Source organism: Oncorhynchus masou, chromosome 18 (genome assembly GCF_036934945.1).
Source record: "Oncorhynchus masou masou isolate Uvic2021 chromosome 18, UVic_Omas_1.1, whole genome shotgun sequence".
NCBI classification, from domain to species: Eukaryota; Metazoa; Chordata; class Actinopteri; order Salmoniformes; family Salmonidae; genus Oncorhynchus; species Oncorhynchus masou.
Genome location: NC_088229.1, coordinates 32,668,245 through 32,806,578, shown reverse-complemented (window position 1 = coordinate 32,806,578; position 138,334 = coordinate 32,668,245). Strand labels below are relative to the sequence as shown.

Genomic DNA, 138,334 nt, shown 5'->3' with positions numbered 1-138,334 from the left:
ATCTCTCTTATCCTCCCCTTTCTTGATCTCAGGAATAAACAACTTGTCATGTAACCTGTGACACAGATCCTGCTGATCGGCTGGAAGGAGAAAAGGAAAGGAGACCCCCAGGTCTGGGAGGTGGAAGGAGAGGTCAAACAGTAGCCCTCTTCTCCTGCAGCCTGTGAGGCCCACTGTGCAACTGGTCCAACATCAGTCTTGAGTATATACAGTGCCTTGCGAAAGTATTCGGCCCCCTTGAACTTTGCGACCTTTTGCCACATTTCAGGCTTCAAACATAAAGATATAAAACTGTAATTTTTTGTGAAGAATCAACAACAAGTGGGACACAATCATGAAGTGGAACGACATTTATTGGATATTTCAAACTTTTTTAACAAATCAAAAACTGAAAAATTGGGCGTGCAAAATTATTCAGCCCCTTTACTTTCAGTGCAGCAAACTCTCTCCAGAAGTTCAGTGAGGATCTCTGAATGATCCAATGTTGACCTAAATGACTAATGATAATAAATACAATCCACCTGTGTGTAATCAAGTCTCCGTATAAATGCACCTGCACTGTGATAGTCTCAGAGGTCCGTTAAAAACGCAGAGAGCATCATGAAGAACAAGGAACACACCAGGCAGGTCCGAGATACTGTTGTGAAGACGTTTAAAGCTGGATTTGGATACAAAAAGATTTCCCAAGCTTTAAACATCCCAAGGAGCACTGTGCAAGCGATAATATTGAAATGGAAGGAGTATCAGACCACTGCAAATCTACCAAGACCTGGCCGTCCCTCTAAACTTTCAGCTCATACAAGGAGAAGACTGATCAGAGATGCAGCCAAGAGGCCCATGATCACTCTGGATGAACTGCAGAGATCAACAGCTGAGGTGGGAGACTCTGTCCATAGGACAACAATCAGTCGTATATTGCATAAATCTGGCCTTTATGGAAGAGTGGCAAGAAGAAAGCCATTTCTTAAAGATATCCATAAAAAGTGTTGTTTAAAGTTTGCCACAAGCCACCTGGGAGACACACCAAACATGTGGAAGAAGGTGCTCTGGTCAGATGAAACCAAAATTGAACTTTTTGGCAACAATGCAAAACGTTATGTTTGGTGTAAAAGCAACACAGCTCATCACCCTGACCACACCATCCCCACTGTCAAACATGGTGGTGGCAGCATCATGGTTTGGGCCTGCTTTTCTTCAGCAGGGACAGGGAAGAAGGTTAAAATTGATGGGAAGATGGATGGAGCCAAATACAGGACCATTCTGGAAGAAAACCTGATGGAGTCTGCAAAAGACCTGAGACTGGGATGGAGATTTGTCTTCCAACAAGACAATGATCCAAAACATAAAGCAAAATCTACAATGGAATGGTTCAAAAATAAACATATCCAGGTGTTAGAATGGCCAAGTCAAAGTCCAGACCTGAATCCAATCGAGAATCTGTGGAAAACTGCTGTTCACAAATGCTCTCCATACAACCTCACTGAGCTCGAGCTGTTTTGCAAGGAGGAATGGGAAAAAATGTCAGTCTCTCGATGTGCAAAACTGATAGAGACATACCCCAAGTGACTTACAGCTGTAATCGCAGCAAAAGGTGGCGCTACAAAGTATTAACTTAAGGGGGCTGAATAATTTTGCACGCCCAATTTATCAGTTTTTGATTTGTTAAAAAAGTTTGAAATATCCAATAAATGTCGTTCCACTTCATGATTGTGTCCCACTTGTTGTTGATTCTTCACAAAAAAATACAGTTTTATATCTTTATGTTTGAAGCCTGAAATGTGGCAAAAGGTCGCAAAGTTCAAGGGGGCCGAATACTTTCGCAAGGCACTGTATTGCCATGGAGCTGTCGCTTAATGATAGAAGGTCGCAGGGCTAAAGTCTGCTGCAACGTCAGTGAGAGCGATGGGCCAATGGCTCTCATTGATTCAACCATGCCATACCCCCCAGTCAGGAGACACTGATCTGAACACCTTGGACTATCTGCTGCTCTTCTCCACTATGGAGATTTACCACAACACAGTGCCTTTAAGAGCTGAGGGGAGTTGGATGGATGGGTTTACTGCATTTGTGCGTGTGTGCGTGTATTGTACGTGTGTGGTTGTGTGTAGAGGGAATGAATGCATGAGGAGGCTGCGTATGCAACAGTGTTTTAATGTGCCTCTAATCTATTATCATCTACTGTGGGCTGTTGTGTCAAATCTTGAATGAGGAAGAAACATCTAAGATAACAGAGTGATGTTGTGTTGCATTGCCATGTATGGAGGTTGCACTGCAAGATTACCATGTACATTTCTGTGAATATTTATTTTGTACCATCACCTTTGTGATTTACTGTACCAATGCATTTACCATATCCAATTATGTAGGAAGTTAATTTAATGTCCTTACTGTATGGGTCCTCATGTATTATGAAATGTGTTATGAATTACTTTCCGACTAATTTGTGTATGAAGTATGTTGAATATCCAATGTGAATGAAAACTATTCAAGTTCAGGCTCAGTGGTTTTGAGTTGTTTCCCATAGTGACATTAAGTGCTGAGTGGGAATGTACTGTATCATTCATCTGTACCTACTGTAAGTAGCCAGATACACAGGTGTACTGTGTAGCTAAACCTTCCTTATTCGGTCAAAAGTTGACCCCAAAGCAAAGGCAACAGTCCCCCAATGACAGATACCACTAATTGTGGCACTATTGTGTGACCAGTCACTGATCGAGACAGGAATACATGGGGGTTCCACAGACAGCATTTATCTTCCCTTTCCCATTGCACCCTTCATTTTGAGGGCATACTGTAGTCTTCTAGTTTATCAACACCATTGAATGCTGTGTTTACTGTGTTATACCCATGAGTTATTCAGCATTACTATGCCATTTAAAACAGTACAGTATGTTGAACATCTTGTGCCCCCTGTTTACCAGGGTTGGGGTCAATTCTCTTTCACTTCTAGTCAATTCAGAAAGTAAACCAAATTCTACTACTTCCTGAATTGAATGGAATTTAATTGGAACTGACCCCAACCCCTCTTTTTACCACAAGCAAGGTCAGAACAGTGAGTAACTCAACTACTCAGCCATTTAAGAAAAACACAAACATGCAGAGCATACAACTCCATGTAAACTGTAAGCTTCAATGGGAATTGAGACGGTCACCTTATCATGGATCAAATGTGACCAGTTACTGTGTGGTATTCTCTTTTTCTAGTAGTTAGTGATGTTTTTTTGTGTATGTGAATCAGTTGTCATAAGGCCTTGCCTTTGTCCCCCGACAGGGGCTCTGAATGGGGACAAAAAGCCCATTGGAGACATGTCTTAGAAATGCAAGACTGAAAATGGAATTGGGCACGGCATTTGATTTGAGCTGTTTTTTAACAAATAAAAGTTGTAAAATTCCATGTGATTGAGTCTACTACTATTCATATGATCATTCAGTGGAGATAATGTTCTCCCCCAAATGGATCTGACTATATTAACCACTAGGTGGAAACAGGTACCCATGATGACCCCAGCCTCCTGTTGCACCCAGTTCCCATCATCCTGCCATTGAAACCCTAAAACCCTGAAAACCGACAGTAATCTGAATAGGTGTCAAATGATTTCCTGTCAAAAGGCAACAGCGGTAAATCAAATACTGCTGGTAAATGTAATAACTTTTACATTTTGTTTGTGTAATAAACCCAGTTCATGTAATAACTTGCTGGTAAACATAATAAAATGTAAAAATGTATTACATTAACCATTAATATATAAAACTGAACACTAAAGAATACAAAATAACAACGTGAATGACACAAACGAAAACCGAAACAGTCCTGAAATGTGAAACAAACATTACAACAGGAAACAATCACACACAACTCAAAAGTGAAACCAGGCTACTTAAGTATGGTTCTCAATCAGGGACAAGGATTGACAGCTGCCTCTGATTGAGAACCATACCAGGCCAAACATAGAAATCCCAAAACATAGAAAAAGGAACATAGACAACCTACCCAACTCACGCCCTGACCATACTAAAACAAAGACATAACTACCGAACTAAGGTCAGAACGGGAAAATAACAAAATAACTTCCTTCATTATCAAGCTGACATAGGGTGTTTCACATTTTCAGGGAGCTGTCTAATACAGGTGGTTTAAGTAAAATAATTGTACTTTAGTCATTTCAAATATACTTTACAATGACAAAAATTTAATCGAAACTGTAGAAAGAATAATGGACCTACAGTGCCTTCAGAAAGTATTCACACCCATTGACTTTTTCAAAATGTTGTTGTGTTACGGCGTGAATTTAAAATGGATTAAACTGAGATTGTGACACTGGCCCCATAATGTCAAAGTGGATTTGGGGGTGGGATGTTTTACAAATTTAGAAAAAATGAAAAGATGAAATGTCTTAAGTCTAAGTATTCAACCCCTTTGATATGTCAAGCCTAAATAAATACAAGAGTATAAGTTTGGTTAGCAAGTCAGATACTAAGTTGCATGGACTCAGTGTGCATTTAAAGTGGTTAACATCATTTTTGAATGACTACCCCATCTCTGTACCACACACATACAATTATCTTTCAGTCGAGAACATTTCAAGCACTGGTTCAACTACAAAGACCAGGGATGTTTTTTAATGCCTCGCAAAGAATGGCACCTATTGGTTTAAAAAAAGCAGACACTGAATATCACTTTGAGCATGGTGAAGTTATCAACTACGCTTTGGATGGTGTATCAGTCACTACAAAGATACAAGCGCTCTTCCGTATTTAGTTGCCAGTGAGGAAGGAAACCGCTCAGGGATTTGACCATGGTGATTTTTTAAAAAAGTTATAGAGTTTAATCAAATCAAATCAAATGTATAATAAAATGTATACATTTATTTATATAGCCCTTCGTACATCAGCTGATATCTCAAAGTGCTCTACAGAAACCCAGCCTAAAACCCCAAAAAGCAAGCAATGCAGGTGTAGAAGCACGGTGGTTAGAAAAAACTCCCTAGAAAGGCCAAAACCTAGAGAGGAACCAGGCTATGAGGGGTGGCTAGTCCTCTTCTGGCTGTGTCGGGTGGAGATTATAACAGAACATGGCCAAGATGTTCAAATGTTCATAAATGACCAGCATGATCAAATAATAATAATCACAGTAGTTGTCGAGGGTGCAGCAAGTCAGCACCTCAGGAGTAAATGTCAGTTGGCTTTTCATAGCCGATCATTAAGAGTATCTCTACCACTCCTGCTGTATCTAGAGAGTTGAAAACATCAGATCTGGGACAGGTAGCACATCCGGTGAACAGGTCAGGATTCCATAGCAGCAGGCAGAACAGTTGATAGTGGAGCAGCAGCATGGCCAGGTGGACTGGGGACAGCAAGGAGTCATCATGCCAGGTAGTCCTGAGGCATGGTCCGAGGGCTCAGGTCCTCCGAGAGAGAGAAAGAAAGAGAGAAAGAGAGAATCAGAGAGCATACTTAAATTCACACAGGACACCAGATAAGACAGGAGAAGTACTCCGGATATAACAAACTGACCCTAGCCCCCGACACAAACTACTGCAGCATAAATACTGGACGCTGAGACAGGAGGGGTCAGGGGACACTGTGGCCCCATCCAATGATACCCCCAGACAGGGCCAAACAGGAAGGATATAACCCCACCCGCTTTTCCAAAGCACAGGCCCCACACCACCAGAGGGATATCTTCAACCACCAACTTACCATCCTGAGACAAGGCCGAGTATAGCCCACAAAGATCTCCGCCACGGCACAACCCAAGGGGGGGGACGCCAACCCAGACAGGAAGATCACGTCAGTGACTCAACCCACTCAAGTGACGCACCCCTCCTAGGGACGGCATGGAAGAGCACCAGTAAGCCAGTGACTCAGCCCCTGTAATAGGGTTAAAGGCAGAGAATCCCAGTGGAGAGAGGGGACCCGACCAGGCAGAGTCAGCAAGGGCGGTTCGTTGCTCCAGAGCCTTTCCGTTCAACATCACATTCCTGGGCCAGACTACACTCAATCATATGACCCACTGAAGAGATGAGTCTTCAGTAAAGACTTAAAGCTTGAGACCGAATCTGCGTCTCTCAGATGGGTAGGCAGACCATTCCATAAAAATTGAGCTCTATAGGAGAAAGCCCTGCCTCCAGCTGTTTGCTTAGAAATTCTAGGGACAATTAGGAGGCTTGCGTCTTGTGACCGTAACGTACGTGTAGGTATGTACGGCAGGACCAAATCCTTAACATGAAACCAGTGTAGGGAAGCACTGGTGTAATATGATCAAATTTTTGGGTTCTAGTCAGGATTCTAGCAGCCGTATTTAACACTAACTGAAGTTTATTTAATGCTTTATCCGGGTAGCCGGAAAGTAGAGCATTGCAGTCGTCTAATCTGGAACTAACAAAAGCATGGATACATTTTTCTGCATCATTTTTGGACAGAAAGTTTCTGATTTTTGTAATGTTACGTAGATGGAAAAAAGCTGTCCTTGAAACAGTCTTGATATGTCCGTCAAAAGAGAGATCAGGGTCCAGAGTAACGCCGAGGTCCTTCACAGTTTTATTTGAGACGACTGTACAACCATTAAGATTAATTGTCAGATTCAACAGAAGATCTCTTTGTTTCTTGGGACCTAGAACAAGCATCTTTGTTTTGTCAGAGTTTAAAAGTAGAAAGTTTGCAGCCATCCACTTCCTTATGTCTGAACCACAGGCATCTAGTGAGGGCAATTTTGGGGCTTCACCATGTTTCATTGAAATGTACAGCTGTGTGTCATCCGCATAGCAGTGAAAGTTAACATTATGTTTTCGAATGACATCCCCAAGAGGTAAAATATATAGTGAAAACAATAGTGGTCCTAAAACGGAACCTTGAGGAACACTGAAATGTACAATTGATTTGTCAGAGGACAAACCATTCACAGAGACAAACTGATATCTTTCCGACAGATAAGATCTAAACCAGGCCAGAACTTGTACGTGTAGACTGGCAAAGAAATTAACTATTTGTCCTGAATAGAAAACGTTATGTTTGGGGCAAATCCAACACCACACATCACTGAATACCAATCTTTTTGGGATACAAATAAATGGAATTAAGCTAAGCACAGGCATAATCCTAGCGGAAAACCTGGTTGTCTGCTTTCCAACAGACACTGGGAGACAAATTTGTAAATCACAAGGCCAAATATACACTGTAGTTGCTTATCAAGATGACATTGAATGTTCCTGAGCCGCTTAGTTACAGTTTTGACTTAAATAGGCTTGAAAATCTATGGCAAGACTGTATAGCAATGATCAACAACCGACTTGAGAGCTTTTTGTTTTTTTAAACGGAAAAATATTGTATACAGTATACAATGAGCTGAAATTGAAATGCAACATGTAAAATGTTTCATGAGATGAAATTAAAGATCCCAGAAATGTTCCATATGCACAAAAAGATTACATCTCTCAAATGCTGTGCACAAATTTGTTTACATCCCTGTTAGTGAGCATTTCTCCTTTGCCAAGATAATCCATCCACCTGACAGGTGTGGCATATCACGACGCTGATTAAAGAGCATGATCATTACACGAGTGCACCATGTGCTGGGGACAATAAAGGCCACTCAAAATGTGTAGTTTTGTCACACAACACATTGCCACAGATGTCTCAAGTTTTGAGGGAGCATGTAATTGGCATGCTGACTGCAGGAATGTCCAGAGCTGTTGCCATAGAAGTTAATGTTAATTTCTCTACCATAAGCCGCAGTATGTCCAACCGGCCTCAGAACTGCAGACCACGTGTAACCACACCAGCCCAGGACCTCCACATACCGGCTTCTTTACCTGTGGGATCGTCTGAGACCAGCCACCTAGATAGCTGATAAAATTGAGAGGGATTTTTCTGTCTGTAATAAAAAACCTTTGGTGGGGAAAAACTCATTCTGATTGGGTGGGCCTGTTTCCCCAGTGGGTGAGCCTATGGCCTCCCAGGCCCACCCATGGTTGCACCCCTGGCTAGTCATGTGAAATCCATAGATTAGGGCCTAATGAATTCATCTCAATTGACTGATTTCCTTATATGAACTGTAACTCAGTAAAATTGTTGAAATTGTTGCATGTTGCATTTATATTTTTGTTCAGTATATATAAGTTTTATTGTCACATACTTTATTGTCAGCATGCCAACCAGTTTTATTGTCAGCATGCCAATTGTATGCTCCCTCTGGCAGTAGTGGTGCGTGGGTAAAATCACTGGGGAAGAAAAAAAGGCCATATTGTGTTGTGATAATTGTGTTGTTTGCTCTATAACCTGTTCGTTCATGTGCCTTGCGACCTTGATATTTAGGCCTAAGAATTTGTTCTTAACTGACTTGCCTGGTTAAATAAAGGTTAAAAAAAAGAAAAAAAAGAAAAAAAAGAAGAAAACGCAGTGGAAGAATAAATTCAACCAAATCAAATCCAATTTTACAACCTGACTGGCACAGAGACTCATTCGGGACTTCTCCTTAGATGGGGGGCTGGTTTTGTGGCTGTTGGACTTCCTGAGCCAACGTTCACAGCGGGTCAAAATAGGTCCCCACGTGTTGGATATACGCAAGACCAACACAGGCTCTCCTCGGGGATATGTTTAGTCCCCACTCTTGTGCATCGTGAACACTAATAGTTGTACTAGTTCCCATACTGACAGACACCTCGTTAAGTTCGCTGATGACACTGCCTTGATCAGCCTGTCGCATGATGACGAGGAACATCATGGCCCGGTCCTAGATGACTTTGTAGAGTGGTGTGAGGAATCACACCTGGTCCTCAATACCAACAAGACCAAAGAGCTGTGCATAGACTTCAGGATGGTCAGGGCCCTCCGTAAGGCTCACAAAATCATTTTAGACCAAAGCCACTCCCTGTACCTGGACTTTGAACTACTCCCCTCTGATCGCAGGTATAGGGAAACCCTCAGCAGGAAAAACAGACCTAGACAATCATTTGTGCCAGGTGTGATATCCCTCCTAAATAGCTCAGGCTAATGTTCCTATCGACTCCGTAAGGCCAGCAGGCTAGACTTTTTTAAATGTTTATTATTTCTTTATTTATTACAATTATTATATTTTTTTATTGGTATGTAACTGTTATGAAAGTTGTATTGTCAATTTTGTTTTGTATATAAACGCCACTTTAAATGTGTTCATGACACTGCAACACAATTGTCCCATGGGGAGGGGCACCGGTTAGGGGGCACCGGTTAGTCGAGGTGATTGAGGTAATATATACATGTAGGTAGAGTTAAAGTGACTATGCATAAATAATAAACAGAGAGAAGCAGCAGTGTAAAGGGGGGGACTAGGCAATGCAAATAGTCTGGAAAACAATTTGATTAGCTGTTCAGAAGTCTTATGGCTGGGGGGTAGAAGCTTTTAAGAAGCCTTTTGGACCTAGACTTAGTGCTCCGGTACCACTTGATGTGCAGTAGCAGAGAGACAGTCTATGACTAAGGGTGGCTGGAGACTTTGACAATTTGTAGGGCCTTCCTCTGACACCGCCTGGTATAGAGGTCCTGGATGGCAGGAAGCTTGGTCCCAGTGATGTACTGGGCCATACGCATTACCCTCTGTAGTGCCTTGCAGTCGGAGATCAAGCAGTTGCCAAACCAGGTAGTGATGCAACCACGATGGTGCAGATGTATAACTTATTGAGGATCTCAGGACCCATGCCAAATCTTTTCAGTCTGCAGAGGGGGAATAGGCTTTGTCGTGTCCTCTTCACGACTGACTTGGTGTGTTTGGACCATGATAGTTTGTTGGTGATGTGGTCACCAAGGACCTTGTAACTCTCAACCTGCTCCACCACAGCCCCGTCGATGAGAATGGGGGCGAGCTCAGTTCTCCTTTTCCTGTAGTCCACAATCATCTCCTTTGTCTTGATCACGTTGAGGGAGAGGATGATAAACTGGCACCACACGGCCAGGTCTCTGACCTCCTCCCTATCGGCTGTCAAATCAAATCATCAAATCAAATTGTATTTGTCACATACACGTGGTTAGCAGATGTTAATGCGAGTGTAGCGAAATGCTTGTGCTTCTAGTTCCGACAATGCAGTCATATCCAATGAGTAATCTAACCTTACAATTTCACAACAATTACCTTATACACACAAGTGCAAAGGAATGAATAAGAATATGTACATAAAAAAATATATGAATGAGTGAATGTATAGAACGGCATAGGCAAGATGCAGTGGATGGTATAGAGTACAGTATATACATATGAGATGAGTAATGTAGGGTATGTAAACATCATATGAAGTGGCATTGTTTAAAGTGGCTAGTGATACATTACATCAAGATGGCAAGATGCAGTAGATGGTATAGAGTACAGTATATATGTACATATGAGATGAGTAATGTAGGGTATGTAAACATCATATGAAGTGGCATTGTTTAAAGTGGCTAGTGATACATTTATTACATCAAATTTTCCATTATTAAAGTGGCTGGAGTTGAGTCAGTATGTTGGCAGCAGCCATTCAATGTTAGAAATGGCTGTTTGACAGTCTGATGACCTTGAGATTGAAAAACAGCTTCTGTCTCTCGGTCCCTGCTTTCATACACCTGCCTTCTGGATGATAGCGGGATGAACAGGCAGTGACTCGGGTGGTTGTTGTCCTTGATGATCTTTTTGGCCTTCCTGTGACATCAGGTGGTGTAGGTGTCCTGGAGGGCAGGTAGTTTGCCCCCGGTGATGCGTTGTGCAGACCTCACTATCCTCTGGAGAGCCTTACGGTTATGGGCGGAGGAGTTGCCGTACCAGGCGGTGATGCACCCCGACTGGACGCTCTTGATTGTGCAACTGTAAAAGTTTGTGAGTGTTTTTGTTGACAAGCTGAATTTCTTCAGCCTCCTGAGGTTGAAGAGGCGCTGCTGCGCCTTCTTCACCACGCTGTCTGTGTGTTTGGACCATTTCAGTTTGTCCGTGATGTGTACGCCGAGGAACTTAAAACTTTCTCCCCTCTCCACTACTGTCCCGTCGATGTGGATAGGGGGGTGCTCCCTCTGCTGTTTCCTGAAGTCCACGATCATCTCCTTTGTTTTGTTGAGGTTGATGTTGAGTGTGAGGTTATTTTCCTGACACCACACTCCGAGGGCCCTCACCGCCTCCCTGTAGGCTGTCTCGTTGTTGTTCGTAATCAAACCTACCACTGTAGTGTCATCTGCCTACCACTGTAGTGTCATCCACTGTAGTGTCATCTGGTGATTGAGTTGGAGGCGTGCATGGCCACGCAGTCGTGGGTGAACAGGGAGTACAGGAGAGGACTAAGAACGCACCCTTGTGGGGCCCAAGTGTTGAGGATCAGTGGGGTGGAGAGTTTGTTACTTACCCTCACCACCTGGGGGCGACCTGTCAGGAAGTCCAGGACCCAGTTGCACAGGGCGGGGTCGAGACCTGGGGTCTCGAGCTTGATGACGAGTTTGGAGGGTACTATGGTGTTAAATGCTAGGCTGTAGTCGATGAACAGCATTCTCACATAGGTATTCCTCTTGTCCAGATGGGTTAGGGCAGTGAGCAGTGTGATTGTGATTGCGTCGTCTGTGGACCTATTGGGGCGGTAAGCAAATTGGAGTGAGTCTAGGGTGTCAGGTAGGGTGGAGGTGATATGGTCCTTGACTAGTCTCTCAAAACACTTCATGATGACGGAAGTGAGTGCTATGGGGCGGTGGTAATTTAGCTCAGTTACCTTAGCTTTCTTGGGAACAGGAACAATGGTGGCCCTCTTGAAGCATGTGGGGACAGCAGACTGGGATAAGGATTGATTGAATATGTCACCAGCCAGCTGGTCTGCGCATGCTCTGAGGACGCGACTGGGGATGCCGTCTGGGCCTGCAGCCTTGCAAGGTTTGACACATTTAAATGTTTTGCTCACGTCGGCTGCAGTGAAGGAGAGCCCGCAGGTTTTGGTAGTGGGCCATGTCAGTGGCACTGTATTGTCCTCAAAGCGAGCAAAGAAGTTGTTTAGTCTGTCTGGGAGCAAGACATCCTGGTTCGCGATGGGGCTGGTTTTCCTTTTATAGTCCGTGATTGACTGTAGACCCTGCCACATACCTCTCGTGTCTGTGCTGTTGAATTGCGACTCTACTTTGTCTCTATACTGACGCTTAGCTTGTTTGATTGCCTTTTGGAGGGAATTGCTACACTGTTTATATTCGGTCATGTTTCCAGTCACCTTGCCCTGTTTTAAAGCAATGGTTCGCTCTTTCAGTTTTGCGCGAATGCTGCCATCAATCCACGGTTTCTGCTTTGGGAATGTTTTAATAGACGCTGTTGGTACGACATTGCTGATGCACTTGCTAATAAACCCGCTCACCGACTCAGCGTATTCGTCAATGTTGTTGTTCACCACAATGCATATCCCAGTCCACGTGATCGAAGCAATCTTGAAGCGTGGAATTTGATTGGTTGGACCAGCGTTGAACAGACATGAGCGCGGGAGCTTCCTGTTTTAGTTTCTGTCTATAGGCTGGAAGCAACAAAATGGAGCCGTGGTCAGCTTTTCCGAAAGGAGGTACGGGGGAGGGCCTTATATGCATCGCGGATGTTAGAATTTAGGGAGACTTGTTTTCAGATTAGCCTTGTTAAAATCCCCAGCTAGAATAAATGCAGCCTCAGGACATGTGGTTTCCAGTTTACATAGAGTCAAATGAAGTTCGTTCAGGGTCATCGATGTGTCTGCTTAGGGGGGATATATGTGGCTGTGATTATAATTGAAGAGAATTCTCTAGGTAGATAATGCATCAGCATTTGACTGTGAGTAATTCTAAGTCAGGTGAACAGAAGGACTTGAGTTCCTGTATGTTGTTATGATCACACCACGTTCAGTTAATCATAAGGCTTACACCCCGGCCCTTCTTACCAGAAAGATGCTTGTTTCTGTCGGCGCAATGCGTGAAGAAACCAGATGGCTGTACCGACTCTGATAGCGTGTCTCGAGTGAGCCATGTTTCCATGAAACAAAGAACGTTACATTCTCTGATGTCTCTCTGGAAGGCTACCCTTGCACAGATTTCGTCTACCTTGTTGTCAAGAGACTGGACATTGGCGAGCAGTATTCTCGGGAGCGGTGCGCGATGTGCCCGTCTACGGAGCCTGACCAGAAGACCGCTCCGTCTGCCCCTTCTACGGCGTCGTTGCTTTGGGTCGCCATCTGGGATCCGATCCATTGTCCAGGGTGGTGGGCAAAACAGAGGATCTGCTTCGGGGAATTCGTATTCCTGGTCGTAATGTTGGTGAGTTGACGTTGCTCTTATATCCAATAGTTCCTCCCGACTGTATGTCATAAAACCTAAGATTACCTGGGGTAACAATGTAAGAAATAACACATAAAAAAACAAAATACTGCATAGTTTCCTAGGAACGCGAAGCGGCCATCTTTGTCGGCTCCGGAAGTTCATTCATTGTTGATGATCAGGCCTACCACTGTTGTGTCATCGGCAAACTTAATGATGGTGTTGGAGTTGTGCCTGGCTATGCAGTCATGAGTGAACAGGGAGTACAGGAGGGGACTGAGCATGGACCCCTGAGGGCTCCCCAGGTTGAGCATCAGCATGGCGGATGTGTTGTTACCGACCCTTACCACCTGGGGGTGGCCCGTCAGGAAGTCCAGGATCCAGTTGCAGAGGGAGGTGTTTAGTCCCAGGGTCCTTAGCTTAGTGATGAGCTTGAGGGCACTATAGTGTTGAATGCTGAGCTGTAGTCAATGAATAGAATTCTCACATAGGTTTGAGTGAGTTTCTGGGATAATGGTGTTGATGTGAGCCATTACCAGCCTTTCAAAGCACTTCATGGCTTCAGACGTGAGTTCTACGTGGTCAGTAGTCATTTAGGCAGGTTACCTCAGTGTTCTTGGGCACAGGGACTATGGTGGTCTACTTGAAACATGTTGGTATTACAGACTCAGTCAGGGAGAGATTGAAAATGTCAGTGAAAACACCTGCCAGTTGGTCAGCGCATGCTCTGGGTACACGTCCTGGTAATCCGTCTGGCCCTGCGGCCTTGTGAATGTTGACCTGTTTATTAAAGGTCTTACTCACATCGGCTACGGAGAGAGTGATCACACAGTCATCCGGAACAGCTGACACTCTCATGCCTGTTGCAGTGTTGCTTGCCTCGAAGCGAGCATAGAAGTAGTTTAGCTCGTCTGGTAGGCTGGTGTCACTGGGCAGCTCGCGGCTGTGCTTCCCTTTGTAGTCTGTAATAGTTTGCAAGCCCTGCCACATCGGACGAGCGTCAGAGCCGGTGTAGCGGGATTTTTTTATAAGCTTCCAGGTTAGATTCCCGCTCCTTGAAAGCGTCAGCTCTACCCTTTAGCTCAGTGCGGATGTTGCCTGTAATCCATGGCTTCTGGTTGGGGTGTGTACTTACAGTCACTGTGGAGACAATGTTATCGTGGCACGTATTGATGAAGCCAGTGACTGACGTGGTGTACTCCTCAATGCCTTCAGAAGAATCCCGGAACATATTCCATTCTGTGCTTGGCATCTGCCTCATCTGACCACTTGTTTTATTGACAGAGTCACTAGTGCTTCCTGCTTTAGTTTTTGTTTGAAAGCAGGAATCAGAAGGATAGAATTATGGTCAAATTTGCCAAATGGAGGGAGAGGGAGAGCTTTGTATGCGTTTCTGTGTGTGGAGTAGAAGTGGTCTAGAGTTTTTTTGCCCTCTGGTTTCACATTTAACATGCTGGTAGAAGTTAGGTAGAATGGATTTAAGTTTCCCTGCATTAAAGTCCCCGGTTTGTGGTGGTAAATAGACAGCTACGAAGAATATAGATGAAAACTCTCTTGGTAAATAGTGTGGTCTACAGCTTATCATGAGATACTCTACCTCATGCGAGCAAAACCTTGAGACTTCCTTACTCAGGTGGCTGTTCTATCCTGCCGATACAGTGTAAAACCCACCAGCTGTATGTTATTCATGTCGTCGTTCAGCCATGACTCGGTGAAACATAAGATATTACAGTTTTTCATGTCCCGTTGGTAGGATATACGTGATCGTAGTTTGTCTATTTTATTATCCATTGATTGTACGTTGGCTAATTGGACCGATGGTGAAGGCAGATTACCCACTAGCCATCGGATCCTTACAAGGCAACCCAACCTACGTCTCCGATATCTCTGTCTCTTTCTCCTGCGAATGACGGAGATAAGGGCCCTATCGGGTATCTGAAGTAAACCGGAGAGCAACCTCTGTCCAGTGAAATCCATAAAGCATATTGCATGTGAAAACCAGTTACATGACCTACAGCATGGTTAAGCATTTAGAACCACAGAGAGTTACTGCAAGTGGCAAAGATAACAGGTGCTGCCTCCACTATTCAAGGACCATTTCAACTTCAACAATTCAATATCATAAAATCTCCTATAATTTTGTCCAATCAACATAAGCTAAATACGATGTGGCTGTCCATGTTTTTGATTTGTGTGTGTGTGTGTGTGTGTGTGTGTGTGTGTGTGTGTGTGTGTGTGTGTGTGTGTGTGTGTGTGTGTGTGTGTGTGTGTGTGTGTGTGTGCGTGTGCGTGTGTGTGTGTGTGTGCGTATGCAAGTTGAAAACACATGATGACTCAACCTACTTGTAAAGAAATGCCAATGCCATCCTCTTCTCTTTCTTGTTCACGAAACGGTCTATTACTCTGTCATACAGTACACACTTTTATTTTTTGTTGTTCTAGGCTACCTGGCTAAAATGCTTCCTCACTAGCCTAACTTCATTTCATGAGCAACGTTAGCTAGTTAACATTAGCCTCATACAGCTAGCTATATATTGAACTTATGAACTTTTGAATTTATGGTTGGATCAGAATCGGTGTCATTGTCATTGGCCAGGACTCCATCCATGGCTAATTTAGGTAAAGGACCATTTTAGCTAGCTAGCTAGCAACCGGAGGACAACAACACAACGAGATTGTTGTTTCTGTCAATGACGTAGTGCTCTGAATGTGATGTGATTGGAGTGAAGCCAAAACAAAATCAAGCAAGGCCAACGGCTCGCTGGCTTCTTTTGCATCCAATGCTATGGGCGGCAACAAGGGGCGCTATAGCCGCCCATGCTTTTTCCGGTCAGATACATTCAGCCTCCTGCAATTTTAAGGAAAATTATGAGAGAGACTAATAAAAAAAATACATTTTTTTTTCTTGGTTCATTTTTTGGGGAAGCCTGGCTTCCTTTGGTACCCATGAAATGCACGCACTGAAATACAAGCCAAGTGCAGTGTTGTTTTACAGTACCGCACACCTGGAGCAAATAAGGGATGCACAATCCAGGTGTTGAAAGCTCTTAGAGACTTACCCAAAAACTCTCTCAGCTGTAATCGCTGCCAAAGGTGATTCTAACATGTATTGACTCAGTGGGTTAAATACTTATCTAATCAAAATATTGTGTTTTATTTTTCATTAATAAAACATTTTCTTTACTTTGACATTAGAGTATTGTGTGTGGATCATTGACAAAAAAGGACCTTGAATGGCCCAGACAAAGCCCAGACTTCTGTGAAAATCTGCAGGTAAATATGCGAGGAAGAATGTGAAAAGGTAATACAGACATACGCAAGATGACTCAAATCTGTAATCACTGCCTAAGGTGCTTCCACAAAGTGCTGACCAATGAGTGTGTACACTTATGTAAATTAGGTATTTCGGTATATCATTATCAATAAATGTGCTACTATTTCTAAACATGTTTTTCACTTTGTTATTATGTAGTATTGTGTGTAGGTGGGTGAGAACAAATATATGTTGAATTCAGGCTGTAACAACAACATGTGCAACAATTAAATGGGTACAGTATGAATACTTTCTGAAAGCACTTTGGCAGGAAGTCTGGAGTCAGGCACTCAATATGACTCCTCTATCTCTGTAAGGAAGCTCTACAAGTCTGCTGGACGTTGCAGTGTTCCGGCTAGTAGGATCAAGGAACTGTTTGGAAAAGACCATCACTGGATGAGAGCCTGGATCATTTTTAGATGTAAGGTCAGGGACATCTTTTGGAGGTAGTTAATTAACTTCAAATGGACCAACAATTTAACATGGTATTCTTATTTACTTGAATATATTTTAATTTACACTAAGCTTTACTTTTCAATATGATAGTCCTTTGTTTCCTTTGAAGAGTTGCACATTATTTTAATTATCAGATATTTTCACTTTGACAACCAAACCAAAACAGAAGGGGTTTCAAACTGGTTATGATTGCTCCAAAGGTCGCAGTCAATATTGGCTGATCCCCTGGCTGTAACCCCACTCTCCGAGGGTGTCTCAGGGGGAGTGGGATATGCAAAAAACACATTCCATTTCACACCTCACACTTGTGCAGGTTACCCATTTGTACATACAGTGAAACAGGACTATATAAGCAACACATAATTATAATAATAATTATCCTCACAAACAAAATAACTCTCTTGGCCAGCACAGGTGAAACCCATCCTGACTAATGAGGTGACTTCTATCAGTGCGCACCTCAGCTAACGTTCTAACCAACCTTGAAAAGGAGAGAAACCCCAAAACCTGTAACAATGGGTATATTTAAATTGAGTTAAGGTGTTTTACTTAGAATGTGCACTGCACTGTACTTTAGCTGCTGAAGTGACCTCATGTTCATCACAACATTCCCAGTCAGTCAGACGCTAGTGACATGCCTGTTTACTTATTTGCTCCTATTTATCTATCTCCCACACACTCTACAAGTATGGTGAGTCAGTATGTTTTTTCTACATTCACAAACGCACGCACACACACACACACACACACACACACACACACACACACACACACACACACACACACACACACACACACACACACACACACACACACACACACACACACACACACACACACACACAGCATTGTTTATCACCAATTTGAAACAGTATTTGCATGTTTGTGTTTCCTACCCCACACTGGTCAGACAGATCTAATCAACTAAACCAATTGGCTTAGCAAAGAACAACAGTATGTGAGCTGCATGCAAAAATAGGCACATTCGTATTGGGTTCTAATCTTTTATTAACCACTCCTTTCAATGGAAACAACTTGAACTGCATGGCAATAAATCATGAGAAAAAAATCAGTGCATTAATTTTATATTCAAACCTGCACTCACAGCACTATGTGAAATGTGGTGGCAAGGTCACACAATACCAGGGCTCGGGTTCATTCCACAAATTCAATTCTAATTCAATTCCTACTCCCTGTAAATTCCATTTAATTCAATTCAAAATCCAGGTCAGTCTTTTATTCCAGAGATAATACAATTCCAATGTTATGTAAATTCCAAGAATTCAATTCACAATTCAATATTATTCCCGACAATTCCACAAATTCCAATTCTAATTCAATTCCTTCAGCTTTTCAGGCTGATCAAGTCACTGTTCAGATAGCCTTGCTGTACTGGAAATATGGAAGTAAAAGTTCAAATGATTTAAAACAAGTACTGCAGTCCATTTGGAAACTAAGTGCATTCAGACCATTAACTGGGAAATGTACAAATATTGAATTCCAATTAGATTCAAAATATAATTTGTGCAATTCCAATTAAAACAGTCTAATTCAATTCCAATTACATAACTTGAAGATTGTTGAAATTTGAAATTCTCCACTTCATGAGTGAATTCAAGAATTGAATTGGAATTTCAAATTAAATTGGAATTGACGCCAACCCTGCACAATACTATAGCCTACTGATTGCAGGGGTTAATATAAGTGCATCCTGGATTCTCCACCAGTCCAAACACACCTATAGCTAGGGTTCCATCCAATTGGTGATAGATCTGCATTAAAACAATATGCACATTTTTCCTCCAGAGATGTTTCCATCAAATTGTTACAGGTTAAAGGCTGTGCGTGATTACGTAGTCCACATAAAATACCTTTCAAGGTTAAATTCCCATGTATCAAATCAAAAACTCCAGTGATGGTTTTCCCTCTAAAAAAATAGGGTACATAGCGAGTGTGCCCACTCTGTTATTGTAACGCTTGTCGTCTGGGGAAGGAGAGGAGGACCAAGGTGCAGCGTGGTAAGTGTCCATATTTTAAATATTTTAATGAACACTGAAAAGAGAACATTAAACAACCAACGAACAGTCCTGTAAGGTGCAACACAACACTAAACAGAAAATAAACACCCACAACTCAAAAGTGAAACCCAGGCTACCTAAGTATGATTCTCAATCAGGGACAACGATTGACAGCTGCCTCTGATTGAGAACCATACTCGGCCGAGCACAGAAATCCCAAATTATAGAAAAACAAACATAGAGACAACACACCCAACTCACACGCTGACCATACTTAAACAAAGTTATAATAACAGAACTAAGGTCAGAACGTGACAGTTATTGGAGCACATGTATAGCCTACATTAGATTATGTCAAATGGCAGCCAAGCATCAATTATCATGTCACTAGAATAAGACCCTCGATATTCATTGGAAAGGCACATCAAGCTCATCACCATGGACTTTCACCACACTGTGAAGTTCATCATCATTTATTTAATCTGTAGCCTAACAAACTGCATCCTTTCCCGATGAGTCGTAGTGGGAGGACCACACAACATGTCATTGCGTGACTCCAAATTTAATTTAATATGATGGTTATTTGATCAATATTTGAGCATAAAAGCATGTCTACCGACATTTATCACATAATTAATTTTACTGACACAAAAATATTCCACCTGGTTTAGCATATTTTGTTTGGTCGACATTTGGAAAGTTTACTGACATTTATTCTTTCCATCAGGCCTGTCATTAAATGTTTTGTCCAACATGTACTTTACTCACATAAAAAGATTGGATGGTTAGTGTGAACTTTTTTCTTATTATTTTTTCTCCTTCTCTCTGAAGTGTCCACTCCACATCATACACTTGGCTAGAGTTTACTGATAAGATTGACAGACAAGAAGAGTGGAGAATAGCTTTATGCCTGTCTGTCTCTCTTTCTTTCGCTCTGTCTCTCTCACTGCTCACTGACTCACTCAGTTTCAATTCAACTTCAATTTGCTTTATTGGCATGATGTATTGATACATGTTGCCAAAGCACAATGTTACTCACTCGCTCTGTCCATCCCTGCTCTTTCTCTCTTTCTTTTTATCTCCCTCTTGCTCATACTCTTATCGCTCTGAGTAAATTGCGCAGGGCTTCTCATTTTTCAAATGAAGGCAATTATCCATTTCAATTCTGTCCTATGACAGCCCAGAACACGGGAAGGGAAGCGCACTCCTGAGATGACAGTGACATATGCAATGGGCTTAATTACAATCAAACAGAGCAGGAGGCTTAGAGAAGGGATTTGGCCTTGGACCAAAGTTACACTCACTCCGTACAAAACCATGTCACGTCACTGCCACTCAAAAATATCAATCAATCAATCAAATGTTGATGTCAGTTAATGTCAAAGTGCTGTACAGGAACCCAGCCTGAAACCCCAAACAGCAAGCAATGCAGATGTAGAAGCACGGTGGCTAGGAAAAACTCCCGAGAAAGGCCGGAACATAGGAAGAAACCTAGAGAGGAACCAGGCTATGAGGGGTGGCTAGTCCTCTTCTGGCTGTGCCGGGTGGAGATTATGACAGAACATGGCCAAGATGTTCAAATGTTCATACTCACCTTTCCCTCTAACACACGATACAAAACAACACAACACAATAACCAAAAAACTTCACCACTTCTACAAACGGATTTCCAAAACATCTTCTCCAGCGATACCATATGTCCTGAAACATCTCCACACTTTTTATGATTTTATAGAACTCAAGGCGCACAGAGACCATCCCGTTAAATAATATTAAAAGGTCTGTTATCCCCCCACTTTCGACCCTGTTACTCCTTGTTATCCAAATAGCCAACTTTTCCTGAGCAAACACAAAATTCAACAAAACACATTTGGCATTTTCCTTATTTGAATACCTGTACCTCATTATAAACATCCCAACAGTAAAACACACCTCCCAACCTCTCACACAGGCATTAATGGCATTAACCTGGCGCACACAGAAAACACATGAATTCCAGTTTCTCTACATAACACAGAAAGGACACTCCTGCCCGACTCCCGGTTCAACCCGTGCCAACCGACTCCCGGTTCAACCCATACCAATCAGAAACATGAACACTTGCCTCCGGAACGAAACAACGTGCTTAATGACATCTGCCTGAAAACTTGCAGAGAATACATGAACAACGCTAGCAAACTTACCAAAACGACTCAGCTCTTCCCTGATTTGATCATCTGTAATAAAAAGGAAATTTGCAACTACCACCTTTGCCGGAGGGGTAGAAAGAGGTGAAATTGGCACCAACACACCCCTTACAAATATTCCACTAGCAATTAGCCTACCAACCAAATGTTCTCTTTTCATGAATACAACGACAGCTTTGTTCATTCTGGATGCAGAATGTATAAATTCAGCTCCTACCTGTTCACCGACTGCGAGCAGAACCTCCTCCACCTTAACTCCGTTCTCAGGAACACACCTGAATCCATGCCGTATCGACAGCATCTCCTCCGCGCTAGGCTGAGAAGCCATCGCGCACACCACACCTTCCAAACCCCAGGAAACTAACTCTGTCCTCTTCCACCGTAACTTAACCTGTGGAGACCACTAAAACGAATAGTGCATTAACCCACCAACATAGAAAATAAAAATTGAAAGAAAAGACCAAGACAGAATCCAGAAAAATGTCGGACAGAACCCTCCACACCAAACACGCAAACTCCAAAAAACTCCCAGCCTGCAGAGAGAGAGAGAGAGAGAGAAGACTTAAATTCACACAGGACACCGGATAAGACAAGATAAATACTCCAGATATAACAGACTGACCCTAGCCCCCCAACACACAAACTATTGCAGCATAAATACTGGAGGCTGAGACAGGAGGGGTCGGGAGACACTGTGGCCAGGGGTCGGGACCACCAACTTACCATCCTGATACAAGGCCGAGTACAGCCCACAAAGATCTCCCCCACGGCACGAACCCAAAGGGGGGGGCGCCAACCCGGACTGGAAGATCACATCAGTGAATAAACTCACCGGCACACTCCTCCTAGGGACGGCATGGAAGAGCACCAGTAAGCCAGTGACTCAGCCCCTGTAATAGGTTTTGAGGCAGAGAATCCCAGTGGAGAGAGGGGAACCGGCCAGGCAGAGACAGCAAGGGTGGTTCATTGCTTCAGTGCCTTTCCATTCACCTTCACGCTCCTGGGCCAGACTACACTCAATCATTGGACCTACTGAAGAGATGAATCTTCAATAAAGACTTAAAGGTTGAGACCGAGTCTGCATCTCTCACATGGATAGGCAGACCATTCCATAAAAATGGAGCTCTATAGGAGAAAGCCCTGCCTACAGCTGTTTGCTTAAAATTCTAGAGACCGTCAGGAGGCCTGCGTCTTGTGACCGTAGCGTACGTGTAGGTATCGTCGTGGAAATATTCAGTCAATAATATTTCACAAATGCCCGAGCTTGTGCGTTCAAATAGACTTTTATTACAATATAATTAAAGCCGAGCTGGTTCATGAAAACTAACTTTTTCCAGTCTTGGCACATACTTCTTATACATTTTTCCTCCTTACGTCACAAACCTTAACTCCTCTTAATGACTCATCTCCTCTGGCATTTAGCCACCGTTATCTTAATTCCTTGCACTAATTTTAGTTTGGTTTCATATTAGGGCATGGAAACTGTAGAGCCACACCAATAGTTAAAAAATACATGTTCCAGACTAAGACGGGTGCATGTCTAATGGTGTCTAATGACCTAGAGCACATAGAGAGTGCACTAGTCTTGTGAACTGTCCTGCAATGTATAATGGCCACACTGGAAAATTCTCAATTGTGTATACTGCAGGACCAAATCGGAAAGATAGGTAGGAACAAGCCCATGGAATGCTTTGTAGGTTAGCAGTAATACCTTGAAATCAGCCCTAGCCTTCACAGGAAGCCAGTGTAGGGAGGCTAGCACTGGAGTAATATGATCATAATTTTGGTTCTAGTCAGGATTCTAGCAGCTGTGTTTAGCACTAACTGAAGTTTATTTAGTGTTTTATCCGGGTAGCCGGAAAGTAGAGCATTGCAGTAGTCTAGAAGTAGAAGTAACAAAAGCATGGATACATTTTTCTGCATTATTTTTGGACAGAAAGTTTCTGATTTTTGCAATGTTACGTAGATGGAAAAAAGCTGTCCTTGAAACAGTCTTGATATGTTCGTCAAAAGAGAGATCAGGTCCCAGAGTAATGCCGAGGTCCTTCACAGTTTTATTTGAGACGACTGTACAACGAAGATTAATTGTCAGTTTCAACAGAAGATCTCTTTGTTTCTTTGGACCTGAACTAGCATCTGTGTTTTGTCCCAGTTTAAAAGTAAAGAATTAGCTGCCATCCACTTCCTTATGTCTGAAACACACTTGTCCGTGTCGACCAATTTGGGTTTCCAATCTCTCCAAAAGAATGTGGTGATCGATGGTATCAAAAGCAGCACTAAGGATTAGGAGTACGAGGACAGATGTAGAGTCTCGGTCTGACGCCATTAAAAGGTAATTTACCACCTTCACAAGTGCAGTCTGTCCTGTCATGGGATCTAAAACCAGACTGAAGCGTTTCGTATACATTGTTTGTCTTCAGGAAGTTTGTGAGTTGCTGCGCAATAGCTTTCTTTAAAAACAATGTGGCATCCACTTCATTGATTTTAGACCCAGCAGGAGTGTTCTATATCTCCTACATAAAGACTGTAAACTGGGCTTCCAAACACGCTGGAGTGTTTGTCTAATCGACTGAGGAGGCACTGTGGAGCTGTGATGGCCAGCTTTACTAAGAGTCACATCATTTAGCATGCATATCACAGCTACAGCTCAGTGAAGGCATACGACTCCACACACACAATGACTTTCCCATTTATTTTGAATGATGGACCTGTGTGTTTTACACATGTGCCAAATAATCTTCACTGAGAATGCATCTGTTCTGTGTGACTGAGTGTGTGCGTATGTTGGTACACGTGTGTGCGGGGGTACACATCTGAAGTCACTCAGCTCTGAGTCATCTCGGAATCACACTGCCATGCCAAGACTAACATTATGCAGCTGCATGAGTCTTAGCATTTAAAACCATAACCCTTACTGTGTTTTATGATAACACATCATTAAAATATACTATCATGCCACAACAAAATGCAATATTCATCGCACTCATTTCCCAAATACTCAATATGCAATATAAGATTACGCTAAAGAGCAGCAGGCTATTACTCTGGCCAGATATGTAACTGAATCAGTATGTCAACTGAATACCTGTGCACATATACACATACCCCCCCCCCCCCCAGCGCCACCCGCTATCTATCTAACTATCTTGCCACATAGCAAAAGCCCTCTATTTTCCCTCAATCTGATTGATATACAGGGCCTTCAGAAAGTATTCACACCTTGACTTTTTCCACATTTTCTTGTGCTACAGTTACAACATCAAATGTATTTAATTTTAAAAAAATGATGCTGAAATGTCTTGAGTTAATAAGTATTCAACCCCTTTGTTATGGCAAAGCCTAAATAAGTCCAGGAGTACAAATGTGCTGAACAAGTCACATAATAAGTTGCAAGGTCTCACTGTATGCAATAATAGTGTTTACAATTATTTCTTATGTCTGCCTCATCTCTGTACACCACACATACAATTTTCAGTAAGGTCCCTCAGTCAAGCAGGGAATATCATACACAGATTCAACAACAAAGATCAGAGAGGTTTTCCAAAGCCTGCTCAGGGATTTCTCCATGAGGCCAATAGTGACATTAAATGGCGGTGATAGGAGAAAACTGAGGGTGAATCAATAACATTGTAGTTACTTCACAATACTAACCTAATTGACAGAAAATATTCCAAAATATGCATCCTGTTTGCAACAAGATACTAAAGTAATACTGCAAATAAATGTGTCAAAGCAATTAACTTTTTGTCCTGAATACAAAGTGTTATGTTTAGGAGAAATCCAATAAAACCCAATACTGAGTACCACTGTCCATATTTTCAAGCATAGTGATGGCTGCATCATGTTATGGGTATGCTTGTAATTGTTAAGGACTAGGGAGTTTTTCAGGATAATAAAGAAACGGAATGTAACTAAGCACAGGCAAAATCCTAAATGAAAACCTGGTTCAGTCTGCTTTCTACCAGACACTGGGAGATGAATTCATCTTTCAGCAGGACAATAACCTAAAACACAAGGCAAAATCTACAATACAGTTGCTTACCAAGAAGACAGTGAATGTTCCTTAGGGGCTGAGATAGATTATTGACTTAATTCTGCTTGAAAATAAATCATAAAGCAAGATCTGAAAATGGTTGACAAGCAATGACCGACAACCCATTTGACAGAGCTTGAAGTTAGAAAATAATAATAGCCAAATGTTGCAAAGTTCTTAGACTTGCCCAGAAAGACTCAGCTGTAACTGGCGAATACTTATCTAATGAAGATATATTAGTTTTATTTTTCATAATTGTTTTTACATAATAATTAGGACAATTCAATTAATTTTAATCCCACTTTGTCACGCAACTAAATGTGGAAAAAGTAAAGGGGTGTGAATACTTCCTGAAGGCACTGTGGAAAGTCATATGGTGCATTCATGCAATTACACACACAGCCATCCTGGCACCTACGATAGTGGGTGGCTGAGTTGGGGAGAGAGAGGAGGAGGAGAAGTAGGAGGAGGAGTGGTGTATTAGTAAGATATGTAATAAAAAACAGGAACAACTACAGTTGGTACACTGGAGCAGAGAGGTAAAGAGAGGGGAGGAAATGGAGGATAAAAGGCAGAACAAAGAGTGAAAAGAAATCAACTTCACAAGTGTTTTGTTTTGGATTAAGCCCTTAACTTTGAGGAAAAATAAGAGTTTAGCCTCTAGAAAACAAGCAAACAAATAAACATGCAACATGACCTTTTGCTAGGGGTCCCTGGGGGTGTGAGTGTGCATGTGCGTGCATGTGTTAGTTGGGGAGGATTGTTTGTTTACCGATACCCTTTTAACGAGGACATGTGTCAGAGCCCCTCCATCACCATGGTCATGGGCGGAGGAGTGTGGTGGTACCACAGTGAGAGGCTGGGTGATTATCCCCAACAGGGAGCCAGGAACGGGGCTGAAGCTGGGATTTAAAGCCTGGCTGCCTGCACACACAGTCTTCTCCTCTTCGCTCCTGTCCTCTACACACCCAGAGTTAAATTAGAGATGTTGTCAACCCTGCCTACGCTAACCCAGTTCCTAGCTATACATTTCTCTCAGTTTTATTAACTCAGATTTTCTTTCTCTCTCTCTCTCTCTCTCTCTCTCTCTCTCTCTCTCTCTCTCTCTCTCTCTCTCTCTCTGAGCCACCCCTTTTCTGGATTAGTTGACTTCAAAGGTATCTGAGGAATTTTGAGTCTCATCGATTGCATATAGGAAACAATTGACAAATCTCTATTGACTTAATGACGAAAAACAGTCACAAGTTCATTACAACATGCAACCATGTGAAGAATGACACTTCACTTTTATCCTTCATCATCCTTCTGTGGTTTTCACTTCTCTCTTTGGCTCTTTGTGCAGCTGGGAAATAACAATGACAGCTCTAGGCATCTCTGGCACAGTTGACATTTCTCATTTTCTCCTCCCTTCACTTTACACCCAAATGAAGTCATTTTTTGGGGAATTATTTATTGTCCTGTCCATTTCACACTGTAAACAGCTCCAAATGCTGCAGGGAAGAGAGAGGAGATGAAGGCACACAGTGAGCCATTGTATATTGAATGAATATCCTGCAGATGATGCCTCTCACTTGTTGCACAGTCAGGGGCTACCCATGTTTGCATCACTAACTCTGCAGGCATTTATCTAATTAGGAGAGAAATATTGGGGTAGTGTCCTTCAGCCTATTACCTCCTCATTATGGGCAGTTTATTGCATAAATCGTGCATGCACTGGATCGCAATCGTGGTGTAGTAATATAATCCAGTCAGTTTAATGAATTACAGTGTAAACTAATCCAAGTATAGGCTATGAAACAATGTAAATGGAGAAAAAGGCTAAAATGTGGTCAGCGGCAGATCAAAATAGTGGAACGAAATCTCTGGGTGAATGGAGGAGTTGTCAATGGTGCTGTTATTCAATGACCTTTATTTACCTTGTTTGTAATGAGCACAGGAGTTTTGGCGCATGACAATTTCAGCTTTAGCTAACCATCCTAAAATCTCATTAGAAAATAGGTGTTTTTGTTGTAACAGTAATGTTATAGGCTTATATGCTATTCAGCTACGTTATAAAAAACAACAACTAATCGTTAGTGTAGTCTAACGGACCCTGCGTCCCAACCAAGAGTCACTATAGGCTAAAGATCCCAAGAATCGCTACAGTAACTTCCAGAGAGAGTCAGGCTTTATGGTGGCCACTCTGGTTTGGGTATCCTCAATAGAATGGTGTTGCTGTAAACAAAGTGGTCACGCATCATTCTGGATTCCACTGCCGCACGAGCAGGTAGGTGGAGTTTTATGAACATCAAGGTAGACAGGTGAAATTTGTTTTTCAACGTTCTGAAGTTGTCAAGTCTCCGATGTGCCTCTGCAGTGCCTACAGTTCTTCATCATTCGCCAGAGAGAAGACAGGGAAGAAACCTACTATTTACGCCCTCCTCCCCCCACAAGAAAATCGCAGCAGACCCACCCCCAAACAACTTCCCACAGCTATGTGTGTATGTGTATGTGTATGTGTATGTGTGCGTGTATATGGGAGTGTGTATGGGCGTGCTTGAGTGTGTGTGTCTGAGTATGGAGGTTGTTGCCATTAACAACACTCCTGTACATGTGTCAACCTTGTTGAAAGATTCACAGCTGAAAGATTTTCTTTATAATAACTCAGTTTTATCTCAATTATCTTCCAATTTATCTTCCAATTTGTAAGTCGCTCTGGATAAGAGCGTCTGCTAAATGACTTAAATGTAAAAAAATTCCAGTTGAATTTTAGAGCCAAGCATAGTACAATTACTGCTGCAAGTAAGGTTGTAGGTGATATTCTAGATGCTCAGGACTTATGGAAGGCCTTCGACACTGTTGAACATGCCCTGCTGTTGTATAGACTAAAAAAGGTTTTGATCCATTGGACTGGTTCCAAAACTACCTTTCTGACAGAACACAGTGTGTAGCTCACTATGGTATGAAATCTGGGTTTTGAAGGCTTACAAAAGGAGTTCCCCAGGGCTCAATTTTAGGTCTGATCCTTTTTAAACTGTATATAAATTATATAGGGAAGACTGTTGACTGTGTGTCATCAGCATACAGCTGGAGATTTGCAATCATTTATTCTAGCTCATTTAATATCGAGAAGGCTTTTTCGGTCGACTTACAGTCGACTTACAGTAATTCAAAGGTAGCTTTTCCAATTGAAACTTGTGCTTAATGCAAGGAAAACAACATTCATGGTTTTCTCTTCCCTGAAAGTAAACAGATGGAGTCACTTGCAGATTTGAACTATAACAGGCATCTTGGGATTTGGTTAGATGAAAAGCTGAATTTTAAACAGCACATTGATAACTTTACCAAGAAACTGAGGTAGAAATTGGGTTTCTATTTCAGGAACAACTCTTGCTTTTCAATGTTAGTCAGAAAGGATCTTGTTCAAACTTTTTTTTGATCAACGCTGGATTATGGTGATATTGTCTATATGCAGGCCTCAGCAAGAACCTTAAATTCTGGACACACTGTATGATGGTGCTTTAAGATTACCCATGCTAGATCACTGACCTATCACTGTGATCTGTATGCTATGGTGCAATGGACCTGTCTTTCCACCAGGAGGCTAAAGCACTGGTACACTATTGTGTACAACGCATTGATGGGACAACTCCCTTTGTATCTCTGTTCCTTACTGACCAGATCTTTAACTCGTGACACTCGTGATATCTTCAATTGTATCTTTAACTCGTTTTTTTGTGTGTATTTTGTATTTTCCTGTAATATTTTATGGACACGCTTCTATTTCCCTGTTTTGCCTTTTTGCCAGGTTGCCCTTACAAAATAGGTTTTTAACATCAATGTGTTTTACCTGGTTAAATTGGTTAAAAGGTTAAATAAAAAATAAAAAAATGTTAAAAGTCCTCATTAACCAAAGACACAGCGTGAACAGTTGAATGGCTCCAGGAGCTAAGTACATGACATGGACTAACAAAAAACAAATACCTCTTTCCCTACTGTATTTATTTATTTATTTTGCTCCTTTGCACCCCATTATTTTTATTTCTACTTTGGACATTCTTCCATTGCAAATCTACCATTCAAGTGTTTTACTTGCTATATTGTATTTACTTTGCCACCATGGCCTTTTGTTTTGCCTTCACCTCCCTTATCTCACCTCATTTGCTCACATCGTATATAGACCTGTTTATACTGTATTATTGACTGTATGTTTGTTTTACTCCATGTGTAACTCTGCGTCATTGTATGTGTCGAACTGCTTTGCTTTATCTTGGCCAGGTCGCAATTGTAAATGAGGACTTGTTCTCAACTTGCCTACCTGGTTAAATAAAGGTGAAATAAAATAAATAAATAAACACAGTGTGTGTAACTGTTTATTCAGCACCACTTGGGGCCAAAATTACAATTCAGCACCATGGACAGCACAACCCTCAACACAGCCTGCTAGAAACAGGGAATCCTTCACCGCATAGGTAAAGAGTGGCATTGGGGAAGGGGCTGGGGAGACTACTGTAGCTACTAACATTCCCAGTTCCCTCCCTCCTTCCCTCACCCTTTCCCTCCTCCTTTCCTCTTCCCTTCCCTCACCACCTTCTTCTCTTGTCCATTCCCTCCCCCATCCGCTCCACCCTTTCTCTCCACCCTTACCTGAGCCACTTCAGAAATGTTTACCTTTTCAATACCTAACCTTTTTAAACTGAAATTAGTACTTCCAGATGTAGTCTGCCACATGATAGCTGTATTGTTCACCTTGCTGGTTGAATCCTCAAAACACATCTGCCCCATGGGAACGGCTTGAAGTGTGATCGTGTCTGACAGGCTTGCTTTATTTCCTTCCTAGATGCCTTCATCCAATTTCCAGGTTGCCGTGTTCTAAGATCAGCAGATTTGACCGCCTTGAGATCAGGATAATCTTTTCAAGAGCAACACTGAAGGCAAAAAGCTAAAATGTCCACATGCACAGTATATCTGGGTGCAGACCTTGCTGGGATTGTAGATAAGAGTTGGCAACACACATATGATATTGCATCCCAACACATTGACATCGTCTCCACATCCCTCTACAGCAAACAAGTAAGTGACAGAGCAGACTTAGAGCGTGCTGATTGGATGGCAACCAGAAGCACAATGATTCCCTTGTGAGTTTCTCAGACAGTGTGGCTGTCTTCAAAGATGCGTGTTTCTCTCCTGCCATGACAATATCCATCCGCAGCCTCGCCCGTCATCACATCTGCATTCCGCCCCACCAGGCCTCCATGCACCGGCATCGCCGCTCATCAGGCAGCCCAGCGGAATATGACCTTTATCCAATCAACAGGGTCAGAACCAGTGAGACAGTTTTGGAGATGGAGCAGGCCGAGTGCTTGTCTGCCTGTCAGCCAATAACCAATCCTGACAGGTTTGTGTCTGAGTGGAGCGTGGGCGGCCCGAGACGGTAAACACACGCAGGCTGCTGCCTGTTCATTTTGAGAGGGGTCATTAACGTCCTTAGCACCACAATATTAATAAATCATATCACTACGCCACAGATACCACAGAATCTGATAGACAATGGAGATGAGTGACACAAAACAGCTTCCACAATACTGATGTGCAGACAGAGACTAGAGCGAAAGAAATAGAGGGAGAGAGTCATGATAGGAGGAAAGAGAGAGAGAAAGAAATGATGGGAGGGGAGAGATGGGTTGTAGATAAATGTGCATCCACAATACTGATGTGCAGACAGAGACTAGAGCGAAAGAAATAGAGGGAGAGAGTCATGATAGGAGGAAAGAGAGAGAGAAAGAAATGATGGGAGGGGAGAGATGGGTTGTAGATAAATGTGCAATGTTCTGGAGCAGTATAGAAAAGAGGGGAGGATTTGAGCAAAGAGAAGAAGATCAATAGTGAGTGGGTTTTTAGAGACACACTGAGAATCACTCCAAACTGGGAGATATTAAAACAAGCCTAGACAGACAAATACCCCTAAGGTTATTGATGCCTAGAGAAGAGATCTCATTTCAACCACAGAGTCCTGAGGAGAATTTACTTATGCCTTTAAGATCAATTCAGTGAAAGCACTAATGCCATCTTAATATTATGCTATAATTACAGTTCCTTGCTGACGTCTTCACCTTTGATTGTGATACAAATTGGGATTAAATTGTACTTGTCCTTTTTTTTGTCAATAATCTACACAAAATACTCTGTAATGTCAAAGTGGAAGAATTTGGTTATACATTTTTGAAAAGATTAATAAAACAATAACAACTAAAATATAGTCATTGCGTAAGAATTCAGCTCCCAGAGTCAATACATGTTAGAAACACCTTTGTCATGAATTACAGCTGTGAGTCTTCTTGGGTAAGTCTCGAAGAGCTTTCCACTCCTGGAATGTGCAATATATGCCCATTTATTATTTTCACAATACTTCAAGCTCTGTCAAGATGTTGGGGATCATGGATAGACAGCAATTTTCAAGTCTTGCCAAAGATTTCAAGCATATTTAATCAAAAACTATAACTTGGCCACTCAGGAATATTCATTGACTCCAGCATAGATGTGGCCTTGTGTTGTAGGTTATTTTCCTGCTGGAAGGTGAATTCCTCTCCCAGTCTCTGGTGTAAACCAGACTGGAGCAGGTTGTCCTCTAGGATTTTGCCTGGCTCCATTTCCCATTTCTTTTTATCCTGAAAAATGACCCAGTATTTACAGAGGTCAAGCATACCCATACAATGATGCAGCCACCACCATGCTTCAAAATAAGAAGGCAGTTGCTCCGTGATGTGTTGTGTTGAATTTGCCCCAAACATAAGGCTTTGCATTTAGGCCAAAACATGCATTTATTTGCTGCTTTCTTGGCAGTATTATTGTATTATTCTGTATATTTGTATTCTTCTTTTATTTAGGTCATTATTGTGGAGTTGCTCCAGCCTCAGTTTTCACCCATCACAGCCACTGAACTCTTTAGCTGTTTTAAAATCCCCAATGGCCTCATGGTAACATCCCTGAGCAGTTTCATTCCTGTTCTGTAGCTCAGTTCAGAAGGACGAATGTACCTTTGATGTGGTGGTTTAATACATACTCCACGGCATCATTATTAACTTGACCCAAAAGAGATGTTGAATGACTGATTTGTTATTGTTAGCCATCTACCAATCGCTGCCCTTCTTTATGACTCTTTCAAAAAGCTCCCTGGACATTGTAGTTGAATCTGTCCTTGAAATTCAATACTTGACTGAGGTACCTTAGAGATGTTGTATGTATGGGCGATTCAAAAATCATGTCAACCCCTATTATTTTACACACAGTGAGTCCATGCAACTTGTTATGGGATTTGTTAAGCCAAAGTTTACTCCTGAATATTCAGGCTTGCCTAAAAAAGGTTGGTGAACACTTATACAGTGATGTACGCTGAGAGTCGGAAAGCAAGTTCAGGGAGGGAATACATTAAATCAATAAATGAACAAAACAAGACACAAACAGTGCACCGACATGAAACAGGAACAATGACGACTGGGGAAGAAACCAAAGGGAGTGACATATAAAGGGCAGGTAATCAACGAGGTGATGGAGTCCAGGTGAGTGTCACTGTTGCGTAGAACGATGGTGACAGGTGTGCACCATAACGAGCAGCCTGGTGATCTAGAGGCTGGAAAGGGAGCACATGTGACAGTACCCCCTCCCCGACGTGAGGCTCCAGCCACAGTATTCCAACTACAGGGACGATCCCGGGGATCAGCTGCGGACAGCTCGCCTCTGCTGAGGCGCGGGAATCTGACGAACCGGCTGAGGTGTGAGAGCCTGATGAGCCGGCTGAGACCTCCCCAGTTGCCTGGGTCGAGGCATGGGAACCTGTTCACCCCAAGTTCTCATTTACAACTGTGACCTGGCCAAGATAAAGCAAAGCAGTGCGACACAAACAACAACACAGAGTTACATATGGGATAAACAAACGTACAGTCAATAACACAATAGGAAAAATACATGTCTATATAGTGTGTGCAAATGAGGTAAGATTGGGGACGTAAGGCAATAAATAGGCCGTAGTGGTGAAGTAATTACATTTTAGCAATTAAACACTGGAGTGATAGATGTGCAGAAGATGAATGTGCAAGTAGAAATACTGGGTTGCAAAGGAGCAAAAATAAATAAATAAATAACAATATGGTGATGAGGTAGTTGGATGGGCTATTTACAGATGGGCTATGTACAGATGCAGTGATCTGTGAGCTGCTCTGACAGCTGATGCTTAAAGTTAGTGAGGGAGACATGAGTCTCCAGCTTCAGTGATTTTTGCAATTTGTTACAGTCATTGGCAGCAGAGAACTGGAAGGAAAGACGGCCAATGAGGAATTGGCTTTGGGCTACGGGTGGGTGTTGCTATGGTGACCAATGAGCTGAGATATGGCGGAGCTTTACCTAGCAAAGACTTATAGATGGCCTGGAGCCAGTGGTTTTGGCAATGAATATGAAGTGAGGGCCAGCCGACAAGAGCATACAGGTCACAGTGGTGGGTAGAATGTGGGGCTTTGGTGACAAAACGGATGGCACTGTGATAGACTGCATCCAATTTCCTGAGTGGAGTGTTGGAGGCTATTTTATAAATTACATCGCCGAAGTCGAGGATCGGTAGGATAGTCAGTTTTACAGGGTATGTTGGGCAGCGTGAGTGAAGGAGGCTTTGTTTTGCGAAATGGGAAGCCGATTCCAGATATGTTTTTGGATTGGAGATGCTTTTGATGTGAGTCTGGAAGGAGAGTTTACAGTCTAACCAGACACCTAGGTATTTGTAATTGTCCACATATTCTAGGTCAGAACATCCAGAGTAATGATGCTGGATGGGCGGGCAGGTGCGGGCAGCCATCGGTTGAAGAGCATGCATTCAGTTTTGCTTGCATTTAAGAGCAGTTGGAGACCACGGAAGGAGAGTTGCATGGCATTGAAGCTCGTCTGGAGGTTAGTTAACACAGTGTCCAAAGAAGGGCCAGAAGTATACAGAATGGTGGCGTCTGCGTAGAGGTGGATCAGAGACTCACCAGCAGCAAGAGCGACATCATTGATGTATACAGAGAAAAGAGTCGGCCCGAGGATTGAACCCTGTGGCACCCCCATCCGGACAACAGGCCCTCTGATTTGACACACTGAACTCTATCAGAGAAGTAGTTGGTGAACCAGGCAAGGCAGTCATTTGAGAAACCAAGGCTGTTGAGGATTGACAGAGTCGAAAGCCTCGGCAGTATTGTCTTTTATTGATTGCGGATATTGATATCGTTTCGGATCTTGAGTGTGGCTGAGGTGCACCCATGACCAACTCGGAAACCAGATTGCATGACGGAGATGGTACGGTGGGAATGGAAATGGTCGGTGATCTGTTTGTTAAACATGTCTAGGACTGGGGTTCCCCTCGCCAACAGCCAATGAAATTGCAGGGCGCCAAATACAAATCAACAGAAATCTCATAAATCAAATTTCTCAAACATACAAGTATTAGGCACCGTTTTAAAGATACAATTCTCGTTAATCCAGCCACAGTGTTTGATTTAAAAATGCATTACAGCGAAAGCTCCACAAACGATTATGTTAGGTCACCACCAACTCACCACCAACAGAAAAACCCAGTCATTTTTCCAGCCAAAAAGGAGTCACAAAAAGCACAAATAGAGAAAATGAATCACTGACCTTTGATGATCTTCATCAGATGGCACTCATAGGACTTCATGTTACACAATATATGTATGTTTTCTTCGGTAAAGTTCATATTTATATCCAAAAATCGTATTTTACATTGGTGTGTTATGTTCAGTAGTTCCAAACATGCAGTTATATTGCGGAGAGCCACATGAATTCACAGAAATACTCATTATACATGTTGATGAAAATACAATTTTTAGACATGGAAATTTAGATTCACTTCTCCTGGAACCGCTGTGTCAGATTAATAAAAAAAAACTTTACGGAAAAAGCTTAATCTGAGAACGGCGCTCAGAGCCCAAACCAGCCAGAGAAATATCCGCCATGTTGGGTAGTCAACATTATTCATAAATAGCATTATAAATATTCACATACCTTAGATGATCTTCAAGGTAAGTCAGAATGCACTCCCAAGAATCGCAGTTCCACAATAAATGCTTGTTTTGTTCGATAATGTCCATCATTTATGTCCATTTATGTCCAATAGCTTCTTTTGTTAGGGCGTTTGGTAAACAAATCCAAATGCGCGATCTGGTCCATTCGGAAAGTTATATTACAGGTCGAAGAAACTTGTCAAACTAAGCATAAAATCAATCTTTAGGATGTTTTTATCATAAAAGTTCAATAATGTTCCAACCGGAGAATTCCATTGTCTGTAGAAAAGCAATGGAATGACAGCTACCTCTCAAGTGAAAGCGGGTGACTGAGAACGAGGCTGTAGGCAGACGACCACTGACTCAAAGAGCTCCCATCTGGTCTCACATCACAGTAGAAGCCTGAAACAATGTTCTAAAGATGGGTGACACCTAGTGGAAGCCTTAGGAAGTGCAACATAACCAATATCTCACTGTGTATTCAATAGGGATGAGTTCAAAAACTACAAACCTCAGATTTCTCACATCATGTTTGGATTTTTTCTCATGTTTTTGCCTGCTATATGAGTTCTGTTATACTCACAGACATCATTCAAACAGTTTTAGAAACTTCAGAGTGTTTTCTATACAACAACAATAATAATAATAATAATAATAATAATATGCATATATTAGCATCTGGGACTGAGTAGGAGGCAGTTCACTCTGGGCACGCAATTCATCCAAAAGTGAAAATGCTGCCCCCTATCCCAAAGAAGTTAACTTGGCTTTCGAAGACCTTAGAAAGGCAGGGTAGAGGAGATATAGGTCTGTAACAGTTTGGGTCTAGAGTGTCTCCCCCTCTGAAGAGGGGGATGACCGCGGCAGCTTTCCAATCTTTGGATCTCAGACGATACGAAAGAGAGGTTTATAACTAGTAATAGGGGTGGCAACATTTACGGCGGATAATTTTAGCAAGAGAAGGTCCAGGTTGTCTTGCCCAGCTGATTTGTAGGGGTCCAGAATTTGCAACTCTTTCAGAACATCCTCTATCTGGATTTGGGTGAAAGAGAAATAGGGGAGGTTTGGGCAAGTTGCTGTGGGGGGTGCAGGGCTGTTGACCGGGGTAGGGGTAGCCAGGTGGAAAGCATGGCCAGCCATAGAAAAATGCTTATTGAAATTCTCAAATATCATGGATTTATCGGTGGTGAGTGTTTCCTAGCCTCAGTGCAGTGGGCAGCTGGGAGGAGGTGCTCTTATTCTCCATGGACTTTACAGTGTCACATAACTTTTTGGAGTTAGCGCTACAGTATGCAAATTTCTGTTTGATAAAACTAGCCTTTGCTTTCCTAACTGCCTGTGTATATTGGTTCCTAACTTCCCTGAAAAGTTGCATATCGCGGGGGCTACTCGATGCTAAAGCAGTTTGCCACCGGGTGTTTTTGTGCTGGTCAAGGGCAGTCAGGTCTGGAGTGAACCATGGGTTATATCTGTTCCTGGTTCTACATTTTTTGAACGGGGCATGCTTAATTAAGATGGTGAGGGAAGCACTTTTAAAGAATAACCAGGCATGTTCTACTGACGGAATGAGATCAATATCATTCCAGGTTGATTAGAAAGGCCTGATCGCTGAAGTGTTTTACGGAGCGTTTGACAGTGATGAGGGGTGTTCGTTTGACCGCAGACCCATTACAGACGCAGGCAATGAGGCAGTGATCGCTAAGATCCTGGGTGAAGACAGCAGAGGTGTATTTAAAGGGCAGGTTGGTCAGGATGATATCTATGAGGGTGCCCGTGTTTACAGATTTGGGGTTGTACCTGGTGGGTTCATTGATATTTTGTGTGAGATTGAGGGCATCTAGCTTAGAATGTAGGACGGACGGGGTGTTATTAAGCATGTCCCAGTTTAGGTCACCTAACAATACGAGCTCTGAAAATAGATGGTGGGCAATCAATTCACATATGGTGTCCAGGGCACAGCTGGTGGCAGAAGGTGGTCTATAAGAAGCGGCAACGGTGAGAGACTTGTTCCTGGAAAGGTGGATTTTTAGGAGTAGAAGCTCGAATTGTTTGGACACAGACCTGGATAGTAATCCAGAACTCTGCAGGCTGTCTCTGCATTAGATTGAAACTCTGCCCCCTTTGGCAGATCTATCTTGTTGGAAAGTGTTATGGCTAGGGATGGAAATTTCAGGATTGTTGGTGGCCTTCCTATGCCAGGATGCAGACACGGCTAGGACATACAGGTTGGCAGAGTGTGTTAAAGCAATGAGTTAAACAAACGTAGGGGTGAGGCTTCTAACGTTATGCATGAAATGCATGCATGAAACCAAGGATTTTACGGTTACAGAATTCAACAAATGAGAGCACCTTGGGAATGGGAGTGGAGCTAGGCACTGCGGGGCCTGGATTAACCTCTACATCACCAGAGGAACAGAGGAGGAGTAGGATAAGGGTACGGCTAAAGGCTATAAGGACTGGTCGTCTAGTGCATTCGGATCAGAGAGTAAAAGGAACAGGTTTCTGGGCGTGGAAGAATAGATTCAAGACATAATGTACAGACAAGGGTATGGTAGGATGTGAATACAGTGGAAGTAAACTTAGGAATTGCGTGACGATGAGAAAGGTTTTGTCTCGTTAGACATCATTTAGATCAGGTGAGGTCACCTGGTGAGGTCAGCTAAGGCATATTGAGCAGGGCTGGAGTCTCTACAGTGAAAAAATACAATAATCCCTAACCAAAACAGCAATGGACCAGACATATTTACATTAGGGAGAGGCATACGTAGCCGAGTGATCTTAGGGACCAGTGGGAGGCTAGGCGAGCTGGAGACATTCAGACAGCTAGCGGGCCGGCGCTAGCAGAATCGCCTTAGGGGGGATATCGCGATGGAAGAAAGTCTGTTGTAGCTTCCTCGGACGGTTAAATCGGCAGACCAGTCGTATTGGATTGGCAGGGCTCCGTGTAGGCAGTAAAAGGGTCCAGGCCAATTGGCAAAATAGGTATTGTAGCCCTAGAAATTGGCTGATGGTTCTCTTCAGCTAACAGTCCGATATGCTCTAGACAGCTAGTAGGTCGTGGCTAGCAGGGTAGCGGATGGGCCTTCAGGGGACGTCGTGACGGAGGAGCCTGTCGACACCCCTCGGGCGGATTACCTCGGGAGACCACACGTGGTGGAATCGGCGAGGCTCCATGTCGGCAGTAAAAGGGGTCCAGGCCAATTGGCAAAATATGTATTGTAGCCCAAGGAGTGGCTGATGGAGCTCTTAAGCTAGCCGGGGGCCTAGCACGAGACTAGTTCCAGGCTCACTAGCACTTGCTTCGGGACAGAGACGTTAGCCAGGGGAGTAGCTACTTGGATAGCAGCTAGCTAGCTGCGATGATCCAGGTCATAAGATTCAGAGCTTGTGGTAGGAAATCGGAGATGGAGAAAGAGCAGTCCGGTAAGCTCTGGGTTGAAACGTGCTGTGCAGACTGGCAAGGCTAAGGTTAGCTGATGACCGCTAGCTGTGGCTAACTGACTAGCTTCTGTTGGGGCTTTCCAGTTCTAAAGTATAGAAAATAGCAGATCCATACAACATTGGGTGAGTTGGGTTGCAGGAGAGTATGTTGAAACTGATGTTAAAATATAAAAAAATATATACGAAGGAAAAAAAAAGATATATACACGGAACACGACAAGATGAAGACAAAGACGTCTGAACTGCTTCGCCATCTTGGTTCAACTAAATAATTGTTTCTACTGCAGTTTTTTTGAAGATATCATGAAGAACTGAAAAAGTGTTGCTAGTGCTCTCAACTTTGCTGCCCTGAAGTTAACAAGTGCTATCGACAAAGATCAGTGGGAACAAAATTGTAATGGACTACTTTCTGGATGACGATGTACACACACACTCATGAATTTATATAGAAACTTTCCCTCACACGTTACAATATTACATTCTGACAACAACGCCCATGTCGCGTGTGCGAGCATGGCAAAATAAATGTACACATACATGTTATTCAATCATTGCTCCCACACTGTAATACACCTTAAAATTGGATTCCAACCGCCGTATAAAGTCCAAAGAAGAAGAAGAAGAAGCCTGAAGGAGGAGCGATTACTTGAAACAAACTCTGTTTACCCTTTTATCTGTGGATTAATTGACAGAGTAGAGGACCTTGTGCATTTCCGGTAAAATAACAACCCAATGTTTATATCCCAGGACAAATTAGATAACAACAGCTAGCTAGTTAAATTGCCATAAATGTTTAATGCTTTTCGACCTGTCCCCAAATTAATATAGTTGGTTCAGAGTTTGTTTTGATATTTCAATCTGCGTGTCCTGATAGCGTCTTGTGTGGGTGTACAAAATCAACATGCGTGTGATGGCACACGCACGGTGTGGTCAGCATGTTATGCCCCTCATGCGTCTTTATTGTCACCTCACCATTGACCTTCCTCCTCTCCAACCATACCAGTTCCTGGACTCTGGATGTAAGTCTGACTGGATCAGTAGACTTTGATCCAATTATCTGATCAAGCAGATAATCAATCTCATCTGTTCCCAGCTGGGTAAATCAAAGCCAGCGTGAAAGTGATCTTTCCTGAGCCACAGTGTACACACACATATGCACACACACACACGCACACACACAAATACACACCAATAAGTGTTCATTGTTCTGTATCAAAATATGTCTGACAATGTCTACAACCCTGATCTGAATATACATTTTAAGATTACATTTCTGTGAATCAGCACTCACTATGTATCTGATCTGAGATAGCGAAGGGGGAGCAGTGCTGGCTGCTCATGTAATCACAGGCAAATAAAGGCAGCCTTCACTCAACTGAACAATGAATGGCTCTAGTAAACAGTACAAATGATGTATGATTGTGAAGAGCTTTAGTTAGACCTGGACTGCAGTGCTGTTGATTACAATCAGTGAATTTCAAATTAATTTCTAAGAAGGTCTGTCAGAATGTATGCTATACATCATTATTTATAGCACACTTCCTGATAGACCTTTCTGTGAATACATGTGAAACTCGAGCGTTAAAGGGGCAATCTGCAGTTGCTACATCCATTTTCTTCCCTTATAAATGAATGATGTACCCATTGATTCTTGAAGAACAGAAGTTATAAATTCCTCATGAGTTCAGTTCAACTGTTGTACCTGCCACGCCCTGACCTTAGAGATCCTTTTTATGTCTCTATTTTGGTTTGGCCAGGATGTGAGTTGGGGTGGGCATTCTATGTTTTGTGTTCTATGTTTTCTATTTCTGTGTGTTTGGCCGGGTGTGGTTCTCAATCAGAGGCAGCTGTCTATCGTGGTCTCTGATTGAGAACCATACTTAGGTAGCCTTTTCCCACCTGTGTTTTGTGGATAGTTTTCTGTTTGTGTCTGTACCAGACAGAACTGTTTCGGGTGTTGTCATTCAGTGTTCAGTTCTATTAATAAATCATGAACACTTATCATGCTGCGCTTCGGTCCACTTCTTCATGCAACGATGACTGTTACAGTACCCTGTCAGAACCCAAAATATAAGGTTGTTTTACACCAATGTTTGTAAACGAAGTAAATGTAAACAAACACTATACTATACAAAAACTATACTTTTTACATCATGGATGGTCAGCTCTTTCTTTGAATTTGAGAGTGGTTGCATTTCTCCAGCCCCATCCCTCAGCTTTTTACCAAAACAAGCTTTGTTATTGTTTCAACTGCTGATTGCTGGTTTAATGATCATAAGAATGTACAGGCTATTTTACATCATGTATTTCACTTGCTATGCATGTACAGCGTGTTTATTACTTACTTGATTCGATTTATGTTGCACTTATCCAGATGCTTAAAAAACATTCCATTGTAAGTGCATCTGTATGTCTACTTAGCCTGTGTGTGACCATGTGTGTAGACAGCAGGAAGAGTCAACCCATGTGCCAAATCAGCTCAGTCATGACTCACGCCCCTGCGGCTACTAAAGGAGGGCCTTCGGACCAATGTAATGGATCCAGTGCCAAGCGGTGTGTGTTTGTGTGTTGTGGCTATCCCCCTGCCTGATTGGTCTTGTCACACACTGCACACAGAGAGATAATGGAAGACATGCAGTGAGTACCTTATTCAGCCGGACATCAGCACATGGTTCACTGTCTTGTTAGAACAGTATTGATCAAGCCTGAAACGCTTAACACTGGCCTGGCCGTCGGCCATGGAAGTATGCAGATCACTGAATGATCTGTAATATATCATTACATTCAGGGCTTCGATCAATCAGACATGCACTGCAGTGTTCCAATGGTAGGAACCAAACCTTTTGTCCTGTAGTCAAATCAATGCTTCAGGGTACTATAAATGGCAGCTTGACTCATACCATCTATGGGTTGACGTCTCTCACTGGTGCAGGTTCTAGTTTTGATATTAAGATACTCTATGTGTATAGACACCGGGCAGTCTGTGTAACAGTCTGTACACCAGCTCACCTGTACATGACCTGGTTTCCTGGACATGAGTGGCATGGCCCCATACTGCCATGGACAATGGATCGTATCAGAATCGATAAACCACTAAACCATGCCAGTCAACACATGGTCCATATTGTCCATAACTTTTCCTGCTCCTGACCTGAATCCTTTTCCATCATGCATTCATCAGTAAAGAAAGATGAACTGCATGTTCTTTACATATTTGAGAGAATACTATTCAGTATGTATGGTGTAAGTGCTCATGTCCCAGTATATTGTCTTTGTACCTCTGGTTCATTGCCAAGGGCTGGGAAAACCTTTAAAGACAATGTATGAGCTATTCAGAGCATTCATCAAAATAATATACACTGAGTACAAAACATTAGGAACAATGTCATAATATTGAGTTGCACTCGCTTTTTCCCTGAGAACAGCCTCAATTTGTCAGAGCATGGACTCTACAAGGTGTCGAAAGTGTTCCGCAGGGATGCTGGCCCATGTTGACTCCAATGCTTCCCACTGTTGTGTCAAGTTGTCAGTTGGATGTCCTTTGGGTGGAGGTACATTATTGATACACACAGTAAACTGTTGAGCGTGAAAAACTCAGCAGCATTTCAGTTCTTGAAACACACAAACTGGTGCGCCTGGCACCTACTACCATACCACTTTCAAAGGCACTTAAATATTTTGTCTTGCCCAGTCAACCACTGAATGGCACACATACACAATTCATGTCTCAAGGCTTAAAAATCCTTCTTTAACCCCCTCCCCTTCATCGACACTGATTGAAGTGGATTTAACAAGTGATATCAATAAGGGATCATTGCTTTCACCTGGATTCACCTGGTCAGTCATGAAAGAGCAGGTGTTCCTAATGTTTTGTGCAATGACATTCGGTCAGGGTAGGCAGGGAAGGCAGTGCCTACCCTGTGAAAATGAATGAAAAAAGAACTGCAATGAAAAATATTGCATGATCAAATCGATTTCTGAACTAGTACTTCCCAAATATGCAGGGATCTGGTAGAAAATGCGCAAGGAGGTGTCACGCCCTGAGGTGTCTCGCCCTGATCGTAGAGATCCTTTTATTCTCTATGTTTGTTTAGTCAGGGTGTGACTTGGGTGGGAAAGTCTATGCATTCTGGTTCTTTGTTTTTGGCCGGGTATGATTCTCAATCAGGGACAGCTGTCTATCGTTGTCTCTGATTGGGAATCATACTTAGGCAGCCTTTTTTCCTTTTCTCATTTGTGGGTTGTTGTCTTTGTTAGTGGCATGTATAGCCTAATAGAGCTTCACGTCGTTTGGTTGTTTATTGTTTTGTTGGCGACATTTAAAAATAAAATAATGTACGCTAACCACGCTGCACCTTGGTCTCCTTCTTCATCCAACGACAGCCGTGACAGGAGGCCAGAGGCTATTCAAACTCCAAACTCAACATGACTAGCACATGTGTGTTTCTACCTTATGCTGCCAGCTAACAAAGGCAGAGCGCTTCACTACCTTTCATGTGTCAATATGTCCCATTAATTTCCATTGCATTCAAATAATAAACGTTTGTGCTTATTGGCATGAAACAAATTATGGGATAGGCAGGAGCATAGACAGAGCTCAGCCATGCCTCTGGACGTTACACATTTGTTTTACTGCTAGCTAAAGTAAGCTGATCAGCATGACTAACATATTGCATCTGAAATAGTTTTAGAAGTTGGATTTTCTAGCAAAACAGAAGGTGATAAGGGATGGAAGACCCGCAACTGAGCTTAAGGACCTACAGTACATCAAATGAAGGGACAGAAAATAACAATAATTTCACTCTGAGTGGAATCATCGGAAAGACTGGCTCTGTGGCTGCGCTGCTAGCAGGGGACTCTACTGCTTCCCCTGCCTGCTGTTTTGCACCAGTGACAGTGTGTGGACAAGAGCCAGTTACTGCAACTTGAAATCTGTGTCTCACATCCAAAGCTTACGGATAGATCTGGCATTGAATGAACAACAGAGGTTGCACATCAGCATGCACAATGCAAAGGTAAAAGAGAACCGTGAGATTTTGAAAGATCTAGCTCCATCATGCATTTTGTTGGCATTTCATGGTAACAATGAGATTGCCAGCTCATCAAACAGGCCAAAGGGCAGCTATATGAAACTATGACATGCCTTTGCTGAAAAAGGAACAGTTAGCGACCTATTTAGAGACTCCACCGGGTTTGCTTTTTGCACATGGCCTATGATGGAATTTTCAATGAAACTGACGCTCTCCTCCATGTTCTGCAGAACAAAGTGATGGATATTGCTTTCTGAGGTTCCCGTATCAGTGACACAATGAAAGCACCGGAACAGACACAACAAGACTAGTTTCTATGAGCGATTTGAGCAGAAATGCAAGGAACTGGGTCTGGCAGAAAGAGAAACTCGTAGTAAACAGCCGATCAGAGTATAGGGGGGTGAATCTACTACAACATACTGGACAATATCATTGTTCAAAGGAGAGCCAGGTTTGACCACTTTGGTGAATTTGACAAATGACCTGGACAGCTCTTCAGCATTTTGTTCCAGCATGACCTTATACAGACTGTCCCCGAGGCGACAAAGTTACTGCAGCTAGTCCTCACTATACCAGCCACAACAGTATCTGAAACAGATAAAGACATACTGTCGAATCGGGACTGATCAAGGACGACTCTCATCCCTTGCCAACATCTCCATCACATCGAAACCGAGAAACTTTTAAAAGTGAGAGCCAACAGGGAAAGTGCTTACCTGGCCTCAGACCTCACCACACTTCACTGAGCCCTACCATGTTCTGATCTATAGGGATGTCTTCCGGGATCATATCAGGAAGTAACTCCTTGTTAGTAACTCTGGTAATAACTCTGACATATGTCTGGGTTGATTAATTAACACTTGGCTCTATGTAAACACATTAGACTTGACTCCATCGGTTCAGCTGTGGTACTCACCAGACATTCTCATTCCAGGAAAGAAAAACAGGTTCAATGTATCTTTCTTGTCTCTCGTGTCTCCTCCTCCCCTCCCACCTTCAGCATCATTGAGGACACGCTCTTCCCATATGCACCTGATGACAGATCATCTGTGCTAATGGTACGCAGCAGACGGGTGATAACTTGCAGAGCGCTACACTTGAACACCATCCACCACCTGCACATGGGCCACAAGTCATGCGGATTAATGCCGGAACTGATGAAGGCACGGTGGAATCAATCCCAATGCAGAACACGACATATGAAGCGTAAATCTAATTAGCACACTGCCAGCAAACAAGATAGAGAGACACAGGTAAACCACATGTGGAGCGACACAGTGACATGTCCACAGGTGGGTAGAGGACTGGGATATAATTCACCAGTAATGTTTGTGGAAGGAGTAGGAGGGAGGGGTTGTTTTCCTACATTGATGAACATTAACTCAGCCTTATGAGGCTGCTGGGGTGGATGTTATGCTTATATACAATAATAATGGACAAAAAAAAGCAAAGGTAAAATAAAACTAAAATAAAAAAGCAAGGATTCAGTACCAGATCAATTATGATGTAAGATTGCAGATGCTGATGATCTACTTTTTATTTTATATTACCTTTTATTTAACCAGGAAGGGCTCATTGAGATTTAAAATCTATTTTTCAAAAGCGTCCTGGCCAAGATAGGCAGCACCAAGTCATTACAAAAATTACAGACAAACAACATGGAAAAACTACAACTACTAAATTCACACGAGTAGAACAAAATCAAAAATATCAAATTAAAACATTGACAGGTCAGGGAATCAGTTTCAAGATCATTCATCAGTGATTTAAAAATACCAATCGGGACAAGTTCTTCCAGTTTAAAAGTATTTTGTAAGGCGTTCCAAGATGATGGCGCAGAGTACATAAAAGCCCTTTTACCAAATTCAGTTCGGACATTTGGAAAAGTTAGCAGGATAAAGTCCAGAGAATGAAGAGAGTACCCACCACATTTCTGAACAATAAAAATGCCCAAATAAAAAGGTAGTAAACCCAAAATGGCTTTGTTGTCACGCCCTGGTCGAAATATATTATGTTTATTGTCATTTATTTGGTCAGTCCAGGGTGTGACATGGGTTATTGTGGTGTGTTTTTGTCTTGGGGTTTTGTGGGGTGTCTAGCGTAGTCAATGGCTGCCTGAGGCGGTTCTCAATCAGAGTCAGGTGATTATCGTTGTCTCTGATTGGGAACCATATTTAGGCAGCCATATTCTTTGAGTGTTTTGTGGGTGATTGTTCCTGTCTCTGTGTTTTGCACCAGAGAGGGCTGTTTTCGTACGTTTGTTATTTTGTTAGTTTATCGTGTATAGTTTCCGTATTAAATAAAATTAATCACAACTACGCTGCATTTTGGTCCGCTCCTCCTTCAACAGACGAACGCCGTTACATTTGTAAATAAAAGTACACCAGTGCCTGAGCCTACGAGTGACTAGAGAAGGCCAGCCAACCCTGGTATACAAAGTGCAGTGGTGCGTAAGGGTTTTGCAGTTTAAAATAAATCTCAAAGTGCCATGGTAAAGAGTGTCAATTGATCTCAAACACTGAGCGGAAGCATTCATATATAAAATATCCCCATAGTCTAGTAAGGGCATAAATGTAGCTGATACGAGCCTCCTTCTGGCTTCAAAAGAAAAACAGGCCTTATTCCTAAAATAAAATCCCAATTTCTGTCACGCCCTGGTCGAAATATATTATGTTTATTCTTCATTTATTCGGTCAGGCCAGGGTGTGACATGGGTTATTGTGGTGTGTTTTTGTCTTGGGGTTTTGTGGGATGTCTAGCGTAGTTTATGGCTGCCTGAGGCGGTTCTCAATCAGAGTCAGGTGATTATCGTTGTCTCTGATTGGGAACCATATTTAGGCAGCCATATTCTTTGAGTGTTTTCGTGGGTGAGTGTTCCTGTCTCTGTGTTTAGTTTCACCAGACAGGCTGTATAGTTTTGTTCACGTTTCCGTCTGTTGTTTTTGTTCATGTTCAGTTATTTCACGTCTAGTCTTTCATTCAATAAACATGAGTAACCATCACGCTGCATTTTGGTCCGCTCCTCCTTCAACAGAAGAAAGTCGTTACAATTTCAGCTTCAATTATGCAATTTGAAAGAGAGGCCGTCATCAATTAAAATTCCAAGATATTTATATGAGGTTACAACCTCAATCTCCTTGTCCTGACAGGTAGTAATAGGTGAAAGGTTCAGAGGTCTATTTCTTGCTTTACAAAACACCATTATTTTAGTTCTCAGTATTGAGGATACGCTTCAATTGACACAAGATATGTTGAACAGTATAAAAAGCAGTTTGCAAGTTCTGGAAAGCTTTTGTAAGAGACGAGGCACAACAGTAAATAACAGTATCATCAGCATAAAAATGAAGTTGCGCATTTTGGACATTTTTGTCTAAATCATTTATATAAATAGTGAATAAGAGAGGACCATGTACAGAGCCTTGGGGCACACCATTAAAGACAGACAATTTAACAGACGTAAGCTATCAAATTGAGTGCACTGAGTTCTATAAGACAGATAGTTAGCAAACCATGTAACTGCATGCTCTGAAAGACCTACACTCGACAATCTCTGCCTTAGTATAGGATGACCAACTGTATCAGTAAAAAGTAAGACACAGTGCTGTTTTTTGTCAAGGGCTTCAGTGATATCATTTAAAACCTTCATGGCTGCTGTAATTGTGCTATGCTTCTTCCTGAAGCCCAATTGGTACATTGATAAAATAGAGTTAGTAAATAAAAACTCTCTTAGCTGTTCACTCACAAGGGTTTCAAGTATTTTCACCAGGGGTGACAGCTTTGAGATTGGCCTATAATTAATTAAAAAGAGTTGGATCTCCTCCTTTTAAAAGTGGTAGGACAAATGCTGATTTCCTGATCTTTGGAATTTCATTACATTCCAGGGTTAGATTGAACAGATATGTAAGTGGTTCCGCTATGAAATCAGCTGCCAGATTTAAAAAGCAGGGATCCAAAAGATAAGAACCTGCAGGCTTTCTCTGATCTAAGGATTTCAGGGCTTTATGTACCACCTGCACTGAGAATGGCTAAAAGCTAAAAGTTTGAAGAGCTCTCACTGGTTCATCCACACAGGGTTGTGCAGAGACAGAGGATACTGAATCAAACAGCCTACCAGATGATACAAAGTGCTCATTGAAACAATTCAGCATTTCAGTTTTGTCATATACAGCAACAGAGCCCTTCAAAACACATGACGGTAATTCCTTAACATTACTGTTACCAGACATAGACTTACTGACGATCTACACATATTATACTCTAATTACTATCCAAGACCAAGTGACATCAATTTTCCAAATATAGAAGATGAACGTACCGAACTACAAATTACCTGTATTATTGAAAGCCTAAAGTGTTAAACCAGAAAATCCTGGATGGAGGATGGAAGAGTATCTTGATAAAAACAGGAAACCAGACAAAACAGAATCTACTTAACTTTAGAGAAAACCCAGCATACACAAATACAGTCATTGAAAAACTCCAAAACCTAATTTATCTTGATGCTGAAGACAGAGGTCCTGTCAAGAGACTTCTCTAGCATGTGTAATGACCCCTGAACCTTCCATATGAGCTCTATGTGTCCTTAGACCAGTTCCTCACACAAATCAAAATAAACAAAAATGTATTGGTTGCATACACAAATAAGCAGATGTTATTTCGGATGCAGCGAAATGCTCCTCAAGCAATGCAGTAGAAATGTTAGAACAAATTCAAATTACAGTCCAAATCAATCAAATGTATTTATAAAGCCCTTCTTACATCAGCCGATGTCAAAGTGCTGTACAGAAACCCAGCCTAAAACCCCAAAACAACAAGCAATTCAGGTGTAGAAGCATAGTGGCTAGGAAAACTCCCTAGAAAGGCCAGAACCTAGGAAGAAACGTAGAGAGGAACCAGGCTATGAGGGGTGGCCAGTCCTCTTCTGGCTGTGTCGGGTGGAGATTATAACAGAACATGGCCAAGATGTTCAAATGTTCATAGATGACCAGCAGGGTCAAATAATAATAATCACAGTGGTTGTCGAGGGTGCAACAAATAACACTATACAATCTGTGCAAGGGATGAACGAACATAAGATATACCAAGTATGATATGTGCAACAATAGACATATTAGGGCGAGCTCTGTCGAGTGCAGTGGCATGTATTCATGGATGCAAAGGCTTCTCAGAAAAATAGAAAAATATATATACAGTACCAGTCAAAATCTTGAACACACATACTCATTCAAGGGTTTTTCTTTATTTTTCTACATTTTAGAATAATAGCGAAGATCAAAACTATGAAATAACACATATGGAATCATGTAGTAACCAAAAAAGGGTTTTATTTTATATTTCTCAAAGTAGCCACCCTTTGCCTTGATGACGACAGGGACACTCTTGGCATTCTCTCAACCAGCTTCATGAGGTAATCACCTGGAACACATTGTTAAATATTAATTTGTGGAATTTCTTTCCTTCTTAATGCGTTTGTGTCAGGATTTGGCCAGGGTTGTTCCGGGTTTTGGTCACTAGATGCCCCCATTGTGCTTTTTGACCTTATGTTTTTTCCCTTGTTCCCCATTATTATTTGCACCTGTACCTCGTTTCCCCTGATTGTATTTAAACCCTTAGTTTCCCTCAGTTCTGTGCTCTGTGTTTGTATGTTAGCACCCAGCCCTAGTGTTCTGTGTTTTCCTGTCGATTCCGGTGGATGCTCTTGTGGAATTCTGTTTTTGTTTTTGAGTGTCTCTTGAGGCTTTTTTGTGCTATTCCTACCACTTTTTGGATTTGCCATTTTTGTATTTAAGGACTTCTCCTTTTTACTTTATTAAATACACCGTCTTAAGTACTGCTGTGTCTGCCTCATCTTCTGGGTTCTGCTGACTATTCGTGGCTCAGTTGGTTAAGTGACTGTTTCTCACTCCGGAGACCCAGGTTCGTAACCGGGTCCTGACAGAAACACAGAGCCAAAAATGAACCCAGAGGCAGCCAGTTCCCAGGACCTTTTTGCCATGCTGTCCCACCACCAGGAGACTGTCCAACGCCACGAAGCCGCCCTGGTTCAGCAAGAGGCCTTAATGGCTAGACATTCTCATCTTCTGTCGGAGATGCTGACTTCCATTAAGCAAATATCTGATCGTCTTACCCCGGCAACAGTTCCCATCCCAGTACCTCAGATTCACGTACCCATGGCAGTTAACCCCCTGGCTGAACCTCGTCTTCCACCTCCCCAACGGTTCTCAGGTGATCCAAGTGCTTGTAAAGGGTTTCTCACCCAATGTTCTCTCTCCTTTGAGCTACAACCCTCGTCGTTTCCCACCGACCGGTCTAAGATCGCTTATATCATCACCCTGCTGTCGGAAAAAGCCCTGGCCTGGGCTACTGCTGTGTGGGATGCCCATAGTTCCTGCTGTGCCAGCTACTCTGCCTTTGCTGAGGAATTCAAACGAGTGTTTCAAGGCCCAAGCAGTGGTTCTGACTCAGCCAAACAGCTCCTGACTCTCCACCAAGGTTGGCGCAGCGTGACGGACTATGCCATCCAGTTCCGCACGGTGGCAGCAGCAAGTGGCTGGAACAACGAGGCGCTCACGGTGTGCTTTCTGAAAGGCCTTTCCGACACTATCCAAGATGAACTGGCCACTCGGGAACCACCGGACAATCTCGAGTCCCTGATCAAGTTGGCCTCACGCATTGACCAGCGTCTGAGAGAGAGAGAACTCAACCGTAGACCTCTAGCCCCTATCAGTCCCAGCTCCGAGTCCCCACCTTTATCCTCGCTGGCTCCATCGGAACCCATGCAGATTGGACGCATCTCCCAGGCTGAGAGAGACCGCCGGATGAGGGAGCGACGCTGTCTATATTGCGGCAAACCGGGCCATTTCCGTTCCACGTGTCCCGGGCTCCAGGGAAACGCTCTGTCCCGTACAGACCGGGGGAACTGTAACGGGAAACATAACCTCCTCCCATCCGTCCAACTCCCGTCTGCTCATTCCAGTCACCCTCTCCTGGGACAACCACAAGCTTCACCTTCAAGCCTTGGTAGACTCTGGAGCCGCAGGTAACTTCATGGATGGTGTCTGGGCGAAGGAGAATGGCGTTCCCTCTGAACCTCTAAGTGAACACATGAGGGTCACTACATTGGATGGAAGCCCTTTGGGATCTGGACTTGTCACTCATGTCACTACCTCCTTGCGACTTTCAGTTTCACAACACCAGGAATTGATGAACTTTCATTTGATCTCCTGTTCCGAGTTCCCTCTCGTCCTTGGATACCCCTGGCTTCACAGCCATAACCCTCACATCGACTGGTCTGTGGGCACTATCAAGCAGTGGGGTCCTACGTGCCAAGCTACTTGTATTTTCCAGAATTCCCCGAGTTCTACTCCCGAGTCTTTAGAATCCATCGACCTGACCCGAGTTCCCGAGTGTTACCATGACCTCAAACTGGTGTTTAGCAAACAGAGGGCCACCATGCTACCACCCCATAGACCTTACGATTGCCCCATCGACCTGTTTCCGGGCACTTGCCCCCCAGGGGTCGGATCTTTTCCCTATCTCCACCCGAACGAGCTGCTATGGATACCTACATCAAGGACGCTCTGGAAGCAGGCCTCATGCGTCCATCCACCTCCCCGGCGGGAGCAGGGTTTTTCTTTGTGGCCAAGAAAGACGGTGGATTACGTCCTTGCATCGACTACCGGGGACTCAATGCCATAACCGTCCGTAACCGTTACCCGCTACCCCTTATGGCCACAGCCTTCGAGCTGCTCCAGGAAGCAGTTGTTTTCACTAAGCTTGACCTGCGGAACGCATACCATCTTGTGCGGATCAGACCTGGTGACGAGTGGAAGACCGCTTTCAACACGCCTACTGGTCACTATGAATACTTGGTGATGCCCTTCGGCCTGACCAACGCCCCAGCGGTGTTCCAAGCGCTCATAATCGATGTGCTTAGGGATATGCTTAACATTTTTGTGTTCGTTTACTTGGATGACATCCTCATCTTTTCGAGCTCCCTTCAAGAACACACTAAGCATGTCAGACAAGTACTCAAACGCCTCCTGGACAGCCATCTGTACGTTAAGCCGGAAAAATGTGAATTCCATTCATCCCGAGTACAATTCCTGGGATTTGTAGTGGAACCCGGTCGAGTCCAAATGGACCCCAGGAAGGTAGGGGCGGTAGCGGATTGGCCCACCCCAAATCCGTTAAGGAAGTTCAGCGTTTCCTGGGCTTCACAAACTTTTACCGCAAGTTCATCAAGAACTTCAGCTTGGTGGCAGCCCCTCTCTCAGCTTTAACCAAGGGTGGCAATGCAAGGTTTTTGTGGGGAAGAGAAGCTGAGACGGCCTTCCAAGGACTCAAGCAGCGCGTTCTCTCTGCTCCCATCCTGATACTACCGACTACGGATGAACCATTTGTGGTGGAGGTAGACGCATCAGAGGTTGGTGTTGGAGCTGTCCTGTCTCAGAGGGGTGAAGACAAGAAGCTTCATCCGTGCGCTTTCTTCTCACACCGGCTTACCCCGACTGAGAGGAACTACGATGTGGGGGATCGTGAACTCCTAGCGGTTAAGATGGCATTGAAGGAATGGAGACACTGGCTCGAGGGGCTTCTCACCCGTTTCAAGTGCTTACGGACCACAAAAATCTGGAGTATATCCAGCAGGCGAAGCGGTTGAACTCTAGACAAGCTAGATGGTCTCTTTTCTTCAATCGATTCCAGTTTATCCTCACCTATCGGCCCGGGTCGAAGAATCTCAAACCGGATGCCCTGTCCCGAGTCTACGCTCCTGCCATTCGAGATGACACGGACATGCCTGTCCTTCCTGCTGCTAAGATTGTGGCTCCGATCTCGTGGCAAGTTGAGGATACCGTGAGACGTGCTCAAGCTAGCGAACCGGACCCGAAAGGAGGTCCTGCCAATCGGTTGTTTGTCCCCAAGGCAGTGAGGACTCAGGTCCTTCTGTGGGGGCACTCCTCTCGCCTCACCTGTCATCCGGGCGTAGGTCGCACCTTGGAGTTCATCCAGCGTAAGTTCTGGTGGCCTACCATAAGAGAAGACGTTGCCACTTTCGTCAATGCCTGTCCCGTGTGCTGCCAGGGCAAATCTTCTGACCTCCGCCCTCAAGGACTCCTTCACCCTTTACCTGTTCCCCACACACCCTGGTCCCATATCTCATTGGACTTTATTACTGGACTTCCTCCATACCATGGCAATACTACTATCCTAGTCATAATCGACGGGTTTTCAAAGGCGGCCAGGTTCGTCCCTCTGACTAAGTTACCTTCTGCCAAGGAAACGGCTGAGTTGGTAATTAATCATGTGTTCCGAGTCTTCGGCATTCCTCAAGATATGGTTTCTGACAGAGGTCCCCAGTTCGCCTCAAGGTTTTGGAAGGCCTTCTGCCAACTCATGGGGGCTTCTGCCAGTCTATCTTCAGGGTACCATCCGGAGTCCAACGGCCAAACAGAGAGGATGAATCAAGAGCTGGAAACCACCCTCCGATGTATGACTCGTGACAACCCGTCCACATGGTCATCCTTTATTGTTTGGGCCGAATACGCGCACAACACCTTGCGCTCCTCCTCCACTGGTATGTCCCCGCACGAGTGTCAGTTTGGCTATGCTCCTCCATTGTTCCCGGACCAGGAGGCAGAAGTCAGAGTGCCTTCAGCCTTGAAGTTCGTCAGTCGCTGTCGGCTTATGTGGAGGAAGACCCGTCTTAATCTTATGCGTTCCTCACAGAGGTACCAACAACAAGCCAACAGACGTCGCCGTCCCGGGCCTACCCTGCGCCCCGGCCAGAGAGTCTGGCTCTCCACAAGAAACTTACCTCTACGGGTGGAGTCTCGCAAGCTGTCCCAAAAATACATCGGTCCCTTCAAGGTTGCCAGGAGAGTTAACCCAGTTTCTTATCGCCTACACTTACCCAGATCCCTTAAGATTAATCCCACATTTCACATTTCATTGTTAAAACCTGTTGTTTTTTCTCCCCTTGTCCCGGCAGACAGACCTCCCCTCCGCCTCGTGTCATTGGAGGCCAGCCGGCTTATACCGTCCATCGGATACTGGATTCCCGCCGGGTGCAGCGGTCCTGGCAGTATCTGGTGGACTGGGAAGGCTACGGTCCCGAGGAGCGCTCCTGGGTTCCTGCCAAAGACATCCTGGATCCTGACCTCATTCGTCAGTTCAGGGCCCTCCACCCTGAGAGAGCTGGTAGGAACGTCAGGAGCCGTTCCTAGGGGGGATTCTGTCAGGATTTGGCCAGGGTTGTTCCGGGTTTTGGTCACTAGATGCCCCCATTGTGCTTTTTGACCTTATGTTTTTTCCCTTGTTCCCCATTATTATTTGCACCTGTACCTCGTTTCCCCTGATTGTATTTAAACCCTTAGTTTCCCTCAGTTCTGTGCTCTGTGTTTGTATGTTAGCACCCAGCCCTAGTGTTCTGTGTTTTCCTGTCGATTCCGGTGGATGCTCTTGTGGAATTCTGTTTTTGTTTTTGAGTGTCTCTTGAGGCTTTTTTGTGCTATTCCTACCACTTTTTGGATTTGCCATTTTTGTATTTAAGGACTTCTCCTTTTTACTTTATTAAATACACCGTCTTAAGTACTGCTGTGTCTGCCTCATCTTCTGGGTTCTGCTGACTATTCGTGGCTCAGTTGGTTAAGTGACTGTTTCTCACTCCGGAGACCCAGGTTCGTAAATGGGTCCTGACATTTTGACCCAATCAGTTGTGTTGTGACAAGGTAAGGGTGGTAGACAGAAGATAGCCCTATTTGGTTAAAGACCAAGTCCCTATTATGGCAAGAACAGCTCAAATAAGCAAAGAGAAACAACAGACCATCATTACTTTAAGACATGAAGGTCAGTCAATTCGGAATATTTCAACAACTTTGAAAGTTTCTTCAAAAGTGTGCAAAGCTGTCTGAATCCTGGCTTAGGAAGACCACCAAAACCCCTGAAATTTCCGTCCCTAACTATAATATTTTCCGACAAAAATAGAACTGCCAAAGGGGGCGGAGTTGCAATTTACAGCAGGAATAGCCTGCAGTGTTCTGTATTACTATCCAGGTCTGTGCCCAAACAAGTTAAGCTTCTGCTTTAAAATATCCACCTCTCCAGAAACAAGTCTCTTACCATTGCTGCTTGCTATAGACCACCTTCGGCCCCCAGCTGTGAATTGATTGCCCACTCCGTGATTGGGAGTCCCATAGAGTGGCGCACAATTGGCCCAGTATTGTCCGGGTTAGGGCTTGGCCGGGGTAGGCAATCATTGTAAATAAGAATTTGTTCTTAACTGTCTTGCCTAGTGAAATAAAGGCTCAATTAAAATTTAAATTATTGAAATTAAAATGACTTTCTGACAAAATTAGAAACGTGTAATATCTGAAAATGTAACTAGCTAGACTCTCTTACCCATATACATGGATGGACGCATCCACTAAGGGTAACCACGGATGCCAAGGTTACCCTTAGTTTGAAGATGTAATCTGGGGCCTTCTATGTGTTCTCTTTTCGACTGTCTGCATATTGGCAAGAATTATAGCGTTTGATTGCAATCTCCCTAGCTATCATACTCTAATTCCACTGATTTCAAAACTCAGTCCTCCAGAAAGTGGAGAGCAACACTTGCGCAGTTCTACTATGTGATGTCTTTCAAAAAAACTACACATACTGACCAGCATATTATAGACAGAAAAGCATGTTCAGCCCATCCATTATCTCAGCCAATCATGGCTGGCAGGACGGTTGCTAACTTTTTCAAATTCGCTAAACCAACTAGGCTCGTAATTTAACAATTGCATTCGTATTTACAGTTGGCATACCAGTTGGTTATTAAGGAAGATGAAAGTTCACAGGCATTTCTGGCAATAAACTCATTTTAATAAAAAAAAAAGTTTACGTTCAAATGGCGCTCCTGTGAAGTACTGACGTGTGACCTACGCCTACGCCTAGAATTATGTGAGGTTTTATGTGTTGTTATTGGAGGTGCGTCTTGGCCAGTTTAGCTCAGAAAATGACACCCTCGTCAATCTGGTGCCATAGGCGGCCGCCTAATCCTGCTTAATGAGCGGGCTGCCAGTGGATGGGACAATGTCAGGTTCTTGTGAGGTCCTTGTCAGGTCCAAGAAACTTGAAGCTTTTTACCCTCCCTACTGCAGTCCTGTCGATAACAATGGGTGTGTGCTCTCCCTTCTGTCTCCTGTAGTCCATAATGCGCTCCTTGGTTTTGTTGACATTGAGGGAGAGGTTATTATCCTGGCCCCACTCTGCCAGGGCTCTAACCTCCTCCCTGTAGGCTGTCTCGTCATTGTTGGTGATCAGGCCTACCAGTAACACGTCGTCAGCAAACGTGATGATTGAGTTGGAGTCGTGCGTGGCCCCGTAGGTGGCCTTACGGGATAAATAAAACCCACCTACCGTACAATAATACCTATCTGAATTATGAAAATTCGTCAGAAAAGGAAAGGGCGCTTTGTGAAGACATATTCCCTTGAAGTGGGAACTGTGAAGGCTTTCTCTAAAGAATCTGATGTTTCTCTGCTAGTTACTTATTTAGACTCCTGGACGGTCAGCGTGGCTGTGGTTAATCATTGATGCTGCCTTGATGCCTTTGAGTGGGTGAAATGCCATGTAGCCATTGTTGGCTCCTTTACAAAGAGTGTCAGACCACGGGCTCCAGTTGATGTCCCACTGAGACTAGCAGACATACAGGTCTTCAGACGAGACAACAGGCCTCCCTCTTTTTCAGACTCCTGATACAGACAATGAAGAAGAATTTACTTATTAATAGTCCTGTTTCCTGGCATTTAGGAGAGAATGACAGTGAAAGACCAATGCTGAAAGAACCAGCTCAATATTGAAGCTCATGCAAACAAACACACTCAGTGCTGTAAATCCACAAACAAATAAATAGGGCCGGGGCGGTACCAGTATCACAATGCTCATTAGTATCGTGGCAAGGAAACAAAACACAAAGCAGATTAAACTTCTTTCGGAAAACAGCCCTAATGTTGGAAACAAACATCATTGTGTTGCCTAGTTAAATAAAGGTGAAATAAAATTTTAAAAAAATAAATGTTGTCATCCAGAGTCACATATATTTATTTTCCAATCTCTAAGCACACATTATTTTACAAACATCAGGTTTTTAAAGGATCAAAGACTTTGGTCTGCTTCGTGGTTTCATTTTTTCCATGGAACATATAGTGTAATATTGGTATCGTCCCGGCCCTACAAATAAGTGCAACTGTTGAACGAAAGCTATTTAAATTACATGCAAAACAAAGTGAATGAGCCTGAGGGTCAGAGTCCAATTTTGGTGGAGATCTCCTCACTGACATGATAAGAGATAAACTGTGGCAATGAGTCAATGAAGAATGAGTCAGGAAAATAAACAATTGTGTGGTTTACCCATAGAATATATCTACCATGACAAAAACCTATAGAACTGTTCGTAGGGGAGAGTGAAAACATTCCCCGGTTTGTCTCTAGCTGCCATGGTAGATATATTGTTTTATTTATTTTGTACCTTTATTTTGATAGGGAATCATATTGAGACAGAGGTCTATTTTTTCTCTTTTTCAATATAAAAAATACACACATAAAATATACAAATATGAAATGCCAAACAGAAATAGGAGGCACCAATACATCAAATTGTAGAGCATTTTCAGATTAGTGCACAAGTGAGGTGTACAAAAATGAAAAGCTTTTTTGGCTAACTGCAGTGACCAAAGGAATTCCTTGTGACCAGGTAATATGGACGTTTTTGTAAAAGAGCTTTATAAATTAAAAGAATTACAATGCTTCGACCTATGTGACATCAGAGAGGGCCAACCAACTTTCTGGTAGAGAATGCAGTGATATGAGTACTAAACCTGTCGCCCATAATAAAAGTAAGTGTGCTTTAAACTGCATCTAACAGCTTTAATAAAGTGGCAGTTGCATTCATATAGATGACGTCACCATAGTCTAGTACCGGTAGGAACGTCGACTGAATGATCTGCTTTCTACTATTCTACTATTATCATGTGGTGGATATGGTGGAGATCATGTGTTCATATGCAAATCCCAAAAGTTTGAGTAAAGACTCTAGAGAAGGTTGATGGGATGGTGAGAGAAAACGGATGGCGGATATGGCCATGAAAATAACAAGATATTCCAGAAGGCTGACGACGATCAGAGAGGAGCAAGATAAAACATTGATGAGGCCAGAGAGTAGGCAGAGCAGATGCTCACAGGAGATTTTCTACAGGCTGTGGCGAGAAGAACATATACAAGGGGAGCAATTTCCTCTGTCCATGTGTATGGTGGAAAGAGTGAGGGGCTGCGCGCAGATAGGTCAGGGAGGTGCAGCTCTACAATCAGACATAACCTAAATGTTAAAAGTGACTGCTTGAAGTGCCGTAATAGGAGCAGCGAAATATGGGTGTGCTATCCTGACAAAACACAGAGAGACTTTGGTCAGACAATTACTACCATCAGCAGTGATCAATTATAGTAATTGTTAACCCTTTTCTTGTTACACTTTATGATAGCTTCTATGATCTGGCAAATCTGATCATCATAACTGTGTTCTCAAAATATGAAAACATGGGTTAAGAATTGTAGTGGTGGAGTGTATAAAGCAAACATTTTACCCTGTCAATAGCTCACTAGAACTTTGCAAGTTCTAGGCACATGTATTTCTGCACATATTTAAACTTATGTTATTTTCAACAAAATAAAAATCTAAATCATGGCATTTTGGTGTTACTTCATTCTACAGTAAAGTAAGACATTAAAGTGGCAATATGTAACGTTTTGGCCGACCTGACTAAATTCACATAAAAATGTGAGTTATAGATATATCATTCTAGTCTAAGAAGGAGTAGATCTGTTCTATATGCGCTATTTCTATGCTTACCATTCTTAAGTTGTGTTTTTACTTTTGGTTTTGTACACCAGCTGAAACAACAATATTTTTGGTTATGGAAAATAATATTTCACAGCAGTTTAGAAAGTATAGTAGAGAATTATTGTACTATGATAATTTGTCACAAACTGAAATTAGGCAAAATATTTACGTTTTAGCAACTAGGAAATGGCGGAACAATTTCTACATATTGCAACTTTAAATTGTGAGGTAAAAGGTGTTGTCTTGTTTTATCAGTTGTGTGCTGACACATCATATTGTCACATGGAATAACGCGGTAGAGATGAAACAGGTACGGGGAGTAAAACATTTAATATAGAATGGACAGGGAACGAGCCAGGAACAGCGTCAGCAAACGAGTAACACAAACAAAAAGCAATCAAAGAAGAAGCGGGGAACAGAGCAGGGGAACTGGCAAATATAGGGGAGGTAATAACAGGTGATGAGAGAGCCCAGGTGAGTCCAATATCGCTGATGCGCGTGACGAGGGAAGGCTGGTATGCGTAATGGATGGAAGGAGTGCGTGATGCAGGGCAAGCCTGGCGCCCTCAAGCGCCAGGGGGGGAAGAGTGGGAGCAGACGTGACACATATACTGTATTAATACAAAACAATATATGTTAAAAGTGAAATATTAGCTTTGTCTGAAGACCCCCAAAAAAACATGACCTGAAAGTGACTCATTAGCCTTGCTGGATTCACTTTTGTCAGCTGGTTGGTTATGGCAGAGTTTCCGCCATAACAATGGGAGTCGTTGTCCCAACGGCAGGAAGGAAGGTGATGTGCTTTCTGGTCGGCTTATCGTGGACAGATTTTGACTGTAAACCTACTCACTTCGCCTCTTTCTCTCTGGCTATGCTGTCAAGCAGGAGAGCATACATAGTCTATTGGTAAATAACCCACCCATTTTCACCTACCTCATCCCCACACTGTTTTTATTTATTTACTTTTCTGCTCTTTTGCACACCAGTATCTCTACCTGTACATGACCATCTGATCATTTATCACTCCAGTGCTAATCTGCAAAATTGTAATTATTCGCCCACCTCCTCATGCCTTTTGCACACAATGTATATAGACTCGCCTTTTTTTGTACTGTGTTATTGACTTGTTAATTGTTTACTCCATGTGTAACTCTGTGTTGTCTGTTCACACTGCTAAGCTTTATCTTGGCCAGGTCGCAGTTGCAAATGAGAACTTGTTCTCAACTAGCCTACCTGGTTAAATAAAGGTGAAATAAAAATAAATAAAAACATTTGGGACACTCATAGTCGGTAGGTAGTTAGTTGTCTTTGGTGTCGGTGCACAAAGGTTGAATAATGTTAACCAGGTTGCTAGTGAGCCAGATAACATTAACAACTAAGTTAGCTAGCAAGCTAGATAGAAGTTTCCTTATGCCATTTTTCTGCAGATCATTGCTGGTAACATAGTTTGTCTCTTAGCTAGCTAACGTTACATGTTGCACATAGGCACAAGTTAGCTAGCCACTACAGGGCCTTCAGAAAATATTCACTTTTTCCAGATTTTGTTGTGTTACAAAGTGGAATTTTATTTAATTTAACTGTCATTGTTGTCATTGATCTACACATAATACTCTAATGTCAACGTGGAAGAAAAATTCTAACATTTAAAAAATGTATTATGGAAAATAAAACACTAATAGGGAAAGGGGATACCTAGTCAGTTGCACAACTGGATGCACTCAACCAAAATGTAACCCAACACCTCTGAATCAGAGCGTCGCGGGGGGCTGCTTTAATTGAAGCCCATTGTCACGGTTCATGAATCCACTGCCTCCGTCTCTCTTTCTCGCTCTCTCTCTCTCTCTCTCTCTCTCTCTCTCTCTCTCTCTCCAGTGTTTGTGTGGGCGTGGTTTCCCAATCTCGGCCTGATTGTCTGCGCCAGCTGGAACCACTTATCTTCCCTTTATATGTTCTGTTACCAGTGTTTCTTGTTGTCAGATCGTTGTTTCTTCTCTGAGGTTGTGTCGTGTGTCCGTGCTCTTCTCTTGTGTGGATTATCTGCTGTGCTCCTTCCTACTCATCTGGACACACTCCCTGGTTTTCTCAGCACGTTATGATCGGAAGATGCGCCCGAGTTCCTGGGTCGGATTCCTTCTGAGTACAGTCTGTCTGTCATGTTGCTGCTGTGAACTACATTCATTAAAACCATCGTTGCTTGCATCTTGCATCCGCCTCTGTGTGGTAACAGAACGATCTGACCAGACCATGGATGCAGCGAGTTCAACGAGTCTGACAATTCCTTTCCCGCAGTATCACGAGAATGGATCAACAAGAGGAGAACATCTCCAGCACAGGTCGTGCAGTACAAGCCCTTTCGACGCAGGTATCCCAGCTGACCCAACAATTGCAACATCTGAGGGGTTCCGCTGCGCCACCTACACCGGCAGTTCAACCCGCCCCGCCAGAGCCGGATTCCCAGCTAGAGCCACGGCTACCGACACCAGAGGGTTATTCAGGTGATCCTGACTATTGCAGAGCTTTTCTTACGAGATGTTCCATGCATTTCTCGTTGCAGCCACGGACCTTCAACCGTGAACAGTCTAAGGTAGCATTCGTACTCACACTGCTATCAGGCAAAGCGTCTCTCTGGGGAACGGCGGTGTGGGCGAACCAGGACCCATGCTGCACCTCTTTCCAGACACTCTCCGAGGAGATGAGAAGGGTCTTCGATCGGGCCGTGGCGGGTAGGGAGACGGCCAGACTACTCGCTGACCTTCGCCAAGGAGACCATTCAGTATCGGAATACTCCATCCAATTCCGCACTCTGGCCGCTGAGTGTCAGTGGAACGAGGAGGCGCAGTGGGACATGTTCCTGCATGGGCTGGAGGACCGGATCAGAAGGAGATTTATGTTCTGGACCTTCCCAGGAGTTTAAATGGACTAGTGGAACTAGCCCTGAGGGTCGACGCTCGTCTGAGTCGTATTGGCCGCCGAGCATGCCCTAACAGACCGTATAACGACACGGAGGGCTGGCATGCCAGCGTCGGGAACACGGCCAGTTCAGCCTCCGCTCACGAACCCATGCAGCTGGGGAGAGCTCGCCTCTCCCGGGAAGAGAGGGAGAGCGGAGATCCCAAGGACTCTGTCTCTACTGTGGTAGAGCGGGCCACTTTATCCACTCCTGCCCGGTAAAAGATCAGGCCCGGTAGTAAACATGAGGCTACTATCGGGTGGTGTCACCACAGAGAAGACCTCATCATCTACTCTCCTCCCGGTAAGACTAAGATGGGCCACCCACACGCACGACACCCAAGCCTTACTGGACTCAGGAGCAGAGGGTAATTTCATGGACTTCAAGCTCGCTCACAAACTCCAGATCCCTATCACCTCACTCACGCACAAGATATCCGTCAACGCTCTCAATGGTCAAGAACTCCCCAACATTTCTCACACCACTGAACCTATCACACTCATCACTTCTGGCAATCACACTGAGACACTATCATTCCTACTTATGGACTCACCCCTTGCACCATTAGTTCTCGGCCACCCTTGGCTCACCCAACACAACCCCAGAGTTGACTGGGGTCATAACTCTATATCCATGTGGAGTAACAAGTGTCTTGAGTCCTGTTTAGTGTCTGCTTGTTCGTCTGTGTCTGATTCTGTGTTTCTAGAGGAGGCAGTGGATTTGTCTAACGTGCCCGTTGAATACCTCGACCTGAAGGAGGTGTTCAGTAAGTCCCGTGCTGCTTCCCTTCCTCCGCATCGTCCCTATGACTGTGCAATTTAATTATTGCCAGGTGAGTCTCCGCCTAAAGGCAAGTTATATTCACTTTCTGTTCCTGAGAGGAGGCTATGGAGAGATACATCTCTGGTTCTCTGGCATCTAAATTCATTCGTCCTTCCTCTTCTCCAGCGGGGCGGGGTTCTTCTTTGTGGGGAAGAAGGACGGATCTCTGCGTCCTTGCATTGATTACCGTGGGTTGAATAACATCACAGTGAAGAATACCTATCCCTTACCGTTGATGTCCTCCGCCTTTGAAAGGTTACAGGAGCATCCGTGTTCACTAAGTTGGATTTACGTAATGCATATCATTTGGTTCGCATAAGGGAGGGGACGAATGGAAGACCGCGTTTAACACCCCCAGAGGGCACTTCGAATATTTGGTCATGCCTTTTGGGCTATCCAACTCCCCAGCGGTTTTCCAGGCACTCGTCAATGACGTGCTGAGAGATATGATTGATCAGTTCATATATGTTTACCTGGATGACATAGTGATTTTTTCTTCTTCTATCCAGGAACACGCTCAACACGTCAGACGAGTGCTTCAGAGGTTGCTGGAGAATGGACTTTTTGTCAAGGCGGAGAAATGCATTTTTCATGCACAATCCGTTCCATTCCTAGGTTACATCGTCTCGACTGAAGGTATTCGCATGGATCCCGACAAGGTTAAGGCTGTGGTGGATTGGCCAAGCCCAGATTCCCGTAAGGCCCTACAGAGGTTTCTGGGATTCGCCAATTTCTACCGGCGTTTCGTTCGCAACTTTAGCCAGATAGTCGCTCCTCTTACCGCCTTAACCTCTCCCAGAGTGACGTTCAGGTGGTCCGATACAGCCGAGGCTGCATTCGCCAAACTCAAGAGCCGCTTTGTTTCGGCTCCTATCCTCATAGCTCCCGATCCCTCGCGTCAGTTCGTGGTGGAGGTGGACGCTTCAGAGGTGGGGGTAGGTGCGGTACTTTCCCAACGTTCCTCTTCTGACGACAAGATGCACCCTTGCGCGTTCCTTTCCCATCGGTTATCACCTGCGGAACGCAACTACGACATTGGCAACAGAGAGTTGTTGGCAGTGAAGTTAGCACTGGAGGAGTGGCGCCATTGGTTAGAGGGTTCGGGGTACCTTTTATAGTTTGGACCGATCACAAGAATTTGGAGTATATCAGAACCGCCAAGCGACTCAACTCCAGGCAGGCGCGGTGGGCACTCTTTTCGGACGTTTTGACTTCTCTCTCTCGTACGCCCGGGTTCCAAGAATGTCAAACCCGATTCCCTTTCTCGCATTTTTGACCATTCCGAACGCCCATCCACTCCCGATGCATCCTACCCGGGACCCTAGTGGTCTCCACACTCACATGGGAGGTTGAATCGAGGTCAAAACGGCCTTAGAGGGGTCACGCCTCCGCCCGGTTGCCCGCCTAATCGGTTGTTTGTGCCGGAGGGTGTCGGTCCGATGTTATTCGGTGGGGGCACTGCTCCAACGTAGCGTGTCATCCAGGAGTCAGCCGCACTAGCTTTTTGGTTAAGCAACGCTTTTGGTGGCCATTGATGGCTCGTGACATTCACAGTTTTGTCTTGGCCTGCTCGGTTTGTGCCACTGGGAAGACTTCTAATCGACCCCCAGATGGGTTACTCCAACCGCTGTCGGTCCCTTCGAGACCCTGGTCCCACATCGCGCTAGATTTTGTTACCGGCCTCCCGCCCTCCCAGGGCAAGACGGTTGTTTTGACCGTGGTGGACCGGTTCTCGAAGGCGGCTCATTTTATTCCCTTGCCTAAATTACCATCTGCCAAGGAGACAGCGGTAACTGTCGTGGATCACGTCTTTCGCTTACATGGCCTGCCGATGGACGTAGTTTCTGACCGGGGCCCCAATTTGTGTCCAAGTTTTGGCAAGAGTTTTGTAGGTTACTGGGAGCGAGTGTCAGCCTGTCTTCAGGGTTTCATCCCCAGAGCAACGGTCAAACGGAGAGGGCCAACCAAGATTTGGAGAGAGTGTTGCGATGTTTGGTTTCTAAGAATCCCTCTTCCTGGAGTCAACAACTCTCTATGGTTGAGTACGCTCACAATTCGTTGCCAGTGGCAGCCACGGGTCTCTCTCCGTTTGAGTGTAGTTTAGGTTACCAGCCACCTATCTTTCCCAGTACGGAGTCCGAGGTCACTGTTCCCTCCGCTCACGCTTTCATCCAGAGGTGCCGTCACGCATGGAGCAGAGCCCGTGAGACTCTTCTCCGGGTGGGGGCGCGCACCAAGGCTAAGGCCGATCGCCACCGGTCGAAGCCTCCGGTATACGTCGTTGGCCAAAGAGTGTGGCTTTCTACTAAGAACATTCCACTCCGATCCGTTTCGAACAAGCTTGCCCCCAAATTTATCGGCCCGTTCAGAGTCACCAGGATCATTAGTCCGGTGGCGGTCCGGCTCAAGCTTCCTCCGGCGTATAGGAGAATTCATCCTACCTTTCATGTGTCTAAAATAAAACCTGTGTTTCAGGCACGCATTAACCCGCCGGTCCCGGTTCCCCCGCCGCCACGACTTGTTGATGGGGAGACCACCTTTTCTGTCAATCGTATTTTGGACTCTAGAAGGAGGGGACGCGGATTCCAGTACCTGGTGGACTGGGAGGGTTACGGCCCGGAGGAGAGAAGTTGGGTACCTGCTAGGGACATTCTGGATCACTCCCTTATCGATGATTTCAATCGACAGGTAAATCGCCTGGGAACGCCAAGAGGCGTTCCTAGGGGGTATTGTCACGGTTCATGAATCCACTGCCTCCGTCTCTCTTTCTCGCTCTCTCTCTCTCTCTCTCTCTCTCCTCTCTCCAGTGTTTGTGTGGGCGTGGTTTCCCAATCTCGGCCTGATTGTTTGCGCCAGCTGGAACCACTTATCTTCCCTTTATATGTTCTGTTACCAGTGTTTCTTGTTGTCAGATCGTTGTTTCTTCTCTGAGGTTGTGTCGTGTGTCCGTGCTCTTCTCTTGTGTGGATTATCTGCTGTGCTCCTTCCTACTCATCTGGACACACTCCCCTGGTTTTCTCAGCACGTTATGATCGGAAGATGCGCCCGAGTTCCTGGGTCGGATTCCTTCTGAGTACAGTCTGTCTGTCATGTTGCTGCTGTGAACTACATTCATTAAAACCATCGTTGCTTGCATCTTGCATCCGCCTCTGTGTGGTAACACCCATGTCATCGGCGCCCAGGGAACAGTTTCTGTTTGGGGTTAACTGCCTTGCTCAAGGGTGGAACGGAAGAATTCTCCACCTTGCAGGCTTAAACCAGCGACCTTTTCAGTTACTGGCCCAACGTTCTTAACTGCTAGACTACCTGCCTCTGTATCTTGAAAAGAGAGAGAGAGTGAGAGAGCTAGCCACAGTGCATTCTGAAAGTATTTGGACACCTTCCCCTTTTCTACATTTTGTTACGTTAGTCTTATTCTAAAATGGATTCAATAAATACAAATCCTCATCAATATACATACAATACCCCATAATGACAAAATATAAAAAAGTTTCTAAATGTTGGCAAATTGATAATAAAAAAAAACTGAATACATAAGTATTCAGACCCACACACCTGTCTTTGTAAGGTCCCACAGTTGACAATGCATGTCAGAGCAAAAACCAAGCCATGAGGTCGAAGGAATTGTCTGTAGAGCTCCGGGACAGGATTGTGTCGAGGCACAGATCTGGAAAAGGTTACCAAATAATGTCTGAAAGATTCTAAAAGATTCTCTGACCATGAGAAACAAGATTCTCTGGTCTGATGAAACCAAGATTGAACTCCTTGGCCTGAATGCCAAGCGTCACGTCTGGGAGAAACCTGGCACCATCCCTACGGTGAAGCGTGGTTATGGCATCATGCTGTGGAGCGGTTTTTCAGCGGCAGGGACTGGGAGATGAACAGAGCAAAGTACATTAATGAAAACCTGATCCAGAGCACTCTGGACCTCAGACTGGGACGAAGCTTATAGCGTCATACCCAAGAGGAATCGAGGCTGTAATCGCTTCCAAATTTGTTTCAAAAACATACTGAGTAAAGGGTCTGAATAGTTATGTAAATGTGATATGAGTTTATTATTTTTAATACATTTTCCAAAAAATCTAGCTGTTTTTGCTATGTCATTATGGGGTATTGTGTGTAAATTGAAGAGGGGGAGAATGAATAAGGCTGGAACATAACAAAACGTGGAAAAGTCAAAGGGTCTGAATTCTTTCCGTATGCACTGTATATTTGATTGTATTTTTTAAACTTTCATTTTCAATTAGCTAGCAAATGCAGCTAGCTAGTTTAGCCTACTCAAACACGCTGCTCAACCAAATAGGGATGCTACAGTATGTTAGCTAGCTGGCTAAGTCTATCCAACACTGGAACTCTTCCATGTCAAGGTAAGATTTTGGTTTAATTAATTTATCGCCACCGCTGTAACTGCTAAACTGCTGTCTGACTGTACTCCATGATTGTAGCGGGTTTACTAATGCCTTAGTTCTAGTAGCTATGTTGACTATGAGGTGACAACAATGTGCAGCGGTTCGCAGTCATGATATGAACGTTTGGCTCTGAAAGTTTTTTTTGCCTGGCCACAGACAGCTGATGTGTTGTGCACTGAAGTCTATAAGCAAAGGGAAAATGTGAGTGGAGGAGAGCGAGTAGATAGTCGTGAGAAGGAATTATATGCACAAGTAAATTGATCATGCTGTCTTTATATGGCTTCTATGAAAGTGAATTGTGTTTGCGAGTGATTAGGGGTGTATTCTTTCCACCAATTCTGTTGAAAAAAAAATTGTTTCTTAAACGGAAGCAAACTGAACACACATACCTGAATTTGTCCAATAGAAACTCTAATTTGCAACTGTTGGACTACTGATTACACCCTAGATCAGCTAGATGCAAGCAAAAGTGTGCAAGGCGGTATTGAATGTGTCACTGTCTGTCACCTTGATTACTCAAACATTTTCCCGACCTGAGCACCTACGTTGTAAACTTTCACACATAGGCTAGGTTGTAGTAAAGAGAATATTCTGCTATCATGTAGTAGTCTAAACCTATTGATGTTACATTGAGTTGGGTGAATGGAATATGAATGAGTCATCCAATATGCTGTAATAGAAATAAGGCCATGATATTTAAATAAATCCTCCTCCCACATTTTAAACGTCACTGACTGCCACTGCCCATAACATGATGCAGCCACCACCATGCTTGAAAATATGAAGAGTAGTACTCAGTGATGTGCTGTGTTTGATTTGCCTCAAACAATACTCTTTGTATTCAGGACATAATGTTAATTTCTTACAGTTTTAATTTAGTGCCTTATTGCAAACAGGATGCATGTTTTGGATTATCTTTATTCTGTACAGGTTTCCTTCTTTTACCTCTGTCATGTAGGTTAGTATTGTGGAGTAACTACAATGTTGTTGATCCCTCAGTTTTCTCCTATCACAGCCATTAAAGTCACCATTGGTTAAATCGGTTTCCTTCCTCTCCGGCAACTGAGTTAGGAAGGAGGACTATATCTTTGTACCATACACCATCCAAAGTGTCACGACTTTCGCCGAAGTCGGTCTCTCTCCTTGTTCGAGCGGCGCTCTGCCTCACCGGCCTTCGAACCATCGCCGATCCACTTTTCATTTCCATTTATTTTGTCTTTGTTTTACACACTGGTTTCAATTCCCCAATTACATGTTCATTATTTAACCCTCTGTTTTCCCCATGGTTTTTGTGCGTGATTGTTTTATGTATGTTCGGTCCGTTATCGTGTGTGCTCGCTATTATTGTTATTGGAATATTTGAGTAAAGTTACTTGTGTTACTCATCTCTGCTGTCCTGCGCCTGACTCCTCTGCACCAGCTACACCCAGACCATTACACAAAGTGTAATTAATAAATGCACCATGCTCAAAGATATAATCAATGTCTGCTTTTTTTACCCATCTACCAATGGGTGCCCTTCTTTGCAAGGTACTGAGAGACTGAGAGACCTTATAGATAATTGTATGTGTGGTGTACAGAGAGGAGGTAGTCATTAAATCATTATTTTAAACACTATTATTGCACATAGAGTGAGTTCTTGCAACTTATTATGTGACTTGATGAGCAAATTTTGGCTTGCCATAACAAAGTGGTTGAATACTTCAACTCATTTTTATTTCACTTGTAAACTTTTGCGAAAACACAATTCCACTTTTATATTATGGGGTATTGTGTGTAGGCTAGTGACATAAAATCTCAATTTCATACATTTTAAATTTAGGCTGTAACACAACAAAACGTGAAAAAAGTCAAGGGGTGTGAATACTTTCTGAAGGCACTGTATGTAAGGGTGGGTGAGTCAGTGCAAAAAGTTTCTTCAGAGCAGGTGTGAAGAGTCATTGAAAATACTCTCTAATGGGCAGGTGACTGTCTGTGGTCTATTGAACAATCAGATGTTCTGGGTAGGGCTGCAGTGGAGGTAGAGAATTGCTCCGGTTTTTGTTCTGACTGCGCTTTTTCTGCCCATAAGCTTGCTTGGCCCTAATAAAGTCCTCAAACTCAGGGGAGCGCCAGTGTGGGGAGGTTATAAAAAATGCATCAGGGTCCTCTGGGTCATAACACCATGCCTTCAGTTGCCCCCGCAAATCACTGCTTCTCCTCAGCAGAGAGTTCTTTTGACCAACTGGCCAGAGCTTGTGAAATTAATCAACAAACTTGATTATCAAAGCTGAAATAGCACACTCTAAAATCTGGGGAATAAGTGTCAACTTTGTACTTGTACAGTTTTTAAATGTATGGATTGGTTTACATTTATAAACATACCTGTCTCTGGTGAAGCTGCCTTCGTTTCTTTGCTGTCTGAGGTTTCTGACGACATATGCCTCTGTCTTTCAGTCCAATACCAATTTGCAGCTGCATTTGAGGAGTCAGTGTAGTTTATTAGCCATGGCTATATGCATCAAAATCCTTGTGAAAATTGTAAGACGTAGAACTGTTATAGTCAGTCCATGTCTTTATTGGACTACTCCCCTTCATAACCTGCCATGCTCCGCTCTCCATCTGTGTATCGTAATCTCAGTTGACTGACCAGCAGACCCAGTACACAGGTGTTGTGTGGACTCTTCTTCCTGAAACATGAAATTCAGTTCATGCATGATATTCGCACCACTCTTTCATGTAACAATGCTAAGATAACCATCATACTATAACATACCCTGATGGCTTTTTTTTTAAAACACACATATATATATGTACTGTATATAGTACCAGTCAAAGGTTTGGCCACACCTACTCATTCTGTCACGCCTGCCCCTCGCTCTCCCTCCCTGGCACTCGAGGGCGCCAGGCTGCCCAGCAATACGCACTCCTAATACCATCATTATTACGTACCTGTTTCTCTCGTCACGCACATCAGCGATTCATTGGACTCACCTGGAATCAATCACCTGCTTTCATTTCCTCCCCCATATCTGTCTGTTCCCGAGGTTGTTCCCCGCTTCAACATAATTGTTGTTTGTCATTGTGTTACCCGGTTCTAACGCTGTTCTTGTCCTGTTCCTTGTCTGTGCAATATTAAATGTTCACTCTCCGTACCTGCTTCTCTACTCCAGCGTCGGTTCTTACACATTCCAAATATGTCATCAAGGCTCATCAACACTTTTTTGGTTACTACAGGATTTCATGTGTTATTTCATAGTTTTGATGTCTTCACTATTATGCTACAATGCAGAAAATAGTAAAAAATAAAGAAAAACCCTTGAATGAGTAGGTGTGTCCAAACTTTTGACTAGTAGTGTAGATATGCAATCAAGACATGCTACATTTTCACTTTGACTTGTAATCCTAATTCTGTCTGTCTTGTTCTGCTTCTCCTTACAACAAAAATGCATTATTAGCCATTATCATTTTCCTTTCCAAATGTCATTTGTCAGCTTCCCTTCATTTTTTAATGGAAAAGATAGCAGAGTACATATGTTTTAATATCATCAACAACACCTTTCTCAGATATTGAAATGGATGGCACTTCTGATTTTTAATCTTTTTCTGTTATTCGAGTGTCACTGTTGACAAATGCATGGAATTTCTTAAATGTCTCCTGAGATCTCACCTGTGGGATAATGCTAATATTTCAACCCCCCTTTTGCAAGTAAACGGATCGTGCCTCCATCTGGCGACCATTTAGGTAACAGAGTTCTCAGCTGAGGTACCAAATTTCATTCAGGAACATGAAGTATTGAATGAGAAAAGAGGTGGGTGAAAAACTCACTTTAGCAAGCATTGGCCAATCAAAACCTAATATAGATGTGACTAACCATACAATTATTACATCTAGGCTAATTAGATCAAGATCTGTCTTTCTCATCCACAAAAGCATTGAGCCATGAATAGCTGTTAAGCAGGGCTCTTCTGGCTCTGAAGAGAGGCTATATTGTAGATAAGTACACTGGTAAATATTAATATAGGTGGTTGTGACAGACTGGGACTGGAGCCTGCAGACAGAGCAGAGCAGCCCTCCAGCGTAGCCAGGCCCTTTGATTAGCCTGGCCTGAGGACAGCGAGTGAGTCAAGAAAGACCCCCATCTCCCTCAGCAGACAAATGTCAGTTTACAGGGGTATAAGATAAGAATCCCTCATTGACAGATAGCGAGAACTTCTCAGTTTGACAAATGTGTCAATGTTAAAATTACGCCAAGCATCCATCCAGCTGAGAGCCAGCACACAATGAATGCTACAGTGTTGAATCCACACAATATAGCTCACTGCGCACTGAAGCAGATAAACAAGGATGGATTCTGAGAATTATCTTTTTTAAATGTTGTATTAAAAACAACTTGTGGAGATGTGTCTGAGGTGAACTGTGTGCAACGTCAGACTTGCCTGCCTCAGTGGGCCCTAAAGCAGCAGATACGACATCCCATTGCCTTTCAGAGGCTTAGCGACATTCTTTTCTTTTCTTTGAGTTTGGGTCATCATCACCTGGCGACTCACTATGTGCAATCTACCGTTTACGGTTTCCAGCTGTGAAAGAGTTTTTCTTTTAACCTCTGCACACTGTGGGGAGAGTGTGTGTGTTATGCACCTGTAACAACATGTGTGGAACATACCAGCGCCGACTTCTTCCCACCTATGTCATCATCAATTTTGCAACAAGATCTCATGGTTTTACCAATTTGAATTTAGATTCTGACTTTTATCCACGTTTCTCGAAGGGATACATTTTTAAGTTGCTCCAAATGGCAAATTTGTACGTTTTTTTTCCACACCCTGGGTTGCTCCTCCTGCTCCGCCGCATCGTTCAGAATGGCTGAGAGAGAGAGAGAGAGAGAGAGAGAGAGAGAGAGACACTTTTGGTCTTTCTTTAATGAAACATTCTCATTTCATCAAAGCCCCCCCCCTTAAAATAAAACACAAATGTATCCTGTAGAGAGAGCTACAATCTACACACAACCCACTGGGCACACACTGCTTGAATCAACGTTGTTTACATGTCATTTCAATTAAATTATGTTGAACCGACGTGGAATATCAAAGAAAATTGTATTCGTCAATACATCGAATACAACAGGTGTAAGTAGACCTTACCTTGAAATGCTTACTTACGAGGCCCTAACCAACAATGCAGTTGAAACAAATATGGATAAGAATAAGAAATAAGAGTAGCAGTAAAATAGCAATAGCGAGACTACATACAGGGGGGTACAGATACAGAGTCAATGTGCGGGAGCATAGGTTAGTTGAGGTAGAGTTATTAAAGTGACTATGCGGTAGCAGCGGTGTAAAAGAGGGGGAGGAGGTATGCAAATAGTCTGGATAACCATTTGATTAGATGTTCGGGAGTCTTATGGCTTGGGGGTAGAAGCTGTTTTGAAGCCTCTTGGACCTAGACTTGGTGCTCCGGTACCGCTTGCCGTGTGGTAAGAGAGAACAGTCTATGACTAGGGTGGCTGGAGTCTGACAATTTTTAGGGCCTTCCTCTGACACCGCCTGGTATAGAGGTCCTGGATGGCAGGAAGCTAGGCCCCAATGATGTACTGGGCCTTTCGCACTACCCTCTGTAGTGCCTTGCGGTCGGAGGCCAAGCAGTTGCCATACCAGGCAGTGATGCAACCAGTCAAATGCTCTCAATGGTGCAGCGGTAGAATCTTATGAGGACCCATGCCAAATCTTTTCAGTCTCCTGAGGGGGAATATATTTTGTCGTGCCCGCTTCATGATTGTCTTGGTGTGCTTGGATCATGTTAGTTTGTTGGTGATGTGGACACCAAGAAACTTGGAGTTCTCAACCTGCTCCACTGCAGCCCTGTCGATGAGAATGGGGGCGTGTTCGGTCCTCTTTCTCCTGTAGTCCACAATCATCTCCTTTGTCTTGATCACGTTGAGGGAGAGGTTGTTGTCCAGGTCTTTGACCTCCTCCCTACAGGCTGTCTCGTCATTGTCGGTGATAAGGCCTACCACTGTTGTGTCATTTCCAAACTTAATGATGCTGTTGGAGTCGTGCCTGGCTGTGTAGTCATGAGTGAACAGGGAGTACAGGAGGTGACTGAGCACGCACCCCTGAGGGGCCCCTGTGTTGAGGATCAGCATGGTGGATGTGTTGTTACCTACCCTTAACACCATGACCAGCCTTTCAAAGCACTTCATGGCTACAGACATGAGTGCTACGGGTCGGTAATCATTTAGGCAGGTTACCTTAGTGTTCTTGGGCACAGGCATTATGGTGGTCTGCTTAAAACATGTTGGTATTACAGACTCGGACAGGTAGAGGTTGAAAATGTCAGTGAACACACTTGCCAGTTGGTCAAACTAAATACAATTAACAATGGTGTGTGTAGTCAGTAATCAACAGTGTAAGTGAGTGGTTGCGTGCATAGATGTGATAGTGAGGGGTGTTGAAAGGTGTCAAAGCAAACAAACAAAACGGCAACAAAAATGTCACAACCAAACTCTAACAGTGTGTCTGCATGGAGAGAGTCTCAATGAATGGGGGAGAGGTGTATTTATCCCAGGACACACCCGATCCCAGGTGTGTCCCATTTCGCTAACAACCCTCCCGGCTCCGCCCACTGGTCGAACAGGCTGTCGAACAAGGCTTGAATACGGACAGATGTTCCTCCCAAGTATCTACATCGTCCAGATCATCAACAGTGCACCCGGCCAGACTGGAGACAACCCTGTTCATTAGTCGCTGAAAAGTGTCAGGTGCATTACAAAGGCCGAAACTCAGAACCGAATATGAGTACAGACCAGAGATTTCACGTGCCCTACTCGTCAGTGGCATCTGCCAAATTTTCTTACTAACTTAGCTTCTCCGACTTGATCAACGCAGTCCTCCATCCGATGAAGAGGAAATTAATCTGTTTTAGTGACACTGTTTACCTTACCTTAGTCTGTACAAAATCTGTTTGTCCCATCCGGTTTACTGACCAAGATACAGTGAGAAGCCCAACTGGAGAAAGAAGGTTTGGCTATCTCACTCTCCAGCATGTACCTGACCTCAGCATCCAGACAAAGCAGTTTCTCTGAAGAAACTCTATAGAACCACTGACGAATGGGCTCAGCATCCCCAACGTCAATATCGTGTTGTATTAAGTTTGTACGTGTAGGTGTATCAGAAAACAAACCTTGAAATCAAACCAACCATCTCTTCCCTCCCATCAACATGTAGGTGAGCGCGAAGGCTGTCTAAAACATCCAGTGTCTCTGAATTGTTCAATCCAAAGGTACTTTGTTTTCATCTTTTGTTACAGCTTTTGAGTTGTAATGTTTGGTAGGCCCAGTGTTAGTTGCCTTTGTTTGTTTGGTAAACTTGCCATTGTGGTGGATAGCTTGTTCTGTGCTGCGTTGGAGAGAGTACATTGGTTAGTTTCCAGGCCCCTGCCCAGGCTGGAAGCTCTTTCTCTACTCGCTGTTGGGACATTGGTCTGAGGTGAATACAATCGTCTGTGTACCTCAGTGGGAGATTTGGGTAGGGTACTGACACTTGCTACCTGGAGCTATAGCTTTTCTTTTTCCCCTGTTAGGCTTAGCGACGTGTTTCATTTTGGAATACGTTGGACATGGTAATTTTGTTTGTTATTTTTGTGTGGTGTCTGTGGACTGAACAATTGTCTCGGGGGCACATCCATGGCTTTGGGGAATCTGCCAGCGTGCTGGGTGTTTTTTTCCTTGCCAGCGGGCTACAGTGCGTAATTACCCACCGCAAGTCCGCACAAAGACTTGGGCTCCGCCCACTGACATCCTATTAAGGAAAATAAGAGCAAAGAGAAAGCAACATATATTTTGTTACCTTTATTTAACTGGGCAAGTCAGTTAAGAACAAATTCTTATTTTCAATGACGGCCTAGGAACAGTGGGTTAACTGCCTGTTCAGGGGTAGAATGACTGATTTGTACCTTGTCAGCTCAGGGATTTGAACTTGCAATCTTTCGGTTACTAGTCCAACAATCTAAACACTAGGCTACCCTGCCGCCCCAGATATTGGCAGACAGAGTGGGAGGGTCGTCACAGCGTGATCACACAGTCTTCTGCAACAGCTTGTGCTCTCAAGCATGTTTCAGTGTTCTTTGCCTCGAAGCGAGCATAGAAGTAGTTTAGCTCGTCTGGTAGTCTTGTGTCACTGGACAGCTCTCGGCTGTGCTTCCTTTTGTAGTCTGTAATGGTTTGCAAGCCCTGCCACATCCGACGAACGTCAAAGCCGGTGTAGTATGATTCGATCTTAGTCCTGTATTGATGCTTTGCCTGTTTGATGGTTTGTCGGGGAGCATAGTGGGATTTCTTATAAGTGTCTGGGTTAGAGTCCTGCTCCTTGAAAATCGCAGCTCTAGCCTTTAGCTCAGTGCGGATGTTGCCTGTAACCACAACCAGAAGCCATGGATTTGTATGTACGGTCACTGTGGGGGGGGGGGACTAATCGATGCCATTAGAGGAATCCCAGAACATATTCCAGTCTGTGCTAAGCATCAGCTTCATCTGAACACTTTTTTATTGATCTAGTCACTGGTCCATCCTGCTTTAATTTTTGCTTGTAAGTAGGAATCAGGAGGATAGAATTATGGTCAGATTTGCCAAATGGAGGGCGAGGGAGAGCTTTCTACACATCTGGGTGTTGTCACGCTTTGGTCTTAGTATTTTGTGTTTTAGATAATTAGTTGGTCAGGCCAGGGCGAGACATGGGTTTATGTTATTGTGTTGTTGTATTGGGGTTTTTGTAGGCATTGGGATTGTGGTTGATTAGGGGTGTGTTTAGTTTAGGTTTGGCTGCCTGAGGCGGTTCTCAATCAGAGTCAGGTGATTCTTGTTGTCTCTGATGGGGAACCGTATTTAGGTAGCCTGGGTTTCACTGTGTATTTCGTGGGTGATTGTTCCTGTCTCTGTGTAGTTTCACCAGATAGGCTGTAATTAGGTTTCACGTTCCGTTTTGTATTTTGTAATCGTCATTTGATTCATTCATTAAAAAACATGAGTAACCACCACGCTGTATTTCGGTCCAACTTTCGTGCGACAAACGAAGAATGCCGTTACAGGTGTGGAGTAAATGTGGTTTAGAATTATTTTCCCTCTGGTTGCACATTTAACACGCTGATAGAAATTAGGTAAAACTGATTTAAGTTTCCCTGCATTAAAGTCTCGATCCACTAGGAGCATCACCTCTGGATGAGCGTTTTCCTGTTTGCTTTTGGCGGAATACAGCTCATTCAATTCTGTCTTAGTGCCAGCCTCCGTCTGTGGTGTTATGTAAAACAGCTACGAAAAATACAGAAACTCTCTAGGTAGATAGTGTGGTCTACAGCTTATCATGAGATACTCTACCTCAGGCGAGCAATAGCTTGAGACTTCCTTTGATATTGTGCACCAGCTGTTAGTTACAAAAATACATAGGCCGTCCCTTGTCTTACCAGACGCCGCTGTTCTATCCTGCCGATACAGCGTAAAACCAGCCAGCTGTATGTTGATAGTGTCGTCGCTCAGCCACGATGCTGTGAAGCATAAGATATTACAGTTTTGAATGTCCCATTGGTAGTTTAATCTTCCGCGAAGGTAATCTATTTTATTCTCCAAAGCTTGCACGTTTGATAGCAGAATGGAAGGGAGGTTTATTCGATCGCCTACAAATTCCCAGAAGGTAGCCCGCCCTCTGGCCCCTTTTTCTCCACCTCCTCTTCATGCAAATCACAGGGATCTGGGCCTGTTCCCGAGAAAGCAGTATATCGTTCGCGTCGGGCTCGTCAGACTTGTTAAAGGAAAACAAGGATTCTGCCAGTCCGTGGGGAGTAATCGTAGTCCTGATGTCCAGAAGTTGTTTTCGGTCATAAGAGACAGTAGCGGCAACATTATGTACCAAATAAGTAAAGAAATACGTTGCAAATAAATGAACAGAAAACACAATTGGTTAGGGACACGTAAAACGTCAGCCTTCTTCTCCGGCGCCATTGTTACCATAGACACTAAATTGACATCTGTCCCCAGTGGAAAGCTTCTAAGGATGTGGTAGCTTAAATCTTCTCCATGGGGCACTGTGTAGAAAGATGTAGGAGGAGAGGGAGTCGGCACCTTCTCCAACACAAAATCCATTCAAAAAGATTTAGGTGCTTCTATATCCCATTAGCAATAAGGCTGTACAAAGAGCCCTCTATAAACTAATGCATGCAATCATTGTCTGCTTAGTTGATTACATTTTTGTTTACATTTTCTTTTTTTGCTGCTGTATATTTCACATTGATTAGGCATTATCCTCTGCTCTGCTGCTCGCCATACAGATGTGAGTTACAGTAACCATTCATCATGAATCTTTCTCTTGGGTGCGCACACACACACACACACACACACACAGTCTGGCTGTCTCTGATACAAAGAGTAGTTAAGCACACCCAAGCACTCTAGTTTTCTAAAACTATTACATATCAAAATCCAGAGATCACTTGTCATTTTCATTCAGTCATTTCAATGTCAATTTTTTTCCCCAAAATGTATTAGTCCAATAGCCAATGATATTTCAGTCAACATTTATAGACATAAAGCCATTAATGGAAAGAATCCTTTAATAATGATCAAGTCTACTTTAGGTATTCAAGGTGAAATATCAATGCATATATCAACAAAAACATTTTTTTTACTGAATGCCACTGCGTCATCGTACAAGGTTTCGAGTCAAAGCACGCCTCCTCCTGTGCCAGATATAAAATCATCACAACTTGCCTCCAGGGCTCTAATCCGTACTCTCGTTTTGCTGCTTTTACGCGCAAACTCACTTCCCTCACTAACGCTACATGTGTTTTCTCAACAGGATTTTTATATTTTGCAGTCTTTAACAAGTGATTCTAAGTGTCAATTATTTACATTACACAATATGGAGGGTAATTTTACACTGACAGGGCGCGACTTTCTAGATTTACGCGCGTTGGCTCAGAAACTTCTGACTCAGGGAAACAACTACTCTCTGCGTCTGGTGAACTACTCTCTGTTTGACAACGGATCGGGGTTCTATGAGGAGGACTCATTGGACGTGAACACTAACATCTACTCGAAAGTCCTGGTCACTGTGATCTATATCGCGCTCTTTGCGGTCGGTTGCTTAGGAAACTCCGTTACGCTGTACACCCTGCTGACCAAGAAGTCACTACAAAATCTCCAAAGCACTGTCCACTACCACCTAGCGAGTCTCGCCGTCTCCGACCTGCTCATACTTGTCCTTAGTATGCCCGTTGAACTCTATAACTTCATCTGGGTCCATCACCCTTGGGCGTTCGGAGGAGTCGTTTGTAAAGGTTACTATTTCATTCGGGATGCTTGCTCTTATGCCACAGCATTCAATATCGCCAGCCTCAGCGTGGAGCGTTATATGGCAATTTGCCATCCTTTCAAGGCGAAGAGCATCATGTCGCGCAGCCGCACCAAGAAGCTGATCAGCGGGATGTGGGTGGCTTCGTTCCTCCTGGCCTCTCCGATGCTCTTCACCATGGGCCAGAAGTACCATGGGCCCCAAAGGGAGAAGATATGCACCACAATCGTGTCACCTGTCTTATTGAAGATAGTGATTCAGGTGAGTTTGAAACGCCTCCTTATTTCACAACAATCAGTTGAGTAGTGCACAGGAGGTTGGCCCGTACCTCAATTGGGGAGGACAGGCTTGTGGTAATGGCTGGAGCAGAATGAGTGGAAAGGTATAAAATACATCAAAGACATGTAAACCATGTGTTTGATGCCATTCCATTTACTCCGTTCCAGCCATTATAATGAGCCATCCTCCCCTCAGCAGCCTCCACTGGAAGTAATGGTATGTCATGCACCTATTTAGTCACTGCACAGCACACACACACACACAGAGAGAGAGAGGGAGAAATGGTGCAGGAGAGTAGGATGAGAGAGATACAGAAACAGAGATGAATACCCAATAATCAGAACATTTTCATTAATTTCCCCACTCATGAGAGACAACCCGGTGGTATATTTTGGAGATGCAATACGTAATACTGTTGAGGGGTCCTTGGATGGAAGTGGTCTGGTTGTCATGGTGATGGGCTGCTGCAGTTGTTTGTGGAAGTGTGTGACCGGTGATATTGTGGCATCAAGTAGCCTAGTGACTAAAAAAAGCGGGCCAGCAACTCGAGGGTTGCTGGTTAGAATCCTAGCTCAGAAGATTTATTGCAGAGGGTTGCTGGCATTATCCTAAATTATATCACCTGCTGTTGTGCATCTAAACTAGGCACTTAACCACCTATAATTGCTGCACTGTGATTGCTTCCCACCACTTGGCATATGTGTGTGTCTCAGGGGGTTGGGTTGTGCATAAAGATATGTTTCCGATCCCTGTACATTAATGCACTATAAAGTACATATAATCTTGTCCCTCCTTGCAATGTCCCCACAACCCCTACTTCCATCCTCACATATCATTGTCATATACAAAAACTGAGAGAACAGCAAGCAAATACAGGAAATCCTGTCTTCTAAGGGTGCTGTTGTTGCGCAACATATTTCTTCAGAATGAGTGGTATAGCAAGGTCGAGCTCGGAGCTTGATGGAATGGCACCATAAATTGTATGAATTTTGCGCTTCCACAGAACTGACCATAATCTCCAAACTCATAAGAATTGCAATGCCAGAGCTGTCAGTTTTTTCTTTCCATTTCTCTTTTCCCTACATGACCATTTCTTACATCATGTAATTTCACTTCTTCTCCTCCTCCTACGCATAGGGATGTCATTACACATGCTGCAGGAACACACGCTCTCCTCCGCAACAAACCATGTGTAGCCTAGGATACCTGGAGGGCAGCCACAAATGTCTTCGCTTATTTTATTTTGTTGGGCATAAATACTGACATTGTCAAGCATCAGTACACAGGAGGCAGTTTATCAACCTAAGGAATGGTGATAAAGGGGGGGTCACCACTACTACACTAGTTGTGTGTGCATGTGTCAGAGATGTATTAGTGACTCCCATTTCAGAAGCAACTGTACTAATAAGTCTGTTGACCTTTCAGTTTAGCTTCCTGCTGTTTGGTAGTGCAGGGCCCTATAACACTTCATCCACCAGTTTGATCACTACAGAGAAAGAAAGAGAGTCAGATAGTTGCTCCACCAGCTGCCCACAGATGTTTTTGGGTGTGGAGGAAAATTAGCCCTCTAAAATTGTTGGTATTTGCTTGTCAGTGTATACGTGCATGTTTGTGTGTGTGTGTCAGTGTTTGTGTATGTGGGCGTGTGCAGTATTACTTAGTTTTTGGCATAGAGCACCATAGAATAATAGGGGAACTCCGGGATTAACATGAGTGGTGTCCCTCTGTGCAGGGAACTCTCTGGTTGTATTTCTGGAGAAGTCCATGCTGTGTGAAACACTTGGGATTGTGGTCTTTCTTATTCCAACCACCTCAGCCTGCTGTGACGCCACTGGGAAACAAACCAAACTCTAAAGCTCATGACTGATGACAGAACCGTGGCACAGCTTTCTGTGCCTTCCAGGTAACACCTCACAAACTCAGCCAAGGCTCGACATGAGTCTTAAAGTGTCTTGCTGCGTTTAGGCAGCCCAATTCAGCCCAAGTATTGGCCAAAGATCTGATCTGATTGCTCAAAAGACCAATTAGTGAAATTGGTCTGCCTGTGCACTGTATAAAAGTTACTGAGATTCAGTCAAAATGTCTCATCTTATCAAGCCAAGTCAACAAAATTAGGAAAATGTTAAGTTGACTCACTGAGAAAAAAAAACAAGAAAAAAAACAATGTGTTTACTCAACTTAGAAGTACAGTCATGAAGTCAAAGATTGAAGCAACATTTTGTTGACTAAAAATGTGACTGACTGGCTCAAATCGGTCTAATGTAGCAAAAATTGAAATTGTGTTTTTTACATTGGAAAAAGGTAGAGACTCAGAGGTACAAAATGGTATATCATACACTACAGTTAAGGAACAATGGGGAAGTAATTCTGCTTTGAAAGTTGATAAACTTGTGAATTCGCTTTTGAGGAAATGGATTTAAAAATGTTTTGGTACTACTACTGGAGAGCTGTTCTTTATCTACACCCATTCAGCAACTTTCACATCCTCTTAAGCTTTAACCCCACCCATCTCTTTAAGGGTTGATCCGAGCATTCTGTACTAACAGCAGTCAAGCACCCAAGCTAACTTGCTACGTCCAAACACAAATGAGAGAAAATCTCAATGGACATTACTCGCCCTAGCAGAGCTGGTTAGGTTGTCATATTATCTAGAGCGTTGGTGCCTGCAACTGTGCTGTCAGATTGTCCATTTGTAAATTCAGAACATTTCACTCTCGGAGCATTCAGAGCGCACACTGGACGCTCTGGTCGATGAGTAGGGTTGATCCGAATGGTCTGACCTCACAATCAATCAAATATATTTATGAAGCCCTTTTTACATCAGCCAATGTCACAAAGTGCTATACAGAAACCCAGCCTAAAACCCCAAATAGCAAGCAATGTAGATGAAGAAGCACAGTGGCTAGGAAAAACTCCCTAGAAAGGCAGAAATCTAGGAAGAAACCTAGAGATTGGCAGTCAAACAATGGCAGTCAAGCACCCAAGCTAACTGGTTAACATTGACTGACTAGCTTGCTAGCTACTTCCAGACACAAATGAGAAAACACCCCACTCTGACCATTTTACTCACCCTAGCAGAGCTGGTTAGGCTGTTGTCATGTTATCCAGAGTGTTGGTGACTAACTGTGCTGCTGGCAACAACTTCATGATGCTTTTTGCCAATGCTTACTGACACCGGCCATATTAAACAGGTGTTGAGCGTTCATAAATTCATCAGTTATTCTGGACTCTGGCACACTGACGAGTGCTCTGAAATTGGAGTAGCGGGCCAGACTGAATTTATGAACACACCCGAAATGGTTACTTGCATAGTGGAGACTTTTGTTAAGACATGTAGCTAGCCAGCTACATAATCCCAACTCATGATGTTACTACTGTGCATGAATCTGCAGGTAGCTAACCAACCAGGTTCAATGTTAGCTACCTAACAGTAGGCTATAGCTAGCCAAGCAAATGGCTCTGAGATACGAATAATAAGTTCATACGCGAAACAGTACACTAACTTGAAATGAAGCCATTTTATTTCAAAATTAGGCATGTGTAATATCTGTAAATGTAGCTAGCTAGACTATCTTACCCATATACATCATTCATAGATTGATGTGTCTCCTGTCGGATGCCATGGTTGCCTTTAGTTTGAAGATGTAATCCCGAGACAGGTGTTTTCTCCAACTCCTTAGCTGTCATACTCAAATTCCACTGATTTCAAAAACTTTGTCCTCTAGAATGTGGAAAGTAACACTTATGCAGTTTTACTACACTATAATTTTTTTTTAAAGCTGTGTTAGACAAGATTTACTAGACATACTGACCAACTCAAATAGACATTTTGATATAAAAAAAAGTTTAAGTTCAAATGGCTCTCCTGTGAAGGGGTCACAAATGTCAAGTTAAGATGACTTAAACTTGTCTAATTGTCTAGACTTAGGAACTAATTTGAATCAATGAATACAATGTGTTTACTCAACTTAGAAATACACAACCAAAAACTAAAATCCTCTAAAAACAACAGAACAGCAATGTCAAGTTCAGAGGACTTCAACTTATGTATTGGGGGGCGTAGCTCATTAGAATAATGCCTTGCAAGCTTAGAAAATGTTTAATTTGAACATTTACAAAATGGTCATTTAGCAGATGTTTTTATCCAGAATGACTACAGTTAGTGCATTAAAGTAGAGTTAGAAAAATGTATTTAATGTTACTCCACAATGATGCAATAATACAATATATATATATGTTATAAAGAACACATTGTGGACCACTCAAATTGAGTTGAGACACTAACAACAATCAGTCAAACATCGTACAGGCATCATCTACAGTGCATTCGGAAAGTATTCAGACCCCTTGACTTTTTCCAAATCTTGTTACGTTACATGCTTATTCTAAAATTGATTAAATTGTTGTTTTCCCTCATCAATCTACACACAATATCCCATAATGAAAAAGAAAAAACAGGTTTTTAGAAATGTTTGCAAATGTGTGTAATATATATATATATATATATATATATATATATGAAATCACATTTACATACACTACCAGTCAAAAGTTTGGACAGACTTACTGATTCAATGGTTTTTCTTTATTTTTACTATGTTCTATATTGTAGAATAATAGTGAAGTCATCACAACTATGAAATAACGCATCTGCACTTGAAGAAACTTTCAAAGTTCTTGACATTTTCCAGATTGAATAACCTCCATGTCTTACTGTCATTTCTCTTATTTGAGCTATTCTTGCCACAATATGGACTTGGTCTTTTACCAAATAGGGATATCTTCTGTATACCACCCCTATCTTGTCACAACACAACTGATTGGCTCAAATGCATTAAGAGGGAAAGAAATTCCACTAATGAACTTTTAACGAGCACACCTGTTAATTGACATGCATTCCAGGTGACTACATCATGAAGCTGGTTGAGAGAATGCCAAGAGTATGCAAAGCTGTCATCAAGGAAAAGGGGGGCTATTTGAAGAATATAAAATATAAAATATATTTGGATTTGTTTGTCACTTTGTGTACTACATGATTCCAAATGTGTTAATTTGATGTCTTCACTGTTATTCTACAATGTAAAAACAAATACTAAAAATAAAGAAAAACCCTTGAATGAGTAGGTGTGTCCAAACTATTGACTGGTACTGTATTTGCAGGTATAGTCTATTTAAATTGATAGTAAATTAGATTAATTGAAAATGTGAAGTTATCTACCAAAACATTAATTGATTCAACTATAAATAGCAGGTTGTACTGAAACTGTAAAGTTGACTTGACTTTCTTTTATTAGTCAAAGTAAATTTGGAAAACTCTACATTTAAAGTTATAACTAAAATTGACTAGGAAAATTGTAGGTTATACTGTCAAATGGGGCCAACAGACATGGTCGCCCTGCTTCAAGCTCCTAGCCAACTTTGCATTATTATTTTTATTGTTGTGTTATTTCTTACATTATTTGCTCAGAACATTTCTAGTACTATTACCTACAGCTGAAAATAACTTTTGGATATTAGATCAACGGTCACTTACCTACATAAGGGACGCCGATGGCAGCTCCCGTATGGTTGATGAGCAATTTTACAAGGCCTTACCAGAAATTTTCCTTTGTTTGAACTGCCCGAGTCAGCCCCATTCATCCCGGGGATACTCCAAAATGTCACCGCCGGAGAAGTGGGGTCTTAGTCAGACTCGGGAAGCAGGCATATCACTCACCGCTTCTGAGTATATTACTCTCTAACGTTCAGTCCCTGGAAAATAAAATAGATGAACTCAGGGTGAGGATCTCCTTTCAGAGCGACATAAAGGACTAACATACTCTGTTTTACGGAATTGTGTCGCTCTCTGGATATATTGTCCCCGTCCATACAACCAGCGGGGTTCTCCATTCTTTGCGCGGACAGGAACAACAAACTCACCGGGAAACACAGAAGTGGAGCTGTATGTCTCATGAAAACTCATGGTGTGATTGGGGTAACGTACAGAAACTCATCCTTTTATTGTCCCGATCTGGAATACCTCACCATCAAATGCAGACCACATTACCCCTCAATATCATTTTTTTCCATTATAGTCACTGCCGTGCACATTCCCCCACAAACCGACACCGACACGGCTCTCAGGGAACAACACTGTACTGGGCGGCAGGTAGCCTAGTGGTTAACCTGTCTGGGAACGGGGTTCCGCTAGAGTCAACAGCCAATGAAATTGCAGGGCGCCAAATACAAATCAACAGAAATCTCATAAATCGAATTTCTCAAACATAAAAGTATTAGGCACCATTTTAAAGATAAAATTCTCGTTAATCTAGCCACAATGTCTGATTTCAAAAATGCTTTATAGCGAAAGCTCCACAAGAAAATCCCAGCCATTTTTTCAGCCAAAGAGAGGAGTCACAAAAAGCACAAATAGAGATAAAATGAATCACTAACTTTTGATGATCTTCATCAGATGACACAATACATGTATGTTTTGTTCGATAAAGTGCATATTTATATCCAAAAATCTAATGTTACATTGGCGTGTTATGTTCAGTAATGTTTTGCTTCCAAAACATGCAGTGATTTTGCAGAGAGCCACATCAATTTACAGAAAAACTCATTATAAACGTTGATGAAAATACAACTGTTATGCATGGAACTTTAGATATACTTCTCCTTAATGCAACTGCTGTGTCAAATTTCAATTTTTTTTTAAACGGGAAAAGCATACCATGCAAACCAGCCAAAATAAATATCCGCCATGTTGCACAGTCAACATTAGTCAGAAATAGCATTATAAATATTCACTTACCTTTGATGATCTTCATCAGAATGCACTCCCAGGAATCCAAGTTCCACAATAAATGTTTGATTTGTTCAATAAAGTTAATCATTTATGTCCATATTCCTCCTCTTGTTAGGGTGTTTGGTAAACAAATCGAAACGCGCATGCTTCCAGCGGAAAGGTCGGACGAAAAAAAAGTTAGATTACTGGTCGTAGAAACATATCAAACGTTGTATAGAATCAATCTTTAGGATGTTTTTAGCATGAATGGTCAATAATGTTCCAACCGGAGAATTCCATTGTCTGTAGAAAAGCCATGGAACGAGAGCTAACTCTGTGACACTCTGCCAGAGCACTGACTCAAAGAGCCCTCATTCCCCCTCCTTTATAGTAGAAGACGGTTGACATCTATTGGAAGTCTTAGGAGGTACAATTTGACCCCATAGACACTGTATTCAATAGGCCAAGCTTTGAAAATCTACAAACCTCACATTTCCCACTTCCTGGTTGGATTTTTCTCAGGTTTTCGCCTGCCATATGAGTTCTGTTATACTCACAGACATCATTCAAACAAACTTTAGAGTGTTTTCTATCCAAATCTACTAATGATATGCTTATATTAGCATCTGGGACTGAGTAGGAGGCAGTTTACTCTGCAGTGGAAAGGGTCAAAAGCTTCAAGTTACTCGGCATGCACATCATTGACGACCTGAAATGGTCCCTTCACACCGACAGTGTGGTGAAGAAGGCACAACAGCGCCTCTTCAACCTCAGGATTTGGCTTGGCCCCTAAGGCCCTCACAAACTTCTACAGATTGAGAGCAACCCGTCAGGTTGAGAGCAACCATAGAGAGCAACCTGTCAGGCTGTATCATCACCTGGTGCAGCAATTGCACCGTCCGCAACCACAGGCCTCTTCAGAGGGTGGTGCCCTCCAGGACATCTACAGCAGCTGGTGTCACAGAAAGGCCAAGGAGATCATCAAGGACCTAAGCCATGGCCTGTTGACCCCCACTACCATCTAGAAGATGGAGACAGTACAGGTGCATCAAAGCTGGGACCGAGTGACAAACAGCTTCTATCCCCAGGCCATCACACTGTTAAACAGCCACCACTCGACGGCCTCCGCCTATTACCCTGCCCTCTACCCAGTACGCTGCTCCTCAGTCACTGTCACTAGCCGGCTACCATCGGGTACTCTACCCTGCACCACCTTAGGGACTGCTGTCCTACAGAATGCACATAGCCATTGAAGACTCGTCATTTTAATATTGTTTACATACTATTGATATATCTGCTGCTGTACTAAACTTTTGATGAATTTTTTATTTTGTATTATTGTGTGCTTGTTGACCTTTCCTTTTTCACTTTATTGATTGATAGGTACTAGGAGCATAAGCATTTTGCTGCAGCCACCACAACACCTGCTATACTGTGTATGGGACCAATAAATACAATTATTTTATATTTTATTAGTACATTTTGTGTAAGCTAAGTTGATCGAGCTTGAAAGAGTCCATGCAACTTTATGACTGGAAATAATAAGTTGAAACAACAAATACTTTTTTAAAGTGGTCTAAACACAGCCTATTAGTGACTATTGCTGTGAATTGCAAACATACTCCATCTGCTTTATCACCAAAGCTTACATTCGGCAAACAAATCCCTTACAATTTGGGTAAGATTCAGGGGTAAATTACCACTTAATAACATTTTAAAGCTACTTGTGTCTCTTCACCCACCGAACATATTAGACTCAAAGGGACACACAAACATGTCCTGTCATTCCCACTACCATGCCAATCCATCTGCCATTCAGAACCTAGCATTAGGGTTGGCCAATGCCTCTGCGATATTGACATGTTGCACAGAAACACTCTCACAGAGAGAGTTGGGAGGATGGACACTAACACCCGTTTGGCTCTCTGGCCTGCTGGCATGTGCTCCTGGCACTACTCCCCTTGGAGAGAGAGCCTGTGCTGGGGTCTGGACACTGGTTTCCTGGCCCGTCTGGTCCACCTAGCTGCTGGCTAGCTGGTGATGTGATGACTCCTCTATCCCCACTCCTTCCCTCCTACATCCCCTCCCAACACTCAGGCTCAGAAAGTAGAAGATATTTGGTTTGAGAATTTGAAAACCTACAATATGGCCAACAGGAACTAGTCCAAGCCTTGTGTAAAAAGTAGATAAACTTTCTCAATGCAACCTAATCAACTTTTATGTTTTGTGATTATTCAGACCAAAGCATATTTTCTCCCGTGTGTTTGTATTGTAGGCTTCTGGCCTCAAACTCAGATACAATAACACATGATAAAGAGTTAACAACACCGCAGGGAAGGCAGTACCCAGACTCCTGTTTCCACTGTTCCATCTCTGAGGCTGGAATACAGCACAAACTTGGCTGACAGGCAAACATTGTTTTCAACCAAAGCAATTGAGAATAAACAAAATAAACTGAGTTTAAACTGAGAGTAGTTTGGGTCTCATGTTGGTGATGCCTGTGGTTTTGTTTTGTTCATGCCAGTTTGGCGGTGCCAACAAGTTTATTTGGGTGTCTTTTCCAAACTTGCCAAAGCAAAATATGCCATTGTGGTGAGGTTGGCATGCTCATGTGTTAGGGGGAGGATAATTGGAAGGGTTGTGCTACCTGATGTATGGTCATCTCTGACTCTAGAATCACTTCAACAATGGATGATCAGTGAACTGCTGTTCGATGCGCCCTCATAGGAGAGGGAGAGGACACATTGTAAATGATAATATGGATTGAACCTTGGGGCTCAGAGTTAATTTCTTTATTACACAGGTATTACATTTTTTGGAATCCCATACCCAGGGCATAGGTATCAAAAACATTCATCATTTGTAATTTGCTCTCCATCACCCAGAGAGATTCTAGACACCAGGTGAATTGAATCTCATTTCAGCTCCAGACTAAAAGCTATATCAATAGCATGAGTTACACCATTCAGAGAACTGCTCAGCTTAGTGTGTCTACGTGACCCAGGAATGTTTTGGCACACTAAGGGCTATGCTGGCCATAAGATTAACAGTAAGGTAATCACAACCTACAGTTAATTAATGAATTGATCTTCTATAGGGCAAACAGTAAGAGTTATTGCTTTTTTGGAGTGTGTAATAGCCTGCTAAATCCTTGAATAAATATTCAATCTATCCTGGTGCCATTCTAGTGATTTAGTTTTAGATTAAAATAAGAAAATCTAACAGAATAGCAAATGACAGTTTTCTTGGCTCATCTATGTATATTGTTATGGCTCAGAGAGCTGTCCAGTTGATTCCATTGCTCTGTCCATCCACCAGGAAGAGACAGAGATCGTGAGCAAAGTATGTGAGCGGAGCATGCCCAATTTGACTTGAGTGCGGAGCGAGTTTCCCAAAGGCTGGAGCGCCGGCCTTCTCGCCCTCTCCAATTTTGCTCCAGTAGTGCTCACTTCACTTTATGAGTTCAGGGCATGCCCAGCCCAGCATGTATTTGTAGGCTACTTGTGTGCTGCTATAACCCCTGTCATGGAGTTTGCTAAATATTTAAATAAATAAACTGATAAAAAACACAGGTGCAAAATCAAGGTGACTTATAAAGATGAAGTGGACCAAAAGCAAGAGAGGGAGTGCAGTGATGTAGTGCCCACAACTAAAGAATCATTGTGGAATCTAGACGAGTATTCCATGCTAACCGAAAGGAACGAGATGGGTAGCCAACTAAGTGTCATTTGAGCAAAGTATTTTTTAAGCAAACAATCAGATCTCTTAAAAGTTTTGTTAATTTTCGTTCTATTATCTATACAATAGGCTATCATTGATTTTGGCCCAATAGGCCTGACATATTACCTCTTTCAAGGAGCTTTCCGTTTCTATTGGGTTATTTTGCCTAAAAACCTTTAGGCCTACCTACAGAAAAAAACTCTGCATCCCTGCCCATTCTGGGAAGAGTGGCCTGAAGGGTGTTAAACATCTCCAGTGGCTCTGCAAGCACAGAGAGGGTATTCTCTGCTGCTGGCCTGCTTTCCAGGCACCATTGCATGAGCCTGAAGCCACAGACTCTGGCCAAACTCTTCTTTCTAAAAGTTCATTCAAAGGAATTTTTCTTTAATTAAGCCTAATATGGCATTTCGTAAATGTTGTATTTAATTCTAAGTAAGTCACAGCCTATTTGCCCGATTTATAGACTCTAATAATTTACTACAACTAAATGTTGTTTAAATGCTGAGCGCTTAATGTTCCTGCCAGCCTAGTGTGTTGCACTTTCAAATGCTTCACAATGTATTTGTCACGTTCTGACCTTAGTTCCTTTGTTTTGTCTTTGTTTTTAGTATGGTCAGGGTGTGAGTTGGGGTGGGCAGTCTGTTTTTCTATGTTGTATTTTGCGTTTGGCCTGGTATGGTTCTCAATCAGAGGCATTTAGTTGTCTCTGATTGAGAATCATACTTAGGTAGCCTTTTCCCACCAGTGTTTCGTGGGTGATCGTTTTCTGTGTCTGTGTGTTCCACACGGAACTGTTTCGGTTTTCGTTTCGGTCTTTCACTTTGTTATTTTGTATTTGTATAGTGTTCAGTTTGTATTATTAAAATGGACATATACCACGCTGCAAATTGGTCTGACCTCTCTTACTCCTCATCAGCGGAAGATGAATCCTGTTACAGAATCACCCACCAACAAAGGACCAAGCAGCGTGGTAACGGGCAGCAGCAGCGATCTCAGGACTCCTGGACATGGGAGGAGATCCTGGACGGCAAAGGACCCTGGGCACAGGCTGGGGAATATCGCCTCCCCAAGGCAGAGCTGGAGGCAGTGAAAGCTGAGAGGTGGCGGTATGAGGAGGCAGCACGGCAGCGCGGCTGGAAGCCCGAGAGGCAGCCCCAAAAATGTTGTGGGGGAGGCACACGGGGAGTGTGGCGAACTCAGGTTGGAGACCTGCGCCAACTCCCCGTGCTTACCGTGGAGAGAGAGGGACCGGGCAGGGACCGTGTTATGCCGTGAGGCGCATAGTGTCCCCGGTGTGCAGGCATAGCCCGGTGCGGTACATAGCAGCGCCTCGTATCAGCCGGGCTAGGTTGGGCATCGAGCCAGGTGCCATGAAGCCGGCTCAGCGCATCTGGTCTCCAGTGCGTCTCCTCGGGCTGGGGTACATGGCACCAGCCCTATGCATGGTGTCCCCGGTTCCCCAACACAGCCCAGTGCAGGCTATTCCACCTCGCCGCACTGGCCTGGCTACGGGGAGCATTCAGCCAGGTAAGGTTGGGCAGGCTCGGTGCTCGAGACCTGCAGTGCGCCTCCACGGTCTGGTCTATCCGGTGCCGCCTCCAAGCGCCAGCCGTCCGGTGGCAGCCCCCCGCACCAGGCTGTCTCTCCATCTCCTTCCTACAGGTGCTCCCGCCTGTCCAGTGCTGCCAGAGTCTTCGTCCTGCCCAGCGCTGCCAGAGTCTCCCGTCTGTCCTGAGCTGCCAGAGTCTCCCGTCTGTCCTGAGCTGCCAGAGTCTCCCGTCTGTCCTGAGCTGCCAGAGTCTCCCGTCTGTCCTGAGCTGCCAGTCTCCCGTCTGTCCTGAGCTTCCAGAGTCTCCCGTCTGTCCTGAGCTTCCAGAGTCTCCCGTCTGTCCTGAGCTTCCAGAGTCTCCCGTCTGTCCTGAGCTTCCAGAGTCTCCCGTCTGTCCTGAGCTTCCAGAGTCTCCCGTCTGTCCTGAGCTGCCAGAGTCGCCCGCCTGTCCTGAGCTGCCAGAGTCGCCCGCCAGTCAGGAGCTGCCAGAGCCGCCGGTCAGTCAGGAGCTGCCAGAGACGCCGGTCAGCCAGGAGCTGCCAGAGCCGTCGGTCAACCAGGAGCTGCCAGCGATGTCAGTCAGGAGCTGCCAGAGTCGCGGGTCAGTCAGGAGCTGCCAGAGCCGCCGGTCAGCCAGGAGCTGCCAGAGCCGCCGGTCAGCCAGCCAGGAGCTGCCAGAGCCGCCGGTCAGCCAGGAGCTGCCAGAGCCGTCGGTCAACCAGGAGCTGCCAGAGACGTCAGTCAGGAGCTGCCAGAGTCGCGGGTCAGTCAGGAGCTGCCAGAGCCGCGGGTCAGCCAGGAGCTGCCAGAGCTGTCGGTCAGCCAGGAGCTGCCAGAGCCGTCAGTCAGCCAGGAGCTGCCAGAGCCATCCATTACACCGGCGCTGCCAGAATCGCCTTTCACTCCGGAGCTGTCGTAGTCTCACGTCCGTCCGGTGCTGCCGGAATCTCCCGTCCATTCGGGACCCGGGGCTAGGGTCCCCAGTCAGAGGTCGGCGGCGAGGTTCGCCGTTTATAAGAGGCCACGGAGGCGGAGAAAAACTATGGTGAAGTGGGGTCCGCGTCCCGCGCCAGAGCCGCCACCGCGGACGACAGAAGCCCACCCAGACCCTCCCCTATAGGTTCAGGTTTTGCAGGTTTTCCACACCTTTTGGGGGGGGGGGGCTGTCATGTTCTGACCTTAGTTCCTTTGTTTTGTCTTTGTTTTTAGTATGGTCAGGGCGTGAGTTGGGGTGGTATGGTTCTCAATCAGAGGCAGGTGTCATTTGTTGTCTCTGATTGAGAATCATACTTAGGAAGCCTTTTCCCACCAGTGTTTCGTGGGTGATTGTTTTCTGTGTCTGTGTGTTCCACACGGAACTGTTTTGGTTTTCGTTTCTGTCTTTCACTTTGTTATTTTGTATTTGTATAGTGTTCAGTTTGTATTATTAAAATGGACACATACCACGCTGCAAATTGATCCGACCTCTCTTACTCCTCATCAGAGGAAGACGAATCCCGTTACAGTATTTCTTTGTCGGCTATAGCCTTGAAATATTAATAATATAGCCTAAATAATATATTTTCGTTCCTTCTTCTGATCTATTTAGTGTTTATATACTGTTTTAATATTCGACATGTAGCCTATGTAAGAAGCGCTCATCATTTCAGTCACCTTTTCATGTTGTTTATTGAAATGCTTTTTATTCAGATCATATGGTTTGGTTTCAGTACTTTAAAACCAAATGGTCGGTCCATCAAGATCTCCTTAGGTTGGGAATAAAGTGCTTTAGAGAGACGAGTCTAGACCTTAAAGGAATACTTTGTGATTTTAAAATAGAGACCTTTACAGCATGGCTCCAGGAAGAGGTTTTGGTTTGGGGGTGCTGTTGACAGGGGATGCTGAGGAAAAATAGAGACCTTTACAGCATGGCTGCAGGGAGATGTTTTGGTTTGGGGGTGCTGTTGACAGGGGATGCTGAGGAAAAATAGAGACCTTTACGAGTGGAGGGAGATTTTAATTTCACCGTGTTTTCTTTTATTCCAGTGAAATTTGTTCCACATCTGCACCTACTGTTTCTGAAAAGTGTAAATAAATTCCTGTGCATATTCAAGGTCCTTTTCATTATTACATCAACAGTAATATCAAATGCTTTCATTGCATGTACAAGTGAGTAACCTGAAAAAATGTGAGGTGTGAAATTTAAATCCAAACTAGGCCTGTGGCGGTCGTGAGTCTATTTCAGAAGGACAGAATATCCTACTCTGAGAGGTCCTGATATGGTTATGCCAAATGGCTGTGGGCTACACTAGTTGATTTAAGAGACAAGATTTGCTTAGATTTCCTTGGCGTTATTTTATATTCTTTTATAGTATGAAGAATACAATTGTACATAGCTGAATAAAATACACTGGATATTTTCTCCAAATGCTTTGAGGGAGTGCTCACATGCTGCTATTCTGTATTGAGCGATTAACAAAGAAATCGGTACTCCTGTATGCCTCATTTAGAGTTGTTAATGTAACTTTAGTTCTACAAACGTTGGGCTATATGTTTTGATTTGTAATACATTTTAAGGCTGCATGATGGGACACTCTAATGATGATTTGAAAAAAAGTTGCATGAAAGACATGTGCTCTGCTTTGTTTTTTTAGCGCAGGCTGTACACACTTCAGTCTCTCCTTCAACATTTGACAAGCACTTGATGACGCCTCAAATTTCACGGTGGCATCCCTTTTTGGTGGCCCTAATGCACCCCCAAAAAATCCATGCCTTTTGTGGCCATTGTGCCCTTGTCCCTGAGTGCTGCGTTGTGCCCTTCTCCCTGAGTGCTGCACGCTCCAAAGCACCTCTCACTCACACGGCTCTCTGTCACGTGATCGGGTCTTTCTCACAGGCTACAAGTGAAGACAGACACATCGGGGAGGCAACTGCATGCGCCCTTATCCAATTCCGAACTGTCCACATTTACTTTCCATCAGCCAACAAAATGAGGCCTAACGAACAGCAAAAGCACTAGCCTATGTCAATCTACTATCCCCCATAGTATAAAAGTTGACCTATTCTGTGTGAGAAATAAATATTCCAAACATGGTCTGAGACAGTTGTGGGATGCTATAGATCCCAAATTAATACAACCGCTAGCATCAAAAACCTTTTTTTCACTATGAGGCTGACGCAACAGATCAGAACATTTAGCTTTAAATGTTGATCAACTATTAGGCTATTTCTTCACATTATAAGCGCAGCAATGTGCACATGGCAGTAGGCTATACGTGCAAATGTTCCATTATAGGGAAAACACCATTATCAAAAGTGACCACAAATGTGACTGACCGGCTCAAATCGGTCTTATGAAATTGTGTTTTTTACGTTGGATAAAAGTAGAGACTCAGAGCTACAAAATTATATATCATACACTACATTTTTGAGGAACAATGGGAAAGTAATTCTGCTTTGAAAGTTGATAAACTTGTAAACTCACATTTGAAAAAATGGCCTTTGAATGCTTTGGTACCTCGTGAAGAGCTCTTCTTTGTTTACACCCATTCAGTATTGCTCTTAAGCTTTAGCCCAACCCATCTCGTTTCACTCTTGGAGCATTCAGAGTGCACACTTGATGCTCTGGCCAATGACTTGTTTACCTCTGGATAACATGAAAACAGCCTAATCAACTCTGCTGGCAACAATTTCATTAGCCTTTTTTGCCGACACTGAACATATTCAATGGGTGTTGTGCACTTTTTTGCCGATGTTTACTGACACCGGACATATTCAACGGGTGTTGTTGCATTCGTAAATTCAGCAGTTATTCTGAGCCCTGGCATACTCAAACTGAATTTACCAATGCAGCCGAAATGGTTACTTGCATAGTGGAGTCTTTTGTTAAGACATGTAGCTAGCCAGCTAGGTAAACAATGTGTAAGATCATCACTGGGGCCAAGCTTCCTGCCATCCAGCACCTATATAATAGGCGGTGTCAGAGGAAAGCCCATAAAATTGTAGACTCCAGTCAACCAAGTTATAGACTGTTTTCTCTGCTACCGCACGCCAAGCAGTACCGGAGCGCCAAGTCTAGGACCAAAAGGCTCCTCAACAGCTTCTACCCCCAAGCCATTAGACTGCTTAACAAATCCTCAAAATGCACTAGTTGGTTCATGGGTTTGTAAGTAAGCATTTCATGGCAAAGTCTACACTTGTTGTATTCAGTGCATGTGGCAAATAAAGTTTGATTTGATTTCAACAACATAAAATTCATTGTGGAAAACTGATTTGGATTTGCAAAAATTAATCAACCTGAGGGATTTTTTGTTTTCTCTCAACTTTTAACCTAAATCCAATTACATGGTGACATTTTCTGTTGAATTCACATTAGTTGCCAACTCAACTAAACCTAAATCAAAACTAGATGTTGAAATTGGGTCACATCAACTTGTGGTCACAGTGAGTCACAGTAAGCAATCTGTATACCCCCCCCCCAATATGTATCGTTGAAGTGTTACAGATAGCAGACTAGAAATGTAAAGGTAATTTCCGATTGAGCCAACATATGCAGCGTTTACCGTGAATGCATTATCTGCTAACGCGGGAACATTGCCTTAAATTTCAATCACGCTGAAACACTGAACTTCTGTTTATGGATTGAATAGAGCCCAAGTCATAGTGACCCATAGGGCAGGAGGACCCCCTGTTTCTGTAGCGAGTGTCACGCCCTGACCTTAGAGAGCCTTTTTATGTCTCTATTTGGTTTGGTCATGGTGTGATTTGGGTGGGCATTCTATGTTTTGTATTTCTTTGTGTTTGGCCGAGTGTGGTTCCCAATCAGAGGTCGCTGTCTATCGTTGTCTCTGATTGGGAATCATACTTAGGTAGCCTTTTTTCCCACCTAAGTTGTGGGATCTTGTCCTTGTATTGTTGCAGTTAAGCCCTTCGAGGCTGTTGGTTTCGTTGGTTTTCTCTTTCTTGTTGTTCCTGGTTATCATTAAATAATGAGTAACCTACCTCACGCTGCATCTTGGTCCACTTCTTCAGACGAGCGTTACAGCGAGAGAATGCTTGGTGTACAAGTACTCCCCCTGGATAGAACACTAGACAGGATGCTAGTCTGTCACAGGGCTTTACCCCTAATTCATCTCTTTAATGCTGAGTGCCAATCAGAGAGGGATATGTTGGAGTCTTTGGTATGACTCGACCGAGGATCCAACTCCCAACCCGCCGATCGAACACCCAACCTTCCGATCACCTTACTTTCCACAACTTTTTTTGAACCTAAAAAGTCAAACCCCCACATACTGAGAACAGAATAATCACACATTTCATTAGGATCGTCAATAGACAAATCTGATTATTTAATGAGTCAATTTAATTTGTCAAGACATTGTCTAATGCAATGTACCTGGCTGTTATGGACACACATGTTTATAGAACACTGCTGAACTATAAATCTAATTTTATTTCACATACACATGGTTAGCAGATGTTAATGCGAGTGTAGCGAAATGCTATAGCTATATGGTTTAGTGGTATTCATATCATAATTACATTATAGTATAGAGTGAGGGTTTCAAGGGAATTCATAATTCATATTTTCTTATCATGAAGCCTTTATTCAGGTCAAGGGTGGTCAAAACAGCCAAACTAAGAAAGGTTCACACAACACCCACAATAAGGGAATGGATGGAGAACAAAAGGGTAAAGAACTGTGAAATTAATTGCTACAGAAATTACGAAAAGAGACTTACAAAAAACATCTGTTAATTAAAGAGAAACGCGGTTAGCAGCGTTTGAGTTTGGATCGGGAGCAGGAGGGCTGACACAAAGGGACAGAATACGGCTACCCAGGACCAGTCATCATCAGAGCAACAGTCAATACTGCTGTTGGTAATCATGCAATTTCCACACATTGTATTTCCAAACGGAGCCAAAATGTGTTTGATTAGTCCTGCTGGGTACCTGTATGCGTAACGCCACAGAGCCAATAGCCTGACATCAGCTGTCCTCTGATCATAAACAAAATTATTGTTCATTGAACTTAATGAGATTGGAGAGGAAAGGAAACATGCCACTACACATCAAGACACTTTCATCTACTTCTAAAAAAAACAATATCCTCTCCCCATCTGTACCTACATCATTTTATGTATATGAGAGAACGAGAGAGCGAGAGAGAGCAAGAGTGAAAATTGAATGCATGGGCATTCCCGGGAGGAGTGTTTTCATGGTGCTGAGGTTTCTGGGCAGGTATTCTTTGTTTTGTGTGTGAGACTGGCCTTGAGCCCAGAGCAGACAGCTCTCCCTGGGACCCAGTCAGAGACAGTACCGGGGTTAAACCCAGGGGCAAACCCAGAGCCAGCCTGTCAGATGCTCAATGGACTCGCACATTCCACAGACTGCAAAACAAACAAAAAATGTGTGTGTGCTTATGAAAAGCTACATTCATCGCCCAGCATTGACAATGCAATCTAACTCAACTGTATACCCACAAATGACAACTGGACGCCCACAGAGGAAGTTTCTGAAAGATAGCGTTCATGACATTGTATTAAACAGTTAACATAGTACCAAAATAAAGCTGTTTTGGCTTTTCATCTTTTACTGGAGGCTAGGAGCTGCTGTGGCTGGAACATACTGTATTGATCTTGGCGACAGACAGAGACACAGTATGATTTAGAGATGTTTTATAGTCTAGATGGGTGTCCTCAGATTCATGATCCTTCCCTTAATCATGTCAGTTCCGCTGAACAAATGGGGAATGCTTAACGAGTGATACAGTATATGCTCTGAAGTTCAAAGGTCTGCTAAATCTACAGAGTGCTAATAACATGGCATTCTCAAAGCATGCAACAGAGCATACGAGCAAATTGTTTAAATCCTAATTTAGCCTATTTTTTTCTCACAAAGTACAAGTTCAGAGAAAAAATATATATAATTAGAAAGCTCTAATCATTGAAAGCTGTCATTGAAAGTGGCTCAGACTGGCTGCAGCTCGTTAGGGTCTTGTCTCCTCTAATTGCCTTCCCCAGCTTAGCCTCGTTAGGGCCATGCAATCAGACGGTTCATGTTTTCCCAAAGCATGTTCTGCCCTGCCGTTTCTGACCCTGTTCATTACGCACACTAAGTCCTCTCAGGTTTTCAGAAGGGGGAGCTTTTACACCAATTTCCCTGGCAGACAGACCAACCACCTAATTTCCAGTCATCTGTCTAAAAGCAGGAGGGCAGAACAGGGCAAAGGGAAACCCCAAACTCCTAGGGACCAGTGCCAAGACAACAGACTTAGGCTGTGTCTGAATACTTGCATTCTAAATAGAAGGCATTTTGGGTATGCGAAAATATTGTTTTATGAGAAATGTAGAATTGTTTTTACGTTTTAAATGCCAGGATATCATACTCATTTAGTCTTTTAATCTATCAGAATTCGCTGCACACTTGAGGAAGATAATCATCTTCAGAAACCCATGTGTGTCTGACAACATCTAATAATCAGCTGAGGAGATGCACTGTACCAAAATGAATGAATGGCGGGACACAATCTTTGGAGTGTAGGGGTATAAAAAAACTATGTACTGGCTGATCCTACTTTCAGTCATGTTAAATAGAAGTCACAGGCTCTCTGATTTGAAAGGTCACAGGTGTTGTGAGGGTCCATACTGCTGTCGTGTCTTTGGCATCATTAAAACTGAAGACTTATTTATCAAATAAGTCTCTGTAATTATTATTACGCGATGTAACTGTAATTAACTAGGAAGTCGGGGCACCAAGGAAAATATTCAGATTAGAAAGTTATTTTCCTAATATCTGATCAATTAGTCTTCGAATTAATGAATGGGGAGTTGGACGTGAATGAATTTGCAAAAGCGAATTAAATTAATCGATAATGATTAATCATGCCTGGATAGGCTATCTGGGAAGTTGGTTCATCTAGGTTACTATTGCAAAGTTTAAGATGTCTCATTTAATTGGAAGAACCTAGAAAGGTATGTTCGACAATTTAAATAAATTCAATGAGATGATGATACCCAATTGAGATTGCTGGATTATCATAAAGGTAATGTTAGGTACATTCACCACTATGGTACACTTTCCCCTGAGACCGCAGCCATATGCGATTCCCGCTGGAGGCGGGACAGATTGATTGTGCTTAGCAAAAGCAGATTTTACTGATTGATCAAACCTGTATAGGATATCTGGGAATTCAACTTTAAATTAACCTGAGAGCTTCATCTAAGTTAAAACTTCTTAGGGCTGCAATTCTGTTCACGGGATGATATGACAACAGCCAGTGAAAGTGCAGGGCGCCAAATTCAAAACAGAAATCTCATAATTAAAATTCCTCAAACATACATGTATCTTATACCGTTTTAAATGTAATCTTGTTGTTAATCCCACCACAGTGTCTCATTTCAAATATGCTTTACAGCGAAAGCACCACAAACGATTATGTTAGGTCACCACCAAGCCACAGAATAAACACAGCCATTTTCCAGCCAAAGATAGGAGTCACAAAAAGCACAAATAGAGATAGAATTCATCACTAACCTTTGATGATCTTCATCAGATGACACTCATAGGACTTCATATTACACAATACATGTATGTTTTGTTTGTTAAAGTTCATATTTATATAAAAAAAATCTGAGTTTACATTGGCATGTTATGTTCACTAGTTCCAAAAACATCCAGTGATTTTGCATAGCCACATCGATTCAACAGAAATACTCATCATAAATGTAAATGATAATACAAGTTATACACATGGAATTATAGGTATACCTCTCCTTAATGCAACCGCTGTGTCAGATTTCAAAAAACTTTACGGAAAAAGCATACTATGCAATAATCTGAGACGGCGCTCAGAAATATAATACAATTAGCCACCATGTTGGAGTCAACAAAAAACAGAAATTACATGATAAATATTCCCTTACCTTTGATGATCTTCATCAGAATGCACTCCAAGGAATCCCAGGTCCACAATAAATGCTTGATTTGTTCAGTAATGTCCGTTATTTATGTCCAATTATCTACTTTTGTTTGCGAGTTTGGTATACATATTCAAAATGCTCGTGCATTTCTTCAGACAAAAACTTCAAAAAGTTATATTACAGCTCGAAGAAGAATTTCAATCTAAGTACAGAATCAATCATTAGGATGTTTTTATCATAAATCTTCAATAATGTTCCAACCAGAGAATTCCTCTGTGTCTTGAGGAGGAATGGAACGCAAGTCGATATCATGTGGAATACGCGTGACCAGGAAATGGCTCTCTGCCAGTAAGCTGACTCATTCAGCTCTTATTCAGTCCCACAACACAGTAGAATCCTCATTCAAGTTTCTAAAGACGGTTGACATCTAGTGAAATCCCTAGGAAGCAACTTCATTCATATCCCAATGTGAATTCGATTGGGCCTGTGAGAGCCAGAAATCTTGCATGTTTGTAGGTGACCAAATACTTATTTTCCACCATAATTTGCAAATAAATTAATAAAAAAATCCTACAATGTGATTTTCTGGAATTTTTTTTTCTCATTTTGTCTGTCATAGTTGAAGTGTACCTATGATGAAAATTACAGGCCTCATCTTTTTAAGTGGGAGAACTTGCACAATTGGTGGCTGACTAAATACTTTTTTGCCCCACTGTATGCTGAATGGGTGTGGACAAAGAAGAGCTATCCAGTAGGTTTACCAATCATTCAAGGGCCATTTTCTCAAAAGTGGGGTTACAAGTTTATCAATATTCAAAGCAGAATTACTTTCCCATTTCTTCTCAACTTTAGTGTATGATACACCATTTTCTAGCTCTGAGTCCCTACTTTTATCCAATGTAAAAAACATAATTTCAATCGTCGCTACTTAAATCCGAATTGAGCAGGTCGGTCACATCAGATTTTTTTTTTTCAAAAAATGTGCAAACATTTCTAAAACCCTGTTTCTGCTTTATCATTATGGGGTATTGTGTGTAGCTTGATGAGGGGGAAAACAACACTTTTAATTTAGAATGAGGCAGTTACATAACAAAATGTGGAAAAAGTGAAAGGGTCTAAATATATTTTGATTTAACCTTTTTTTAACTAGGCAAGTCAGTTAAGAACCAATTCTTATTTACAATGATGGCCTAACCTGGCCAATCCCGGACGCCGCTGGGCCAATTGTGCGTCGCCCAATCACAGCCGAATGTGACGCAGCCTGGATTCGAGCCAGGTACTGCAGTGACGCGTCTTGCACTGAGATGCAGTGTCTTAGACCACTGCACCACTCAGGATTCCGAATGGCGCAGTAAATACATTCCGATGCACTGTAAATTAGATTTTTCTGTATTTAATCAATTTGCAAAAATGTCTAAACTTGTTTTCCCTTTGTTATTATGTGTTATTGTGTGTAGATGGGTGAGCTGTTTTATTTATTTAATCAATTTGGAATTCAGGCTGTAACACAGTCAAGGGGTATGAATACTTTCTGAAGGCACTGTAAGAGCGAGGAGTGTAATTCGACCAGATACAATTTTTCTTTGGGCCTGCTCTACCTAGCATTTTTCATTTCCTTTATAACTAATATTTTAATTGGCCTATTCGGCTGTAATTATTTAGCCTACCCCACCCTCATTAGCCAGTATCTAGTTTATATTCTACTTTCTAACATTAGGATATGTCGTTTCTATTTTAAAGGAATTCAAATCTATTAACGAATGTTTTAGGTAGGAAAGACATAGGCTACTGTAAAATGTATTTGAATTTCTCTTGGAATAGAAGCACCATAATATACATGAAATCCTGTCTCGGTGCTCTGCAGACAATTGCTTCGACCTCATGGCTTGATTTTTGCTCTGACACGCACTGTCAACTGTGGGACCTTATATAGACAGGTGTGTGCCTTTCCAAATCATGTCCAATCATTTGAATTTACCACAAGTGGACTCCAAGTTGTTGAAACAACTCATGTATGATCAATGGAAACAGGATTCACCTGCGCTCAAATTTGAGTCTCATAGCAAAGGGTCTGAATACTTATCTAAATTATGCATTTCTGTTTTTTTATTTTTTATTAATAAATGTGCAAAATAAAACAATGCAGCCATTTTCACTTTGTCATTATGGGGAATTATGTGTAGATTGATGCGGGGGATTAAAACAATTTAATCCATTTTAGGATAAGGCTCTAATGTAACAAAATGTGGCAAAGGTCAAGGGGTCTGAATACACTTTGAATGTGTGGGCATGTGGACTCAGCAGACCAAAAACATAAAGCATGGCACATCTTTGTACTTGAGTGGCTGTGCCTTTTTAGGTCTTCTTAGCTCAAACTCCTCTCCTAATGTGCATTATACATACATTGAAGAAAGACTGACAGTTAAGTACTGTGGTCAGTTTGTATTACCTTATAAATTAAAGTATAGTGGCTGTTGGGGCCTAATTTGGGAGAGAGGGTCCACCTAGAGACTGAAATGGGATCAGTGGAGGCACCACACACGCCTAAGAGAAATGTCTGATGCCCTCCCAGTCACCCCAACCCAATCCCCTGGCTAACGCCCCTCTCCATTCTCACCAATAACCACCATTGAACCTTTGTTATTATGGAAGGTATAATAATGATTAAACATCCTTTCTTATCTGTCCATAACTCTTATTCATTTTACAATGGGTTTACACAAAAAAAGCATTGTAGTATATAATTAAGTCCTTCCTTCTCACTTTCTCTCTCTATCCCAAACCAAATCCATCCCTCTCCACCACCCCTCCCAGTTCTCCCCCTTTACCCCACCCAAGCTTATTCCAACCTCACATTTGTACAATTTACTCACCCTTTTTGCCAAACAAGCGTAGCTTGTTCCACCCTCTCATCCATACCCATCCTTGCGCCCCCAAGCCAAGCTTATCACCACCTCCCATACATGTCCTCTCTTACCCACCCAGGGCAAGTTTATCCCAACATCCATCTTTTCCACCCTCCCTTCTTCTCAGACACGTCTACACCCCTCTCTACATCTACTTACTCATCCATTCTCCTTCATTCACACACAACACACAGAGGGTACAAAACATTAAGGACACCTGCTCTTTGCATGACAGACTGACCAGGTGAAAGCTATTATCCCTTATTGATTTCACTTGTTAAATACACTTCAATCAGTGTAAATGAAGGGGTGGAGACAGGCTATAGAATGATTTTTAAGCCTAGAGACAATTGAGACATGAATTGTGTATTTGTGCCATCCAGAAGGTGTATGGGCAAGTCGAAATATTTAAGTTCCTTTGAACAGGGTTTGGTAGAAGGTGCCGGGCATACTGGTTTGTGTACAGAACTGCAACGCTGCTGGGTTTTTCATGTTCAACAGTTTCCCGTGTGTATCAAGAATGGTCCACCACCCAAACAACATCCAGCCAACTTGAAGCAACGGGGGAAGAATTGGAGTCAACATGGGAATGCTTTTGACACCTTGTAGAGTCCATGCCCTGATGAATTGAGGCTTTTCTGAGGGCAAAAGTGGGGGATGGGGAGACTCAATATTCCTATTGTTTGGTATACTCAGTGTATACCCATATGCACATACACACACATTACACCCACTCATTGACATTACATTTAAGTCATTTAGCAGACGCTCTTATCCAGAGCGACTTACAAATTGGTGAATTCACCTTCTGACATCCAGTGGAACAGCCACTTTACAATAGTGCATCTAAATCATTAAGGGGGGGGATGGTGAGAAGGATTACTTATCCTATCCTAGGTATTCCTTGAAGAGGTGGGGTTTCAGGTGTCTCCGGAAGGTGGTGATTGACTCCGCTGTCCTGGCGTCGTGAGGGAGTTTGTTCCACCATTGGGGGGCCAGAGCAGCGAACAGTTTTGACTGGGCTGAGCGGGAACTGTACTTCCTCAATGGTAGGGAGGCGAGCAGGCCAGAGGTGGATGAACGCAGTGCCCTTGCTTGGGTGTAGGGCCTGATCAGAGCCTGGAGGTACTGCGGTGCCGTTCCCCTCACAGCTCCGTATGCAAGCACCATGGTCTTGTAGCGGATGCGAGCTTCAACTGGAAGCCAGTGGAGAGAGCGGAGGAGCGGGGTGACGTGAGAGAACTTGGGAAGGTTGAACACCAGACGGGCTGCGGCGTTCTGGATGAGTTGTAGGGGCTTAATGGCACAGGCAGGGAGCCCAGCCAACAGCGAGTTGCAGTAATCCAGACGGGAGATGACAAGTGCCTGGATTAGGACCTGCGCCGCTTCCTGTGTGAGGCAGGGTCGTACTCTGCGGATGTTGTAGAGCATGAACCTACAGGAGCGGGCCACCGCCATGATGTTGGTTGAGAACGACAGGGTGTTGTCCAGGATCACGCCAAGGTTCTTAGCGCTCTGGGAGGAGGACACAATGGAGTTGTCAACCGTGATGGCGAGATCATGGAACGGGCAGTCCTTCCCCGGGAGGAAGAGCAGCTCCGTCTTGCCGAGGTTCAGCTTGAGGTGGTGATCCGTCATCCACACTGATATGTCTGCCAGACATGCAGAGATGCGATTCGCCACCTGGTCATCAGAAGGGGAAAGGAGAAGATTAATTGTGTGTCGTCTGCATAGCAATGATAGGAGAGACCATGTGAGGTTATGACAGAGCCAAGTGACTTGGTGTATAGCGAGAATAGGAGAGGGCCTAGAACAGAGCCCTGGGGGACACCAGTGGTGAGAGCGCGTGGCGAGGAGACAGATTCTCGCCACGCCACCTGGTAGGAGCGACCTGTCAGGTAGGACGCAATCCAAGCGTGGGCCGCGCCGGAGATGCCCAACTCGGAGAGGGTGGAGAGGAGGATCTGATGGTTCACAGTATCGAAGGCAGCCGATAGGTCTAGAAGGATGAGAGCAGAGGAGAGAGAGTTAGCTTTAGCAGTGCGGAGCGCCTCCGTGATGCAGAGAAGAGCAGTCTCAGTTGAATGACTAGTCTTGAAACCTGACTGATTTGGATCAAGAAGGTCATTCTGAGAGAGATAGTGGGAGAGCTGGCCAAGGACGGCACGTTCAAGAGTTTTGGAGAGAAAAGAAAGAAGGGATACTGGTCTGTAGTTGTTGACATCGGAGGGATCGAGTGTAGGTTTTTTCAGAAGGGGTGCAACTCTCGCTCTCTTGAAGACGGAAGGGACGTAGCCAGCGGTCAGGGATGAGTTGATGAGCGAGGTGAGGTAAGGGAGAAGGTCCCCGGAAATGGTCTGGAGGAGAGAGGAGGGGATAGGGTCGAGCGGGCAGGTTGTTGGGCGGCCGGCCGTCACAAGAAGCGAGATTTCATCTGGAGAGAGAGGGGAGAAAGAGGTCAGAGCACAGGGTAGGGCAGTGTGAGCAGAACCAGCGGTGTCGTTTGACTTAGCAAACGAGGATCGGATGTCGTCGACCTTCTTCTCAAAATGGTTGACGAAGTCATCTGCAGAGAGGGAGGAGGGGGAGGAGGATTCAGGAGGGAGGAAAAGGTGGCAAAGAGCTTCCTAGGGTTAGAGGCAGATGCTTGGAATTTAGAGTGGTAGAAAGTGGCTTTAGCAGCAGAGACAGAGGAGGAAAATGTAGAGAGGAGGGAGTGAAAGGATGCCAGGTCCGCAGGGAGGCGAGTTTTCCTCCATTTCCGCTCGGCTGCCCGGAGCTCTGTTCTGTGAGCTCGCAATGAGTCATCGAGCCACGGAGCGGGAGGGGGAGGACCGAGCCGGCCTGGAGGATAGGGGACATAGAGAGTCAAAGGATGCAGAAAGGGAAGAGAGGAGGGTTGAGGAGGCAGAGTCAGGAGAAAGGTTGGAGAAGGTATGAGCAGAGGGAAGAGATGATAGGATGGAAGAGGAAAGAGTAGCGGGGGAGAGAGAGCGAAGGTTGGGACGGCGCGATACCATCCGAGTAGGGGCAGTGTGGGAAGTGTTGGATGAGAGCGAGAGGGAAAAGGATACAAGGTAGTGGTCGGAGACTTGGAGGGGAGTTGCAGTGAGGTTAGTGGAAGAACAGCATCTAGTAAAGATGAGGTCGAGCGTATTGCCTGCCTTGTGAGTAGGGGGAAGGTGAGAGGGTGAGGTCAAAAGAGGAGAGGAGTGGAAAGAAGGAGGCAGAGAGGAATGAGTCAAAGGTAGACGTGGGGAGGTTAAAGTCGCCCAGGACTGTGAGAGGTGAGCCGTCCTCAGGAAAGGAGCTTATCAAGGCATCAAGCTCATTGATGAACTCTCCGAGGGAACCTGGGGGGCGATAAATGATAAGAATGTTAAGCTTGAAAGGGCTGGTAATTGTGACAGCATGGAATTCAAAGGAGGCGATAGATAGATGGGTAAGGGGAGAGAGAGAGAATGACCACTTGGGAGAGATGAGGATCCCGGTGCCACCACCCCGCTGACCAGAAGCTCTCGGGGTGTGCGAGAACACGTGGGCGGACGAAGAGAGAGCAGTAGGAGTAGCAGTGTTATCTGTGGTGATCCATGTTTCCGTCAGTGCCAGGAAGTCGAGGGACTGGAGGGAGGCATAGGCTGAGATGAACTCTGCCTTGTTGGCCGCAGATCGGCAGTTCCAGAGGCTACCGGAGACCAGGAACTCCACGTGGGTCGTGCGCGCTGGGACCACCAGATTAGGGTGGCCGCGGCCACGCGGTGTGGAGCGTTTGTATGGTCTGTGCAGAGAGGAGAGAACAGGGATAGATAGACACATAGTTAACAGGGTACAGAAGAGGCTACGCTAATGCAAAGGGGATTGGAATGACAAGTGGACTACACGTCTCGAATGTTCAGAAAGTTAAGCTTACGTAGCAAGAATCTTATTGACTAAAATGATTGAAATGATACGGTACTGCTGGAGTAGGCTAGCTGGTAGTGGCTGCGATGTTGACACTACACTAATCAAGTCGTTCCGTCGAGTGTGATAGTTTCTACAGTGCTGCTATCCGGGGGCTAGCTGGCTAGCTAGCAAGGTTGATTGCGTTCCGTTACTTTAAAAGAACGACAATAGCTGGCTGGCTAACCTAGAAAATCGCTCTAGGCTATACAATTGTCTTAGATACAAAGACGGCTATGTAGCTAGCTAGGATCAAACAAAACAAACCGTTGTACTGTAATAGTTACTACAGTGCTGCTATTCGGGGGCTAGCTGGCTAGCTACGTTAGAAGAACGACAATAGCTGGCCAGCTAACCTAGAAAATCGCTCTAGACTACACAATTGTCTTAGATACAAAGACGGCTATGTAGCTGGCTAGCTACGATCAAACAAATCAAACCGTTGTACTGTAATGAAGTGAAATGAAAATGTGATACTACCTGTGGAGCGACGCAGAATGTTGACCGGGTAGTTGGAGTTCAATTCGGTAGAGGTTGGCTAGCTGTTGGCTAGCTAGCTAGCAGCATTTCCTACGTTAAGGACGACAAATAGCTGGCTAGCTAACCTCGGTAAATTAAGATAATCACTCTAAGTCTACACACTCTAAACTGCACAATTATCTTGGATACGAAGACAACTATGTAGCTAGCTGACACTACGCTAATCGAGTCATTCAGTAGAGTGTAATAGTTTCTACAGTGCTAGTGGACAGTGGATGTTAGCTAGCTGCTTAGCTAGCTGCTGGGCAGATACGTTAGGACGACGAAATACGATAATTATGCAATTGTCGTTGATACAAAGACGGCTATGTAGCTGGCTAAGAAGAAATTGCTAAGATTAGGCAAATCAAACCGTTGTACTATAACGAAATGTAATGAAATGTAATGAAAAGTTATACTACCTGCGGACCGAAGTGTAGATGCGACCGCTCGCTCCAACCGGAACCGGAACTCACACCCTCTCTCCCACACAAACACACACATCCACAGGTCAATTATTGACAATTACTAACACATGCTATATTTCCCATTTATATTATTTTTCCAGGTCCATGTATCTCATTGGCATAGGCTAATTCCATCCCTACTTCCTAAAGAAGAACAGTTACTTGGGGACAATAGATTGAGTCTAGATTGTATTGGGGGAGGTGGAAAGAATATTGTCTGAACTTACAGTGATGCCCAAGACCAGTTTATTGTATGTAACCTAGTATGCTTATCACTTTTTTTCAGCTTCTTCCTCTCCTTAAGGCATTGGGCTCTCAACTGGAAAGATTTCCTGCAACCTGTTCAGGGCTTCATTGGCGAATGTGAACTCCATCCTCTGTGTTCCCTTCCATACCCACAGCACTGCAGGGAATCGGAATTGAGTCTTTATTCCTTTTTCCCCCAGCGACTGTTTGAACGGAAGGAATTGCTTACGTTTTTCCCTCGGTTTCGCAGACAGATCCTAGATGAATCAAATGGACTGGCCATGGATTTTAATCTCCTTTCCCCCTTGTCTTCAGAATATTGACTTTGGTCGCATAGTTTCACAGTTTACAGATTATGCAAGGGTATTTAGCGTTCTTCTGTTTTATGCCGATCTGATGGCTTCGCTCCAGATCCTCCGGTGATACATCCACACCAAACTCCTCCGATAGTTTGTGTTCCTTTTGGGTACTTTTGGTTTTGGGTTGCTTTGGGTACTTTTGGGTTGTTCTGCGTATCTGTTTTGGGTACCTGTTTTGGGTTGTTTGGGGTGATTTAATTGGACCCCCTATCTCCCCCCATGAGCACAACAAAGTCCACAACAAAAATAATTATCCAAATATTTAGCTTGGACACACATTACAGCACCAGCTTTACAAAAGCACTTGCCCAAATTATTATTTTGACAGCATACTATGGCATTATTCGTTTTCTCCCGTTTCAAGCCTAATCCGTATGTAATCTAGGCAAACTGAGAGCCGCTAAAATTCTGCAATCTGTTAATTAAAACGATTAACATCTTTCATCCGAAATTATCATTGCGCTTGAAAAAGCAATGGAAGCGGTGCAAGGCGGGGACTGTGGGGGCACAGCAGGTAGGGCGGGGTGGGGATAGGGGTTCCCAGAATACTAATGATGAAACGCATATTGTTCAAGCACCACCGCTGATATTAAAGGACAGTAGCTAATAAGAGAGGGGAACATGGCTGAAACTTCTGGTCTGTCTGGTGTAGCATTCAGATATCAAATAACATATATATCAATTATTTCCAGACACAGGTACAGGGCCATCTTCCACATTGTCCTCTCCTCTACTGTTTACTCTCTCTCTCTCTTTCAGACCAACTTTTAAACAGACTTAAAAGGAATCAATATGTCTATTGATCGTTGATGATTGCATTTCTAAAACTGTTTGAGGCAAATACTATATTGGCTCATTGGCAGAATTCCAAAAAGTACACAGTCTTACTAACTTTATCTCACTGCCCCTCCCTTTCTCTGGACAGGTGAATGTGTTCCTGTCCTTTGTGGTTCCCATGGTAGCCATATCTGCTCTGAATGGGGTCATCGCCAGTCAGCTGCTGCGTATGTTCAGAGAGACGAAGCAGGACACCCGCATCTGCATCATTGAAGGCAACCCTACCATGCTGAGTATCGCTGTGGAGCCAAACCGCACACAGTCGCTGCGTCATGGAGTCATGGTTCTACGTAAGTATGCAATGCTCACTGGTGTACACATATAAGCACGCACACACACACACAGCTATGAAGAGTTAAACACAAGACTATTCCTTTTAACTGGCAGAAATGCTTAAACATGTATGTGCAGTTGAAGTCGGAAGTTTACATACAGTTAGGTTGGAGTCATTAAAACTCGTTTTTCAACCACTCCACAAATTTATTGTTAACAAACTACAGTTTTGTCAGTTTCTAGAAAATTATGTCATGGCTTTAGAAGCTTCTGATAGGCTAATTGTCATCATTTGAGTCAATTGGAGATGTACCTGTGGATGTATTTCATGGCCTACCTTCAAACTCAGTGCCTCTTTGCTTGACATCATGGGAAAATCAAAAGAAATCAGCCAAAACCTTAGAAAAATAATATATAGTCCTCCACAAGTCTGGTTCATCCTTGGGAGCAATTTCTAAACAGCTGAAGGTACCACGTTTATCTGTACAAACAATCGTACGCAAGTATGAACACCATAGGACCATGCAGCTGTCACACCGCTCAGGAAGGAGACACGTTCTGTCTCCTAGAGATGAACGTACTTTGCTGCGAAAAGTGCAAATCAATCCACAGAACAACAGCAAAGGACCTTGTGAAGATGATTTAGATGCACTATTGTAAAGTGGCCGTTCCACTGATGTCAGAAGGTGAATTCACCAATTTGTAAGTCGCTCTGGATAAGAGCGTCTGCTAAATGACTTAAATGAAATGAAATGACATGAAGATGCTGGAGGAAACAGGTACAAAAGTATCGATATTCACAGTAAAACGAATCCTACATCAACATAACCTGAAAGGCCTCTCAGCAAGGAAGAAGCCACTGCTCCAAAACCGCCATAACAAAAACATACTACGGTTTGCATCTGCACATGGGGACCAAGATCGTACTTTTTGGAGAAATGTCCTCTAGTCTGATGAAACAAAAATAGAACTGTTTGGCAATAATGACCATCGTTATGTTTGGAGGAAAAAGGGGTTGAAGAACACCATCCCAACTGTGAAGCACGGGGGTGGCAGCATCATGTTGTGTTGATTCTTTGATGCAGGAGGGACTGATGCACTTCACGTAATAGATGGCAACATGAGGAGGGGAATTATGTGGATATATTGAAGCAACATTGCAAGATATCAGTCGGGAAGTTAAAGCTTGGTCGCAAATGGGTCTTCCAAATGGACAATGACCCCAAGCATACTTCTAAAGTTGTGACAAAATGGCTTAAGGACAACAAAGTCAAGGTATTGGAGTGGTCATCACAAAGCCCTGACCTCAATCCTATAGAAAATGTGTGGGAAGAACTGAAAAAGTGTGTGCGAGCAAGGAGGCCTACAAACCTGACTCGGTTACACCAGCTCTGTCAGGTGAAATGGTCCAAAATTCAGCTTGTGTAAGGCTTCCCAAAATGTTTGACCCAAGTTAAACAAATTATGTTCCACTGGATGTCATAAGGTGAATTCACCAATTTGTAAGTCGCTCTGGATAAGAGCGTCTGCCAAATGACTTAAATGTAATGTAAATGTAAATTTAAAGGCAATGCTACCAAATACTAATTGAGTGTATGTAAACTTCTCACCCACTGGGAATGTGATGAAAGAAATAAAAGCTGAAATAAATCATTGTCTCTACTATTATTCTGACATTTCACATTCTTAAAATAAAGTGGTGATCCTAACTGAACTAAGAGGGAATTTTTACTTGGATTAAATGTCAGGAATTGTGATAAACTGAGTTTAAATGTAGTTGGCTAAGGTGTATGTAAACTTCCGACTTCAACTGTATGTATGTATTATGTATGTATGTTTGTAAGAACTACTACATACCGAAGAACAGTCATTAGACGATGGGGTCTCAACTTTTGTGAGACTCCATCTCCAAGCCAATAAATAATCTCAGTTGTTACCAATATGTTAAGGTTGTTTATGTCCTGATAAAATTGTAAGTAGCCTTGCACGAGCAATAACAGCTCATAGGAACAGTAGTATGTCCTATTTCTGTAGTGTGAGCCGGCTTGATGTACAAGTACAGTGCCTTGCGAAAGTATTCGGCCCCCTTGAACTTTGCGACCTTTTGCCACATTTCAGGCTTCAAACATAAAGATATTAAACTGTATTTTTTGTGAAGAATCAACAACAAGTGGGACACAATCATGAAGTGGAACGACATTTATTGGATATTTCAAACTTTTTTAACAAATCAAAAACTGCAAAATTATTCAGCCCCCTTAAGTTAATACTTTGTAGCGCCACCTTTTGCTGCGATTACAGCTGTAAGTCGCTTGGGGTATGTCTCTATCAGTTTTGCACATCGAGAGACTGAAATTTTTTCCCATTCCTCCTTGCAAAACAGCTCGAGCTCAGTGAGGTTGGATGGAGAGCATTTGTGAACAGCAGTTTTCAGTTCTTTCCACAGATTCTCGATTGGATTCAGGTCTGGACTTTGACTTGGCTATTCTAACACCTGGATATGTTTATTTTTGAACCATTCCAATGTAGATTTTGCTTTATGTTTTGGATCATTGTCTTGTTGGAAGACAAATCTCCGTCCCAGTCTAAGGTCTTTTGCAGACTCCATCAGGTTTTCTTCCAGAATGGTCCTGTATTTGGCTCCATCCATCTTCCCATCAATTTTAACCATCTTCCCTGTCCCTGCTGAAGAAAAGCAGGCCCAAACCATGATGCTGCCACCAACATGTTTGACAGTGGAGATGGTGTGTTCATGATGATGAGCTGTGTTGCTTTTACGCCAAACATAACGTTTTGCATTGTTGCCAAAAAGTTCAATTTTGGTTTCATCTGACCAGAGCACCTTCTTCCACATGTTTGGTGTGTCTCCCAGGTGGCTTGTGGCAAACTTTAAACAACACTTTTTATGGATATCTTTAAGAAATGGCTTTCTTCTTGCCACTCTTCCATAAAGGCCCGATTTGTGCAATATACGACTGATTGTTGTCCTATGGACAGAGTCTCCCACCTCAGCTGTATATCTCTGCAGTTCATCCAGAGTGATCATGGGCCTCTTGGCTGCATCTCTGATCAGTCTTCTCCTTGTATGAGCTGAAAGTTTAGAGGGACGGCCAGGTCTTGGTAGATTTGCAGTGGTCTGATACTCCTTCCATTTCAATATTATTGCTTGCACAGTGCTCCTTGGGATGTTTAAAGCTTGGGAAATATTTTGTATCCAAATTCGGCTTTAAACTTCTTCACAACAGTATCTCGGACCTGCCTGGTGTGTTCCTTGTTCTTCATGATGCTCTCTGCGCTTTTAACGGACCTCTGAGACTATCACAGTGCAGGTGCATTTATACGGAGATTTGATTACACACAGGTGGATTGTATTTATCAGCATTAGTCATTTAGGTCAACATTGGATCATTCAGAGATCCTCACTGAACTTCTTGAGAGAGTTTGCTGCACTGAAAGTAAAGGGGCTGAATAATTTTGCCCGCCCAATTTGAGTTCATGATTGTGTCCCACTTGTTGTTGATTCTTCACAAAAAAATACAGTTTTATATCTTTATGTTTGAAGCCTGAAATGTGGCAAAAGGTCGCAAAGTTCAAGGGGGCCGAATACTTTCGCAAGGCACTGTAAAACCCCTGGACAGGACGCTAGTCTTTCGTAGGGCCTTACCCCCTATCTATCTATTTAATGCTGAATGCCAAGCAAAAACGTATCAGGGCCCATTTTTACATTCTTTGTTATGACTCGGCCAGGGATCAAACTCCCAAACTTCCAATCTTAGACACACTAACCATAAGGCCACTGAGTTGGTTGATATAATAGCGTACTGGAGCTATAAAGAGTACATTTATTCAAGGACACCAAAGTAGTCCTCCCTCCCATGACAAATATGCGTAAAGATGTTTAAAAGAACAGACGCTGGCCCATCCAGCCTGAGCCTCACTCTTCATATCTCTAAGCACCACTGATTTCATTTGCAGTAAGGGACACACTATCTAAGAGAGAACCTGCAGCCAAATCTACTACCTGAATAAATCCTTTCCATTTGCTAGGTTTTCATCTAATTGGTGACACATTTTCATGTGAATATCCCAAAATCTGCATACAGAAAATATGCAAATCTTCCCACTGTGGCGTTTCCAACAAATGGACTTGTTACAGAAAACAGTGCGTGAGGATGTAGTGCACACAAAATGTACTTTTTTGCTTAAATTTTCATGTACTAAATAAAAATCTGAAGTTCAATGTGTTTCCATTGCATTTTCAACTCTACTTAGAGATTTGTCACAAAAGCTCTGGTCTTGGCACGTGCGCTCTAGCCAACAGCTGGAGATACTGTCAGGACCCGGTTTCGAACCTGGGTCTCCGGAGTGAGAAACAATCACTTAACCAACTGAGCCACGAATAGACAGCAGAACCCAGAAGATGAGGCAGACACAGCAGTACTTAAGACGGTGTATTTAATAAAGAAAAAATCCTAAAATACAAAAAATGGCAAATCCAAAAGGTGGTAGGTAAAACACAAAAAGACCTCAAAAGAAACTCACCAAAAATAAACAAAAACAAAAAACAGAATACCACAAGAACGTCACCCGGAATCGACAAGAGCACACAGAACACTAGGGCAGGGTGCTAACATACAAACACAGAGCACAGAACTGAGGGAAACAAAGGGTTTAAATACAATCAGGGAAACGAGACACAGGTGCAAATAATAATGGGGATCAAGGGAAAAAACATAGGGACAAAAAGCACAATGGGGGCATCTACTGACCAAAACCCGGAACAACCCTGGCCAAATCCTGACAGAATCCCCCCTAGGAACGGCTCCTGACGTTCCTACCAGCTCTCTCAGGGTGGAGAACCCTGAACTGACGAATGAGGTCAGGGTCCAGGATGTCTTTGGCAGGAACCCAGGAGCGCTCCTCAGGACCGTAGCCTTCCCAGTCCACCAGATACTGCCAGGACCGCTGCACCCGGCGGGAATCCAGTATCCGGTGGACGGTATAAGCCGGCTGGCCTCCAATGACACGAGGCGGAGGGGGAGGTCTGTCTGCCGGGACAAGGGGAGAAAAACAACAGGTTTTAACAATGACACATGAAATGTGGGATTAATCTTAAGGGATCTAGGTAAGTGTAGGCGATAAGAAACTGGGTTAACTCTCCTGGCAACCTTGAAGGGACCGATGTATTTTTGGGACAGCTTGCGAGACTCCACCCGTAGAGGTAAGTCTCTTGTGGAGAGCCAGACTCTCTGGCCGGGGCGCAGGGTAGGCCCGGGACGGCGACGTCTGTTGGCTTGTTGTTGATACCTCTGTGAGGAACGCATCAGATTAAGACGGGTCTTCCTCCACATAAGCCGACAGCGTCTGACGAACCTCAAGGCTGAAGGCACTCTGACTTCTGCCTCCTGGTCCGGGAACAATGGAGGAGCATAGCCAAACTGACACTCATGCGGGGACATACCAGTGGAGGAGGAGCGCAAGGTGTTGTGCGCGTATTCGGCCCAAACAATAAAGGATGACCATGTGGACGGGTTGTCACGAGTCATACATCGGAGGGTGGTTTCCAGCTCTTGATTCATCCTCTCTGTTTGGCCGTTGGACTCCGGATGGTACCCTGAAGATAGACTGGCAGAAGCCCCCATGAGTTGGCAGAAGGCCTTCCAAAACCTTGAGGCGAACTGGGGACCTCTGTCAGAAACCACATCTTGAGGAATGCCGAAGACTCGGAACACATGATTAATTACCAACTCAGCCGTCTCCTTGGCAGAAGGTAACTTAGTCAGAGGGACGAACCTGGCCGCCTTTGAAAACCTGTCGATTATGACTAGGATAGTAGTATTGCCATGGTATGGAGGAAGTCCAGTAATAAAGTCCAATGAGATATGGGACCAGGGTCTGTGGGGAACAGGTAAAGGGTGAAGGAGTCCTTGAGGGCGGAGGTGAGAAGATTTGCCCTGGCAGCACACGGGGCAGGCATTGACGAAAGTGGCAACGTCTTCTCTTATGGTAGGCCACCAGAACTTACGCTGGATGAACTCCAAGGTGCGACCTACGCCCGGATGACAGGTGAGGCGAGAGGAGTGCCCCCACAGAAGGACCTGAGTCCTCACTGCCTTGGGGACAAACAACCGATTGGCAGGGCCTCCTTTAGGGTCCGGTTCGCTAGCTTGAGCACGTCTCACGGTATCCTCAACTTGCCACGAGATCGGAGCCACAATCTTAGCAGCAGGAAGGACAGGCATGTCCGTGTCATCTCGAATGGCAGGAGCGTAGACTCGGGACAGGGCATCCGGTTTGAGATTCTTCGACCCGGGCCGATAGGTGAGGATAAACTGGAATCGATTGAAGAAAAGAGACCATCTAGCTTGTCTAGAGTTCAATCGCTTCGCCTGCTGGATATACTCCAGATTTTTGTGGTCCGTAAGCACTTGAAACGGGTGAGAAGCCCCCTCGAGCCAGTGTCTCCATTCCTTCAATGCCATCTTAACCGCTAGGAGTTCACGATCCCCCACATCGTAGTTCCTCTCAGTCGGGGTAAGCCGGTGTGAGAAGAAAGCGCATGGATGAAGCTTCTTGTCTTCACCCCTCTGAGACAGGACAGCTCCAACACCAACCTCTGATGCGTCTACCTCCACCACAAATGGTTCATCCGTAGTCGGTAGTATCAGGATGGGAGCAGAGAGGATGCGCTGCTTGAGTCCTTGGAAGGCCGTCTCAGCTTCTCTTCCCCAAAAAAACCTTGCATTGCCACCTTTGGTTGAAGCTGAGAGAGGAGCTGCCACCAAACTGAAGTTCTTGATGAACTTGCGGTAAAAGTTTGTGAAGCCCAGGAAACGCTGAACATCCTTAACGGATTTGGGGGTGGGCCAATCCGCTACCGCCCCTACCTTCCTAGGGTCCATTTGGACTCGACCGGGTTCCACTACAAATCCCAGGAATTGTACTCGGGATGAATGGAATTCACATTTTTCCGGCTTAACGTACAGATGGCTGTCCAGGAGGCGTTTGAGTACTTGTCTGACATGCTTAGTGTGTTCTTGAAGGGAGCTCGAAAAGATGAGGATGTCATCCAAGTAAACGAACACAAATATGTTAAGCATATCCCTAAGCACATCGTTTATGAGCGCTTGGAACACCGCTGGGGCGTTGGTCAGGCCGAAGGGCATCACCAAGTATTCATAGTGACCAGTAGGCGTGTTGAAAGCGGTCTTCCACTCGTCACCAGGTCTGATCCGCACAAGATGGTATGCGTTCCGCAGGTCAAGCTTAGTGAAAACAACTGCTTCCTGGAGCAGCTCGAAGGCTGTGGCCATAAGGGGTAGCGGGTAACGGTTACGGACGGTTATGTCATTGAGTCCCCGGTAGTCGATGCAAGGACGTAATCCACCATCTTTCTTGGCCACAAAGAAAAACCCTGCTCCCGCCGGGGAGGTAGATGGACGCATGAGACCTGCTTCCAGAGAGTCCTTGATGTAGGTATCCATAGCAGCTCGTTCGGGTGGAGATAGGGAAAAGATCCGACCCTGGGGGGCAAGTGCCCGGAAACAGGTCGATGGGGCAATCGTAAGATCTATGGGGTGGTAGCATGGTGGCCCTCTGTTTGCTAAACACCAGTTTGAGGTCATGGTAACACTCGGAACTCGGGTCAGGTCGATGGATTCTAAAGACTCGGGAGTAGAACTCGGGGAATTCTGGAAAATACAAGTAGCTTGGCACGTAGGACCCCACTGCTTGATAGTGCCCACAGACCAGTCGATGTGAGGGTTATGGCTGTGAAGCCAGGGGTATCCAAGGACGAGAGGGAACTCGGAACAGGAGATCAAATGAAAGTTCATCAATTCCTGGTGTTGTGAAACTGAAAGTCTCAAGGAGGTAGTGACATGAGTGACAAGTCCAGATCCCAAAGGGCTTCCATCCAATGTAGTAACCCTCATGGGGTCACTTAGAGGTTCAGAGGAACGCCATTCTCCTTCGCCCAGACACCATCCATGAAGTTACCTGCGGCTCCAGAGTCTACCAAGGCTTGAAGGTGAAGCTTGTGGTTGTCCCAGGAGAGGGTGACTGGAATGAGCAGACGGGAGTTGGACGGATGGGAGGAGGTTATGTTTCCCGTTACAGTTCCCCCCGGTCTGTACGGGACAGAGCGTTTCCCTGGAGCCCGGGACACGTGGAACGGAAATGGCCCGGTTTGCCGCAATATAGACAGCGTCGCTCCCTCATCCGGCGGTCTCTCTCAGCCTGGGAGATGCGTCCAATCTGCATGGGTTCCGGTGGAGCCAGCGATGATAAAGGTGGGGACTCGGAGCTGGGACTGATAGGAGCTAGAGGTCTACGGTTGAGTTCTCTCTCTCTCAGACGCTGGTCAATGCGTGAGGCCAACTTGATCAGGGACTCGAGATTGTCCGGTGGTTCCCGAGTGGCCAGTTCATCTTGGATAGTGTCGGAAAGGCCTTTCCGAAAGCACACCGTGAGCGCCTCGTTGTTCCAGCCACTCGCTGCTGCCACCGTGCGGAACTGGATGGCATAGTCCGTCACACTGCGCCAACCTTGATGGAGAGTCAGGAGCTGTTTGGCTGAGTCAGAACCACTGCTTGGGCCTTGAAACACTCGTTTGAATTCCTCAGCAAAGGCAGAGTAGCTGGCACAGCAGGAACTATGGGCATCCCACACAGCAGTAGCCCAGGCCAGGGCTTTTTCCGACAGCAGGGTGATGATATATGCGATCTTAGACCGGTCGGTGGGAAACGACGAGGGTTGCAGCTCAAAGGAGAGAGAACATTGAGTGAGAAACCCTTTACAAGCACTTGGATCACCTGAGAACCGTTGGGGAGGTGGAAGACGAGGTTCAGCCAGGGGGTTAACTGCCATGGGTACGTGAACTTGAGGTACTGGGACGGGAACTGTTGCCGGGGTAAGTCGATCAGATATTTGCTTAATGGAAGTCAGCATCTCCGACAGAAGATGAGAATGTCTAGCCATTAAGGCCTCTTGCTGAACCAGGGCGGCTTTGTGGCGTTGGACAGTCTCCTGGTGGTGGGACAGCGTGGCAAAAGGTCCTGGGAACTGGCTGCCTCTGGGTTCATTTTTGGCTCTGTGTTTCTGTCAGGACCCGGTTTCGAACCTGGGTCTCCGGAGTGAGAAACAATCACTTAACCAACTGAGCCACGAATAGACAGCAGAACCCAGAAGATGAGGCAGACACAGCAGTACTTAAGACGGTGTATTTAATAAAGAAAAAAGAAGTCCTAAAATACAAAAAATGGCAAATCCAAAAGGTGGTAGGTAAAACACAAAAAGACCTCAAAAGAAACTCACCAAAAATAAACAAAAACAAAAAACAGAATACCACAAGAACGTCACCCGGAATCGACAAGAGCACACAGAACACTAGGGCAGGGTGCTAACATACAAACACAGAGCACAGAACTGAGGGAAACAAAGGGTTTAAATACAATCAGGGGAAACGAGACACAGGTGCAAATAATAATGGGGATCAAGGGAAAAACATAGGGACAAAAAGCACAATGGGGGCATCTACTGACCAAAACCCGGAACAACCCTGGCCAAATCCTGACAGATACAGGTAGTCTACATAATTAAATGATTATAGATCAGAGCAAGAATATACAGTACCGATCAAATGTTTGGACACATCTACTCATTCAAGGGTTTTTCTTTATTTTTACAATTTTCTACATTGTAGAATAATAGTCAAGACATAAAGTATAAAATAACACATGGAATCATGTAATAACAAAGTGTTAAACAAATCAAAATATATATTATAATTGAGATTCTTCAAAGTAGCCACCCTTTGCCTTGATGACAGCTTGGCATTCTCTCAACCATCTTCATGAGGAATGCTTTTCAAACAGTCTTTAAGGAGTTCCCACATATGCCGAGCACTTGTTGGCTGCTTTTCCTTCACATCTCGATTGGGTTGAGGTTGGGTGATTGTGGAGGCCAGGTCATCTTCCTTTATTATTTTCCCCTAGCCCTACCACCCCTCCCCTAACAACAACACTTAGGCTTCTACTTCCAGCTTATACTGTACATACTATTGTACATTTTATGGACACAATGTATTTTACAATAGTTATATTTTGTTTGTTTTTAATTCCGTCCTTCAGCTACGTACAGTGCCTTGCAAAAGTATTCATCCCCATTGCAGTTTTTCCTATTTTGTTGCATTACTACCTGCATTTTAAATTGATTTTTATTTGGATTTCATATAATGAACATACACAAAAAGTCCACATTTGTGAAGTGAAAATTAATAACTTGTTTAAAAAAAAAAGGTGGAAAAGTGGTGCGTGCATGTGTATTCACCCCCTTTGCTATGAAGACCCTAAATAAGATCCGGTGCAACCAATTACCTTTAGAAGTCACATAATTAGTTAAATCAAGTCCACTTGCATCCAATCTAAGTGTCACATGATCTGTCACATGATCTCAGTATATATACATCTGTTCTGAAAGACCCCAGTGTCTGCATCACCACTAAGCAAGAGGCACCACCAAGCAAGCGGCACCATAAAGACCACCATTAAATCTATTATAAAAAAATGGAAAGAATATGGCACCACAACAAACTGCTAAGAGAGGGCCATCCACCAAAACTCACAGACTAGGCAAGGAGGGCATTAATCAGAGAGGCAACAAATAGACCAAAGATAACCCTGAGCTGCAAAGCTCCAGATTGGAGTATCTGTCCGTAGGAACACTTTAAGCCGTACACTGCACAGAGCTGGGCTTTACAGAAGAGTGGCAAGAAACAAGCCATTGCTTAAAAAATAAATATGCAAACACGTTTGGTGTTTGCCAAAAGGCATGTGGGAGACTCCCCAAACATATGGAAGAAGTTACTCTGATCAGATGAGACTAAAATGTAGCTTTTTGGCCATCAAGGAAAATGTTATGTCTGGCGCAAACCCAATACCTCTCATCACCCCGAGATCCCATCCCCACAGTGAAGCATGGTGGTGGCAGATGGGGATGTTTTTCATCAACAGGGACTGGGAAACTGGTCAGAATTGAAGGAGTGATGGATGGCGCTAAATATTTTTGTTAGTTGCATGTATGACAACTCCACCAGTCTTATTTATGATATAATTGACAAAGATTATACCTTTTTATAAAATAATGTATAGATTTCTATTTTTTTGTTGATCAATTAGTATATTTGAGTTTAACCATAATATTTGCTGTATTATTTGTTCTTGTCTTTTGTCTTTTCTGGTGGATTAAACTGAAATTGCAACCAACTTCCTATCACTTGTTTTAAAAAATAGTGATGATTTCAATAAAAAAGAATGCAAGTGAGATATTGTAATCTGAATAAAGGGAAAAAGGCAATTCTTGAACATGGGGTGAGACATTCTTACTAATCTACCTGAGAACCAGTTTGGATTTAAGAATGACTGAAGCCTTTTGTGAGAGATCTAATGCTTTAATATTTAATCATTTCTTCCCCCGGAATTCATATTCATTATATAAATAGGCCTGTTTAATTCTGTCTTGCTTGCCGTTCCAAATCAAATGTAATATTTTTTAGCTCATATCATAAAATAACAGGTCGCTAGGTGTAGGCAAGGCCACAAGCAAATAGGTAAACTGGGATACGACTAAAGAGTGAATCAGGGTGATTCTTTTTCTTCACAAATAGACAGGTATTTTTCTTTCCATCATAGCAAGATCTTATCTATTTTTTGTAAATTTCTATTAAAATGTATTGTTGTGATAATTTCTTTTGGGATATGAATACCGAGTATATCCACATCACCGTCAGACCATTTTATTGGTAAACTACACGCTAATGTAAAAGTTGTCGTCTTTTTTTGTGATCCAATACGTAATATAGTACACTACGAGACACTCTGAGGCTGTTCAGGGATCCAAATTGTGGATTTAAAATAAAACATGAACCATCAGCGTACAATGACACCTTTTGTTTTTAAGCCCTGGATTTCTAGTCCCTTGATATTGTTGTTGGGTCTGATTTTAATAGCTAAGATTTTCATGGCCATAATAAATAGATATGCCAAAAGTGGACAACCTTGTTTTACTCCTCTTTGACAGTTTAATACTTTCGGAGAAAAAGCGATCATTTACTATTTTACAACTTGAGTTACTATAGATAACTTTAACCCATTGTATAAGATTTTCTCCAAAATGTATATATTTCAGGCATTTATACATTATATAAATTCCAGTCGTACTTTATCAAAAGCCTTTTCAAAGTCCACTATGAACACCAGGCCTGGTTTCCCAAATTTCTCATTGTGTTCTAATACTTGTCTTATATTATCTCCAATGTAGAATATTTTTTTTGCCGGGATTTTTTTTTTGTCAAACTGCAGTCAATTATGGATCATCATGTCACCAGAATCAGACCCTCAAGATTTATTGGAAAGGAGCATCAAGATCACCGTGCACTTTCACCGCACTGTGAAATTCATAAGTTATTTAATCTGTAGCCTAATAAACTGCATGGTTTCCCTAGTCGTAGTGGGAGGACCACACAACATATCATTGCGTGACTCCAAGTTTGCTTCGATATGATGGTCATCATATCAATAGTTGCGCATAAAGGCGTTTCTATTACAAATCTCGCATAGTTAATTTTACCGACACAGAAAGATCCCACCATGTCGAACGAAGGAATTATATTTCTGCATTTATAAAATTGTACCGAAACGTCCTATTTCCATCCCAGCTGTCATTATTTATTTTTTTCTAAGTTATGACTTTACTCACCTAAAAACTGTGGATGGAAATGTGGTTAATGAAGTACCAAAAAGGAGAATAGTATCTCACAGCTTTCTCCATCTGCTGTGGCTAGTTGGGTAGACACATGGCCAAAGTCTTCAAAGGACAAGTTAACCTCCTTCAACTCCTGATTACCATAATAATAGGATGGTGTTGTTTCTTTATGCCTGGCGTCAGGCTGTCAGCATTATTAGCTCAATGCCTCCTCCTCCTAGAGGGGAAGACGGACGGACGCCACTCAGTGATTACATGCACTTGAAACAGTAGTGGACCATAATCATCAGCCTCTGTCCTCTTAGTGAACTAGCTCCCACTGATAAATACAGGCAAAGGGAATATTTCTGAAAAACTGCCATATAGTAGTAGGACAAGGCCATTACTGTTGGCACTTAACCTCAGTGACAGCACTCAGAGTCCCACTCAAACTGATGCAACTGGCTTGTTTTGGTAACAGACATTAACCTCCCCTGAACACACTAGCTCATGCCTGTCACTCTGGCCTCTGATCACAATCATGACAGGAAAAATGGAAAGACCCCTTCTTAATTGAATGGCAATCACAAAGTGGAACTAAGTGGATTTAATGTGTGTGTATGAGCGCGTTCAGAAATGAACCAACCCTGGAGAAAATCAGAGACTTTAATCACTGTGACAGTATTATCCAGTCTGTCCGAGCTGAGTCACTGAGAAATGACTGTTTTACTCTTTCATGTTTATTTGCTCTGTGTTAATGTTTAAGTGTGTGTCTTTGCCCACCTGCTGCTTCGTGTGGCTAACGGCTGGATGGTGGAGTTAAATAGACTTTGATCAGAGCCACAGTGGAGCTCCACATGGAGACAGACAGCGCTCTGACTCACAAAACTACAGCGAGATGCCCTTTCTTCCCGCTCTATCATCTCTTTCATGAGCTAATGAGCCAACATGATATCACATGCCATTTGTAAAGGTAAGACAATGAAACCTGCAGCTTTCATAGACTAGAAGCACTCTTAGCTGAACTCTGTATTGTAGACTTTCCAGGGGAATGTGTCTCGCAAGGAATTCCACCACTGACCCAATGGATAAAATTCCATACAGTCCATCATAGTTCCTGTAACAACTGATTGTCCATTGTGAAAGCATATGTGCAGACATGCAAGTTTGCTAATTAGACACAGGTTTGTTACCTTGACCATAAGATAAAGACCCACATACACAGAAACAGACTGGGTTTACACATCCATATCTGTATACTACTGTATATTCTGTGAACTTGATAGCACTGCTAGCTGATAATCCTAACAGTTATCACAATTTAATTCATCCTCTGAGATTCAAGTTTTGTAATTTTCCTCGCTATTAGATCATCAAGGACAATAAAACAAATATATGAATTGGAAAGACATGTTAATTGTGATTTACAGATACAATAAGCTTGACCATAATAAGGCTCCAGCATCTCTAATCATCCTTTATGGTCCATGACTAAAGCCAGGGCTCTGATTTAACCAGGGTATGTCACTGACACTGCCTAATGGACACCCATCTGAGGTAACGTTTCAACCCTTGCAAATATCCAATTAAAATAGTTTAATTATTTTTTAATTTGGACCCCAGATCAGCGCTCGCTTAAACTAATCTTGGCACTGAGAACCAATTCTCATGTGTGACATCACATCTGTCACAAGAGACTAATAAAAAAAGCAAACTTGATTTTAAAATGTAAAGTAATTTTGTATAGGGACAAACTTTTCTGCTCTGTTTCACACAAATGTTTAACTGCTTCCACGGACCACAACAGGGTGGTCATTGTGTGGGTGTCTAGACTGAGGAAGAGAGATTGCCTTGGACTAAGAGCAGGAGTGAAACCGCCAGCCTGTAATGTACTCATCATGACAAAATGTGACCGACAGAAAAACAAATGTAAAGAAGAAACAAAGGATGTCTCCATGAAACTGATGTACTCCCACAGCGCAGAGACACATTGAAGACTATGGAAAAGGACAAATTCACACATCATGGTTATCACGTCTACTCCCGCTCCTTCCCTCCAGCGTTTGACATCGCCGGAATACTAACCCCCGGTCCTGGGATCCATCATTACGCACACCTGCACGTCCTCATCAGACACACCTGGACTCCATTACCTCACTTATTACCACCCCTATAGCTGGCACTCCCTTAGGTTCTTTCCCCAGTCAGTATTGTTCCTGTGTTTATGCGTAGACACTAGTGTTATGTTGTCTCGTTCCAAGTTTGTTGTTTTATTAAATGTTTCATCTGCTTCTCGACTCTTAGCATCTCCGTTACAACGGTGGTTATCAATAAATATCATGGATCACGGAATCTGTTCAATTTCTGAATTGACTCAAATTCCAAGGGACAATGGTCTGATTATGAGAAAAAGTTGTGTTGAATTGCATTGAACATACTTGGTAATTTGTTAGACCTTTGCTGGCTATCATCACATTAGAAAGAATGTTCTGTTCAAAGAGACCATTACAAAGTACACAGACGCTCCCTTTTTAAAACCTCCATCAATAAAATGTAGTCTTTGACCACACCACACACACCCACGTCAATGTCCCAGTTTAGGCCCATGTCCTACAGTACCTGGATAGGGAAGATGAGGCAGGTGATCCCTATAGCCCTACAGTCCCTGACAAACTTGAGGAAGGGGTCGAAACGGAAAAAGAGCTGGGTGATGATGAAGTCGGCCCCGGCGTCCACTTTTTCCCTCAGTCTCAGGTCCTCGTCGTAGCTCTCCGTGGCCAGTGGGGTAGCCTGCCCCAATGAAAGGGTTTTAATACTCAATTTGTGTGTGTTTGAGTTTATATAGATCACATTTGTGACCCGTTTCCGGATGAATCCCGGAATATGTTCCTGTATCTTAGCATCTGCTTCATCGGACCACTTCCATATTGAGCGCATCACTGGTACTTCCTGCTAGAGTTTTTGCTTGTAAGCAGGAATCAGGAGGATAGAGTTATGGTCGGATTTGCCAAAGGGAGGGCAAGGGAGAGCCTTGTATGTGTTTCAGTGCGTAAAGATCTAGCATGGTGTCATGCTGACATGCTGGTAAAAACAGAATATTTCAGGTCCCGTTGATAGAATAGTCTAGAACAGAGGTCATCCAGTTTGTTCTCTAGTGACTGTATGATAGAACGGAGGGTAGAGGCAGTTTATTTGCTTGCCAACATAGTCCCGTCAGGATACCGTCTCCACTGCCTCTCTTGCGCCGTCGCTTCCTCCTTCAAGTCCTGGGATTAGGGCCTGGTCCGTAATAAACACGTTGAAGTAGAAATTGTCATCCAAATCAAGGTTAGTGATCTCTTTTCTGATGTCCAAAAGCTGTTTTTGGTTGGCAGAGATATTATGTACAAAAACAGTTAAGATCAGCGTCGGAAAATAGCTGAATTGGTCAGGAGTCTGTAAAATGGCTGCTATCCACTGCAGCGCCATCTCACCCTGTAACAATTAAGCTAATTCATCTTTGGTTTATTTAGTAGAATGTCAAATACCTACAGCGCGGTTCCCCAACTGGCGGTCCGCGACCTGTGTGTGGCCCCCCAAGTTTTTAGAGCCTTTTTAAATGTATTTTCATTTCAACCACCGGGAAATCAGCAATTTTTATTGAAAAAATCTGTATTCCCACGCATAATTTGAGAGAAGTGATCGTATACAAATGTGAGCAAGGTTCGAAATGATTTTGTTTTAGTTAAACATCTGTTTGGGCTTCTTGCGGTCAATTTGCAGTCTACAAACTATTTGTAATTATGTTGCGAGCTCCCGACTATCTGCTCAAGAGAAAATTGTCCCGCGGCTGAATCTATTTGATGATCCCTGACCTATAGTATACTGCTAATTTACTGTACTGCTATTGTAACTGTGAAAGCAATGTTTGTTTTAGACCCACTGCACCTAATTCAACTGTGCAGGCTTTGATCATGTGTAACCCTGATGACAGAGATTCACACTCTGGTTTTGTCCCAAATGGCTTCCAATCACTATAGTGCACCATATAAGGGTTAGGGTACCATTTCAGATGTCTCTGCCTGAATAGTATAACATGACTTTACATCTCTCTCTCTCGGCAGGGGCTGTGGTTGTTGCCTTTGTGGTGTGCTATCTACCGTATTATGTACGGCGCCTCATGTACTGTTACGCAGAGTTCACAGAGTGAGTAACATGCAGACATTTCAATGGGTACACATACCAGTAAATACGTGTTTTGTATACTTCATTTCATACAAAGTACACACACATTGGTTGACTGGTCAGAGAGTCATCCATCAGAGCAGGGTGACAGACGGGAGCTCAGCCACCCTTTCAGAGTAGATAGCTAAATAAAGCTAATTTAAATCAGGGAGATCTAAGTCTTTCTCTCGCCAATGTCCAAACGATCGCCTGACTACTATCAATATATGTTTTTTTAATTGAACCAAATGCACACCATTGAGTAAGTGATTGCAGAAGGGAGTTTAAAGCTAAGGAAGCACGTCCCAGAAAGGATTAAAATAAAACGTCACAGATGGAGAAGGTGGTTGTGTGATTATATATATATATATATATACATACATACTGAGTGTACAAAACATTAGGCATGCTTTACTAATATTGAGTTGCACCACCTTTTGCCCACAGAACAGCCTCAATTCGTCAGGCATGGACTCTACAAGGTGTCGAAAACGTTCCACAGGGATGCTGGCCTATGTTGACTCCAATGCTTCCCACAGTTGTATCAAGTTGGCTGGATGTCCTTTGGGTAGTGGACCATTCTTGGTACACACGGGAAACTGTTGAGTGTGAAAAACCCAGCAGCATTGCAGTTCTTGACACACACAAACCAGTGTGCCTGGCACCTACTACCATGCCCAGTTCAAAGGCACTTAAATATTTTGTCTTGCCCGCTCACCCTCTGAACGGCACACATAAACAATCCATGTCTCAATTGTCTCAAGGCTTAAAAATCCTTCTTTAACCTGTCTTCTCTCCTTCACCTACACTGATTGGAGTGGATTTGACAGGTGACATCAATAAGGGATTATAGCTTTCACCTGGTCAGTTTGTCATGGAAAGAGCAGGTGTTCCTTATGTTTTGTACACTTGGCGTGTAAGCCTTCTGTAAACAAGGTTTCCCATCTGACATTCTTCAATGGTTTACTTCACCCCTCTATCATCTGAGACCTAATGCTCAATTTAAACACATTTGTCTTGGAGAGGACAGTAGAAGTACATTTTGTTAACAGTTGTGGTTAATAAAGAGGAAAACTATGGGCAAACAATTATTTAAATTTACAATGACACATGAATTGGCATACATGTTGGTGATATGAAGCTTTTCAGTATTGCATCAGTCAATGAAAACCACTGATTGTTCCTCCCTGTGCTCCCCTCCCTCCACCTCCCCGACAGGGAAGGGTATGATTACTACCACTACTTCTTCATGGTGACCAACGTCCTCTTCTATGTGAGCTCAGCCATCAACCCAGTCCTCTACAACCTGGTCTCAGCCAACTACCGGGAGATCTTCTTAAACACGCTCCGCTGCCTCTGCCTACCATGTCGTCGCAAGAAACAGAGACGTCCTCTGACCAGACACTCCATCAGCATCTGCAGTAACCACACCTTCTCCTCCAACATCATCAAGGAGACCGTCTACTGACCACGACAGAACCACACCCCTGATAACATTCCATTTCAGAACTGCAATCTATGTATTCTAGTACTCGGCAGGACTAAATATGGGCTTGATGGGGACTCTGGCACTTTGAATCACTGACATGTTGTACTACATAGGCTACACACACAGAACATATCCAAAATGTGATATTGGTATGATTAATAGAAAGAAAGAAAGATTAAGTGTTGGATGTAATAGTCTTTAACGCTGTAAATAATGTAACATCTATGTACATTCAGATTTTTATAGAACTATCAATGCTACTCGGTTTTAACCACACAGTAGTTTATAAAATTATACTATGACGATCAGAACACTTTGAAGTAGGAGGCAAAAAGCTTTACGCTGTGACAGCAACCAGGAAGTGACTTCCCCTCAGTTTTTGAACATTGTAAGCTTTTTAATTGGTCTTCAATGGGAAAAAACTAGGAGCAATGGTGTTTCAAGGGCAAAAACATAATAAAAGGCATCTGGCAGAAGTAAATTCATCCACATACACAAATATGTGTATATATTTATCTTTAATGCGTTTTCACTAATTTTATGTAATAATCGTAAAGCCAGTGCATAAGATTAGGGGATATGACGCTGCAGTAAAGTGGAAGGGGCGGTGTTATCCAACTCTTTTTTTGAGATACAGAGAATGGTGATCAAATGAACCACCATTTCTTATCTGCTGAGGAACTAATGCCTGGAAAGAGTATTGATAAAAACAAAATGTCTGGTCATTAAAAAAATTAAATGCTCTGCCTGAACTGTGAATGTTAATGAAAGACTGAGAGAATATGTAATATTGTGAAGAGGAGCAACAGATAGCAGTTACAGTTCATGGATTATCTGCTGTGGGGTTGAGCCCTATAGGCTGTTCTAGTATGCCAACTCCTGACCAATTACAGCAACACAGTTGAAGTCAGAAGTTTACATACACCTTAGCCAAATACATTTCAACTCAGTTTTTCACAATTCCTGACATTTAAATCCTAGTTAAAATTCCCTTTCTTAGGTCAGTTAGGATCACCACTTTATTATAAGAATGTGAAATGTCAGAATAATAGTAGAGATTTATTTCATCTTTTATTTCTTTCATCACATCCCCAGTGGGTCAGAAGTTTACATACACTCAATTAGTATTTAGTAGCATTGCCTTTAAATTGTTTAACTTGGGTCAAATATTTCGGGTACTCTTCCACAAGCTTCCCACAACAAGTTGGATGAATTTTTAGCCCATTCCTACTGACAGAGCTGGTGTAACTGAGTTAGGTTTGTAGGCCTCCTTGCTCGCACATGCTTTTTCAGTTCTGCCCACACATTTTCTATAGGATTGATGTCAGGGCTTTGTGATGGCCACTCCAATACCTTGACTTTGTTGTCCTTTTTTGCCACAACGTTTTGCCACAACTTTGGAAGTATGCTTGGGGTCATTGGCTATTTGGAAGACCCATTTGCGACCAAGCTTTAACTTCCTGACTGATGTCTTGAGATGTTGCTTCAATATATCCACATAATTTTCCCTCCTAATGATGACAATATTTTGTGAAGTGCACCAGTCCCTCCTGCAGCAAAGCACCAACACAACATGATGCTGCCACCCCCGTGTTTCACGGTTGGGATGGTGTTCTTAAGCTTGCAAGCATCCCCATTTTTCCTCCAAACATAACGATGGTCATTATGGCCAAATAGTTATATTTTTGTTTATTCAGACCAGAGGACATTTCTCCAAAAAGTACGATCTTTGTCCCCATGTGCAGTTGTAAACCGTAGTCTGGCTTTTTTTATGGCAGTTTTGGAGCAGCGACTTCTTCCTTGCTGAGCGGCCTTTCAGCTTATGATGATATAGGACTCGTTTTACTGTGGATATAGATACTTTTGTACCCGTTTCCTCCAGCATCTTCACAAGGTCCTTTGCTGTTGTTCTGGGATTGATTTGCACTTTCGGTACCGAATTTCATTCATCTCTAGGAGACAGAACGCGTCTCCTTGCTGAGCGGTATGACGGCTGCGTGGTCCCATGGTGTTTGTACAGATGAACGTGGTGGTACCTTCAGGCTTTTGGACATTGCTCCCAAGTATGAACCAGACTTGTGGAGGTCTACAATTTGTTTTGGGCTGACTTGGCTGATTTCTTTTAAAAAGAGGCACTGAGTTTGGAAATAGGCCTTGAAATACATCCACGAGTATACCTCAAATTGACTCAAATTATGTCAATTAGCCTATCAGAAGCTTCTAAAGCCATGACATCCTTTTTGGGAATTTTCCAAGATGTTTAAAGGCACAGTCAACTTAGGGTATGTAAACTTCTGACCCACTGGAATTGTGATACGGTGAATTATAAGTATGTCCTAACAAAGTAGGTGTCCTAACCGACTTGCCAAAAGTATAGTTTGTTAACAAGAAATTTGTGGAGTGGTTGAAAAACAAATTTTAATGACTCCAACCTAAGTGTATGTAAACTTCTGACTTCAACTGTATTTTGTAGGGCTGGTTTTGGAATAATTTGGATGTATCACATCACTACACACGTGGCGTCAATTGGTCAAGTAACCAATATCTTTCCTACTGAGGCTTTTATCTAACTGTGATTTAACTTACCTTTCAACAGTGTTTTATTCAAAATAATAATGTTTAAGAGGCTTGTATGAAATTAATGCTGTATTACAAAACAGAGAACTATGGACACAATATGGACTCTGTTCTTTGAAGCATGGAGAGAGCACTGTAGCTAACCTGGGTGTAGTTTACACCACACTGTCATGACCACTGAGTGTCTTTACAATATGTTGTGTACCATGGAGAATGGCGAACATTTCAGAAATGGAGACAGTGAGTCAGAAACTGATCACACGGTTCCAATTAATCAACACATTGAAAGAAGAAAAGTCGATTTAAAGTGGATGCAGGAAATCGACCAGATTATTTTTTTAGGACAAAGGAGGGGAAATAAGTGTATTCTCCTGGACAGAGGGAAGGTCCACTCAAATCAAAATCAAATGTATTTGTCAGAGACTTGTCCCGATCCACAACCTGCGTTGTCTTGGCTTTGTGCTTAGGGTCATTGTAATTTTTGTCCTCATCAATCTACACCCAATAACACATAACGACAAAGTGAAAACAGATTGACATTTGTGCAAATGTATTAAAAATAAATAGAAAACATACCTTATTTACATAAGTATTCAGAACCTTTGATATCAGACTCAAAATTAAACTCAGGTGCATCCTGCTTCCATTGATCAACCTTGATATGTTTCTACGACATGATTGGAGTCCACCTGTGGTAAATTCAATTGATTGCACATGATTTGGAAAGGCACACACCTGTCTATGTAAGGTCTCACAGTTGACAGTGCTTGTCATAGCGAAAACCAAGCCATGATGTCGAAGGAACTGTCCGCAGAGCTCCGAGACAGGATTATGTCGAGGCACAGATTTGAAGAAGGATACCAAAACATTTCTGCACCATTGAAGGTCCCCCAAGAACACATCATTCTTAAATGGAAGAAGTTTGGAACCAGCAAGACTCTTCCTAGAGCTGGCGGCCTGGCCAAACTGAGCAATCGGAGGATGGTCACTCTGACAGAGCTCTAGAGTTCCTCTGTGGAGATGGGAGAACCTTCCAGTAAGACAGCCATCTCTGTAGCACTCCACCAATCAGGCCTTTATGGTAGAGTGGCCAGACGGAAACCACTCCTCAGTAGAAGGCCCCTAAAGGACTCTCAGACAATGAGAAACAAGCTTCTCTAGTCTGAACGAAAACCAAGATTTAACTCTTTGGCCTGAATGCCAAGCGTCTGGAGGAAGCCTGGCACCATCCCTACAGTGAATCACAGTGGTGACAGCATCATGGTGTGTGGATGTTTTTTAGCAGCATGGACTGGAAGACTAGCCAGGATCAAGGGAAAGATTAATAGAGCCAAGTACAGAGAGATTCTTGATGAAAACCTGCTCCAGAGCACTCAGGACCTCAGACTGGGGCGAAGGTTCACCTTCCAACCGTACAACGACCCTAAGCACACAGCCAAGACAACTGAGGAGTAGTTTCCGGACAAGTCTCTGAATGCCCTTGAGTGGCCCAGCCAGAGCCCAGACTTGAATCCAATCAAAGAGACCTGAAAATAGCTGTGCAGCAACGCTCTCATTCAACCTGACAGAGCTCAAGAGGATCTGATGAAAAGAATGGGAGAAACTCCCCAAATACAGGTGTGCCAAGCTTGTAGCGTCATACCCAAGAAGACTCGAGGCTGTAATCGGTGCCAAAGGTGCTTCAACAAAGTACAGAGTAAAGGGTCTGAATACTTATGTAAATGTGATATTTCAGTTGTTTTTTGTATAAAAAATGTCTGACAAACAGTTTTTAATTTGTCATTATGGAGTATTGTGTGTAGATTGAGGGGGAAAAAACAATGTAATCAATTTTAGAATAAGGCTGTAACCTAACAAAATGTGGAAAAAGTCAAGGGGTCTGAATACTTTCCAATGGCACTGTTTTAAGTGCATTAATGACAGAGTAACAGTTTGTTGTACAAGGCTGTGCTCAGGATCTCTAGGCACAAATCTATTACCACTTTCCCAGCCATTGCCATGGTGATGGTTTGAATGTGATCCTAATTAGAACACGAACGTTTTGTTTTTCTCCCCAAAGATAGCTTGGATATGAGGTGAATGTAGTCAACAGTAGCACAGCGTAGCCTAAATGTCTAAGTCTGGAATCCTAAATCAAAATAATGAGTAATGCTTTAATTCTTTGAATAATGATAATCAAATTCCTGAACTGAAAGTGGGTGCAGTATGAACGCGCATGCCCCCCTTCAACGCTGCCGGCAGGCTTTGATTAGTAACACTCAGGTGTGCAGGTTCCACAGCTTAGTATGCACCAACAAACGCCTGGTAGCCTTCAATATAGTTTGGAGTTTCAAAAGTTTATTCCTCACATGCACAGGATACAACAGGTGTAAATAGTACAGTGAAATTCTTTGTGGCTAAGGAGGGTGTGTCACGCACCTCAGTATGCCACAGTATGCCACAGTATGCCACAGTACATCGAAAGAGATCCCAACCCTGAACCATGGTACTTACCTACTGGTTAAACTGGTTAAACTGGTTAAATCAATTGTTTTCACGTCATTTCAACCAAAAAAAAATCAATGTGATGTTGTTAAATCAACGCGGAAAAGTCATTGCATTTGCAAAAAGGCATCAACGTAAGGGCATTTAAAATGTTTTTCACATAGCTTTTAACCTAAATCTAATGACATGGTGACATGTTTTGTTCATGTCACATTGAATTCACAATAGTTGACATTTCAACCAAATGTATATCAAAACTAGATGTTGAAATGACATCTGTGTCCAGTGTGTAGCTTCTGACAGGTGCTGTTGTACGTATTCATACCGTTTATCTAAGTATTTGCTCATGATGTACCCCTGCAGCTTACTGTAACTACTGTGCTCTATGCCAATGGTGATGTCTGAGTTCTGTTATGGAAAATGGAGGCTTATCTGCTTTATCTAAGAGTTATATACTGTATAGATGGCTCTGCTTTATAAATGTTTTGAAAATAAATAGTTCCATCTCATTTTGCTATATATGAATAAAATAGTGAATATAGTGGTATCAGTTTTCTTGCTCTGTTGTTCATGATCTTCCACACACACAGGCACACCGTGCATTCATACTGCCACACAGACAGGCACACACTCGCACACCAAGTACACACACTCCCAGATGGATACACCAAGCACACACACAGAGGCAGGCACATGCACCATTTAGCACAGATGTGTCTGACCTTCTCTAAAGTGTACCCTGGTGGCTTATCAGCTCTGCCTTTATAATGGAGCCGTCAATCACGGGGGTCATGGTACAAGCTGAGAGAGTGTGTTCTTCATCCACCTAGCCCATTGAGTGTTTTGTGGTGGTGAAAGTCCTCAGCCATAACTACAGTTGAAGTCGGACGTTTACATACACCTTAGCCAAATACATTTAAACTCAGTTTTTCACAATTCCTCACATTTAATCCTAGCAAAAATTCCCTGATCAATTAGAACCACAACTTTATTTTAAGAATGTTAAATGTCAGAATAATAGTAGAGAGAATGATTTAGTTCAGGTTTATTTATTTCATCACATTCCCAGTGGGTCAGAAGTTTACATACACTCAATTAGTATTTGGTAGCATTGCCTTTCAATTGTTTAACTTGGATCAAATGTTTTGGGTAGCCTTCCACAAACTTCCCACAATGATCAGTTAGAACCACAACTTTATTTTAAGAATGTTAAATGTCAGAATAATAGTAGAGAGAATGATTTAGTTCAGGTTTATTTATTTCATCACATTCCCAGTGGGTCAGAAGTTTACATACACTCAATTAGTATTTGGTAGCATTGCCTTTCAATTGTTTAACTTGGATCAAATGTTTTGGGTAGCCTTCCACAAACTTCCCACAATGATCAGTTAGAACCACAACTTTATTTTAAGAATGTTAAATGTCAGAATAATAGTAGAGAGAATGATTTAGTTCAGGTTTATTTATTTCATCACATTCCCAGTGGGTCAGAAGTTTACATACACTCAATTAGTATTTGGTAGCATTGCCTTTCAATTGTTTAACTTGGATCAAATGTTTTGGGTAGCCTTCCACAAACTTCCCACAATAAGTTGGGTAAATTTTGGCCCATTCCTCCTGACACCGCCAGATTTCTAGGCCTCCTTGCTCAAACACGCTTTTTCAGTTCTGTCCACAAATTTTCTATGGGATTGAGGTCAGGGCTTTGTGATTGTCACCCCAATACCTTCACTTTGTTGTCCTTAAGCCTTTTTGCCATAACTTTGGAAGTATGCTTGGGGTCATTGCCCATTTGGAAGACCCATTTGCGACAAAGCTTTAACTTCCTGACTGATGTCTTGAGATGTTGCTTCAATATATCCACATCCTTTTCAATACTCATGATGCTATCTATTTTGTGAAGTGCACCAGTCCCTCCTGCAGCAAAGCACCCCCACAACATGATGCTACCACCCTCATGCTTCACAGTTGGGATGATGTTCTTCAGCTTGCAAGCCTCCCCCTTTTTCATCCAAACATAACAATGGTCATTATGGCCAAACAGTTCTACTTTTCTTTCATCAGACCAGAGGACATTTCTCCAAAAAGTACGATGTCGTCCCCATGTGCAGGTGCAAACCATAGTCTGGCTTTTTTTATGGCAGTTTTGGAGCACTGGCTTCTTCCTTGCTAAGCAGCCTTTCAAGTTATGTTGATATAGGACTCGTTTTACTGTGGATATAGATACTTTGTACCTGTTTCCTCCAGCATCTTCACAAGGTCCTTTGCCGTTGTTCTGGAATTGATTTGCACTTTTTGCACCAAAATACGTTCATCTCTAGGAGACAGAACGCGTCTCCTTCCTGAGCGGTATAACGGCTGCATGGTCCCATGGTGTTTATACTTGCGTACAATTGTTTGTACAGATTAACGTGGTACCTTAAGTTGTTTAAAGGCACAGTCAACTTAGTGTATGTAAACTTCTGACCCACTGGAATTGTGATACACTGAATTATAAGTTAAATAATCTGTCTGTAAACAATATTTGGAAAAATTGCTTGTGTCATGCGCAAAGTAGATGTCCTAACCGACTTGCCAAAACTATAGTTTGTTAACAAGAAATTTGTGGAGTGGTTGAAAAACTCCAACCTAAATGTATGTAAACTTCCGACTTCAAATGTACCTCTATGTGATGAACAAAGAAGGCAGTACATCACTTATGAAGATTTGTTTAGCAAGTGATAAAGCTGTTTTAAGGCATTGAACATGCAGGCAGCTGCCTTGAGTTTATTTTGAAGTGCTTTCCCTGTTTCACTAGTCTACCCTATACCGTACTGTCTCAGAGATAGAGATGCAGTACACTGTCACTCAAGATAACTCCCCATTCATTTGAATACCAAATTAACAGTGTAGATGTTTACAGTTTGAAAAGCATTTTTCTGAGAGCAATAGCTTTCTGAAAGTCCAACCCTGATGCAGCTTAATGTTCATGCCATTTCACCCAGCTGTGCTGTTCGTCCTCACCCAATTCCTTATTCCCCTCTGCCTCTCTCTCTCTCACTCCATTTTCACTCTCTCTCTCTCTCTCTCTCTGCCTGTCCTGTCTCTGCTCTCTCCAGCAGGTCCTTGTTAGGGTTCAAGGAAACAGTTACCCTATTGGGCAAAAACTGGTTGAATCAACATTTTTCCACGTTATTTCAACCAAAAAAATGTATGTGATAGTGTTGAATCACTGTGGAAAACTGATTTGATTGGCAAAAAGTGAAGGCATTTACTCTTTTCACCAAACTTTTATCCTGAATCCAATGACATGGTGACATTTGTTGTTGATTTCACATTGAATTCACGGTTAGTTTTTACAACTCAACTAAATGTAAATCAAACCTAGAAGTTGAACTGATGTCTGTGCCCAGTGAGATAGCTCTGCCTTTCTCTCTCTGTCCAGAGGGCTGAGTCACCACCCTCATGATTATGTCACGAAGGAAGGACTTGATTTACAGCAGGTGTTGGAGGATTGCACAAAATAGGAACATGTGGATTAAAACAACAGGCATGGCACACCGGGTAGAGTTCACCTCAGTGACCAGCCTTCTCTTCTCAGGAAATCATGCAACATAAATCATAATCTCCTCTCATTTCTGCTCTGTCACCCGCTTGGCTACTCCCGTTCAGGGAGGGAGAGGAGCTTACAAGATTCCTGCCTGGCAGAGTGGAGAGAGAATAACTTGCAGACTGAATAATTCACTACAGCCAGGTTATGTTCGTTTTGTTTTCAAGCTGGAACCCAAGGGATTGTCTATTCCTGTAAACTCAATCTCCTTACTCTCACTAACGATAAATGCAGTGATCAGATGACAGCCTGAGTTAAGGAATGCATATAAGATAGAAAATCATCTAAGACTTGCTTCATCTAAGACAGGTGCAGAAGATCTTTGATATTACCAGTGGCGTCATTCCCATAGGGAACACAAGGGCATGTGCCCCCTCAGATATTGTTTTGTTTTTTGTGTTTCAACTAACTACTACAACTTCATTTTTAAGCCCACGGCTAATCAGAATTATTTATAAAAAGATCTTTCAACAGTATTTTAGGTAGAGGGCACACTGACTGGAACCCCCCCTCTATTCTCCCTAGTATGTGGTTCCTTCCCAGGTGCACAAAGGAGAAAAGATATGCTAGGCTGGACGCTAGCATATCTGAGAGAGAGAGTATCGTCAGTGGAGGAGGAGAGAGAGTGTAGCGTTTGATTGTGTTTTAGCTTCCGGTGATGGGAAGGACTCGCAAGATGTATGTTTTTAAATTAATTTGATCAAGCTATGTAGCCTATTAATTCATTTTTGATGAATAAAAATAAAACAATGTTTTGTTATTTCTCTGTAATACTAGCCACCTACTGTAGCAATTTTATGAAGTTGGCTTTAGCTAGCCAGCTATATAAGTTCACAATCTCCCAACTTCATATCTAGCAACCAATCCAATTCAGGCTATCAATCAAGTAGAGAACCTTGCCTAACTATCTTAGCCGGCATGCCTGTTGGCAAGGTTGCTACATTAGAAAAGTAATCCACTACTAAATGTACTGAATAAGACTCACATTCCTTTCAATCTATTACCCAGATATTAGCAGAGATGCAGGGAAGCATATTTACAGTGCCTTGCAAAAGTATTCACCCCCCTTGGTATTTTTCCTATTTTGTTGCATTACAAACTGTAACTTAAATTGATTTTTATTTAGATTTCATGTAATGAACATACACAAAATAGTCCAAATTGGTGAAGTGAAATGAAACAAATAACTTTTAAAAAACTCTACAAAAAACAAAACGGAGAAGTGGTGCATGCATATGTATTCACCCCCTTGCTATGAAGCCCCTAAATAAGATCTGGTGCGACCAATTACCTTCAGAAGTCACATAATTAGTTAAATAAAGTCCACCTGTGTGCAATCTAAGTGGTATCATGATCACATGATCTGTCACATGATCTCAGAATATATACACCTGTTCTGAAAGTCCCCAGAGTCTGCAACACCACTAAGCAAGGGGCACCACCAAGCAAGCGGCACCATGAAGACAATAGAGCTCTCCAGGTCATAGACAAAGTTGTGGAGAAGTATAGATCAGGTTTGGGTTATAAAAAAATATCCAAAACTTTGAACATACCACAGAGCACCATTAAATCCATTATTAAAAAATGGAAAGAATATGGCACGACAACAAACCTGACAAGAGAGGGCCGCCCACAAAAACTCACGGACCAGGCAAGGAGTGTATTAATCAGAGAAGCAACAAATAGACCAAAGATAACCCTGAAGGAGCTGCAAAGCTCCACAGTGGAGATTGGAGTATCTGTCCATAAGACCACTTTAAGTTGTACACACCACAGAGCTGGGCTTTACAGAAGAGTGTCCAGAAAAAAATAAGCAAACATTGTTGTTCGCCAAAAGGCATGTGGGAGACTCCCAAAACATATGGAACAGGTACTCTGGTCAGATGAGACTGAAATTGAGCTTTTTGCCCATCAAGGAAAACGCTATGTCTGGCACAAACCCAACACCTTTCATCACCCCAAGAATACCATCCCTACAGTGAAGCATGGTGATGGCAGCATCATGCTGTGGTGATGTTTTCATCGGTAGGGACTGGGAAACTGGTCAGAATTGAAGGAATGATGGATTGCGCTAAATACAGGAACATTATTGAGAGAAACCTGTTTCAGTCTTCCAGAGATTTGAGACTGAGATGGAGGTTCACCTTCCAGCAGGACAATGACCCTAAGCATACTGCTAAAGCAACACTTGAATGGTTTAAAAGGGGAAACATTTAGATGTCTTGGAATGGCCTAGTCAAAACCCAGTCCTCAGTCCAATTGAGAATCTGTGGTATGACTTGCTGTACACCAATGGAACTCATCCAACTTGAAGGAGCTGGGGCAGTTTTGCCTTGAAGAATGGACAAAAATCCCAGTGGCTA

The 138,334-nt window shown here is 43.2% G+C and overlaps 1 protein-coding gene and 1 long non-coding RNA gene across 2 annotated transcripts; both read left to right on the top strand.

Annotated features, from left to right (window-relative positions):
• The first annotated feature begins 63,833 nt into the window (after positions 1 to 63,833).
• LOC135504437 (uncharacterized) lies at positions 63,834 to 65,540 on the top strand. Its single transcript, XR_010450129.1, has 2 exons — positions 63,834 to 65,088; positions 65,208 to 65,540. It is a non-coding gene; the product is annotated as an uncharacterized LOC135504437 (long non-coding RNA).
• Positions 65,541 to 77,541: 12,001 nt separating this feature from the next.
• LOC135504436 (neurotensin receptor type 1-like) lies at positions 77,542 to 128,069 on the top strand. Its single transcript, XM_064923040.1, has 4 exons — positions 77,542 to 78,389; positions 108,704 to 108,905; positions 125,733 to 125,814; positions 127,051 to 128,069. Exons 1-4 carry the CDS (start codon positions 77,697 to 77,699, stop codon positions 127,298 to 127,300), a joined length of 1,227 nt encoding a protein of 408 aa, XP_064779112.1. The 5' UTR covers positions 77,542 to 77,696; the 3' UTR covers positions 127,301 to 128,069.
• The last annotated feature ends 10,265 nt before the right edge of the window (positions 128,070 to 138,334 follow it).

Excerpts from the sequence above, each read along its gene's own strand:
- LOC135504436 (XM_064923040.1), top strand. The coding sequence starts at position 77,697 with ATGGAGGGTAATTTTACACTGACAGGGCGCGACTTTCTAGATTTACGC. Across the intron at positions 108,906-125,732 it reads TCATGGAGTCATGGTTCTAC|GGGCTGTGGTTGTTGCCTTT; the intron begins GTAAGTATGCAA and ends CTCTCTCGGCAG. Across the intron at positions 125,815-127,050 it reads TGTTACGCAGAGTTCACAGA|GGAAGGGTATGATTACTACC; the intron begins GTGAGTAACATG and ends CCTCCCCGACAG.